Here is a 144,179-nt window from a genome sequence, read left to right on the forward strand (position 1 = left end):
GTGTTTATTGTGTTACTTAAAAGAGGCTGCCTTATATTTTGGCTTATTTGACAACTAGGTATTTCTGTTATCATGCACAAGTGCACTGGGTCCTTGAGGGTCTTGTCATTGTGAGAGTAAAAGTCCCATGTCTCTGCAAGTTTCCGAATGCTTCCTGTTTCTAAGCATTAGAGCTGAACCAACTGACTTCTTGTGAAAGAAAACTCTCCAGGAAGACGATGCTCCCTGGTAGCTGTGGCCTCCTTGGAAGGAGTGGGTAGCAGTCTTTACACAGGTGTTCCCTGGAGACGAAGCTACATGCACATGTGCAGGATGTGGGGCTGCTGTAGAACTGAAATTGATTGGACATTTTATAGGAATTAATGCAGATGTTGGTCCTCCAAACTATAAACCAGTGGTCAGCAAAATAAAATATGTTGGAAATCTGTAAGATAAAAAAAAATACAGAGTTCACTTATCCTAACTTATTATTAACACCTTACATTATTATGGTATGTTTGCTGCTATTGAAGAAGGAACATTTTTGTAATTGCATTATTAACTATAGTCCATTAACTAGGGTTCACTGTTTATGTTGTACAATCCTAAGGATTTTTTAAATTGTTGTTCTACTAATACATATAGAAACAAAAATTTCCCCTTTTAACCACATTAAAATATATTTATTATAGTGCTGTTAATTATGTCCACAGTGTTGGGGTACCATGATCACCATATATTACCAAAACATTTTCATCATTCTCAAATAAAAACTCTACAATTTAAGCATTAACTTCCCATTCCCTACCTCCAGTGTGGCCATGGCAACCTATATTCCAGTTTTTGGCTATGAATTTGCCTATTCTAATTATATCATGCCAGTGACATAATACAATATTTGTCCTTTTCTGTCTGGTATATTTCACTCAATGTGATGTCTTCAAACTTCATCCATGTCGTTGCATGTATAGAACATCATTCCTTTTTGATGGCTGAATAATATCCTATTACATGTATGTACCACATTTGGTTTATCTACTCATCAGTTAATAGATGCTTGATTGCGTCTATCTTCTGTCAATTGTGAATAATGCCACTATGAACAGCAGTGTGAAAATATCCATTCAAGTCCCTGATTTCACTTCTTTTGAGTATATATCTAGAAATCAGGTTGCGGTGTCATATGTATATTATATATTTAACTTTTCAGAGGAACCACCAAACTGTCTCCCAAAGAAGCTGCACTATTTATATTACCACTAATAATGACTGATAGTGCCTATTTCTCCACATCCTTTCCAACACTTGTAAATGTCTGTTTTTTTTTTTTTTTAATAGTACCCATTCTAGTGATGTGAAATGCTATCTCATGTTACTTTTTCTGGGAGTTTCCCTAATGGATCATGATATTGAGCTTTTTTTAATCTTATTCAGAGAAATGTGTTCAAAATTTTTACCTATTTTTTGATTGATTTTTTTTTTCATTTCTGGTGTTGAGTTATAGGATTTCCTTATATATATGGATATTAAATTCTTATTGATATGTGGTTTCCAAATAATTTCTCCCATTGTGTAACATGTCACTTAATTTCATGATAAAATCCTTTCATTCTCAAAAGTTTTAGATTTTGATGTGGCCCCTTCCATTTAACAGTTTTTTTTTCTTATATTTTTCATGTTGTTTGGATAAACTTTAAGAAACCATTACCTAACACAAAGTCCTGAAGATGCTTACCTATGTTTTCTTCTAGTATTTTTATAATTCCAGGTCTTATATTTAGGACTTTGATTCATTTTGAGTTAATTTTGCATATGGTATGAAATAGAGGCTCCCCTTCATTCCTATGCATTTAGACATATAGTTTTTTCAGCAATATTTGTTGAACAGACTATTCTTTTCCAATTGAGTTGACTTGGAAGCCTTGTCAAAAATCTGTTGGCCATAAATGTGATGATTAATTATTTTTTGAAGCGAAAAAAAGAATAATTTGCTTTTTCCACACTGATTACATCACAGTTTTTTATTTTTATTTTAAAATTTTTTTTCTTTCCTGTGAAAAATAACATATGTATATTAAAAAACAATAAATTTTAAAGCACATCACAACAATTAGTTGTAGAACAGATTTAAACATTCGGTATGTGTTACAGTTCCACAATTTTAGGTTTTTACTTCTAGCCGCTGCAAGATACTGGAGACTAAAAGATATATCAATATAATGATTCAGCAATCATACTCATTTATGAAACAGTATTTTCTCTGTAAGACTCCATCATCATCTTTGATCTTTCTCCCACTCTTTAGGGGCATTTGGGCTATGCCAATTCTGGATTTTTCATTTTGGAAGGGGCTGTCAATATAGGGATAGGGGATGAAAATAGCTGATGTTCTGGAGAGGCTGGTCCCTCTGCATTTCAGGACTTCCCTAGTCTAGGAACTCATCTGGAAGTTGTAGGTTTCTGTGAAGTTGCACTAGTGCATGGAACCTTCTTAGAATCTTATATAACACCCAAGGTGTTCTTTAGGATTGGCAGGGATGGTTTTGGTTGGGATTTGGCAAGCTATGATAGGTAGCATGTCTAAGTGAAGCTTGCAAAAGAGAGACTTCCAGAGTAGCCTCTCAACTCTATTTGAACTCTCTCAGCCACTTGATATCTTACGTGTTAAATTTATTTTCCCCTTTTAGATCAGAATGAGTGATCATTAATTTTTGAACTCATGATTTGATTCCATTTCCATATATGTCTGTCCTTATGCTAGTATCATGCTAATTTTATTACTGTGGTTTGGAATACATTTTAAGATTTGGAAGTGTGAATGAGTCCTCCAACTTTGCTTTTCTTGTTCAAGACATTTTTGGCCATTCAGGACCCCTCAGTCTTCCATATAAATTTGCTGATTGACTTTTCCATTAATGCAATGAAGGTTGTTGGAAGTTTGATTGGGATTATTTTGATTGTATAAATGGCCTTGTGTAGAATTGTCATATTACAAGTATTTAATCTTTTTGTCCATGAACACAAACTTTAATTCCATTTAATCAGTTCTTCTTTGATTTTTTCAAACATTTTTATTGTGAAATATAACATATATACAAAAAAGCTATACATTTCCAAGTACATTTTAAAAAATAGTACTAGAACAGATTTGAAGGTTTGGTATGGGTTATAGTTCCATGATTTTTTATTCTAGCTGCTCCAAGACACTGGAGACCAAACGAAGTATCAGTATAATGATTCAGTATTCATACTCATTTGTTAAATCCTATCTTCTCTGTCATACTCTTTCTCTTTTTTTCTTTTTTTTTGGAAGGAATGAATAACGTATATACAAAAAGTAAAAAATTTCAAAGTACATTGCAACAATAAGTTGTAGAACAGATTTCAGAGTTTGGTATGGCTTACAAGTCCACAACTTTAGGTTTTTACTTCTAGCTGCTCTAAGATACTGGAGACTAAAAGAAATATCAATAGAATTATTCAGCAATCATACTCATTTGTTAAACCTTACTTTCTCTGTATAATTCCACTATCAACTCGAATCTTTTTCCCCACTGTTTAGGTGTATTTAGGCTATGCCCATTCTAACTCTTTCATGTTGAAAGGGACTGTTGATAACTCGGGATTGGGGCTGGAACTTGCGGATGTTCTGGAGAGGCTGGACCCTCTGCATTTCAGGACTTATCTAGTCCAGGGAACCACCTGGAGGTTGTAGGTTTCTGGAAAGTGACCCCAGTGCATGGAACCTTTGTAGAATTTTATATAATGCCCAAGGCATTCTTAGGATTGGCAGGAATGGTTTTGGTTGGGGTTTGGCAAGCTTTGATAGGTAGCGATGGCTAACTGAAATTTTCATAAGAGTAACTTCTAGAGTAGTTCTTTGATTCTTTTAGCAAAATTTTGTAGTTTTCTGTGTATAAGTCCTTTACATCTTGGTTAAATTTATTTCTAGTTCTTTGATTTTTTTCACTGTTAGTGTAAATAGATTTTTTTCTTGATTGATTCTTCAGATTGTTCATTGCTAGCGTGTAGAAACACTACTGATTTTTGGGCATTGATTTTGCATTCCAACAATTTTCTGAATTCATTTGATAGGTCTAAAGGCTTTGTTGTGGATTCTTCAGGGTTTTCTGCATATAAGATCATAAAATCTGCAAACCAGGACATTTTAAATTCTTCCTTTCCCATATGGATGCATTTTGTTTCTTTTTCTTTCCCAATTACTCCAGCTAGAACTTCAAGTACAATGTTGTTTAACAGTGAACACTGTCGACATTCTTTTCATCTTGTTCCTAACCTTAGAGGAAAAGCTTTAAGTCTTTCACCATTAAGCATGTTGCAGTTTGTATTTTTTCATATATGCCATTTATCATGTTGGGGAAGTTTTCTTCTATTCCTACTTCTCTAAGTGTTTTTATCAAGAAGTGGTGCTGGGTTGTGTCAAATGTCTTTTATGCATCAATTGAGATTATCATTTTTTGAAGAATATGAGCAGGATTGTTGTTAGTTTTTCTTGGAATGATTGGTAAAAATTTCCCAGTGAAGCTACTGGCTTCTAAGCTTTTCTTTGTTGGGAAGTTTTTGAATCGTGATTCAATCTCCTTACTAGTTATTTCCACATATTTGTAAACTCTCCATTTTTTCTTTGTTATTGATTTCTAGTTTCATTTTAATGTGGTTAGAGAAGATATATTGTGTGGATTACAGTATTTTTTAATTTATTGAGAATTGTTTTGTGACCTAACATGTGGCCTATCCTGGGGAATGATCTATGTGCACTAGAAATATTCTGCTGCTGTTAATGAATTGCTCTCTCTATATCTGTTAGGTCTAGTTGGTTTTGAGTATTGTTCATGTATATTCCCTTATTGATCTTCTGTCTAGATATTCTATTCATTTACTGAAAATAGTATGTTATAATCCCCTACTATTTTTGTAGACCTGAATAGTGCTTCCTTTAAGTTTCTCAATCTTTGTTTCATATATTTTAGGGGCTTCCTGTTAGGCACACACATATTTATAAGTGTTTTATTTTCATATTGAATATGAAAATTCAAAATATGAATTCATATTCATATGAATTTCATATTCAAAAAATATGAATTTCATATATGAAATTCATATATGAATTTCATATTCAAAAAATATGAAAATTCCTTTATCTATATATAATGGGCTTTTTTGTCCCCTGTAACAGTTTTTAACTTAAAGTATATTTTGTCTGACATTGATATAGCTAAATCAGCTCTATTTTGGTTACAACTTGCATGGTATACATTTTTTCTAACCTTTCATTTTCAATCTGTGTATGTCTTTGAATTTAAGGGGATTCTCTTAAAAACAGCATCCATTGGGTCATCTGTTTTTTATCTATTATGCAAATCCCTGCCGTTTTACTGGAGATTTTATTTCAATTATATTTAAATTAACAGGACTTTATCTGTCATTTTTCTGTTCAGTCTTTGCAAGTCTAAAACTTTTTTGTTCCCTCAATTGTTCCATTAGTGCCTCCTTTCACATAGTATTCGATTCTTTGTATCATACCATACTAAATCCCTTCTCATATTTTTCATAATTTTCATATATTTTCTTTGTGATTACCATGGGGATAACATTCAGCATCATAAATATATAACAATCATTTTTATTTGATCTCAACTTAACTCCAATAGCATGCACATGCACTATTCCTATATCCTTCCTCCCCCCCACCTGTTTTAGTAGTTGTTACAAAATGTGTCTTCATACATTTATGTCTAAAACCATAAATAGATCATTAATTTTTCTGAAATTGCATTTTAGCACCTGTTAGAAGTAAGAAATTGAGTTACATAACGAAAAGTACAATATAATATAAATAAAATTTATAATTTGCCAAATAGCTACCTTTACTGGAGATCTTTAGTTCTTTAAATCACTTTAATTCACTGCCTAGTGTCTTTTCTTTTCAGTCTGAATAACTCTAATTAGCATTATTTATAGGACAGCTCTCAACTTTTGTGAATTAGGGAATGCCTTAATCTTTCCCACACTTTTGAAAGAAGGTTTTTCCAGATACAAAATTATTGATAAACAATTGTTTTCTCTTAGGACTGACTTCAGGTATTACAATCCACTGTTTCTTTGTCTCTGTGGTTTCTGATGAGAAATCATCACTTAATCTAAGTGGAACTCCCTTAGATATAACATGACGTTTTTGTACTGTTGCTTTCAGAATTCTTTCCTTGTTCTTTGTTTTTAAAATTTGACTGCCATGTTTCCAGACACATTTCTCTTCAAGTTCATCTTGTTTGGTTTTCTCTGGGCTTCTCTGATGTACATACTCACATCTTTAAGGAAGTTAAGGAACTATTTTGTCATCATTTCTTTGAATATTCCTTCTTTTCCTTTCTCTTCTTCTCCCTCTGGGAATCCAATAACGCGTATATTAGTACACTTGATGGTGTCCCACATGTGTCTTAAGCTATGTTTGATTTTTCTAATTCTTTTTACTTTTTAGTCCTCAGCCTGACTCATTTCAATTGTCAACCTTTGAGTCCACTGATATTCTTTCTTCTGCCAGCTCTAACTCTCATTTGAAATCTTCTGTAAATTGTTTTTTATTTTAGTTACTGAGGTCTTCAAATCAGTAATTATGTTTTATTCTTATATAAAATTTATAACACTTTTATTACAATATATTTTGTTATAAGCAAATTATTCCCGCATTGTTTTCCTGACACCATTTTGTTCTTTTCCTGTATTTTTCTCCATCTCGTTGTGCATATTGAAGATCAGTTTTTTTTTTAAGTCTTTGTTCAGTATGCCCACAGTCTGATCTTATTCATTGATGGGCTATATTCTTTTGCTTATTTTTGTCTTGTAATGTTTTCTTGTACACCATACATGCTGATATTTTAAAGTGCTAACTCTGGGATTTAGTCCCTGAGCTGTCTGTTTCTTGAATTTTTATCCATCTAGTGATATGGGAGAGATTTTGAGTACCACGAACTAAGAAAACTAACCAAACCTATAAAAAAACAACAGCAACAAAAACCTTTCAGAGTCTTTGAAAATTGGTTTTGCATTGACTGGTGTACTGAAGGTTCAGAGCTTCTACCAAGAAGTTAGCCCAATGTGTAAGCAAATGGAAAGATCTTCCTGGTATTTTCTTAGCCTATTTTCTTGGACTTTTGCTTTGTGGTGACTTTCCCTGTAAATATCAAACCAGGGCCCCCTGTACTCCTTGGGAAATATACATTCTCCCTCTCCTGACTGCTTCACTGTAGGACTTAAAAGTAGGTGAGGTTTGGCCACAAGCCCACCAATTCAAATGTTTCTTACATCCCTTTCACTGTCTCAAGCTGTTTGTCCCTGGAGGGTATATTCTAGGAGGCGGGCAAGCTAGAGAGACAATTCCCAGTTCTAGAACAAGGCTAGAGTCCCACAAAAACAGAACAGGCCAGCTCCACACTGCCTTGGGGAGGTGGTGTGGAAGGGGCCAGCAAGGCTTCTAGGAGTCTTTCCTTTGTCTCTTTGAAGATGCATTTTTTTGACTCAGCACTTTCACTGTAAAGGTGACCTTTTAACTTCTTTCAATGAATTTTAAGAACCTTACTGACTTAAAGTCTCCTCTGACATTTTGTCCCAATTTGAGTTGTAATAATGGCTGTCCTCAGAGCAGGACAACCCTGTGATCTGAGGTACTTAAGTACTTAATAAAAAACAATGATCAGATGATGTCATAAACATGGCTATGTAAGGCATTCCTTGGAAAAGTGTCCCGTCAGAATCAGCAAATAAGATAACAGACAAATCCTTCTCGATTAAGACTCTGGAAGAAGATAGAGACTGAAGGTCTCCACAAATGTTGAATCAAAGACAAAGAAAAATAATCTCCAAGATCAGGTCGGACATATGCATCCCAGACTTGTTGGTTCAGACTATTATATCTCACTTGGTTATGGTATAGATTGGAGTCACACAGAGACAGGATGGCTAGGGTCTCCCTTGCTACAGATGCAGTCTGTAAGGTCACTGACAATAGCAAGTTGGAAATCCAGCATATCCAGGCATAGGGACTCAAGACCAGAGAGACCTAGGGCAGAAGCCAAGCTGCTGCTGATTGCCTATTACAAAAAGGCCCCCGAGGTGGGGATAGTGAGATATAAGCAGAACTTAGGGCAAGAAGCTTGCACACTCAATCCAGTCTCTGTTCACTGGACAGCTTAAATGCAAAACAGGACTTTCAGGATTGACCTACCTTACTAGGTGAATGTCATCTGGTTCCTTGGTAGGATACCCTAACTGGGAAGAAATTAGAAACAGAAAAGCTTCACTGAAAAAAAAGAGGGAATGGAGATGCTATAAGGCAAGATGAGTCTAAGAAGAGAAAAGTGTAAGAAAAGGGGGCACAGATTAAGGGAGAGAATGTAAACAAATCATGGGAGTAGGGGAGAAAATTCTGCAAAAAAAACCCCCACAAAAAACCAAAAAACCCAAAGAAAACAGATCAAGATTTCCAGAAAAAGAACAGAAGAAAGGAAGTTTTCTCCTGGAAGTGGAACAATTGTACAAAATATGAAATCTTAAAGATGGTACTACATATCTATGGCAAGAAAGAAATGAAGAGAGTTGAAAAAAATCTGAACAGTTAAACACAAGGCTACTCTAAATATACAGAATAAGTTGAACCAAGCATCAAAGATGAGGCTTAATACAGAGCCAATCAACAATAAAACTCTAGTCAAAAGGGAGAAAATGACTTTCAGACTGAACAAATCAAAATAATCAGATGCCCAGTCAACAAAAAATTCCAAGTCATATGAAGAAAAAGGAAGATATGATTCAGTAAAAGGAACAAATTAAAACTTCAATGGAGACTCAAAAGTTGAAACAGCTAAACAAAGGTGTTAAAAAAATCTCCTAAATCAATTCAAAGAGATGAAGGAAAATAGTGATAAAGAGCTAAAGTATATTAAGAAGACAATATGTGAGCATGAAGAAGAATTTGAAAGTATAAAAAGAAATTGGGGGGGGTGAAAGGCACAATAGTGGAGATTCAGAATACATATACAACAGCAGCTTTGAGAGGCATAAGAAGGAATCATCAGACTAGAGATGGGACAATCAGGACCATACAATAAGAAGAATAGATAGAGAAAAGAATAGAAAATTTGAGCAGTGTCACAGGGATTTGAGTGATAGCATGAAGCATACAAACAAATTAATCATTGATATTCCAGAAGAAGAAAAGGGAAAAGGGACAGGAAGAATATTTGAGGAAATATTCTCCCAAAATTTCCCAACTTTTATGAAAGACATGATTATACATGTCTAAAGAGAGCAACATACTCCAAACAGAATAAATCCTAATAGATGTATTCTGAGACACACAATAATTATTACATCACATGCCAAAGAAAAGAGATTATGCTGAAAGTAGAAATAAAAAAGAGATTTGTCACATACACGTGTTCCTCAATAAGATTAAGAACTATGGTTCTTAATCAGAAACCATGGAGGTGAGAAATCAGTGGTGTGAAATATCTAAAGTAATGAAAGAAAAAAACTGCCAGCCAAGAATTAATTATCCAACAGTTTCGGTTTGCTAAAACTGCAAAAATGCAATAGACTAGAAATGGGTGTGGCTTTTACAGTGAGGATTTATTAGCTTTAAATTTACAGTTCTTAGCCTATAAAAATGTCCAATTCGAGGCATCAACAGGATGGATACCTTCTCTGAAGACAGGCTGCCAGCATCAAGGACACATTTGTCATACTGAAAGCACATGTTGATGTCTTCTGGTCTTCTGGTCATTTTCTCCTGGGTTTTGATACTTCAGCTGCTGGCTTCTCTGTTTGTGGCTTTTCTCTGTTTTCCGTGGGTCCTTTCTCAGCTTCCCCAGGGCTTTTCTCTGTGAGCTTCTCTTAATTTATTTTATTAACTTCTTTGGGGTCTGTCTAAGCTCTCTGGACTTTTTCTGCACGTCCTTTGTCCTCTTATAAAGGACTCAAGTAAGGGGATAATGACCCACCCTGAATGGGATGGGTCACATCTCAATTGAAAATAACCTAATCAAAAGGTCTCATCTATAATATGTCTGCACCCACAATAAATAATTAAAGAATATTGTCTTTTCTGAGGTCCATAACAGCTTCAAACTATCAAACCAGAAAAATAGTCCTTAAAAAATGTGGGATAGTTAGAAATATTTACAGATAAACAGAAACGAAGAGATTTTGCCAACAAGAGACTTGCTTTACAGGAATTGTTAAAGGGACTTCTGCAGGTTGGAAGGAACAGATAGGAAAGAGTGGCTTGGAGTAGTGTGAAGAAATGAAGATTTTTAGTAAAGGTAACTTAAAAAGTAAAAAGAGAGACAAAAATAGTATATGCATGCAGGAGACCCAGACTCAATTTCCAGCCCATGCACTTCCCAACAAACAAACCAACAAAAACAAACAAAAATTCAACCAATGTGAATAACAGGATATTCACACGGAAAAAGAGTGAATGTAAGTCTACCATACAGCATACAAAAAAATTAAAGGAAATAATATTGTATGATACATAAAAACCAAAGGATAAAATGGTTGAAGTAAGCACTGCCTTTATAGAACTAACATTGAATGTTGAGGGATTAAACTTCCCACTCAAAGACACACATTGGATAAAAAGTATGATCCAAATCTATACTATCTACCAGAGATTCACTTTAGATCCAAAGACACAAATAGGTCAAAAGTGAAAGGATGGAAAAAGATGTTCCAGAAATTTGCAATCCAAAAGAGCTAATGTAAAAGGTATAAGAATCCTGGCAACATGGGATATGACTCCCAGGGATAAGCTTGGTCCTGGCACTGTGAGATTGACAATGCCTACCTGACCAAAAGAGGGAAAAGAAATGTAACAAAATAAAGTATCAGTGGCTATGAGTTTTCAAATACAGTCCAGAGGCTATTTTGGGGATTGTTCTTATGCAAACTTCAGCTAGCTATTGCTAATTGCCATGGTATGCCAAGCCCCAACCTACAGTATTCCAGAAAACCCTAAAAAATACCCAGGGCTTTATCGAGACTATAAAAGTTTCACTCACTAACTTTGTTTTTTAGAAACCTAAAACCTCTAGATGGTTCCTAGGCCAGATAAACTTGAAATCCAGAATTCCCAGTTTCTCCAAGAGCATCCACCAGTTGCATTCCCTTACTCTTTAATGTCAACACCTCTTTTCAATATGAAGATGTTAGAATGGTAACTGCCCAAATATCCCTAATGATTGGGGAAGGATTAAAGAAGAAGAAGGAGTTGTAACAGAAGATAGGATTTAACAAATGAGTATGACTACTGAATCATTATATTAATATTTCTTTTTAATCTCTTGTGTCATAGAGAAGCTAGAAGGAATTACCTAAATTTGTGGAACTATTATTCATACCATACTTTGCAATTTGTTCTTTAACTACTTGTCAAAATGTATTTTGGAATTTATTGCTCTGTTGCATATATGTCATATTTCACAATAAAATGTTAATTTTATTTGTTGTTGGATGGGCCATGGTGGCTCAGCAGGCAGAGTACTTGCCTGCCATGCCAGAGACCTGGGTTTGATTCCCAGTGCCTGCCCAAGGAAAAAAAAAAGTTTTTTTAAAAAAGAGCTGGTGTAGTTTTATTAATATCAGATGAAAGAGAGTTTAAATGCAAAGCTGCTATAGGAGAAAAAATAAGGTCACTATATGTGAATAAAAAGAGCAATTCCTCAACAAGAAATAGCAATCATAAATATTTATGCACTTAATCAGGGTACCTGAAAATATATGAGACAAACACTGGCAAAACTGAATGGGAGAAATAAATGTCTGTACAATAGTAGTTGGAGACATCAATACACCACTCTGATCAAAAGATAAATTTCTCAGCAGAAGGTCAATAAAGAAATAGAGTAATTGAATAATATGATAATGAGCTAGCCCTAACATAATGCAGAACAGTTCACAGCAAAAGCACTGGGTTTATTATTCTTCTCAAGTGCCCATGGATCATTCTCCAGGGTAGACCACATGTTGGATCACAAAACGGGTTTCAATAAATTTTAAAAGTTTGAAATTGGGTGGGCCATGGTGGCTCAATGGTACAGTTCTCACCTGCCATGTCGGAGACCTGGGTTTGATTCCTGGTGCTTGCTCATGTAAAAAAAAAAGCTTGAAATTATAAAATGCCCTTTCTCTGACCATAATGGAGTGAAGGTGGAAGTCAGTAACAGATGGAGAACTGGAAAATTCACAAATATACAGAGGTAAAACAATCAGTGGGTCAAAGAAGAAATTCTAAGAGAAATAAGTAAATATGTGTACATGAAGGAGAATGAGAGCACAACATGCCAAACCTTATGGGATGCAGTAAAGGCAATGATGAAAGGGAAATGTATAGCCCTAAATACTGATACTAAAAAAGAAGAAAGGGCTAAAATCAAAGACCCAAGTGCACACCTGGAAGAACTAGAAAAAGAGCGGCAAACTAATCCCAAAGCAAATAGAAGAAAATAAATAGCAAAGATTAGAGCAGAAATAAATGAAATTGAGAAAAAAATAGAATAAGAAAACCAAAAGTTGGTTCTTTTAGAGGACTAATGCAATTGGCAAAATTGTACCTAGGCTGCAAAAACAAAAAGAGAACAGATGCAAATAAACAAAATCAGAAATGAGAGAGGGGACATAACTAAGGACCCTATAGAAATAACAAGGATTATAAAAGCCACTATGACTAATGTATGCCAACAAAGTAGACAACCTATATGAAATGGAAAAATTCCTAGCAACACATAAGGAAAAGAAATAAAAAGTATCCAAATTGGAAAGAAAGAAGTAAAACTTAATTTGCGCAGGACACGCTCCTATATATAGAAAGTCCCCAAAACCTAGAACAAAGCTACTAGAGTAAGTAAACTCATTCACCAAAGTAGTGGGATACAAGAGCAACACACTAAAACAAGTTGTGTTTCTATACACTAGTAATGAGCAAAATGAAGAGGAAATGAAAAAATTCCATTTACTGTAGCAACTAAAATAATCAAATGCCCAGGAATAAATTTATTCAATGATGTAAAGGACTTATACATGAAAATCTACAAAACTTTGCAAAAATAAAACAAAGGTCTAACTAAATTGAAGGACATTCCATGATAATGGATTGGAAGACCAAATATCGTTACGTTGTTCATTCTACCCAAGATGATTTACAGTTTCAACACAACCCCAACCAAAATTCTAACAGCCCACTTTCCAGAATTGGAAAAGCCATTTATCAAATTTGTTTGAAGGGTAAGCAGCCCCAATTAGCAGAAACCATCTTGAAAAAGAAGAATGGCACTGGGGACTCATGCTTAGTGACTTTAAAGCTTATTACGAAGCTTCAATGGTCAAGACGGTAAGCACTGGGCTTAGGATAACCATAAAAATGAATGGAATTGAATTGAGAGTTCTGAAAGAGAATTCACAAGTATGGCCACTTGATATTTGACAAGGCTTCCACATCCTCTCAATTGGGGAAGAATAGCCTCTTCAACAAACGCTGCTGAGAGAAATGGATATTCTTGTGCAAAAGAACAAAGTAGGACCTTATTTTACATCACATACAAAAATATAATGAAAATTCATTTTAAAAAAACCTAAATGTAAGAATCAGGACTATAAAACTCCTAGAAGAAAATGTAGGAAAACATCTTCAGAATCTTGTGTAGGGCAATGTTTTCTTAGACTTTGCACCCAAAGCAAAGCAACAAATGAGAAAATAAATAAACAGTATCTCATCAAAATTAAAAACTTTGAGGCAACAAAGGACTTTATCATCAAAGTGAAAAGACAACCCATTCAGTGGGAAAAATTATTTGAAGTTCTATTTGGGGTGATTGATTGTAACGTTTTGGAAACGGATGGTTATGATGGTAGCACTAAATAGTAAGTGCAATAATAAAAAATGAATTATTCATGAAAATGTGGTTAAAAGGAGAAAGTTTTAGGTAAAATATATTACTAGAATAGAAACTAAAAGGTACACAGGACTGAAAAAAACAATGAACTTTATTGTAAGTGATGGACTACATTTATTAGCAAAATTATAAAAATGTTTTTTTAATTACATTAGTGTTGAAACACGGATTATAACAAGAATTATAACATTAATGTACCACACTGATGTGAGGAGTTAATGTTAAGGCAGTATATTGGAAAAAATGACCCTAATGGAAATTATGGAGTACACTTAATGGTGCAATTATAATATTCTTTCATCAATCATAACAAAGGTACTACGCTAATGCAAAGTGTTAATAATAGGGAGTAGGGTACATGGGAAAGCTGCACTTTTCACAAGTTTTGTATGTAAACATATAACTTCCTTAATTAAAAATGTAACAAAAAGCTACAATCTGTGAATATAAAGACCTCAGCAAACCAGGTCTTTATATTCAAACCTGATCTTTTAGTTTGTTAAATGTGGTCAGAATGCAGTATACCAAAAACAGAATGGCTTTTAAAAAGCAAACTTAGTAAGTTACAATTTTACAGTTTTAAAGCCATAAAAATGTCCATATAAAGGCATCCAGGAAATGATACCTTGACTGAAAAAAGGTCAGTGTTTGACACATGTGAAGGCATGTGGCTGGTACTTGTTCCTGATTCCATTGCTTCCAGTTTCTGATGACAGTGGATTCCTCTCTAAGCATCCATGGGCCTTCCCTTAGCTCATCTGGGACACAACTCTGGGTTCTGGCTTCCTTAGCCTCTCATAGGAAGGCATGTGGTGGATCTGCTGGACTATGTATCTCCAAACATCCATGTCTAGGTGTCGGCACTCTGAACAGCTCCAAATATCAGCAGCTCTGTAGGTTCTGAAACAACTGCTCCCCAAGCATCTAGGCTTCCTGCAAAACATTTCCCTTTTTAAAGGATTCCAGTAGAGTCACATCTTCATTTAATCAAAAGGTAACATCCACTGTTGGGTGTGTCTCATCTCCCTGGAAACAATCCAATCAAGTTTCCACCCTAAATGATAGGCCTCCCCCCACAAGACTGGATTAGGAAAGGAAGCATGGCTTCTTTTGGGTACATAAAAATTTCAGAACAACACATGCTGCACTCTGGACACCCAAAGACATGTTCTTTCTATATGCAAAATACATTCCCTCCATCACAATATCACAAAAACCTTAAACCATTTCAGCAACAAACAAATAAAATACCAAGTTAAAAATAGTACAAAATCTCATCAAAGTCAGTTATAGGCATGATCTGTCTTAACGCAAAATTCTCTTCTGGCTTTGGTCCTGTGCAACTTACAGCAAGTTATCTGTTTCCAAAATACAAAGGAGTAACAGTCATAGGATACATGTTCTCATTGTCATAGGGAGAAATTGAAAGGAAAACAGTTGTTGCCAAACCCAAACAGTTCCAGAAGCTTGCAAGGCAAACTCCATTGGATTTCAAAGTCTAAGAGTCATTACTGTCAGGGCTTTAGGAGGCAGCAGTCCCACTCTGTCTAAGGGCTTATGCAGTGGTCTTGTTCACTCCAAATGTTGGAGTGAGAGTTGTAACACTGGGGAACATTGGAGGGACCAACTTTTTCTCATCTCCATACTCTCTAAGTATCGGGGCAGTACCTAGTCTGGCATCTCTTGGGCAGATACTCAACCCTCTAAAAACAATGGGGCATTTACCAGGCTCCCCCAAGCCCTGGGGAATTTGCTCCACCCTCTCAGAGACCCCAGGTCACAAAACTCTTCCTGGGCAATGAAACAGAAGGCCCATCCTCTGCCTTCCAGGCAAACTCACCTTTTCATGTTTATGAGTGGGTCTGTCTCTGTTCCACTCTCCTGATCCAAGCTTTCTTGGCTTCAAATAGCTTATATGATTCTGTCTTTCAATACATTTTTCCTTCATTCTGTTCCTTTTCTGTCCCTTTAGTTTGGACTGGCAATGGCTTTATTTACACTGATCTCACAAAAAATTGTTGATTTTCCATGTAGCAACAGGGATCAAACCATCAGATAATAGAACTTTCCACAAATCCTTTCTAAATAACTCCATTTGCAATCCTGGCATTTCCTGGAATTGCTGATTGGTTATATGTTTTACTAAATTTTCATGTGGGGCCCTATTCTCTGGGGTCTCACTTTCTGGATGCCTAGACCTTTGCAGACCAACAATTTCTGGTTTCTTTGTACCCAAGAGTTCATTTCTCAACTTACGTTTCTCCTATTGAAATCTACTATAAGCTAGAAGGAGAAGCCAGATTGCATTTTCCACATGTAGTTTGGAAATATCTTCAGCCAAGTATACAAGTTCATCACCTCCACATTCTGCCTTACATGCACTAATATCATCTTTCCTCTAGTTACAATGACACAATCATTATTTCTATTTAAAGCCTCATTGGAGGTATCTTTAGGGTCCACATTCTTCAAAGCATTCTAGGCCTTCTCTATCAAGCTCCTCACAACTCTTCCAGAATCTTTTCCTCATCCTTTTAAAAAGCTGTTTCAACATGTTTGATATTTGCAATCTGCAGCATCCCACTTCTCTGGTACCAAAAATCTGTTTTAGTTTATTAATGTTGCTGGAAATGCAATATGCCAGAAATGGGTCAGCTTTTATAAAGGGAATTTATTAAGTTACAACTTTACAGTTCAAAGGCCATAAAATGTCCAAACTAAGGCATCCCTATAAAGATAACTTTCTTGACCCTCAAGAAATGGCTGATGATGTTTGGCGTTTCTCTGCCAGCTGGGAAGGCACATGGTGGCATCAGCTAACTTTCTCTCCTGGTTTCTTGTGTCTTCTTCCTTTGGGATGTTCTCCTGCATTTCCAAAGGTCTTTTGTCCATGTCAGTTCTGAAAATTTTTCCAAATGGTTCCCTCTTAAAGGACTACAGTAACCAATCTCACCTTGAATGGGTAGAAACACATCCCCATGGAATCCACCAAATCAAAAAAATCCATCCACAAGTGGGTGGGTCACATCTCCAGGGAAAGAACTTAATCAAAAAGATCCCACACAATAATTTTGAAACAGGATTAAAGAACATGGCTTTCTGGGGTCCACAACAGTTTCAAACCAGGACAATATTCCACACAGCATTGCTTTTGATCAAGGAACACACTTGAAGGTGAATGAATTGTGGGAACGGGCACATGCTCATGGAATTCTCTGGTCTTACTATATTCCCCATCATGTGGAGGCAACTGGGCTGACAGAATGGTGGAATGGACTTTTGAAGACCTAATTAAGGTGCCAACAAGGTGGCAATACCTTTCAGGGCCGGGGCAATGTTCTCCAGGTGGCAGTGTACGCTCTGAATCAGCATCCACTCCATAGTGCTGTTTCTCCCTTAGACAGAATTCACAGGTGCAGGAATCAAATGGTGTAAATGGGAGTGGCACCACTCATTATTACTCTTAGTGATCCACTAGAAAAAAAATTGTTTCCTGTCCCTTAAGCTCAGCTGGTATACACCTCTTAGTTCCTAAAGGAGGGCTGCTCTCACCAGGAGACACAACAATGATTCCATTAAACTGGAAGCTTATGTACTGTCTTAGGTGATTCGCCCTGACTAGCAAGGGGAAATAGGACTGCAACTACACAATGGAGGTAAAGAAGAGTTTTCCTTGACTACAGAAGATCTTCTGGTGCATCTCTTAGTATTACCTTGCCCTGTGATTGAAGTCAATGGAAAACTCCACAGCCCAATCCATGCAGGATTACCAATGGCCCAGAAACTTCAGGAATGAAGGTTTGGCTGACCCCACCAGGCAAAGAACCACGGCTAGTTGAAGTGCTTGCTGAGGGTGAAGGGATCATGGAATAGGAAGTGAAGAAGGTAGTGATAAATATGAACTAAGACCACATGACCAGTTAAGAAATGAGAATCGATGGCATGAATATTTACTCCTTGCTTTGTTATGAGTATGATTATCTTTGTGCATAAACAAATATCTTATTTTCTTTTTATCATATGACAAATAGTATTTAAGCTATAAGATATCAAGTTTAAGAGTGAAAGTTACCTAAGGACTTGCACCCTATTGTGTAGACATTTAGTGTGTTTCTGGTTGTATGCATGACATTTGAATATTGTTGAGTAAAACATGTGTTATTGTGTTCTATTTAGTGAATAAGTATGGTTTAAGGTGATATGTATATCTGCCAAGTTGACAAGGGGTGGACTGTGATGGTTAGGTTCAAGTGTCAACTTGGCCAGGTGGAAGTGTCCAGATATCTGGTCCGGGAAGCACTAGCCTAACCATTCTGCAAAGATATTTTCTGCTGATTGACAAACAAGAAGGCTGGTTTATTAAAGCAACTGTCAGTTGATTTCACCTGTAGTTGATTACATCTACGATCAACTAAAGGTGTGTCTTCTGCAAATGAGAAAATCCAATCAGTTGTATTTGATGTGATCAGTTGAAGAATTTGAAGGGAGGAGAGAGAATTTTCACTTCTTTAGGCAGTGAGCTTCTCCTGTGGCGTTCATCTTCTGAGTTGCCAGATTCGAGGCCTGCTGTAAGGATTTTGGACTCCTGCATCCCCATGTTTGCATGAGACACTTTTACAAATCTCATATTTACAGATATCTTTTGTTGGTTCTGTTTCTCTAGAGAATCCTCACTAATAATCACATTTTAAGGGTAATTGCTTAAATTTGTCTTTCTTGTTTAACAAGTCATCTCTATTGAATGGCATCCCAATGTGATGTTCCCCAAATCTCCACCCTTGCATAATTTGAATATCACCTGATCTAAGAACTCAGATAAAGGAAATCAATACTGAGTTGTTATGTGATATCACTTAGCTAAGATTATTTTCAGTGTACTTAAAGGGAAGAAAGTGGAGCAGGCCACTGTGGCTCAGCAGGCAGAGTTCTCGCCTGCCATCCTGGAGACCCAGGTTCATTTCCTGGTGTCTTCCCAAGCGAAAAAAAAAAAATGGAAGAACGTGATCTTGTCACAACTCATGTCTTATTTATAGAGTCTGGAGGAAACTGTGGGATAAGCAGTTATTGCACCTATAATGAAAGTGTTCAAGAGAACCTCAGTAGTTTTAATACATTATCACTGAAGCTCTTTGTAAAAGATTTAGCCAGCTAAAAACCAAATATTTATCCTTTGAACACATTTATTTAAATATCAGCAAAAAAATTTAAGAAAATAAAACAAATGATCATTTATCTCCACTAATAGTTGAAATCACACCATTTTATTTTCAATGTAAGATTTGCATGATCTTTTAGTGGTGTGACCTATGAAAATCTGGAATAGCTTACTACATTTTTTTCTTCCTCCTAAGTGATTTACCTCCATTCTTCTGTTGATCCATTTATGTTAAGTAGTATGTTTCAATTTGTTAAAATAAGTATACTGTGGAAATATTTGTGAATAATATATGCAAAGATCAGAATTACATATCTATGGAAGGAGTATGAGGTACCATGGGAAAGAACTACCTGTGATCCGTTTGTTAGGATCTTGTTTATAGTACCATCAAAATGGTTTTTCACTTCTTAGTAAGAATTTAACCTTCAGTATTTTCAGTCTATAAAAAATCTTTTTAAGGGAGGATCTGAGCTGGTAAAGTAAGCCTGTATACTTAACATAAACTTGTGAGGTGCATTTATACATTATCTCACCAGCAAGTAGCAATGGATATAATAAAATTAAAACTTCAGATTAAACAAATCTTTATTATGGTTGATGATACACTAAGACACACCACTAATTCCACTAATTAATTTACTCCTAGTTTAATGGCTTTTCACTGCGCATATATCAGTTCACACTTAGGACAAACTACTGCCTCATTTGGAATAACAATTTTCTGAAAGTCTCAGAGCATTTTCTTGCTCAGAGCCACCCATATGTGAGAAGGAATGATAACAGTAATGCAAAGAGTAAGTAAATATTGCATTCTAATATCAGACAATAAAACCTTGTTTCCTAAAGTAAACACTTCTGAACTTCTTTTCATTTTTTTTGATCTGTCAGATGCTAATATTTCTTAACTTTAAATTATTGCCATGAGGCAAAACCAAAACCTTGATTTTAATTCCATGTCTACTTATAACTCTATTTGACATCTGACCCTACAGCTCATTGAATATTATTTCTAGTCAGAGCTTTGCTTTGCCCACATACATACAAGTGTCTAAAGTACAGAGTCAGGTGGATTGTGTCCCTTCATGTGTGTGTAATAATGTGTATACAAATTTTGTAGGGTAACTCATAGACTCATTGTAAAAAAAAAACAAAAATGGGTCTTTAGACCTTGTACCACCTCTCCATACCAATAATATAACTCTACTTTCCTGGTGGTGATACTGATTTTATGTGTCCATATGCTGTCATTTCTAAAGCAAAGTCAATATTAACTCTTTTCAAATATTTTTAAAGAAGTATTAATATATTTTCATATTGCTTTAAGATAGTTAAAAAATATTTATAAAAATGGTTAATTGCATGCTCACAAAGCCTAACTGAGAATTGCTTATTCTTGCTCCTGGACAGGAATGCAGTATACTTTGTCTTGTTTTTTAAATACCTATTGCACCAGAAAGTGCTAGGAGAACAAGGAGAACAGCGAGAACAGTAAAAAAACTTTCTTAAGAAACCTTGCTGAGATGGGGAGTTCTGTCACTGTATCTCTATCATCATTTTTATTGAGTTTTAGCTAAATAAGGATAGGATGGTTCACTAATTTCCAATATCAGGACATATCAGTTTTACCTAAAACTTTACAAGAGGTTAAACTAAATAAGACAAAGTGTTCTTTAAAACAACAATAAATTGCAGGGGCAAGGAAAATAATTTACGCCACATTAAAAAGCTGTATTGCATTTTTTTTTCTTCCAGAGTTTGAGGTACAGGTAACAATTTATAATGTTTGCTTGCCATCATAGTAGTGCTTAAAAAATCTGAGAAAAGACGCTACATTTGAATCCAAGGGAAACAAGAGTTCTTCAAAAAATTGGCCTTCATTTAACTGAATGCAGTATATTTTTATTGAAAAGCAATTATTAGAATTTAATTTTTTCAGCAACAAGGATTAAGCACCTAGTTATAAATGGAGGTGCTAAGAAAAACTCCATTTCTTGATTTTATTATTATTTTAGTCAGCAGTCATTGTTCTAACTTTCCTAGGATTATTAATCTTATTCATAACTTCAATGTTGTCATTATTATTTTTTATGCCTACTGAGAGAATGCCCAGCTCTAGAAACCCTGAGGTCCAAATTCATATAATTTATGTACCATTTTATCCCATTTAATCCAATTTAAATAAGTAATGTAAAATGAACTCAAGTGAAGTCATTCTTTTAAACCTAAGTAAATTCAAAGTACATCTTTCATCATTGAAAGTAAATTTACCACTGAAAATACATGTTTCACTTTTTTGAGGTTAATTCAATCTGTCTATAACACTTCTATTTGTGACCAATTAAAATATGAAAGAGCCTTTTACCATAAATTCTTATTGGGGTTAAGAAAATGAAATTGAATAAGAACACCCACAATTTGTAACATCTTATTTTTATTACGTCAATTTTTGTAGAAAAACATATTTAATAACTGGATTGCTAAGTCATAATATAATCTTATTTTATAATCGAACTTAAGTTGATAAATGAAAAGCCTGTTTCATGAAGAGGCATGTTGTAATATTGTCAAATAAAATAAAAATTATAGCAGTTTATTTTTATTCAGTACATGCATATTTCTGTGCTTGTTAGATGATGATTCATTACTTCTTTGCATTTTGGTAATGCTCTTTAAAATCATCTTGCTAACTGATTTAATAGAAAGATGAAACTGCTTTTCAAGGAAAGAATTTGTTAGGTTTAAGAGAAAGACATATTTCAATGATCATGGTGGGATAAGGTTAATATATAAACTTAGCAATAAGTTTGCGTGAGGAACAGTATCTCATGACTACCAAAAAGGTATTATTCTTAGTAATTATGCTTTAGTATGTTTATGAAGATTGCTAGAAATGCAAAAACTACAAGATTTCTAAGTACTTAAAATAAAAATCACACACTTTGTGGATTTAAAACTGCATGACACACTTATTTGTGATCTAAATATTTGTGGTATATTGTAAAAACAGAGGTAGTAGATTGATTTTTAACGGATAAGAGCATCTCTACTATATTATCGTCTAGCACCGAAGGAATTACAACATTATCAAAATGCATTTTCTGAGTGTAAGAAGAATTTTGAGGAGTTTATTAGAAAACAAATTTCTCTCATTTTTGGTAGGAGAAGATAAAGACGAATTAAAGACTGTGAAAATTTGAAGTAAAAAGTGTTTGAAAGTAATCATTAAATCTGAGAGGAATGCTATTATTTAACATGCATCCTCTTACTCATTCTGTATGCATGTATTGAGCTTTTGCTAAGTGTCAGATAGTCTCTGCTTCTTGCTTTCCAGAGATTCATGATCTCTCAAAGGATTCCCACCTGTAGTCTCAAAAGATGCCCATTGTGGCTTCATACATGCTGTAATAGAAGTAATGTACAAGTGTGGTGGTGGCAGAAAGCATAGAATAATCACCTCTCATTGAGAGGTGTGGTATGCTGGTTTGAAAAGATGTATGTCCCCTAGAAAAGCTATGTTTTAATCAAAATCTCATTTTGTAAAAGCAGAATAATCCCTATTCAATACTGTATGTTTGAAACTGTAATCAGATCATCTCCTAGGAGGTGTGATTTAGCCAAGAGTGGTTGTTAAACTAGATTAGGTGACAACATGTCTCCACCCATTTGGGTGGGTCTTGATAAGTTTCTGGAGTCCTATAAAAGAGGAAACATTTTGGAGAATGAAAGAGATTCAGAGAGAGCCAGAGAAGAACGACATAGCCACGAGAAGTAGAGAGCCCACTAGCCAGCAACCTTTGGAGATGAAGAAGGAAAACGCCTCCTGGGGAGCTTCATGAAACAGGAAGCCAGGAACGAAAGCTAGCAGATGATGCCATGTTCACCATGTACCCTTCCAGCTGAGAGAGAAGCCCTGACTGTGTTCATCATGTGCCTTCTCAGATCAGAGAGAAACCCTGAACTTCATCAGCCTTCCTGAACCAAGGTATCTTTCCCTGGATGCCTTAGATTGGAAATTTCTATGGAAATGTAACAAGTCTATAGACTTGTTTTAATCGGGACATTTTCTCGGTCCTGGAACTTGAAACTACCAACTTATTAAATTCCACTTTTTAAAAGCCATTCCATTTCTGCTATATTGCATTCTGGCAGCTAGCAAACTAGAACATGTAGTGAGAAAAATTGAGGTTTACAGGATCCGGGAGATTAAAGAAAATTTTTATGATGAGAAACTATTGAGATTGTTCTTGAAGAATGAATAAAGATGTCTCAGACAATAGAGGGAGAGCATTCTAGGACTAAGGAAAAAATTACAAAAGGCACAGAAATGAGACAAAAACGAAACAAAAACAAAAAGCCTGTGGCATTCAAGTAAGTCTGTAAAGAGCAAAGAACTGAGAGAGATGGGAAAGGGAATGTTTATGGGGATGCATACTGTGGTGGACATTGTGCCATGCAAATGAACCTAATACTCTAGAAATAGAGTGCCAGAAAGGGCTAATATAGCTTCCAGCCAAATGCCCCCCATGCTAAAATTCTTAATTGACAAATATTGTGTGTATAAACTTCAGAAATTTTTAAAATTTAACATTTTTTTCAAGGATCTGTTTTTTTTTAAAGAGTAACATTTTTATCTCCTTGGTTGGCACGGAACGTTACCTCAGATCTCACATTCCTAGGGAGTTAAGGTTCTCTAAATCTAAAACATAAGCAATGCTATCTAACTTCCCTATAGCTAAGATGGATAATTAATTCTTTTTTATAAGCATTTTTGTTGAGAAATCGTCACAGACATACAGTCCATCCATAGTATACAATGGTTCACAATATCATCACATAGTTGTGTATTCAGCACCATGGTTATTTTTAGAAAATTTGCAACACTCCAGAAAAAGAAATCAAAAGAAAACAGAAAAAAATTTACATATCCCATACCCTTTACCCCTACATCTCATTGACCAATAGTATTTCAATCTACCCAATTTTTCCCCCTTATCCTCCCCCATTATTTATTTCTTTTTTATCCTTATTTTTCTTACTCATCTGTCCATGCCCTGGATAAAAGGAGTATCAGACATAAGGTTTTTACAATTACACGGTCACATTGTAAAAGCTGTATCATTACATAATCATCTTCAAGAATCAAGGCTACTGGAACACGGTTCAACAGTTTCAGGTACTTTCCTCTAGGCACTCCAATATACCATAAACTAAAAAGCGATATCTATATACTGCATAAGAATAACTTCTAGGATAATCTTTTGACTCTGTTTGAAATCCCTCAGCTGCTGAAACTTTATTTTGTCTTATTTCTCTCTTCCCCCTTTTGGACAAGAAGGTTTTCTCAAACCCATGATGCTGGGTTTGGCTCATCCTGAGGGTACTGTCCCACATTTCCAGGGAGGCCCTTCACAGTCATGTCCTATGTATGGGGGACGTCAGGGAGTTCTTAGAGAAAGAAGCTGCATCTGAGCAACAAAAGAGGTTCTCTGAGGGTGACTCAGGCATGATTAAAAGTAGGCTTAGCTTCTCTTTTGCAGGAATAAATTTAATATTGCCAACTCCCAAATTCGAGGGCTCAGCCTATTGAATTGGTTGTAGCCACTGTTTGAGAAAATATCAGGAATTTCCCAGATAGGGAAGTTTAATATTTCCCCTTTTCTCCCCAGACCCTCAAGTGGACTTTGTGAATACATTTTTATTCTTTGCCCAAAATGCTCTGGGATGTCTCAGGGCATTACACTAACATGTAAACCAACAAGATCTCAGTCCTTATTCAAGATTGCGTGTAATTATGGTTTTCAAATAAACTGAGCATACAAGTTAAATTAGATAGTGTTAAAATATAAATTTTACACCAAATAAACATCTTTCCTTTTAGTTTCACGCGCAACAATGTGTGTTGCCCCAGAAGTTGTTCCATGCAGTTCCTCGTTTTTGACAAGCTGTTCTGGAGAATGAATTAAATTCCACTCCTCACAATACTGCCCTCTTCTGGGTAGTTAATTCTAACTTGCAATTCTCAGTGAGATTTTCCATGCTTTGTGATTATTGTGAAATATACTCATCACATCCACTACATGCACAGTGAGTTAAATATTGAAAGGAAAGCAGTATTGAAATATTCTCTTAACTGCAAAAGCTTGAGTCTGAATTGGAAATTGAAAACAAAGTAAGAGAATTTAAAATACATGATGTCTTTCTTTCATACTCTTAAAAAATTCTTATAATTCTTACAGGATTCAAGCCTAGAGTATTGTCAAACTATATTCCAACAGTCTATGTTACTGTGACATTCTTCATGTGCTCTTTTAAAGTCATTCCCTGATTAATAACCTACATATTGAAACACTGTTATACATTACAGGATTTTAGAAAGGGATATTTATTTCAAGAGTATCTTTTTGTTTGTGAGAAAATAAAGGGTGATTTGTGGCAATGAATTTCTGGGACTGCCCATCCTACAGTCATTTAAAAGATAGAATATAGACATTTTTCCCAAATAAACATTCATCTGTAGACATTTATTATTTTTCATATGCTCAACTCTATATACTAGACTAAGAGCTCAAAGCAAGGGAAAAACACAGCATGTGTCTTCATAACTGGAGGAACTTAAGAAGTAATTGAGAAGACAATATATATATTCATGAAACAGCCAGAGAAAAGCACAAGATATGCATATGAGATGATGCAGTAAAGGTGGTCCTATGCAAATTTGCATAGCTTAATTATTTCATATATGAACCATTGCTTTTCTTTCATCGCTCATCTTTTAATGGAGAGAGTGTACTTAACTACTCCCTCCTTTAAAGGGACATTATAACGATAAATGAACTAAATTTTACAAAAGGTTTTGAACTCATGAGGAAGAAAGCATCAGAAAAGTATAATGCAAAGGGACAGACAAATAAGGTGGGTTTGGTTATGATGGAAAGACTCATTATTCATTCCTCTGTTAACTTTCATTTTCTTTCCTATTTTAAAGGCTTTTTGAAATTAAGCCTTTAAAAATATCTGGTGTTTAAGCTGAAAAAAATATTAGCAAATTGCATTTTACTATTCTAAAACACCCTAAAGCACAGGCTTTTTAAACACACACAATGCCTATTTTTAGCCATGTCTTTATTTATAAGTGTCCTTTAAAAAACAGCTTTAACATTGATCCATAATAATAGAGGAAAGTACTAAATGTATCTGTCCATAATCGCAAGGCATTATTTTGTAGGAGGAGGAGAGGAAGAAAATGGTTTGATTTTAATATTTTTTGCAAGCTCTAAAACAATTTTTCTGTTCAGGATCCTGTATAAAAGTGTTTATCCCTTCCTCTTTTGAATTAATTGTATGCTGATTTTTTTCGTGGCTTCCTTTTTCCTTTATTTTTATTTTCCTTTTGTAACTCAGTTGAAGAATATTAGATTAATCATATTCTTCAGTTCATGGCACATAATAAATGACTGGCCTGTGTAAGGCCCTTCTCTTTTATGTGCTTACACTCATTCATGCCTTTTTATCATCATTTTATATTTCCATTTCTCCTCATTTATAGGCAACCATTATAATTTGTTTAATGTGTATTTACTTATGTGAAGGGATGCTTTGAAAATCCACTTTGTAGCTCTGTGGGCACATATTTTTAATTTATGTAAATTACATTATTTATAAATAATAGTTGTTAACACTAACATAACACTTTCCAACAGTTTTAGGCATTGTTATGAGCATCTTTATGCATACTAACTCATTTAATCCTCACAACAACCTTATGACATAGGTACTATTATTAAATCCATAAGCAGATGAGAAAACAAAGGCACATAGAGTTTAAGTAACTTGACCAAAGCCACACAAGTAGAAATTAGTAGGGCCAGGACAAAAGCCCATACGTCTGGTTTTGGAATCCATGCTCTTAACCACGGAATCAAACTGTTTCTAGTTTTTACTTTTTCACTAAAAGCTGTTTTATTTTAGGATCGATGTATGTTGCTATGGGAACATCTAGTCAATTGTGCCTAGTTGCCAGGAGGCCACTTCATAGGTTTAGGCAACTTTTCTCTTTATCTCTCAATAGTGACCCAAGTGGCTCTTGAGTACCCTAGTATGCACAAGGACAGGACAAATGGAAAGCCAGGATCGGTGTAACAAAAGAGGGTCTGAGAAATATCATGTGGGGATGTGTCAGTTCTTGGTACTGTCATATTTCTTGATTTTGCTCAAATATGTTTCTGCCTAATAAGGAAGTCATTTTGAAACAATTCTAATATAGAGAAGCCTTGGTAAGTTGAACACAATTGCAAATCATCTAAGGGATATAGTTAGACCATGGATTGAACATGTGTTAAGTTAAAGTTGCTCTTAAGAAAATATGATAAAATTCTTTCAACAACTATACACTGGACAGCTGTCTTTTTTCTGAGAATTAGGGTAAGAAACCATATAGTGAATGTTTGGTGAGAAAGTAATTTTCACATGGTAAGGGTGTTAAATAGTGCCATGGTTCCCCAGAAAGATTTTTGAATCACATTGGAGAGCATTTTAAAAGCAAAATACATTTTAATTTGCCTGAACAGGCTTATTATAGACATGCTAGAAGGCAGGTAGTCTTTTCTTTATGATGCTATATTTCTTTGAAATCTTGGATTCTCTCTCCCTCTGGATCTTTTTAAAAAATTAAATTTCATCGTAGTCTGTTCTCCCCAATAATCCTGATCCCCATTGATATGTCAGCCTATTTACTATTCCATTCTTCTTTTACCAGTTACCCTGGTTGTGGTTGAATAATTGATATTCACCCAGATTATATGTAAGCTAGGTACTAAAAAAAGGATTCTGTGTCTAGACTCTCTAAGGTAAAGCTGCAAGCATACACATAAAATTATAAAGAGCAAAGAGTGAGAGTAAAAGCTTTAATTTGGTTAATATTCTAAGACAATTAATTCTCACAGAATTTAAGTTCTTTTTCATGGTTTAGTATTTCTGAGGTTAACAAGAGCGTTAAGAAGGGTTTTGTGAGCTGGAATGATGATTTAGAAATAAAGTGATCAAAACAAAGTACATTATAATTTTATATCTCATGTAATACAGGAAATCTGTTATTGGCTTACCTTGTCAGATGTATGATAAGGTATGTTCCAAAGGTAGCACCACTAAATGCCTGGGTTTAGGGAAAAATTCCTGCATTTCCCACAGAATGGAGTCTCCATATATTTTACCAGACACAAAGAGAATGTTTGTTGAAATATCCATGGAATTCTGGTTTATAAGTTAAATAAAATATATGCACATACATAACAATATCAATGTCAAATTAAATCCTTAGGATTAAATTTATAAGATAGGTTATTTTCAGCAGAGCAGAGTATTATCTTTTGGCTTTTAAATTTCCCGCCAAAATATAAAGAATCCATTGTGAATATCCTGCTGCTAACCTCCCTCAGAGAGAAATCCTTTTGCTGACACTTAATGTAACTAGGTTTCACTTAAAGAAAAAATGGTGGGAATAAATGTTTTCCAGATAAACAGTATTTATAATGGCATGTGATTTCAATGCAAGCAGCACATTATCTGTTTTATAAAACAAAAACTCTCAGAATTGGCTTGTTTTTAAACCCAATGATTAGCATACTGCCTTCCATTCCAAACACACACACACACACAAACACACTCACAAACCCACACTGGTTCTATAATAGATATTATTTTTAACCATTCAGTTCAAAGAAATGTATAGATTAATAATATTTGAGGTTATATGGAGGAGATATTCTCAAACTGTAATAAAAATTATATCAGTACTGAGCAGGGGTATGTGGTGACTGAAAGAACATTTCAATCAATATTAATTTCTTACTTAGTCTTATTGTGCTTTTAAAGTTATAATCCTTATCAGAAATACTTTATAGGTATGCTATAAGATACTAATGATTTAGAGTACGGATATGAAGCACATTATTGAAAATTATTTAAAATGTAAAGTCAGTAAAATTCAGAAAAAAATAATCTGCATGAAAACTATTCTAATAAGCAAGTTGTTTGCAAACATTATCTTTCTAGCCTTTAGTGGTTATTTTAATATCTAGCACACACTCCCTATCTAGAGTTGATAATGCCCACTGGAATGAATTAATTATGATTGATAATGATTATGACTATTTAAATTGATTTTGCTGTTTATCAGCTCTTAGTCAACAAATTGGTGAGTTTGCTGACACAGTTTTACCATGGATGTTTCAAAATGACGAACTTAGTGCATGTACTATAAAATTTATGTCATTTCAAATGACATTAGGGACTTTAGCTGTTTGGGGGACATTAAGGGAAACAACCAGACAAAAATAAAATGCAAATTACATCACTTAACAGTCTTTGAAAACATTTTTACATGACTTTTACGCATGTACAAGATAATGTATTAGGTTTGGGAACACTAAGCATACTTACATAGCTTTAATCCCACTGAAGAGCTTTTCACAAAAGCTGCCTTCTGAATATGATTTGTTATTCTAAGTTTCTTATCTCAAAACTATTAATTCCCTGTCACCTCTTTTAAAAGATGACTTTGATTTATCAAGGTTAAGCTTTCTTTTCTACCTTATGGATTTTCTTCACCACTCTTTCACATGACCAACTTGTCCGCCTTCAGTTTGACCATGTAAAACTCAGACTTTTTGCTTATATTCAAATTTGGCTCCTCCTTACTTCTGTCCTCTGTGCATTATAATATGTAATCCTATGATAGGATATATTGTGTAACAAATTTTTCAAATATCTTCAATTCCATTGAGAGTGAGAGGTGGTGCTGTTTCTTAAGTAAACTGTTTGCAATATCTTCTTTTCTGACTCTCCCAAGTCTACTCCAGCACCTTTACTGATTTGTTGTCCCCTTATTTGATATTTCTTCCCCTCCACTAATTATCTTTATTTTGCGTATTATACAAAGGATTCTCATCCATTAAAAAAAATACCATTGCTCAAGTAATCAATTCTTTCAAGCTAGCAATTCGCTCAGGCTATTGCCTTATTTTACTCTTTTCTCTCATTACCAAACTTAAGAATAACATTCAATTCTGGCTGACTCCCTTGTTCTTTTCATTCCTAGCTCAATGTAGTAGAGTTTTTGTTCTACTTTACTAAAATTGTTAGCTATTGGTGATCTCCTTTTGGTTTTAAATCAGTGACCTCTCAAGTGCTAAATATAGAGAAACCCCTTAAGCAGCAACCCTGTTCAATCTATCTTCAGTCAGTACAAACACCCTTTCATCTAGGCTGTTAAATATTAATATTTCCCCAAAATTTTGTCTCCGGTTATCTCTTCTTGTTCTGTACGCTTTTCCAAATAAATTTAGCCACCCATATGACATTAAATACAATTTCTCAGAGATAATTTCAAAATCAGAATTTCCAAACGACCAGTATTTTAGACATACACTTACATGAACTTACTACAAGTACCCAACAGGCATCTAAAACACAGTATATTCCAAATCAAACTGATTATAGTTACCGCAAAGCTCACTTTTATTCCTGTATTCCACACATTTAATGTTACTAACTCTACTTCTTTTTTAATGCAATTTCATTGAGAAATTTTCACATATAATTTGATCATCTGAAGTGTACAATCAGTGGTTACAGTATCATCATATAGTTGTGCATTCATCACCACAATCAATTTTTGAACATTTTCATTGCTTCAAAAAACATTTTTAAAAGAATAAAACTAAAACTAAAAAAGAACACCCAAAACATCCCATACCCCTTATTCCCCTTTTTATTTATTTAATTTTTGTCTTTATTTCTTACTCATCTGTCCAGATACTGGATAAAGGGAGGTCAGTCAAAAAGTTTTCACAATCACATGGTCACACTATAAAAGGTATATAGTTATACAATCATCTTCAAGAATCAAAGCTACTGGATTACAGTTCAACAGTTTCAGATATTTCCTTCTAGTTATTCTAATACACTAAAAATTAAAAAGGGATATCTATATAATGTATAAGAACAGCCTCCAGAATGACCTCTTTACACTAGTTGAAATCTCTTAGCCATTGAACCTTTATTTTGTTTCACTTATCTTCCCCCTTTTGGTCAAGAAGTCTTTCTCAATTTCATGGTGCCAGTTCCAGGCTTATCCCCAGGAATCATGCCCCGTGTTGTAAAATTGATACCCTTGGGAGTGATGTACCATATAGTGGGGAGGGCAGTGAGTTTAGCTGCAGAGTTGGCTCAGAAAGAGAGGCTATAAGCTACTAAAGAGGTCCTCTGGGGGTGATTCTTAGGCATGATTGTGGCAGTTAGATTCAGTTGTCAACTTGGCCAGCTGAAGGCACCTACTTCTGTTGCTGTGGACATGAGCCAATGGTACGTGAACCTCATCTGTTGTTGATTACATCTGCAGTTGGCTAGGAGGCATGCCTGATGTAATGAATGATGTTTGACTTAAATGACTGGTGCTTAAATGAGAGAGCACAATGTAGCACAACCCAAGCAGCTCAGCATACCTCATCTCAGGACTTGCAGCTCAGCCCAGGCCTTTGGAGATGCAGAAAGAAATCACCCCGGGGAAAGTTGCTGGAACCCAGAGGCCTGGAGAGAAGGCCAGCAGAGATCACCCTGTGCCTTCCCACGTAAGAAAGTTGAAAGTTAGCTGCCTTTCCTCTGAAGAACTATATTTAACTAAATAAATGATTATAAGTAGTCTCAGCTTCTCCTTTGCGGGAATAAGTTCCATACGGACAAGCTTCAAGATCAAGGGCTTGGTCTATTAAATTAGTAGTCCCTAATGTTTGCAAGAATATCTGGAATTCCTTGGATAGGGGAGAGTAATTGTTCCACATTTTCCTCCAGGCCCCCAAGGGGACGTTGCAAATAAGTTTTCATTTTATGCCTAGATTACTCTGGGATGTATTGAAGTATCACACTAATTTGTGCAAATCAACAAGACCTCACTCCCTGTTCAAGGTTTCATGTAATTATAGTGTTCGAATAAATTGACCATACAAGTTAAATTAGATAGTGTGCTGCAGGAAATAAATGTTTTGCACCACATAAGCATCTCTTCATTTAGACTCACACAGAAGTTGAAGTTTAAATACAGTCAATATATTTTATGTTTTTGTCTGAATTACCTCAATCCTAGCCAGATCAGCTTCATTCATATCTCTAATTGAAATTTGACCTCTTTTTCAGGTTTTACACAGAGTTCAGCATTTCAGAATTTAGAAATAGCCATTCCAACTCCAGAAGAGATTTGACCGCCATAAGGACATGCAATAAGGTTTTCCCTCATAACCTATGCTCTTAAATAAATTCTCAGAAAACTCAGAAATTATTCACATTTATATTTTATAGTGCACATTTATAATTTATGCACATTATAGTTAGTTGATGATAGTGTGGCATTATAATATTTGTCTTTTTGTTTCTGGCCTATTACACTCAACATACTGTCCTCCAGGTTCATTTACCTAGGGTAGTTGCATGTCTCACAAATTGATTCTTTCTTACAGTCACTCAACATTCCATTTCATGTATACAGCACAGTTTGCCCATCCATTCATCTGTTGATATATGCTTAGGTCAATTCCAACCATTGCAAATCCTGAATACTACCACATAAACACCAGTGTGCAAATGTCCACTTGTGTCAATACTTTCAGTTCTTATAAGTATATACATAATAATGGGATTGCCATATATGATGCAACCCTATATTCCACCTCTGCTGGAACCACCACACTGCCATCCAGATGGGCTGCACCATTCTAATTTCCTACCAACAGCAAATAGCACATCTTTGTTTCCAGTTTTTCTCCAACACTTATACCTTTCTGTTTATTTTTCAAACAGTTTTGTTCATGCAGCATGCAATCCATCATAAGTAAAGAATCAATGATTCCTTGTTTAATGACATAATTATGCATTCACCACTATAATCTATATCAGGTTATTTCCATTTCTTCTGCAAAGAAAAAAGAAGAGAAAAAAGAATAAAAATTAATAAAGTAAAATAAAATAAAGAAGAGAAACAACACCACCAGAAACAAGAATCCCGTACCTTTCCTTATATATCCCCAATTTATTGACAATAGGCTTTGGCGCCTTGAATTTGTTACATTTAATGGAGGTATATTACAATGTTACTGTTAACTCTAAACCATAGTTTGCTTTGATTATATTTTTTCATATACCATTTGTGCTGGCTTGTAATTATTATGTACCCCAGGAAAACCAACTTGGGAACTGGGAGTATTGTTTAGGGTGGGAAACTTTGATTGGATTGTTTCCATGGAGATGTTACACACCCAATTGTGAGTGTGACCTTTTGATTAGATGGGGATGTGCTTCCACCCACTCAAGGTATGATTTGATTAGTTTACTAGAGTTCTTTAAAAGGGGAAACATTTTGAAGAAATCTCAGATGCAGACACTTGGAGAAAAGTTGCTTCAGAGCTGTCAGGAACATGGATGTTTGGAGATACTTGGAGTGCCGACAGAAACAGCAGATGCTTAAACATGGGCAGAGACCAGCAGGCAGTGCCATGTGCCTCCCCATGAGATGCTAAGCAAGCCAGAACCCAGAGTTGTGTACCGGAGGAGCCAAGTGAAGTCTCACAGAGGCTTAGAGAAGAAACCACTGGAATCAGAATCTGGAAGCAATGGAACCAAGAACAAGGACCAACAGACATCAGCCATTTGCCTACCCATGTGACAAACTTTCTTGAGTCAAGGTATCTTTTTCTGGATGCCTTAGTTTGGACATTTTTCTGGCCTTAAAACTGTAAAGTTGTAATAAATTCCCTGTATAAAAGCCATTCTATTTCTGGGATATTGCATTATGGTAGGTTTAGCAAATAGATACACCATCCCATTTTCAAGACCTTACAATGTTGACCTTCATTTGTTTTCCCTCATGTAAATATTTTATTATATTTATATATTTATTTACCATCATTGGTCACTCTAGGTTTTGCTAAGTTATAAACACCCAACCTTTATCTTCTTTCTTTCTTTCTGGTGTCTTACAAACCCCTAGCCTTCCTCTTTTAACTATACTCACACTTAGGTTTGTTCAGTGTATGTAAAATATTGCACTACAATCAGACAGTTTTGTGTTAACCATTGCTGGATCTTTACCATCAATCCTGCTGAACATTCTGTACTCTTTCAACATCAAATGTCCAATCTCTGTCCACTTTCTATCTCCTGATAACCTATGTTCTAAACTTTAATGCTCAAATTTCACACATTAATGTTAGTTCAAATTAGTGAGACCATGCAGCATTTGTCTTTTCCTTTTGCTTCTGGATTGTTTTGCTCAATATAATGTCCTTGAGTTTCATCCAAATTGTTGCATGCTTCATGACAATTGTATCTTACAGCTGTGTATATTCCATCATGTGTATTTACCACTGTTTGGTTGTCCACTCATCCACTGATGGGCATTTGGGCTGTTTCCATTACTTGGCAATCATGAATAATACCCTTTGGAAGAAGCCAGGAGAGAATGATAGTAGACATCCTGTTATGCTTTTCCAGCTGAAAGAGAAACCCCAAACATCATAAAACCTTTCTTGAGTGAAGGTATCTTTCCTTGGATGCCTTAGTTTTGGACTTTTTCATAGCCTTAGAAGTGTAAACTTGCAACTTAATACATTCCTTTTTTAAAAGCCATTCCATTTCCGGCATATTGCATTCTGGCATCTTTAGCAAACCAAAACAGATTTTGGTACCAGAGAAGTGGGATGCTGCAGTTTTAGAATTTTTTTTGTGCCCAGTAACCCTTATGTTCCTTGTAATTTCTCTCTACAGGAATGGGAACTCTTATCCTAAGATGGTCCCTTCTTTGCATGCTGGCAGTAGATAACTTGTTCTGAGTTTTACATCTCTAGAGCCAGAGGAGAATTTTGCCTTAGAACAGACCATGCCTGTAACTGACTTTGATGAGATTTTGTACTGGTTTTGAGTTTGTATTGTATTTGCATTGTTACTGAAATGGTTTGAGGATTTGTTATATTGTAATTAATTGCTGTATTTTGTATATAGAAAGAACATGTCTTTAGGAGTTCAAAGGGTGAAATGTGCAGGTTTGAAGCTGTTGTGTATGCTAGAAAAGTCAATTTTCATTAATCCAGATTCAATATTGTTGAGTGGGACCTTTTAATTAGGTTATTTCCATGGAGATGTTTGTCCACCCATTCAAGGTACTAGAGTCCTTTAAGAGGGAACCATTTTGGAAAAAGCTTCAGAGCTGACAGAGCCGACAAAGCCAACATGAGACCCAGACATTTGGAGATGTAGAAAGAAAACAACCCCAAGGAAGCCATTTGAAATGAGAAGCCAAAGGACCAAAAGATGCCAGCCATGTGTCTTCCCAGCTGAAAAAGATGTTCCAGACCAATACACCTTTCTTGAGTCAGGGTATCTTTCCATCGATGCCTTAGCTTAGATATTTTAATAGCCTTAGAACTAAAAACTTGAACTTAATAAATTCCCTTTTTCAAAGCTGTTCTACTTCTGGTATATTGTATTCTGGCAGCTTTAGCAAATCAAAGCAGATTATGGCACTGAGTGTGGGTTGTTGCAGTTTAAATACCAAACATGCTGGAATGGCTTTTTAAATGCTAAGAGGAATATTCTGGAAGAGTTTTGAGAATCTTGCTAGAGAAGACTTATAATGCTTTGAAGAGACTGTTGGTAGAAATGTGGACTCTAAAAATACCTCTGATGAAGCTTTAGATAAAAATAAGGATTGCATAATTGCGAACTGGAGAGAATGTGACCCTTGTTTTAAATTACAGATAGTTTGGTCAGATTGAGTACTGATGTTGGATGGAATTTAGAATTTAGAAGTAGCAAGCTGGGGGTATTTAGCTGAAGATATTTCCAAATTAAATGTGGTAAATGCAGACTGTTTGCTCCTTGAAGCTTATAGCAAAATGAGACAGGAAAGATATAAATTGAGAGCTGGACTCTTGGGCACAAAGGAAAAAGAAATTGATGATCTGGAAAATTCTGTGCTTCCAGAATGTGAGACCCCAGTGAATAGGGCCCGATGTGAGGATGCAATCAAACATGGAACCAGTCAGGCATTTCAAGAAAATCCAGGAACCAAAATGGAGTTATCTAGAAAAGATTGTGATAAGGCTATTGTCTGATTGTTATGATCCCTGTATATTGGAGATAAAGCTGAAAAGCATATTATAGCATCTGTATAAATGGAACCACTGCCAGTCTGGACAAATTGGGACAAAAAAGGGGCAAATGAAAGGAAAGATGACTTCAGATGCAGAACTGTGGAAGCTAATGTCTGGGACCAGGAAAATTCTGGCCAGGAGATTAGACCCACCCATACACATGGAGAGGGTGAGTTTGACCCGAACTCAGAGGGTGGGCCTTCCACTTTGTTTCTGAGGAAGGGTTGTGGTGCCAGGGCCTTGGAGAGGGGGCGCACATAAACCAGGGATTGGAAGGAGCCTGGTGATTACCCCATTGTTCTGAGGAATTGATCGTGTCTGCTGGAGAAGGCAGAGAACATGGTGCTGCCTCAATGTTTGGAGAGGGAGTAACCAAGTAAAAGATGGTCTCCCCAAAGAGCCCCAGTCTTGCTACCCTCACCCCAGCATTTGGACATAGCAAAGCCACGGTGTAGGCCCTCAGAAAGGGTGGGACTGCTGCTTTCTAAGGTCCTGAGGGTAAATGACTCTCAGACTTTGAAACCTAATGGAGTTTGTCCTGCATATTTTTGGAATGGTTTGGGGGACCATCACTCCCGTTTTCCTTCCAATATCACCCTGTGGAAATGTGAACATGCATCCTATGACAGTGCATTCTTTGTATATTGGTAGTAGATAACTTCTTCTGAGTTTCACAGGTCAACACTCAGAGAAGAATGTTTGTCTTAGGACAAGCCATGCCTGCACTGACCTAGATGACATATTGTACTGATTTTGACTTTGTATTGCATTTTGATATTTTTACTGAAATTATTGAAGGCTTTGTGGTAGTGTAATAGAGAGAATGCATTTTGTATATGGAAAGACCATGTCTTTTGGGGGTTCAGAAGGTGGTATGTGCCCATTGAAAGCTGTTGTGTACTTCATAAAAGCCACGTTCGTTTTCATTCAATATTTTTGGGTGGGATATTTTTGCTTTAGTTATTTACATAGAGATATAACCCATCCAGTTGTGAGTGGGACCTATTCATTAGGTGGTTTCCATGGAGAAGTTTTCCCACTCATTCAAGGTGGGTCACTTACTGAAGTCCTTTAAGAGGGAATGATTTTGGAAAAAGCTTGAGAAAGCTCTTACTCAGACTTGGAGATGTAGAAAGAAAGTGCACCCAGGGAAGCTGTTTGAAGAAGCCAGGAGGGAAAACTAGCAAATGTTGCTTTGTGCCTTTCCAGCTGAGTAAAAAATCTCAAACATCATGGGCTCTTTCTTGAGCCAAAGTATCTTTTCCTGGGTACCTTAGTTTGACATTTTAATAGCTTTGGAACTATAAAATTGCAACTTAATTAATTCCCTTTTAAGAAGCCATTTCTGGTATATTGCATTCCAGAAGCTTTAACAAACTAAAATGCATTCCTATTGTTATCACCTTGCATAGGTGTGGAGCATTTGCTACAATTGATAAAAGCACACTTTTTATAATTGTACTATTGACTGTGGTCTGTGGTTTACATTAAAGTTCACTGTGTAATGCAGTTCCATGGATGTTTTTAAAGTTTGTATTCTATTACCATATATTTAACCTAACATTCTTACCTTTAAGTGCATTCAGATATATATTTTGGTGTTATTAATTGCCTTCACAATGTTCTGCTATCATCAAGACATGCTCCAAAGGTTTGCCTATATTTCAACTAACTAAGAACTATCTTGCTGCTCAGACAGCTAACTTTGGACCATTTGTCAAAAACATTTATCAACAAATGTACTAGCTGTTATTACATGTACAATGGGTAGCAATTTGGGCAAATAATTGACTAATAACAAAGCTTCTGAGAAAAGGCTTGAGAATGAGTTGTTTTGGGGAATAAAGGCTTTGATAAATGACAGCATATTCCTTTGAATTGAAAAGAACACAGACCCTTATGTGCAGAGCTGTGTACATTCATGGAAAAGACATGAGAAGAACCCAAGCTTTCCACCTCTGGCTCTGCACAAGCAAGAAGTAAAGGCTAAGGCATAGTTGCAAGCAGCCTAGCTTAACTTGAAGGCATTCCTCACACACACCAGAGCCAATTTAAAAATATTGGGAGCTATTTTTAGTTCCCAATGTTTAATGATATATTTGTTCAACCACTAGCTGAACACTGAACTAATGACATAGAGATTTAGTGGCCACACACAACAAAGACAACAGACTTCACTAAAATTACTTCCGAAAAATCAGTAAACAAACAAAACCAAATACAAAGTACAGCAACAAAAATTCCTGAGGAATAGAGAGAATCTGATTTGAGTTCCACATCAAATTATTCAAAATTCTAAGTATTTAATAAAAAAATATGAAGCATGAAAAGAAATAAGAAAGTATGATCTATGCATGAAATAAAAAAATCAATCTGTCCCTGAAGAATCCCAGACATTGGACTTGATACACAAAGCCTTTTAAATCAGCTGTTTTAAATGTGTACAAAGAGTTCAAGGAAATGATGTTCAAAGAACTATAGTAAACCATGAGGATGATGTCTCACCGTATAGAGAATATCAATAAAGAGATAGAAATTGTAGAAAGGAATTGCAGTCTGTGACATCATCAACATGGCAATGTAAATAGGTACCAAAAACGTTTCACCAGAGGTTCAACAAAAAAAGGACAATTTTCACTTGTTTAGAACTCTGGAGGAAGGTATAGGTTGGAGAAGTCTCCCATAAATGCTAAATTGAAGCAAGAATAAAATATGTAGGAAACTTCTGTCCTGGACCAGCCAGTCCTCTCTCCTCCCCCTCATTTGTCCTATGCACCTTGGTAAGTGCAGAGGCGCAGCAGCTAGGATCCTTCCCACCTCCCACCAGGCGCAAAGACCACAATCTCTCTCAGCAATGATGCAGATCCTTACCTATATCCAGACACAGTGACTGAAGACCACAGAATCCCATGACAGGAATTAAACAGTGGAGGAGGGTAGAATACAGAAGGGTTGCAAGGAGGATTTTCCAAAGCAGAGGAATAGTGGGAGCCACAAGACTACATTGAGCCAGATTCTGGCTGCCAAAATGAAGGCCCAGGAACCCCGCAGCTTCAGCCCTGCCTGGTCACTAGCAGCCTGGGCTCAAGAAGGTCAACTGCTTCAAAGGAATATTAAGTCGCCAAACAGTGCCATCTGCTGGGCCAGCTGGAAAGTGCAGGGAAAAAACAGATTTTCAGAACCTCTCCAGACTTTCTCAGGCCCATTGAAGTCAGGCTTCACCCCCTGCACAATGACCTGGCCCTATTTTGACTGAGAAATATGGATGACCTAACTGTCAAAACAGTGCTCCAAAACAAGCTTAGGTCTTTCTGGTCAGTGAAAAACAGAGCATTCCTGGGCTGTCTATTTGCTGAGAAAGTTGAGGTTCTCAGTCCGGCAGCCCAAGGCCTTTTCATGTGAGAGCCTAGGAACAACCAGACACATTGTACCCATAGACTGGGTCTCCGCCAAGGTGCACAGTGCCACCCCCACCCTTGGGTGGGCGTATGGAGAACTGTGGCCTTGATTGGAATGTTGTCTTGTTGGGTCCAGGCCCAGCAGGCTGCCAGAGAAAAGGTGAGACTACGTTGTGGGGAAGAGGTGGGTCAAGAGTACCATCTCTTGGAAAGACAGGGAAAGTGTAGTTTGATTAACTGCTTTTCGGCCCAGTCTGTAAAGGACTTCTGAAAAAAGATTTCATCTCTTGTGTGAGGCCTGGCCTTGGTTCAGCTGGGAATTACTGACCAACTACGTGCCAAAGGAGACCTTCAACACAAACCCAAGCAATTATGAATGAAGGAAATCAACTTTCCAAATACATTATCAAGATAGTGAAATGCCAAAAAAAAAAAAAAAATCACAAAGCACATGAAGGTGCAAGACGATATGGCCAAGCTACATGACTAAATTTGAAAGGTAGACGAGACAGAATTTGGAAAAATTAATCAACGATGTTTTAAAAAAGCTCAAATAAATTCAATGGGTTGTCTAAAGACATAAATGATATCAAGAAAATACTAGAAGAGCATAAAGAAGAGTTTGAAAGGATAAATAGAAAAACGGAAGATCTTGTGGAAATGAAAGAAACTAGATGAAATTAAAAATGTACTAGAGACACACAACAGCAAATTTGAAGAGGCAAATGAAATAATAAGCAAACTAGAGGACAGAGCAATGAAATTCAAATGAACAAAAGAACAAATGGCGAGAAAGATGGAAAAGTTTGAATTGGATCACAGGGAAATGATTGACAACATAAAGCACACAAATAAAAGAATGGTTGTTGTCCCCAAAGGAGAAGAGAAGAGTAAAAGTCCAGGAAGATTATTAGAGGAAGTAATTGGGGAAAAATTCCCAACCCTTGTAAAAGACAAATTTGCAAATCAAAGAGGCCTAGTAAATTCCAAAAAGAATAAATCAAAAGAGACCCACTCCAAGGCACATACTAATCAGACTGACAAATGCTGAAGAGAAGGAGAAAGTCCTGAAAACAGCAAAAGAAAACTGAACCACACATACAAGCATAACCCACTGACTACTTATTGGGCACCTCAGAAGAAAGAGGGCGGTGGTATTATATATTTAAGATTCTGAAAAATAAAAAAAATGCCAGTCAAGGATTCTTTATCTAACAAAACTGTCCTTCAAAAGGAAGGGAGAGTTTAAAATTTTCACAGATAAACAAATGCTGAAGGAAATTATTAACAAGAGAACTGTCCTACTAGAAACACTAAAGGGAATTTTGTCAGCTAAAAAAAAAAAAAGACAAGCGAGAGAGGTCTTCAGCACGGCGCAGAATTTAGGCATATTAGTAAGTGCATCTTAAAGTATAAAAAGAGAAAGAAAAACTAGATCTGACAAATAAAAACCAGATAATGTAATAGTTAAATCAAGAACTGCCTTTACAGTAGTGACTTTGAATGTTAATGGATTAAATTCCCCAATTAAAAGACAAGTTTGACAGAATGGATTAAAACTAGGATCCATCTATATACTGTTTACAAGAAACTCATCTTAGATCCAAAGATAAAAGTGGTTAAAGTTAAAGGATGAAAAACTTATTCTACACAGAGTAACCAAAAGAAAGCGGATACAGCTATACTAATATCAGACAAAATGGACTTTCAAAGAAAAGATGTCATAAGAGATAAAGAAGGTCATTATATATTAATACAAGGAAGAATTCACCAAGAATAACATCACAACTGTTTATGCACCCAGTCAAAGAGTTCCAAAGTACATGAGACAAGCACTGGGGAAACTGAAGAGAGCAATAAGGAATATTTGGTAACAATGTATGTGTTAAAGGATTTGGCTTCCAGTTTATTTATTTATTTATATAAATAAATTTTACAAAATAAATTTTACTATTCAACAATAGGACAAACAAACCAATTATAAAATGAGCAAAAGTTATGAATAGATATTTCTTTTCCAAAGAGGAAATACTAATAGCTAAAAAGCACATGAAAAGATGTTCATCTTCCTTAACTATTATGGAAATGAAAATCAAAACTACAATAAGATATAATCTCACATCTGTAAGTATGGCTGCTATTAAACTAAAAGGAAAGTACAAATGTTGGAGAGGATGTGGAGAAATAGGAACACTTATCCACTGCTGGTGGGAATGTAAAATGGTATAGCTACTGTGGAGGAGAGTTTGGCAGTTATTTGAAAATGAAATATTAAGTTGCCCTATGACCAAGAAATTCTGCTAATCATTATATAGCCAGGTGAAAGGAAAGCAGGGACAGTAAGGGACATTTGTACACTGACATTCATGGAAGCGTTATTCAAAATTGCCAAAAGATGGAAGCAATCCAAGAGTTCATCAACAGATGAGTGGATAAACAAAATATAGTATATACATACAATGGAATCTTATGAAGCAGCAAGGGGGATTGCCAATGGCCCAGAAACTTCAGGAATGAATGTTTGGGTCACCCCACCTGGCAAAGAACCACAACCAGCTGAAGGGCTTTCCAAGGGAATATGGAATGAGTAGTAGAAAGAGACACTGATACATATGAACTACAACTATGTGACCAGTTACGGCAATGAGGACTGTGATTGTATAAATAGTACTTCCCTGTTTTGTTATGAGTATGTTTGCATTTGTACATAAGTAAATATCTTGTTTTCCTCTTATCATATGATATACATTGTATTGTCCATGTTATAATATTTAAATAATAGAATATGAAATTTAACGTGAATGTCAACTTCTGTCTGTTATCATGTTGTATTTGGGAATCAAGCACGTTTCTAGATGATGAGTATAGATGCCAATTTGATAAGAGGTGGACTGTGATGATTAGATTCTGGTGTTAACATGGCCAAGTAATGAGGTCTAGTTGTCTGGACAGGCAAGCATTGGCCTGATCATTGCTGCAAGGATATTTTGTGGTGGGTTAATAAATTGAAAGGCTTGTGTATTAAAGCATCAGTCAGTTGATTCATCTGTGGCTGATAACATATGTGATCAACTAAGACATACGTATTAGTTGGCTAGCTGCTGGGATGTGATATACCGGAAATATAATGACTTTTGAAAGGAGGAATTTATTAACTTGCAAGTTTACAGTTCTAAGGCCATGAAAATGTCCCAATTAAAGAAAGTCTATAAAAATGTCCAAATTAAGGCACCAACAAGAGGTTACCTTCACTCAAGAAAGGCTGATGAAGTTCAGCATTTCTCTTTTAATTGGAAAGGCACATGGTGAACATGGAAACATCTGCTAGCTTTTTCTCCCAGCTTCTTATTTCATGAAACTCCTCAAGGGATGTTTTCCTTTTTTCGTGTCCCAAGGTCTCTGGTGGTGTGAGTCTTGGCCTCATGGCTCTCTTGACTCTGAGGCTCTCTCCAAATGCTTCCTCTTTTAAAGGATTCCAGTAAAGTTAATCAAGATGCACCTTTAATGGGTGGAGTTACACCTCCCTCCAATCAAAGGTTAATACACACAATTGGGTGTGTCATATCGCTGTGGAGATAATCTATCCAAGTTTCCAAACTACAGCACTGAATAGGGTTTAAACTAAGTGGCTGCCTCCATGAGATGGATCAGGATTAAAACATGGATTTTCTAGGGCACGTAACCTTTTCAAAGCAGCACAACAGATTCTCCACAAACAAAATAATCTAATCAGATGAAGACTTTTAAGGAAGAAGAGAGATTTTTTTCACTGTTTCTTCAGCCAGTGAGCCTTATCTTTGGAGTCCATCCAGACCCATCATCGGAGCTCCCAGCATCACAGTCTGCCATATGGATTTTGGGCTCTTCCATTCCCATGTTTGGGTAAGAAACCTTTATAAATCTCGTATTTACAAATATCTCCTATTAGTTCTGTTGTTCTAGTGAACCATGACTAATACAAAAGACTATTGAATATTAATTCAACTTTTTATTGTTACTGGTCTTTTGAGATCTATTTCTTCTGTAATCACTAAAGGTAGTCTGTGCGTTTCTAGGAATTTGTCCATTTCAACCAAGTTATTTAATTGGTTGTAGCTCGCGTTTTCACCATATGCAATTATTATCTTTTTCATTTGTTTGAGGTCAGCAGTGATAGCTCCATTTTAATTTTTGAGTTTTGTTATTTGCATCCTCTCTTTTTTCACTGTCAGTCTAGCTAAAAGTTTGTCAATTTAGTTGATATTTCCAAAGAACTAACTATTGGTTTTAATTGCTTCTTTTATATTTCCTTTATCTCTACTCTATTTTTTGTTATTTCCTTCCTTCTATTTATTGTGTGCCTATTTTCCTTTTCTTTCTGTATATCCTACAGTTGTGATGTTATGACTTCAATTTCAGGTCCTTCTTTTATAATGTCAGCTTTTTTTGCAGTAAGCTACTATTTTGGTATATTGTATTTTTGTTTTAATTTACCTAAGGTTGTTTCCTAGTGATTTATTTTTGACCAAAAAGTTTGTAACCATGTTTTTTTGGGTGTGCACAGCTTCAAACCACTACAGTGTGTATGTGTGTGTGTATACATGCATACATACATAAATATATATATGTATCATTGTTTTATCTTCTTGTTAACTTGACCCCTTTATAAGAATTTAGTGACCTTCTTTGTCCCTCATAACCATTTTGATTTAAAATCTAATTTATCTGACATTAGTTCAGCTATCCCAGCTTTCTTTTGATTATTTCTATGGCATATATTTTTTCCATCCTTTCACTTCCAACCTACTAATAAAATGACAGAGGTTTCCTTGAGTGCTAGGAGCTAACAGAACAAAATAAAAACAAAGGCAAAAATCACCCTTCGCAGTCTTTGCAAATTGTCTCTGCTTGTCTGGCATTCTCCTTCAGAATTTAGCCCTCCTATAAAGAAGATCAATTGGAGGCAACAACTAAGTGCAGCATCCTCTTTGCATTTTCTGAGTCTTTATCTTGGTTTTGCTTGTGCTTTCCTGTGGCTTTAGAAATTTACCCAATTTCAGAAATCACAGTGCCCCTTTTACGCTCTACGAAATAGACTTTCCACCTCTCCAGGGTGCTCTATTGTATTTCTTAAAGCAGGCAATCCTTTGGCCCAAGTAGCTTGAACTTAATTGTTTGCTCCACTGTTTGAGCTCCTTGCAAGCTGATTCTGCCTACAGGACAAGTTCTCGGAGGTAAGCTGGAAACATTTTCTAGTTCAGTCTTTCATATTGCTATCTGCTAGATTTGCTGAAACTGAAGGCACTGCAGTAAATTCCTGGAGGTTACATGCTTTCTCTGGAACAGGGCCAGGGTCCCATGATTGGACTCCTGTCTGGCTCCATACTTCTCTGGGAAAAGGATGTGCAGGGGGCAAGAGCTTCTCTTACCATTTTTAAACCTGTTTTCTTGAGTCAAAATTCGCATAATTACTGCAGTCATTTAATTGTTTTCAGAAGTTTTGAGGAAGATAGCTCAGCTGGTTTTTCCTAGTTGTTTAAATATTCTGTGAGGCAATGACACCCTGAGCATCTCATGCCATATTTGTGGTTACCTAGAGCACTGTAATATTTTTATTTTTGACTCAAGTTTATTTATTTGCATCAAAAGCCTGAAATCATGAGTAGTTTATTTTTCTTAATCTTTTAAAGTAAAAAGTGATTCTCAAAAGGTCATTTGAAAAGAGTAAGAGCTACTTCAGACTTAAGTAAACTCTTCCAGCTTTGGTGCATTTATCTCTTAGGCGGTGTTCTAGTTTGCTAACTGCAAGGGTGCAATATACCTGAAACATAATGGCTTTTAAAAAGGAGGATTTAATAAATTGTTAGTTTACAGTTCTAAGGCTGGGAAAACGTCCCAATTAAAACAAGTCTATAGAAATGTCCAATCAAAAGCACCCAGGGAAAGATACCTTGGTTCAAGAAGGCTGATGAAGTTCAGTCTCTCTCTCAAGTGAGAAGGCACATGACGAACACAGTCAGTGTTTCTCTCTCATCTGGAAGGGCACATGGTGAACACAGTGTCATCTGCTAGCTTCTTCTGGCTTCCTGTTTCATGAAGCTCCCCGGGAGGCATTTTCCTTCTTCATCTCAAAAGGTCGCTGGCTGGTGGATTCTGCTTCTCGTGGCTATGTCATTCTGCTCTGCTCTCTCTGAATTGTTCTCATTCTCCAAAATGTTTCCTCCTTTATAGGACTTCAGAAACTAATCAAGACCCACGCAAATGAGTGGAGACATGCCTCCAGCTAATCCAGTTTAACAACCACTCTTGATTAAATCACATCTCCAGGGAGATGATCTGAATACAGTTTCAAACATTCAGTACTGAATAGGATTAGAAGAAATGGCTGCCTTTACAAAATGGGATTAGGAGTAAAACATGGCTTTTCTAGGGGACATACATCCTTTCAAACCAGCACAGGTGGGAAGTAAAGAAAATATGTCATTTTGGAAAGGGAGTTAAAGTTCCTGTGATATCTCTGGAATATCTTGATTATGTCATCAGTGAATTGGCATAGGACAGTGTTATTCTCAAAGAAAAATGTTTTCCCTACACCACTTATAGGCATAGGAGAATATTATTCTCAAAGAACAATGTTTTCCTTACATTTATAATGCAGGCATAATGCAACCATTTTATTTCAAATTATATTCCTTTTAAAAAATTTAGGTATTTGAATGTATATTTCTTGGATTTATTAACAGTTTGTGGAATAATTGTTTTTGTAAGTGGCCTTGCACAGCTAGAGGAGATCATTCATCACTCATTCCACACAAAGGGATGGGAACAGGATTCTTCTTTGACACTGTTAATCACAGTTCTTTAAACTTCCTTCATGGAGAAGTTTAAAATGTTACAATTCTGTTTTTGAAAATATATCATATGTTCTCGAGTGATAAAAATGATTCTTTGAATTGCAAGTAAATGGTAGTTAATAATATATCACGCAATATTATCAAATTATTTTCATTGTCACATTGCCCATATTCTTTCATTCAAGTCATAAAAGGCTAGGTTCCCTTTTTTATGGAATGAAGGTATGTGGAGGGCATTATTTAAAACTAAAAACTCAATGAATTTTCTTTAAGTTACAACTCTCAAATATATTGGTACTCTTCTGCATGAACAGAGACAAGCCCACTCATTTTGAAATAACCATTGCGGATATTGAAGTAGGGAAAAACTTTGAACACCTCACAAGAAAGGACCAAAGCCTCTGAGAAGTGGACAAGTTTTTTATTGCCAATACAGACTCAGAGGACTTCTGTCCAAAGTCTGAGCCCTGAATATCTTTTGTCTCCAGAATATATAGGCTAGCGAGCAGGGCAGGACTTACCATGAGAACAGACAGGGACAGCGCTAAGCAGAACTTGCAGGGCAGGAATTACCATGGGAATAGACAGGGGTGGTGCTAAGTAGAACTTGCTGGGTGAGAGTTAACATGGGAATAGACAGGGGCAGTGCTAAGTAGAACTTGCAGGGCAGGAGGTACCACGGGAATGGACAGGGTTGGTGCTATAAAGTTCTGGCTCTTAGTTGATTTCTCTTATCTGGAAAGTAGACATTTCATCTTGGTACATTTATAACAACTGATACATCAATATTAATACATTATTGCTTACAAAACTCCATAAAATTCACTGTTTGTGGTGTATACCTTTATGGGTTTTGACGAATGTATTAAGTTATGTATACATCATTACAGTATCTTACATAGCAGTTTCACTTACTAAAAATGCCCTGGGCTCCATCTTTCATTTCTGTCCCCCTCACTCTGGACACCAGGCAACAACTGATCATTTTATTGTCTTTAGCCTTTTCCAGAATGCTGTATATTTGAAACTATAATGTATGGAGATTTTTCTCATTGGGATTTCTTCAGTTAGCAATATGCGTTTACGTTTTCTCCATGATTTTTCATAGCTTGAAAGGTAATTTCTTTTCATTTTGAATTATACTACATTATATGTATGTTCCATAGTTTGGTTAGCCATCGATCTATGAAAGGAATCTTGTATGCTTCCATTTTGGGGCACTTATGAATAAAGTTACTGGAAATATTCATGTGCAGGCTTTTTTGTGAGTGTGAACATAAATTTTCAACTCATTTGGGCAAATACCTAGGAGCCTAATTGCTGGAGCATGTAGTAACTTTATGTTTAGCTTTGTAAAAAAATGTCAGATTGTCTTCCATAGTGGTTGTACTATTTTACATTCTAACCAACAATATATGAGAGTTCCTGATGCCCCATAACTTCACCAGCAATTGGTGCACTCTGTGTTTTGAATTTTAACCATTTGAATAATTGTATAGTGGTATCTTATTGCTGATTTAATTTTGAATTCACTAAAGATATGTGGTAATGAGCATCATTTCGATATGCTTAATTGCTCTCTGTCTGTCTTCATTGGTGAGGTGTTAACTTTTGCCCATTTTTAAATTGGTTTATTTTTCTTAATGGTGAGTTTTAAGAGTTCTTTGTATATTTTAGAGACAAGTGCTTTATTAGATGAATATTTTGCAAATGTTTTCCCCAAGTGTGTGACATTTCTTTTCATGCTTTTAAAGTGTATTTTTCTGAGCATAATTTTTTAATTTTAATGAAGTCCAACTTAATTTTTCTTTCACAAATGGTGCTTTTTTGGTTTACTAAGCCAAAGCCACAAAAATGTCACCTACATTTTTTCCTATGTTACCTTCTAGAAGTTGTATAGTTTTGAATTTTACATTTAAGTCTATGATCCCTTTTTATTTATTTGTGAAACATGTAAGGGCGGTGCCTAGACTCTTTCGTTTTTTTGCAGCTGGATGCTCACTTGTCTCAGCACCGTTTATTGAGTAAACTATCCTTTCTCCACTGAATTGCCTTTGCTTCTTTGTCAAAGATCAGTTGACAATATTTGTATGGGTTCTTTATTTCATTTTACTGATCAATTTGTCTATTCTTTCACCAATACTACACTTTGTTGATCACTGTGACTTTATAGTAAATCTTGAAGTTGGAATGTCAGTCCTCCAACTTTGTTCTTCTTCAGTATTGTGTTGGTTATTTCTGGGTTTTTGCCTTTCTGTTTAAACTTTATAAGCAATTTTTTGATATCCACCGAATTCCTAGCGGGGGTTTTGTTTGAGATTGTTTTGTATTTCTAGACCAAATTCGGAAGAATTGGCATCTTAATTATATTAAACCTTTCTGTTCATGAACACGGAACATCTCTCCATATATTTACATATTACTTGATTTATTTCCTTAGGGTTTTGCAGTTTTCCTTATATAGATCTTTTGCATATTTTGTTAGATTTATATCTTAGTATTTCATTTTCTGGGTACTAATGTAAATGGCATCATGTTTTTAATTTTAAAATGCAATTGTTTACTTCTTCAATATGATAAAGGGCATATATGAAAAAAAAACATAGCCAACATCACTCGATGGTGAGAGACTGAAAACTTTTGCCATAAGATGGCGAATGAGACAAGGATGCCCTCTGTCACCACTATTATCAACATTATACTAGAAATTCTAGCTAGAGCAAGTAGACATGAAAAAGAAATAAAAGACATGCAAACTAGAAAGGAAGAAGTAAAACTGTCATTATTTGCAGATGACGTGATATTCTACTTGGAAAATTCAGAGAAATCTATAGCAAAGCTAATTTAGCTAATAAAGAATTTCAGTAAAGTGATGGTATATAAGATTAAACTATAAAAATCAGTAACATTTCTACACACAAATCAATGACCTAACTGAGGAGCCAACTAAGGAAAAAATTACATTCAAAACAGCTACTAAAATAATCAAGCATCTAAGAATAAACTTAACCAGGGATGTAAAGGACCTATACACAGAAAACTATATAACAAACAAAAAAAAAATCAAAGAGGATCTAAACAAGTGGAAAGACATTCCCTGCTCATGGATAGGAAGGTTAAATGTAGATAAGATGTCAATTCTACCCAAATCGATCTATAGATTCAATGCAATAACAATTAAAATTTCAATAACCTTCTTTGGAGATTTGGAAAAGCTAGTTATCAAATTTACTTGGAAGGGAAAGAGACCTCAAATAGCTAAAAATATCCTAAAAAAAGGAAAATGAAGTGGGAAGATTAACACTTCCTGATTTCAAAGCTTATTATAAAGCCGCAGTGATCAAAACAACGTGGTACTGGCAACAAGATAGAAGTATTGACCAATAAATTGAATAGAGAGCATAGAAATAGACCAAACTCCTGGTCAGCTGATCTTCAACAAGGCCCCCAAATCCACTGAATTGGGAAAAAATAGTCATTTTCAATAAGTGGGCATGGAAGAACTAGATATCAATTGCCAAAGAATGAAAGAGGACCCTTACCTCACATCCTATACAGAATTAACTCAGCTGGATCAAAGACTGAAGTAGAAGAGTCAGTACCATAAAATGCCTGGAAGATAACATAGGGAAACATTTTCAAGACATGGTGATAGGAGGTAATTTCTTAAACTTTATATTCAAACCACAAGTAATGAAAGAAAAAAATAAATAAATAGGAACTCCTCAAAAGCAAATGCTTCTGTGCCTTGAAAGACTTTCTTAAAAATTTATGAGGCAGCCAACTCAGTGGGAGAAAATATTTGGAAACCACATATTAGATCAAGGTTTCATATCTTGTATACATAAAGAAATTATACAACTCAACAACAAAAGAACTAACAGCTCAACTATAAAATAGGCTAAAGATATGAATAGACATTTTGCCAAAGAGCAAATACAGATGGTTAAAAAGCACACGAAGAGATGCTTATTTTCATTAGCTGTAAGGTAAATGCAGCTCAAGGCTACAATGAGATATCACATCACACCTAAAGAATGGCTGCTATTAAATACACAGGAAACTATAAATGGAGAGGATGTGGAGAATTTGCAACACTTACGCACTGTTTGTGGAAATGTATAGTTGTATAGCTGCTAAGGAAGACAGTTTACCAATTCCTTAGTAAACTGTCAAGTTGTCCTATGACTCGGCAATACTACTACTCAGTATATACCCAGAAGAGCTGAAAGCAGTGACACAGAAGGCCACTTGCACAACAGTGTTCATAGCAGCATTATTCAGAATTTCAAAAGAATAACAGCAGTCCAAGTGTCCATCAACAGATGAGTGAATAAATAAAATACGGTACTACATATGATGGAATATTATGCAGCAGTAAGAGGAGATGATGTCCTGAAGCATGTGACAACATGGAAGAACGTTAAGGACATAATACTGAGTGAAATAAGCCAGATGCAAAAGGATAGATACAGCATGATTTTACTTTTATGACCTTGTTAAAATTAAACTTAGTGGCTTATAGTGTAGAATATAGGGGGCATAGAGATACATGGAAGCTAGAAATGGGTGAACAGTTAGCTAATAACGCTGAACTTAAATGTAAGGGGATAGATAGAATTCAAGGCAATTCATTGTGGGTCTATAATATTGCCATAATGAAGGTAATGGTGATTTAAAGGGATTGTATAGAGCCATGTATCCCTCTGATTAACACTACAAATATAAATAAGTTTTTGCATGAACTACTTCAAAGGTATGAATCTTTTAGAAAGAATAAATAATAGATAGGGAGAAAACTACTACTGCATACTATGATCTGTTTATTAAGAAGACATCAACAACACCACAGCAATAACAGGGATTAATACTTGGGGGGGGGCAAGAGTTAGGGGGAGGTTTGGGTTTTCCTTTTGGTGAGGGTGGGTTTATTGGTTATTTTTCTCTTGGGAGCAATGAAAATTGTCTAAAATTAAGAGGGTTGCTGATTATATAACTGAGTGAGAATAATAAGAGACATGGTGTTGACTTTGGACCTAATCCAGTATGCCCAATGGATTGAAGTGGCTGAAGGATACATTGACTGAGAAAAAGAATGATGAACTGTGGTGTAAATAAATGATGGAATATTCTATGGCTACAGAAAGTAAGGAAGTCTTGATGCATGCGACTAGGTGAATGAAACTTGGGAACCGAATGTGGTACAAAATAAACTGGAAACAAAAGAGCCAATATTGTATGGTCTCTTTTAGAAAATAATTATAAGAAAATTGGGAGCTAGATTGTAAGCTCTTATAGCAGTCACATTTGGCCTGGAGCTTTGTTATTTCTAAGTTTTGAGAAACTGTACTATATATGTATAACCAGGTAATTCCTTGGAATTTTGGGCAACTGTGTGACACCTAAGACTGGGAGTAGGAGTGCTGCCAGTCTGAAAGTCTGCATTGCCATGTGCAACAACTGTTAAAGAAACTGAAAAGAAGATCAGACTTGAATTAGAGATAAGAATGAAGCCAATTAGGTCAGGACTAATGTAAATCAGAACACAGGGGTAAGGAGGACATTGTTTGTATTTTAGAACTTCATCTACCCAATGAGACCTAAGGAAGAGAGGTTTAGCTTGTCCAAAACTTTCTGTTGCACATAATCTAACTCAACTTCTCTGGATTGATCATTTAAACAACCCAAACACATGGAGCCCTGAATGAGAATGAGGGCTTGTAATTCTTTACAGCTTAATTTAATGACTAGATACATCCCAGAGTATGTTGAGGGGGTCATTTAAAAGTATTGGCAAAGTCCCTTGAGGGATGGGGGAAAAATATGGAACTATTAAGTTTTACCACCAGATAAACCTCTGATATTGTCTCAAACAATAGCGACTCCCAAGTGGTTTGGTCAAGCCCTTGATCTTGAGGTTTGCTCTTCTGAAACTTATTTATATAGCAGAGAAGCTAATTCTACCTATAGTTATGCCTAAGAGTTACTTCTAGAGGACCTCTTTTCCTGCTCAAATGTAGCCTCTCTCTTTCGAAGCTTAACTCTACAAGTAAAATCACTATCCTCCCCCCTATGCAGAATGTGACATTCTTGGGTGAAGGTCTCACTAGCAATGAGGGCTATGAATCCCAGGGATAAGCCTGGCCCTGGCACATGGGGTTGATAATGCCTTCCAGAACAAAGGGGGGGGGGGGGAGAAATGTAACAAAATAAGGTATCAGTGGCTGAAAGAGTCCAAATGGATTCATGAGTCTATTCTGGAGGCCATTGTCATATAAGCTTCAGCTTGATATTGCTATTTACCATGGTTTGACAAACCCCAACCAAAACCATTTCTTCCAACCCTAAAGAACATCTAGGGTTCTATCTGAGATTCTACAAATGTTTCATGCCCTGTGATTACTTTCCATAAATCTGCAACCTCCAGATGAGTTCATAGGCCAGATAAGTCCTGAAACCCAAAGAAGCCAGCCTTTCCAAACCAACCAGCTCTATTTCCCTATCCCATTTTATTGATAGCCCTTTCCAACATGAAAAATTTAGAATAGGCATAGTACAAATACCCCTAAATATTGGTAGAAAGACCAAAGGAGGAGGAGGAAGTATCGCAGAGAAGATAGGATTTAATCAATGAGTGTGATTGCTGAATCATTTTATTGATATTCTTTTACTCTCCAGTGTCTTGAAGCAGCTAGAAGGGAAAATCTAAATTTTGGAACTGTAACCCATACCAAACTCTGAAATCTGCTCTATAACTCCTTGTTACAATGTACTTAAAATTTACTGCTTTATTTATATATGTTATACTTCACAATAAAAAAATATTAAAAGATGGAATTATTAATTCCTGGTGTATGAGAAAAAATTAACTTTTGTATATTAATCATGTGTCCTGAAACATTGCTAAAAATCATTCATTTATGTAGCTTTTCTCATCAATTTGGGGGAGTAATTTATACAGAAATCATCATAACATCTGTGAACAAAGATGGTTTTATTTCATCCTTTCCAATTTGCATACCTTTTATTTCATTTTATTATCTTATTGCCTAAGCCAGGACTTTCAGTATGATGTTAAATAGGAGAGGTGAGAGGAGGCATCCTTGCCTTGTTCCACATTTTGGTGTGAATATATTTAGTTTCTCATCATGAAGTATAACATGATGGTAGTGGTAGTTTTTTGGTAGATATTCTTTATAAAGTTATGGAGGTTCCCTTATATTTTTAGATTGCTGTGAGCTTTTATCATGAGCAAGTGTTGGATTTTATCAAATGATTTTTGCATGTATTGATATGATCAGGTGATTTTTATTCTTTGGCCTATTGTTGTGAATAATTACAGTAATTGATTTTCAAATGCTGAGCCAGCCTTACATACTTGGAATAAATCCTGATTGTTGCAGTGTTTAACTTTTAAAATATATTGTTGGAGTTGACGTGTTACTATTATGTTGAGGATTTCGCATTTAGGTTCATGACATATATTTGCAATTTTCCTTCCGTGAAATGTTTTTTTCTTGTTTTGATATTATAGTAATGCTGACCAGATATGATAAGCTAAGAAGTATTCCCTCTCCTTCTATTTTCTACAGGAGTTTACAGAAGACTGGTATAATTTATTCCTTCAAATATTTGGAAGAATTTATAAGTGAAAGCTCTAAACTATTATATTTTAGGTATAGCAAAAATTTTTAAACACTAATTTTGATTATAGTCCTTATTCCATTGAGTCAGCAGGCCAATATAAAATTAATTCCTGAAAAGGAAAGCCTTAAATATGTCCCTTTCTACTCTTTCAGTTGTTGAGTCCTCAATCAATTGCAACTAAAAACATTAACTCATTCATGTCACATTAAGTTAGAAGACTTTTTTAGTTTCCTTGTCTGATCAGGTGAATATGATGAAACGGGTTGACTTTAACAATGGGAATTTATTAGCCAATGTTTTTGAGACTAAAAGAAAGTCCAAATAAAGGTATTATCAAGAAATGCTTTCTCCCTGAAAACTTTGGCAATCTGGAGCTGGCTGTCAGTAATCCTGGAGTTGTTAGCTGGTCACATGGAAAGGCACATGGTAGTGCCTCTTAATCTCTCCCTTCTCTTCAGGGTTCTGGTTTTTGCTTCCTGTGGTGTTCTCTCTGTCTGTCCAAATTTCATTCTGCTTATAAAGGACATCAGTAATAGTATTTAGACCCATCCTGATTGAAGTGGGACACACCTTAACTGAAGTAACCTCATCAGAAGATCCTAATTGTAATGGATTTATACCCACAGGAAAGGATTAAATTTAAGAACACGTTTTTCTTGGGTAAATACAGTTTCAAACCACTACTTTATGTTCTCTGGCTCCCAAAAAGACATGTTGTTTCTCTATGCAAAATACATTTATTCCATCACAATGTCCAAAAGCTTTAAGCCATTTCTGAAATGTGTTAAGAACAAAGTCTCATCAAAATCTTTTGTAGCTGTGATCTTTCCTGGGGCACAACTCCCCTCCTTCTGTCGATCTGTGAAACCTAGAGAACAAGTTATCTTCTTCCAGTATACAATAAAGGGATGAGCACCAGATGAACATTTCCATTCCCATAGGGAGTAATTGGAAGGAAATGTGGGTCATGGGTGCCAGAGAAGTCTGAAACCTTGCAGGCATAGTCCATTATATTTCAAGATTTGAGAGTCATTTATGGAATGATGTGTTTTCCTTTGAGCTTGAGCAGACAGTAGCCCCACCCCTTCCAAATTCTTGTCCTGTGACCATGCTCTCTTCAATAATTGGGGTGAAGGCTCTACCCTCTCAGAGCACTGGGGTGGTGGCCAAATTCTCTACAACCTCCAGGGCACAACCTGTATCCTCTCTGAGCATTAAGGAGCTGGCCAGATTCTTCACAGTTCCCAGGACATAGTCTCCTGCCCTTTCTGCACACTGGGGTGGCAGCAATCTTCCTGAACAATGGAGTAGAAGACCTGCCTCTCCAGGCACTGTGGGCAAACTCACCATTTCCACATAAGATTAAGACCCATTCTGAGTGAAGTAGGACACATCTTAACTGCTCTTTTGGCCTAAGAAAATGCCTTTAGTATAGACATCAGCTTCTATGGTTTGCCCTCGAAGTGAGTTTTCCCACAATTTTTTCCTTCTGTATCCCTTTTATTCCAGGCCAGCAGCGGTTCCATTCATACAAATTACATAAGGTACTTGTTGGCTTTGTATTTCATACACAGGGGTCCAAACCATCAGAGAGAAAAACTTCCCACACATTCTTCTTGGATAACTGCACCTCCAATCCTGACTTGCACTGAAATGGCTAACTGCATTCATGTTCATTTAAACCCTCACATGCAGGAGTATTATCTGGAAACTCCCCTTCCAGAAGCTCAGAATATTCCAAACCATCAATGTCTGGTATCTTTGTGTACAGGAGTTCAGTTTTCAGCTTATCCCTTTCCTGTTGTATTTTACTATAAGGTACAAGGAGAAACTAGTCTATACTTTCCACGTTTAGATTGGAAATCTCCTCAGCTTAATATCCAAGCTCATCAACTAGTTTTCTAGCTGCCAGAATGCAATATACCAGAAATCGGAATGGCTTTTAAAAGGGGGAATTTAATAAGTTGTTAGTTTTCAGTTCTAAGGCTGAGAAAATGTCCCAATTAAAACAAGTCCATAGAAATGTCAATCAAAGGCATCCAGGAAAAGATAACATTGGTTCAAAAAGACAAAGTTCAGGGTTTCTCTCTCAGCTGGAAGGGAACATGGCAAACATGACATCATCTGCTAGGTTTCTCTCCTGTCTTCCAGTTTCATGAAGCTCCCCGAGAGGCATTTTCCTTCATCTCCAAATGTCACTGGCTGGTGGATTCTCTGCTGCATAGTGCTGCAACATTCTCTGCTCTCTCTGAATCTCTTGATTTTCTCTCTTGTCCATTCTCTTTTATAAGATTCCAGTAAACTAATCAGGACCCATCCAAATGGTTGGAGACACATCTTCACCTAATCCAGTTTAACAAGCACTTTTGATTGAGTCACATCTCCAGGGAGATGATCTAATTACAGATTAAAACATACAGTACTGAATATGGATTAGAATAAATGACTGCCTTTACAAAATGTGATTAGGATTAAAACATGGATTTTCTAGGGTACATACATCCTTTCAAACTGGCACAATCACTCTCAAATTCTGCCTTCTATCTGTCATCAGAACTCATTTTCATCAAGTTTGCTGTCACTTTAAGAACTGACTTTCATCCAGTTTCTAACGACACACATTATTTCCATCTAGGGCCTCATCAGAAGTAAGTACCTTTAGCATTCATATTTTGAACAACAGTCTCTTCAAAGGAATCTAGGACTTTTTCTATCAAGCATCTCACAATTCTTCCACCTTCTAACCATTACACAATTTGAAAGCCATTTCCGTTCCCACATTTTTGGTATTTGCAACAACAGCACCCCACTGTCCCGGTACCAAAATCTGTTTTAGTTTCTAAAATATTCAAGCAAATACCATGAAATGGGTTCACTCCAAAAATAGGAACTTATTAACCAATGGTTTTGAGGTCAGAAGAAAGTGCAAATCAAGGTGTCCTCAAGGTAATGCTTTTTCCTTGAAGACTTGTTCTGGGGCTGGCTGTAGCCAATCATAGGGTCCTTAATTCATCACATGCCAAAGCATATGGTGGTCTCTCCCTATCTTTCTCCTTTCTTCTGGGTTCAGCTTTTTGCCTCCTGTGACTTTCTTTCTGTCTGTCAAAACTTCACTTTGTTTATAAATAACTCCAGTAATAGGGTTAAGTCCCATCCGGATTGAGGTGGGATGCAACTTAACTAAAGCTATCTCATCATAAGGTCTTAAATACAATTGATTTATGCCAACAGGAGTGCATTAAAATTAAGAACACATTTTTTCTGAGGTACAAACAGCTTCAAACCATCACGAGACTGAGACTCTAGTTTATAATGAACTGATCATACATATTACCTTTATATAGTCACTTTCCTTGTGAATATTTCCATTTTTACATTTTTGAAATTGTCATTTTGCTGATTTGTTAAAAAAAAATTGTAAGTAAGGTCAGTGTAGAAATGTAGACTGTTCAGTATTCCTTACCATTAGGAAATCCTTATGTAAAATATCAATTTTAGGAAACAGAAAGCCTCACTTATGAGCACTTATTCAGTTATCTTTTAAAATGGAAATATACTTCTATACATACTTTATTACATGATGAATTTAGAGCATATCAACTAAGGAATATAGATTCTTTGCTAAAATAGTAGGGTCAACTAAAAATCAGAAATTAAATCATCTTTAAAATTAGTGTCAATAGAAGAATTTTATTAAGTTTATCTAAAAGTTGATTCACAGTTTTTTTTAAGTTTATATATCACAGTTATTGTTTGTTTCAATATAAGTGCTTAGAACTATCATTTCATCTTTCATTCCAAGATCCATCTAAATGAAAAGGGAAACCATTCTCAATCATAAATTTACTAAATCATATTCTTTGGTTTTGTACATTTCAACTGATAAAACTATATTTGTTTGCAATAAAGTACATATCAGTGAAGTATTATCCTATTTGCTTGCACAGTAATTTTTGAAATTTATTTTATGACAAATAGCAATTACACAGAGAGAACACATTTTGTGTTGGAAATATTTTAGCTTATTGTCTCTATAAAATGCCAAGAATATTGCTAATCAGTGCCTAAAATTATTTTATTACAAAAATAGCCAAAAAAAAATTGTGTGCATGAAAAGTGTGCACTCTAAAAACCTCAGAAAATAACTGGTGACCATTTTAACATATTGAATAGCTTCTGATATGATTAAGTTTATCCTCAAAGACAGACCCTAGCTTTTGGAAATATCAATTATGTTTCAAAGCCAAAGTGAGTTTTTATAATAACAGATTGGAGCATGGTGAACTTTAATGGTTTGTTTTATTTTTTAGTTTCATTGGGTTGTAGACTATCCAGATAGGACAGATACTTGGGAAGACTCAAAATGAAATTGTTAACAAAATTAACAATTAAAAATATTTTATTTTTACTCATCCGATTTTATTATTTGATTTTAGTTGGGCATTTGCTATGTTGTTAATTATAGGGATATTGAGTATGTTGAAGAATATATTAATATCAAGGTAAATACTTTTAAATAATAGTATCTATTATAGGCTGATAGGAAGATTGGACTCCACATATAACTCCATACACCTGAAGAGATAGGAATGTTGAATTTATAGGTACATTTAAATTCTCTCCTTATAAATATAAGTAATAGCTTATTGTTATTAAATAGTTCACATACTTTGATATTTCTAGAAATTTCAGTCAGAAATTCCACGTAAAATTTAATAATGTGCATCAAACAATCAAAATAATTCCAATCCAAGTAACTTTTTACATTGAATAAAGCTTTTCCAGGGATGGATTTGGGAAGATAATGATAGAAAGATAACTAGTCATGATAGATTAGACTTATAAAATTCAATTGATGCCTGCCATGCCAGAGACCCGAGTTCAATTCTGGTGCTTGCCCATGTGGAGCAGGGGGTAAAGGGTGATTCAATTGAAAGCACTCCGTTCAGCTTGGAAATTTGAGCAGAGGCATTTAAATCCCTCCAAATTTCCATTCAAATTACTAAACTAATACAGAAGTTATGAAAAGAACCTCTATCAGAACTGGAAATCTGGGACCAAGGACATTCATGTACCAGAAATGTCTGGGTCAAGAGAAGTTGAATTGATGCAAAGGCCCGCCAAAGTGTGGCTCACTAATTGTAAAAGAAAAGACACTCACTTTACACCACATCTCCTCACCTGGAGAGTAATTGGAAGCAAATACCTAAGTAATAATGAATGGAATCAGAAGCAATTATGGGTTGGCAGCCAATCTTCATCATGCGGTATTTCTGGGAAACATCCTAGATGTAAAATATGCTACAAAGAAATAATCATTCAGCAGTATATCCATGGTACAGACTGTGCACTAAGTAAAAGCAGAGACACTGTAGATGAGTAAGATGTCACTAGTCTGGCTAAAGTTTTGTTGTCCTAAGACATAAAATACATACATAAATATACTACCTAAAATTGTATAAACTCATTTTATCTCCAGTTGAGTTTATTCCTTAATCTCCATAGGCTTCTGACCTCCAATCCTCTAATGAAACAAAGTCAACCATAGTGTATATGTCTGTATCTGGAAAGATTAACCCTAAATTGTGTAAATGGTAGAGGAGAAAAGAGTATGTGGGAGTGGTGACAGTTGGTGGGATATTAATTCATTTTTTACATTTCCCTCTTATCTTTCTGCATTATACCAATTTTTAAAATTGTCCATTGACAAGAAGATAAATGGGGAATAAAATCTAGAGCAATGCTTATATAAATTTGGAATAAGAAAAGCATATCTAGGCATAACATCAAAGTAAATGATAGCATTGAGGTCTACTATATGACTACATTGACATTAAAAGCTTCTGAATAATAAAAAATAAACTAAAGTAAAATAAATGGTGAAAGAAGAGAAAACAAAAATATTGAAATATTGAAAAGACGCTATAAAATTGGAAAAAATATTTCCATGATATGACAAAGTGAGACTTTCCTTAATACATGCAGTATTCTTACATACCAACTAAACAAGACATATTTCAAACTAGATTTTCATCCTTGAGGTCTGTGTCTTAGTCTTATTCCCTGCTTTATCTCTAGTTCTGAACATAGTATGTACTTAAAAAATACTTTATATGAATGAATGTGGTGATTTGCATTTTGTTTATACCCCAAATAAATATGTACTTAAACTTATCCATTCCTGTGGGCATGATCCCATTGTAAGTAGGAACTTTTGATGAGGTTTTTTCAGTTAAGGTGTGTCCCACCTAAATCAAGATGTGTCTTAATCCTATTACCAGCATCCTTTATGAGCATAATGAAATTTATCAGACAGAGAGAAAGCTATGGGAAGCAAGAAGTTGAAATTCACTGGAACCCAGAAGCTAATGGGGAACTCAGAAGAGGCTTCTATATGCACTGCCCTGTGACAGAAGAGCAAAGGACCAAGGATCACTGGCAACGAGCCCCAGAATAGCAGTCTTCAGGAAGAAAACATCCCCCTGACTTGGACTTTTTTCCAGCCTCAAAACCATGAGCTAACAAATTCTTATTGCTTAAGCCATCCTATTGTATGGTAGCTTGAGCAGCCAAAGTAAAACAATGAATTTTTCAAACTGACAAAGAAAATGATCTCATAAACATATAGAAATATAAAATATAAGTAATAGTCAATTAAATAAAATTTCAGAGTGATCCTTATTCCTTAACTATTCATCTTCTGGTCTACCAAGAAAACTCAATCTTCAGGATGTTGACTAAGTGTCATGTCATCTTTGAAATTTTTCCTATTTTCCCCACCAATACCATCTTCAGTGCTATCAGGCCACCTTATATATTATCCTGCCATTGAACTTATTTTGCTGTATTATAATTTAAGGCATATTTGTCTTCTCAATTATATTTAATTCTTAAGGACAAGAAAATTATTCCTATTCATAGAAGTATTCCAAATACTCTAGCTTCTGATAAGTATTCAATATTTATTGTACTGAAATAAAATTTTGTTATACAAAAATGAAATAGAAAATTAAACATTCACTTACATAAAAAGTAGAGCCTTGTACATTGTGAATTCATTTTTATTTATTATAATATGGTAATTATCTTTAAAATGTGTATTTTCTTTTACCTTGACATAATTGGCTTTATTCTAAGTTATTGTTTCTAAATTTATTTTTATATTTAGTACTGAATCTTAAAAATCAGATTCAGTAGTATGTTAGACAAAATGGCACTGGATCCTCTATTCCCACTTTAATCAAGACAGATTGTTCCTAATTTAGGAAATGCTCTCTGGTTTCACTAGGGAGTAAGAGTGGCAATGGAAATGGTATTGATAATTTTTAACTTTGCATTGATTTTCCATGTATGTATGGGGTTATTTTACAAATTAGCAAGAGGCAGGTCCCAATAAAACCTTTTAAACTCTTGAGAAGGAATGGCAATATGGTTTCCTCATTAATGATCCACAAAGCCATGGAAGGGGGCGCCTTTCAGACACTTGTATAAATGCCAAGATCCTAGGTAATGGTCCCTTCACTATAACAGTTAACTTCTTTTGCCACAGTATCACTGCTCTATACCCCTAACCCCAGTCTTTTAATGTCTATGATTTTATCAGTAAAATGTGAAGAGAACAGTCTGCATTCTAATTTGAAGCTAAAAGAACAATAGAAAGTAAATACAGTCTGAAGGAAGATTAGTTTTCTTTCCATAAAGAATAGTGCATATTTACCTTGAAATCTGTTTCAAGATTTTAGATAATTTAGAATATATAACAACAGTAAACTAGGCTATAGACAGTGAAGGAGAAATTTTATTCTGGTTATCCATGAGCCTCTGGTTTCTTGAATGATTTTGTTGTGTCTGTTCTTTCACATTTCAGATTAAAATAGATTTTATATTGCTGTAACTTGTGTATTTTCAAGATATCTGTTTACCCTGCTACTTTTGAATTGTTCACATCTTTTAAAAATGGAACTTGGCTTTCAGCTGGTGCATTAAAAGACTTATTTAAACATCATTAAGTCATTAATATGAATGGTAAATTTTAGCCTCTCCTGATGAGAAATTATCTGCTTACTGTCCATTTTGGTGAATTAATGTATGACCTTATATGAAACTTAACAATGAAGTATGGAAATCACATTTCCCTGTAATCATTTGGTTTGGTTTTAACTCAATTTTTAAGCCTTAGAAATGTAAATCAAGGATATTGATTAAGTACTTAAATCAATATACCAAGATGATGGGGAAAGTGCATAATTGTGTTAGAATGCAGCTTTCAGCTAATGTTTGATGAATTCATGGAAACGGACTCAACCCTAGATGTCAGATATTCATTTAAATAAACAGAAATTTAATATTATAGGGAAATTGTGCCTTGGTGAAAAATATGGATTGAATTTTGCTTTTGTTTGTTGAATTTCATTCTGAAAATTCCTGATTACTACACCGAGTCCTTTGTTGATGGCTAACATCCCGCATCAAAGAAGAAAATTCAATCAACAATGTCATGGGTTTATTTGTCTTTTTTCCCTTTTCACAGTAAAGTAAAATTAGAATGATTTTCCTGGGAAATGATTTATTCTCTAAGATGAAACTAATGATTACTCCTGCCTGTATCACCTTACAGAAGTGTTATGAAGCAAAAATGACAACAGTTAGAAAGCACCTTCAGCAATGCTACATCTTAAAAAGTATTATTAAACATAAAATATGCATGAATAAAATTGTCTTGAGATGGAAATAGTTTACTTTTTACAAAAGTAATATATACTTTTTAAATGAGTTTTAATAAAGAAGAAAGGTAAGAAATGCAGAAAACACCACAGAGAGAAACATAGTTAATGCAATTTATATTCCTTTCTTTCATTCTATATGTATGTATATATACACAAATGCACAAATATGAATATGTATACATATTTATATATCTTATAGATATATTTCCATATAAAAATGGTGAAGTAAGCAATCATTTTGCATATCTGAATTTTTTCATTTCGATGACATAGCATAATTTATAAATGCATCCCCATAGAAACTTTTAAATTTTCAATATTTTTATTATACACAGTAATGCAATAAGTGCTCTAGTGTGAGAACATGTACAATTATTGCCTTAGGATAATATTATAAATGTAAAAGTTTTAGGTTAAAGATACATGCAATGAAATAGTCCTCTCTAAAATTTCTACAAATTTGCTCTTACTGACAATGTTTGGCTATTTCCTGGCTGTGCTGGTTTGAAAGGAAGTATGCCCCCTAAGAAAAGCCATGTTTTGATATAAATCCCATTTCTAAAAGGTAGAATAATCCTTATTCAATACTGTATATTTGAAACTGTAATGAGATCATCTCCCTGGTTGATGTGATTTAGTTAAGAATGGTTGTTAAAGTGGATTAGGGGATGACATGTCTCCACCCATTTGAGTGGGTCTTGATTAGTTTCTGAAGTCCTATAAAAGGAGAATGAGAGATTCAGAGAGAGTGACACTACAAAGCAGAGAGTCCTTCAACCAGCGATCTTTGGAGATGAAGAAGGAAGATGCCTCCCGGGGAGCTTCATGAAACAGGAAGCCAGGAGAGAAATCTAGCAGATGACGCCGTGTTCGCCATGTGCCCTTCCAGCTGAGAGAGAAGCCCTGACTGTGTTCGCCATGTGCCTTCTCACTTGAGAGAGAAACCCTGAACTTCATCGGCCTTCTTGAACCAAGGTATCTTTCCCTAGATGCCTTTGATTGGACATTTCTTTAGACTTGTTTTAATCGGGACATTTTCTAGGCCTTAGAACTGTAAACTTGCAACTTATTAAATTCCCCTTGTTAAAAGCCATTCCGTTTCTGGTATATTGCATTCCAGCAGCTAGCAAACTAGAACACTGGCCTCCTTGTGAAAATGTTAATCACTTCTTAAACTATTTGCACTGCAATGGTGTTTTAGTTCACAAAAGCTGCTGAAATGCAATATACGAGAAGTGGAGTGGCTTTTACCAATAGGGATTTATTAGTTTACAAGCTTACAGTTCTGAGGCTGTGAAAATTTCCAAATCAAAGCAATATCAGATGATACCTGTACTCTTCTGTTAAATGGCAGGGGATATGGCATCTGCTGGTCTCTCTCTTCTCTTCTGGGTTTGGTTGTTTCCAGCTTCTGGCCTAAGTGGCTTCCTCTCTGTTGCTGTGGCTTCCTCTCTCAGCTTCTGTGAGTGTCCTTCTCTCCCAAATTCTGTGATTTCTCTCTACTTCATCCTCTTAAAAAGGACTCCAGTAAGATGATTAAGACCCAACTGGGGCATACCTCAGGGGAAATAACCTAATCAAAAGATCCCACCCACAATAGGTATACACTGAAAATAGTATATTAGCTTTAAGAAAATGATCTTTTCTGGAATCCATAAAAACTCTAAACCATTGGAAATAGATTTCTAAAAAAAATATCTGTGATAGATAGAGTTGTGTACCCTAGTTTAAACATTTTCTTTATCTTAATCCACATATCTTGAAGATATTTAGTTAAGGTGTGGCCCAACTGAATCATGTTGGATCTTAATCTGCTTTACTAAAGGCCTTGTACAAAGAAAGTAACAAGAGGCCACAGTGAGAGAAAACTACAAATCTGGTAGCCAATGGAAGAGAAAGGAGAAAATACTGCCCCATGAAACAGGGCAAGGATAAAAACCAAGGATCACTGGAAGCAAGTGCCAGAATGTTACAGACTTTGGGGAGAAAACATTGCCTTGCTGGTGGTTTGATTTTGGACTTCTAACCTCAAAAGAATGAACCAATAAATTTCCAGTTTTGTAAGTCAACCCATTTGGTATTTGTCATTGTGACCTGGCAAACTAAGACAATATCTTATTGTTTTAATTTATATTTCTTTAAATTGTAATGAAGTCAAACTTTTCCATGTGTTGGTTGGTTATTTGAATTTTTATTTGAAATATTTATTTTTCTTGCCCATTTTTATACATTGATTTTTAGGCTTTCCTCATGTGTTACAAATTATTTACTCTTTGCCTGCTGAATGTTCTATGCATTTTTCTAGTTGTTGCTTTAAAAAAAAAAAAGCTTTGTTCTTAATTGGTTTTAGTCATATGAATATTTTTTAAACTTTGCTACATGTTCACTTCTATTAATCATTTCCTTTATCATTTATATTTTTTAAGTTCAGGATTAGGAACACCTCCCTCTTTCTAATATTATGAAACACTTACATGCAATATACTTCTGTGTTTTATATATCAGGAATTTATTGTTGCGTGAAGAGGGATATATGTTCACTTTTGAACAAATCATTAGGTAACTGTCCCAACATCATTTATTTAGTAATCCTTCTTATCTCCTTAATTTGAAATGGTAGTAAAATTAATTGTTAAATACACCTGAGTCTGTTTCTAGATTTTCTATTTCATTCTATGAGGATCTCTCTTCTGGCAGCAATATCAGGCTGTTGTAATTACAGTAGATTTACAAAAACCTCCCCCTCATTACTTTCCTTTGTGCAGAATTTTTTGTTAATCTAAAGAGTTTCATATGTTTAATTTTTTGTATTCACTTTTAAATGACATTATCATATTCTATATTTTTACATTTATGCTAATTTCTCCTTTCCTAAAAAACTGTCATACAAGTTTTAAAATTTATTTGCATAATTACATTTTTAATTTTTAATTTACTCTATGCTAGTCACAACTTCCATTTATCAGGCTCTTGAATACTGATCTTATAAACTCATGTTGTGGGTATGATGAGCTCATAGGAAGGATTTTGTGATATGGGCAGTTCCAATTATGGACCGTTTTATCTTTTCTTGCTCTATTCTTCCCTTCTTTCCCCCACTCTTTCTCTTTCATAGGTGCTGCATGTGAGCCATATTTCATTACCTGATGATCTCTCTGACCTAGTCTGCATTCCAGGTATAGACAATGGCCCTGCTTGGTCTTTTTCTTTAACTTTTCACCTTTTGAGTTGTGAAAGTGCCCTTTTGTCTCATTTCCTGTCTCATTGTGGAGGGTATCCCTACGGGTATAGACCACATCCTCAGTTTCTGATGACCAACCAATGTTGATAAAAACAAATATACAGAAAACGAAAGAGATTCACAGTCTTTTCTATTTCTTGATGAAATTTATCACCCCTACTCCCCAATACTACCAACATTTTTTCATATAAATTTTAATTTTGGTCAGTTCCTGAAGGTAGGTGAAAGTCAGTTCTTCATCTTTCTAATAAGTCTCAATTGTTTTATTTTGGAAATTTTATAGTTAACACAATGACATTTCCTAATGTTTCAGTTTGTGTGATATTAATTTCTGGTATCATTTCTTACCATTTCTTTTCTTCCTTTTTTCAACCCCATCTTTAATTTTAAAAACACACACATACACACACACACACACACACGTGCACACACAGACATCCCCTTTTATGCAGATTTACTTTGACTAACCAGTCAATCAAAATGCAAACTGTCTACTTCAATATCCCTGTTGTTTTGTAATTGTTTTCACACTGATCACTTGGTCTGGGTCTAGAATGCTCACTCTCCCTTTCCCCTTCATTCTCTGTCGAAATCCTGTATATCATTCAGGACCCAGCTCAAATATTGCTGAAATAATGAAAGATGAAGAATGGGACAGATAGTCCACGTATCAATTTGTTAAGCTGCTAGAATGCAATATACCAGAAATAGAACAGCTTTTACACTTGATCTTAGCCAAAAGGCGAAGAAATGATGGAACAACTTTTGAAAAGGGAATTTTTAGTAAGTTAAGAGTTTACAGTTTTGGCTGGGCCATGGTGGCTCACCAGGCAGAGTTCTTGCCTGCCATGCCGGAGACCAGGGTTCGATTCCCGTTGCCTTTCCAAGCAGAAAAGAAAAAAAAAAAGTTTACCATTCTAAGGAAATGAAAGTGTCCAAATTACGGCATTAACAAGAGGCTACCTTCATTCAAGAAAGGCTGATGGATTTTCTGAACATCTCTGTCAACTGGAAAGGCATGTGGCTGGCATCTGTTGGTCCCTTGCTCTTGGGCTCCACTGCTTCAGCCTCTCTTCCTGTGGGGGTTCCTCACTTTGCTTCTCTGGGGCTGGCTTTCAGCTCCTGGCTTCTCTTGGCTCTCTCCAGATTCTGGCTATTTCTGTGAGTCCTTGCTTAGTACTCAGGCTATTTCTGTCTTGGTCTCCAAACATCTATAGCAGCTCTTTTCTCTGTTAGCTCTGAACTTTCTCCAAAATATTTCCTCTGTTAAAGGATTCCATTAAACTAGTGAAGGCCCATCTGGAATGGACAGCATCATATCTCTATCCAATCAGAGGTCACACTTATAATTGGTTGTATCACATCTCTGTGAAGATAACCCAATAAAAACTTCTGCCTTACAGTGTTGAATTAGGATTAAAAGAAATGGCTGCCCCCATAAGATTGAATCAAGATTAAAACATGGCTTTTCTGGGGTACATAACAGACTCAAACCTGCACCGTCCGGATACCTGAAATATTTCAGATTAAAATATTGCACCTACTGTTTACAGTTTAAGTTTGGTGGAATTTCAAAATACTGGGAAGTTGTAAATATTATAATGCATATTAGAACTATGTATTTTAACATGCAGTGTACATCTAGACTAACATATCTACTTACTCTTCTGCAAATAGATGCAAACAGGTTAAAAATAACTAAGTGACTTTAAAATTACAGCATTTATTTTACCTGAAAATTTCATCTTATGTATCCATCATTGTTTATAGAATAAGCAGCTATTGCACCACCAAGTAATGTTTGATGGAAACACGACTAAGTAGTTCTTCTTCTAAAAAATTCAGCCTCAATTTCCTTTCCAGAATCTACAATGTGACCACGCTTATTTTAAAGACACACATGGAGTTCAGTTGTAAACATTGTTTTCATAATTATGGTGAAGTGCTACTCAAAGATTTTATAAGACTAGCCTTATAAAAATTCAAATTTAAGATGCTCTTTCAATAATTAAGTAATCCTGTGATTATTTAGAATTTATAAAAAAGAATGGAGTGACATCACTTCACACCTCTAAGAATGGCTGCTATTAAACAAACAGAAAGCTACAAATGTTGGAGAGGATGCAGAGAAATAAACAGTTACTGTTGGTAGGAATGTATAATGGCACAGCTGCTATGGAAGATAGTTGGCAATTCTTTCAGAAAATTATATATTGAATTGTCGTATGACTCAGCAATACCAATACTCAGTATATACACAAAAAAGCTGAGACCCGCGACATGAACAGACATTTGCACATCGATGTTTATAGTCGCACTATTCATGATCACCGAGAGATGGAAATAGTCCAAGTACTCATCAGCAGAAAAGTGGATTAGCAAAATGTGGTATATACATATGATGGAATATTATGCAGCAGTAAGATGAAATGAGGTCTCGAAGCATATGACACTGTGGGTGAACCTTCAGGACATAATGCTGAGTGATATAAGTAAGGCAGAAAAAGACAGCTATTATATGATTTTGCTATTATTACTCTGGTAAAGGTGATCTCAGAGCTTACACTGTAAAATATAGCAGGCCTAGAGGTACACAAAAGTTAGAGATGGAGGAAAGGCTACCCAAGGAGGTTGAATCTAAACGCAAGGTGATAGATAGAAGTGATGACAACTAATTGGTGGGTTTATAAGTAACATTGCCATATTAAAGATGAATATGATTGAAAGGGATGTATAGTGCCATGTATCCCAGAGATTAAATCTACAATTATGAATAAATTCTCACAAGAACTACTTCAGTGGTTCAATAATGTACAAAGAGTTAATAGTAGAGAGATATAAGGAGAAAATGAAAAATGCATACAAGGGGCAATAGTTAACAGGAAGACATCAACAGTACCACAGCACTACCAGGGACAACTAATTGGGGGAGAAGAACAAGTGATAGGGATAGTTTTTGTATGATAGTTTCTGATGTGTTGGTTCTTTGTCATTATGGACCAATGACAGTTGTCTAACATTGAGAGTGCTGCTGATTGTACAACGAGGTGAGCATACTGTAAGACATGGCTTATTTATTTTGGACATTATCCATGATGACCAATACATGGAGGGAGCTGAAGGATACAATGACAGAAACACATGGCAAATGGTGATACATTCATATGATGCAATATGGTACAATTACAAAAAGGAAGGACTTTAAGAGGCACACAACAAACTGAGTAAGCTTTGGGGACAATGTGGTATGCAAAATAAGCCAGAAGCAAAAGAACAAATATACTAAAGTCTCTCTCAGAAAATACTCATAAGAAAATGGGAGCCAAGATTGAAGCCTTTACAACAACCACATTTGGTCTGAAGTTGTAAATATATTTCTAGATTCTAAGACACTGAGCTATATGTGTATCAGCTGGTATTTCCCTGGAACTTTGAGTAACTGTGTGACTCTGGGTCCTACAAATGGAATGCTGCAAACCTGAGAGCTAGCATAGTTATATATAGTACCAGTTAAAGTAACTGAAAAAGAGATCAGGCTTCAATTAGAGTTTAAAATGAAGGCCATCTGGTTGGGTCTAAGGCAAATTATGATACAGGGTAAAAGATGATAGTGCATATACGCTAGGTATGAGACCAAGAGCAGAGAGGTTTATTATGTCCAGAATCTAAATTTTCTGTAACACACAATCTAAATCATCCTGTCTGGATAGCTCATTAAAACAATCCAAACTGCTGGAGTTCAGAACAGGAATAAGGTCTTATAATTCTGAATAGCTTAATGTAATACTTGGATACAGCCCAGACTATGGTGGGCTGATAACTAACAAGTATTAGCAGAGTCCCTTGGAGAGCCAAAGGGGAATACATATATACATTTTTAATAGTTTAACTATTAAACTTTCTCATTTAGGAAACCTCAGATACCTTCCCAAGCATTGAGGATTCCCAAGAAAATAGGCCAAATCCTTGAATTGGAGGCTTGCCCTTATGAAAGTTATTTTTGTAGTGCAGAAGTTAAGGCTACTTACAATGAGGCCTAAGAGTTGCTTCTAGGAAACCTCTTTTGTGGTTCAGGTATGGTCTCCCCCTTTCTAACTCTGCAAAGAAAATCATTGCCTTCCCCGCTACGTGGGACATGACATCCAGAGGTAAAAATCTCCCGGACAACATGGGGCATGACTCCCCAGGATGAATCTGGCCCTGGCACCATGGGATCAACAATGCCTTCTGAACCAAAAGGGGGAAAAGATGTGTAATAAAATAAGGTATCAGTGGCTAAGAGAGATCAAATAGAGTCAAGAAGCTATTGTGAGGTGTACTCGTGTACAAACTTCAGATAGAAATTGCTAATAGCCTTGATTTACTAAACCGCCACCAACATCACTCCTGTTGACTTTTTTTTTTTTTTTTACATGGGCAGGCACCAGGAATAGAACTTGGGTCCTCTGGCATGGCAAGCAAGCATTCTTGCCTGCTGAGCCACCGTGGCCCACCCCTGTTGACTCTTAAGAACACCTAGAGCTTGAACTGAGACTCTATAAAAGTTTCAGGCACTAGGATTGGCTTCCTGGAACATATAATTCCCAGAAATTTTCTAGGTCAGATAAATCCTGAAACTCAGAAGAACCAACCTCTCCAAGGTTATCAATCAATTTCATCCCTCTATCCTTCAGTGAGTGCACCCTTTCTCAACCTGAGAAAGTCAGAATGGGCATTGCCTAGATTGGGAGAAGGAGTGGAGGAGAAGGAGGCGGTATGACAGAGAAAATGGGATTTAACATATGAGCATGGTTGCTGAATCACTGTATTAATATTCTTCATATAGCCTTCAGTGTTTTGGAGCAGCTAGAAGGCAAAATCTGAGATAGTGGAATGGTAGCACATGACAAACCCTGGGATTTGTTCTGTAACTACTTGTTGAAGTATGTTTTTGAAAATTACTGCCTTTTCCTTCTTTTCTTTGTGCATATGTTATATTTTACATTAAAAACATAAAAAAGGACTGGGCATGAATAAAGTAGACTCTATTTGCTATTCCGCCACTGGCATTTGGGTGGACTATTTTCATGTGTTGTTATGTAATTCATATTAACTTAATTCCATGTGGTCAGCTAAAAGTGAATATAGGGAAAGTAAATTGTTCTGTGTTAATAAAATTATTTTTTATCTCATGCATTTTCCTAATCAATAACATTTCTGTTTAGATGTCAATTGAACATAGTTTCAGACTCATTAATTATGAGCTAGGAATAAACTGTGCTACAAAAAGAAATTCATCTACTTTCAAGAGTATGGGTGCTAACTGATATGATTTGAAGATTATTGTGGTCTAAAAATTGAAAATCGAAAAGCTAGCATTTAAAAATTAATCAGTTATACACCACAAATAACATAGATTTGTTTTGTAATTTCCTTCCATGCTGATATTGTGTTCCTAGAATACAAATGAGTTTTTCTGTATCAGTATTGCTTTTTTGTTGGTTAACTACTAGCAATTACTATTTAGATGAATGTTATTTCCTGATCTATTTTTTCCTTGAAAACATTGCTTATTTAATGTTCTGCTTGGAATTCAACATTATTTGAGCATCAATGATAATGTCAGGATAAATATGACGATTCTGTACATTATTTAAATTATGTTGTATAGCTATTTTTAATGTTTATAAGTATTGTCGAATTGCTTTCTAGAAAAATACCAATATATGCTCCATTACTCCTCACTCTTGCTAACATTGAATATTATATATTAAAAAATCTCTGTGATACAGAGAAGAAAAATTGAATTTTCATACCTTTGCTCATTTTTGTCCTGTATGGAAGTATTTATTTTTTCTTTTTATTCAGTATAAGTGATGAATTTACATTAAGCATATTAACTTGTCATAATAATTATTGTAAGTTGTTTTCTTTAGTTCTTTGACTGTAGTTTTGTTTATGGTAAGATTTTTTTAAATGCACATTGTTCTAACTTATATACAGTCAAATATATCAAATTTTTCCATGTTCATACCTTTTTTATACCATCTTATTTTAATTATTATAGCTGGATTTTATTAAGTAATGATAAAAGTCTGATCATTGATCTTAACTCTGCTTTCTTAATAAATTTACCCATGCTTCCTTGCTTATTAATTCCTCCACTTAAGTGGTGGCATGACTTTGTCATTTATTTTAAAAGAGGAAAGAAAGGGGATTTTCAAAGGAATTTCATTGAATATGTAATTTCGAGGAAATCTGTATATCTAGTACATCCATTCTTTTAAATCTTCCCTCCATATATTTTTAGTTTTTCTCTGTTCCATAGGAAAGCTCTTTTTTTTAGATTCTGCATGCATTTTCAGTTAAAATAATTCCTAAGTATTTTATATTTATTTTGTTGTGGTATAATTATATACTATAATTATATTATGTGTATTATAGTATAGAGTTGTACATTGCTGTCCAAATTCCTTCTGTTTATAAGAACTCCAGTCATATTGGAGTAAGTTTCTCCTTGATTGAGTTTGGCCTCACAGTAATGAATTGCATCTTCATAAATCATATTTGCCCATTGGCCCATATCCATATGACTGAACATTAAGACTTGAACATGTCCTTATGGGGGAAATGATTCAGTGAATAACACTATCAAAAACAAAATGTGGTATATCTACACAATGGAATACTATTCAGTATTAAAAAGGAATGAAGTTATGACACAAGGATCTGGGGGTAGGAATAGGGAGTGACTGAAAATAGGCATGAGATCTTTCTGAGGTGGTGGAAAAATTCTAAAATGGTATTGTAGCTGCAGTTGCAAAACTGCAAATTTACTAAATATCATTGAATTGTATACTCAAAACAAGTAGATTTTATAGTGTGTAACTTACACCTTAATACAACAGTTTAAAGAAAAGCAAAATATTGTATAATGCGTAACAATTAAATGGTGGAAACATTTCCATTAGAATCAAGAACAGGAGAAGGATGGCAGCTATCATCAACTCTCTTTTGCATAATACCATATAGCTAGCTGCTCAAGAATAAAAGAAAAAAATATATGCTATTATTTTTATTTAAATATTTCATTTCTTGCAAGAATAATTAAATTGAGCATAAGATGATAGAAAATCTTTGAAACATATTATTTGGTTCCATCCAATATCTTATTTGGGTTCTTAAAGGATTAAATACATTTCTAGATCAAATTAAGCATATTGTACATGTTTAAAATACCAGGTATTTCTCTTCAAAACAAAATATGTCCCTACATAGAAGTCTGCCATACATTTTATATAGAAAATGAGCTTATTGGTAGTAGGACATATCCTGTTTATTAGTGTATCCCAAGCACTTAGAGTAGTGCCTAACACATAGTAGGATGTCAATAAATATTTGTCATTGAATGGATGAATGCATTTTTGATTGAATATTGATTTTTTCATTTCTTGTTATGTTTATTCATATGCATTTTATGAATTTTTTGATATTGTAGTTTACCCCTACATTAGTTTCGTTAACTGTTTATTATTCATATATAGGAGAGCTTTGAATGAGGATATCTAGCCACCTTACTAAATTTATGACACTATTTCCATTAGTTTTTCAGTTGTCTGTATTGTTCTATTTTTCTAGGTATATTATTACATTGACTGCAATTATTATTCCAGCTTACTTTGAATATTTATGCAACTTATTTTATTGTCTTATTTAATAACTTACTACTGTAAGTTGATAATCTCTTATTTGTTTTGTGAACATATCTCTTTCCACATGGCTAATAATGTGATGTTTTCCTTTAGCCTCAGTGTTGCCCCTTTGGGTATTTTTATCAGTCCATATTTTTTTATGTCTTTTAATATACTCATTTATGTTTTAATTAAGCCATTTTTTCTGCATTCTTTGACTTTATCCTATTATTTTTCTAACATTTCAATTAAATAGTCCATTTATTTTCATGATTTCTTGGTTTCTTTTTAAGTAATTTAATCTCTGATTAATTTTAAACTTAATATATGTTACAAAACGTATGGAATCTCACTCCTATCCAGGCCAAGTGGGCTACCAGTCTTTTAGGCTCCTATTACACCCTGTATATTCTAACCTTCTACCCAGTTGAGAATCAATGTTGTTTATATAAAAAAAATTATAATGAATTTTTTAAACTTTTTTTTTACTGTATAGTATAACATATATACAAAGCAAAGAAATAGAAAAGCAATAGTTTTCAAAGCACTCTTCATAAAGTAGTTACAGGATAGATCCCAGAGTTTGTCATGGGCTACCATATGATCCTCTCTTATTTTTCTTTCTAGCTGCTCCAGAATATAGAAGGTTAGAGGGCTTAAATACCTTTTTATCATCACAATCAACTTTTTTTCCTTCTTTTTTGGGAACAATAACATATATACAAAGAAAATTGCAAATTTCAAAGCACAGCACCACAAATAGTTGCAGAACATACTTCAGAATTTGACATGGGTTACAATTTCACAATTTTAGGTTTTTACTTCTAGCTGCTCTAGTGGAGACTAAAAAATATATCAATTTAATGATTCAGCATTCATATTCATTTGTTAAGTCCTATCTTCTATATATAATTCCACCATCACCTTTTGATCTTTCCATATCTCTCTTTGAGCTTGTTTGAGCTATGGCAATTCTAAATTATTGATATTGGAAGGGTCTGTCATTAATATGGATTAGGGAGATGATACTACCTGATGTTCTAGAGAGGCTAGGCTAGGTTTCAGGACTTATCTAGACCAGGGACCCATATGGAAGTTGTAGATTTCTGGAAAATTACTTTAGTGCCTGGAACCCTCATGGAATCTTTATATATTGCCCTAGGAATCTTACATATTGCCCTAGGCTGGAATGATCTTGGTTGGGGGTTGACAGATTATGATAGGTAGTAAGGTCTACCTGAAGCTTGTGTATGAGCAACTTCCAGAGTAGCTTCTCAACTATATTTGAAATCTCTCTGCCATTGACACTTTATTAATTACACATTTCCCCGCTTTTCATCAGGATGTAATTGTTGATCCCATGGTGCCAGGTCTGGATTCATCCCTGGGAATCCTCTCCTACATCACCAGGGAGATTTTCACCCTTGGATATCATGTCCCATGTAGTGGGGAGGGCAATGATTTCACTTGCAGAGTTGGGCTTATAGAGACTGAGGCTACATCTAAGCAACAGCAGAGGTCCTTCAAAAGTAACTCTTAGGGGCGGGCCACAGTGGCTCAGCAGGCAAGAATGCTTGCCTGCCATGCCAGAGGACCCAGGTTTGATTCCTGGTGCCTGCCCATGTTAAAAAAAAAAAAGTAACTCTTAGGCATGCCTATAGCTAGTCTAACCATTTCTACTACCTACATAAACTGTAGGTAGCTATACAAGAGTAAGCTTCATGATTGAAGGCATGGCCTATTGATTTGGGTATCCCTAAAGTTTGACACAGTATCAGGGGATGCCCTGATGGTAAGGTTTAATAGTTCCATAGTCTTTCTTCCCTCCCTCAGGGGACTTTATCAATACTTTTTGATTATCTGCTTATTATGCTTTAGGATGTTTCCAGGAATTATTAATGTTTTTTTATCAAGAGGGTGACATGTTTTGATGTGTACTTTATATTAGTCTCACTTTGATATGGAGCATGTACTGACTGGAGCGATAATGAAATCAGGGTGATATGCCAGATATCCATCTGTATAGATTAGAGAAAGAATGGATTCAAAAAAGCCTATAAGGGAACTCAATACCATCTAGAAACTGATAGGTGTTGCCAATGAGAAAGTAGGATGTACAAGAGAAGCAAGTTGTAGGTAAAAAAAAAAAAACGAATTTGAGGATCCTGTATAATGTCTGTATGGATATTAAGCCATTAGAACAATGGATCTTTAATTTGTATAGAAGATTAAGGTTAAATTTGTATAAGAAGGTTATATAGACTTAGAAAGAAAATCATCAGCTTTAAGGCTCAATTAAATGACCCAGAAAATTATGGAGAAAAGCAGACAGACACCATTGGAATTCTAGGGAACATTTGTTTTAACACAAAAGATAGAGGAATAGCAATCCTTAGAGGAGGAGATTGAGTAGGGAGGAAAAATCAAATAAAAGTTCAGTAGAATCTGAAGGTGGAGAGCCTTTCAAGAACAATCACCATTTCTTTAGCTTTGCATGTCTTATGAGTTGCAGCTTGATGGAGAGTGAGAAGGAAACAATTTATGAATGTCTTTATTGGTAGTATTAGTTATTAAATATCATTTCCATAAGACCTGATTCACCTAAAATCGGTATATGTTATGAACTTTGTGCTCCATTATTCTTTATCTGCCTTGCTTCTCTCATGCATAGAAATTGGTTACATTGGGAAATAATGTGTGGAGGAAAAATGTTTAGCAATGAACTTAATAATAGAGTCTGTCCTAGTCATAAAATTTTTTACAGTTTCTCTTGGGAAAGTTAATAGTACAATAGGACAATGCATCTGGAATAGTTTTATTCCACTGCTGAATGAGTTGTGCTGCATTTATTTTGTTATACCATACAATTCATCAATTATAGAGTTCTGTTTTCTATGACCTATGACCTACCCTTAATAATATTTCATATTTTAAATGATTTGGTCATTGAAAGTGTACATGAAGAAAAAAATATTGATTTTGAGAATGTTAGTATTTTGATCTTGACTCTAATGCCAGTGAAATTGGTGTGAAATCTGTAGATCTAACAGATAAAATATTATCAATATAATTGCTCTCTTCTCATTAGTTTACTGATCATTTTCATGTTAATTGTCTTTGCACCTCACTTACATACTGTGATGTTCATAGAGGAAATAAAAGAAATACATATTTCCATCAGGCTTTAATTTGAGGGTATTTGCACACAAATTACTTGTTGACAGGGGATCTAGAAAACAGTTGAATACTGAACTGATCCAGTTAGCTATCTTTCTTTTAAAATCTAATTATAAATGCCAAATTTCAAAAGATTAAATGACTCTATATTGTTTACAGTTTTGGGTATCTCCATCAAAGTAGAGAAGTTGGGTGGCATGGGAGAATTTTATCTCAAAAAAACTTCTTTCTGATGAAGATTTTTTTTCACAACTAGATTTAACTCTGCCCTTTGTCATACATGATGCAGTAAGATGGACATGGGATAAAACTTATTGGCTTTCTGAAGAAGGATGTGACTCTAGATTGATATTAAGACATAACTTTAAGCAATAAAACTGAATATATGATCATTGTACAGGTTAGAGAAGAAGCAAGTTTGTGTGGAGAAGTGGTTTGGATTCACACAAAATTCACATTTTGAAGACACAGTTTTGGGAAGAATTAGCTTATAGGTAATAAAAATGTGGAAATAAATGAGATTTTCCAGTGAGACATTATAGAAAAATAACCCAAGGTGGTACATGAAATTTCACATTGGTTTATTAATTCAATAAAAATAGTAAATATTTCTTGAGTGCTTATTATGTCCCTATATTGAAGCTAAGTATTTAACATGTATAACCTCATTTTAATCCTCAGAATCAATGATGCAATGAGACTGATACCATTATTATCATTCTCCATTTTATGATAAAGATGCAGAATATCAGAGAAATTAAATAATTTCACCAAGCCACACATATCCAATAAGCGGTAGAACCAGGAATTTTACTAATCCCTTGCTTTTGATCACTACCTTGTGCTTTCCAAACATCCTTTGAACAATCAGGCACTCTGAAGCACTTAGAGTACAACTACGAAAAGGTGGGAAGATCCTCAACTCATCGTGCTTATATCACAGTGGTAAGACAAGCCTTAAACACTCAAACCCATAAATAAAAAATAAGCTAAATTGTGATAAGTTCTACGATGCCTAATTAGGATAATATGAGAGTGGATGTGGGAAAGTGGGAATTAAATTAGTTAAGTTAGTTCAGAAAGACAATTCCGATGAAATAGCATTTAGTCTGAGACCTGAAGAATGAGAAGGAACTAAGGAAAGACCGTTATAACAATACGGACCAGCAAGTGAGAAGACCATGAGATGGACAAGATGAACGAAGGGTGGAGTGGAATGAGATGAAAATGTAGAAGTAAGAAAGAATAAAACAACCTAAAGCTTCATAGGCTGCAAAAAATAGTTTGGATTTTATTTTCTAAGAATTACAGGAAAGCATTAAAGGATTTTAGGCAGAAACATTATGATTTATCATATATGCATCTCATTTTGTTTGCTCTCTGGAGAAGAGATTGAAAGGAGATAAGAGTGGGAGAAGCAGGCAAACCAAGAGAAAGCTGTTACAATAGCCTACGCAAGAGATGCTTCATTTAAAGCAGTGTCAGCAGAGATGAAATATAGACAGGTTTGGAATATAGTCTGGATATAGAAACTATAAAAGTTGATTGATTGGATATGAAAGATGAGGAAAATGGAAGAATCAAAATGATTTTAAAATTTTTGGTCTGAGCAACTGGGAGGATGTTGGTTACATTTATTAAGATGTGGAACGTTGGGCATGGAACAGGTTGGGGAGTGGCAAATCAATAATTTTGTTTACACAGTGTTTGAGATTGAATTGTCCATTAGTCACCCGAGTGGAGAAAACAAGTAGAGTGCTGTATATGTGCGTGAAGCTCAGGGCGTGAGAGTTCTAGATTATAGTTTTGAATTTAGACATCATCAATGGATAAATGGCACTAAATCCATGGATGAGCAAGATCACTTAAAAATGAAACAAGAGAAGAGTTAGCAAAAGAGAATGGAAAGGAATAATCAGTGCAATAAAAATACTTGACAATTTAGGGTGCATGGGTGGTTCAGTGGTAGAATGCACACCTTACAGGCGGAAGACCCGGGTTTGATTCCCAGACCATGCACTCTCCCAAAAATTTTGACAATTTTCTAGAAGAATTCCTCATGGGATCAGGCTTCTCAAACACTCCTGACTTTGTCTCTTCCTCATCAAGTGTCAAAGAGTATTTAGTTCCACCTGGTTGCATGAAACAACACTTTGAAAAATGGCCTTTATAGCCACACTTCTTGCAGGTAGTGTTCAGGACAGCCTCAAGGGAAATCTCCTGCCCAGTGTAATACTAGAAAGCCTGTCTCTCCAACTCTTCTTGCTCAATAATAATATTGTTGGGATCAAGGTCTTTCCCAGTGCCTCTTTTGACATCTTTCATGGAGAAGGATACATTCATCCTGCCATTTTTCATCTCTTGTCCAATAAGCTTCACCCACACGTTGTCTCCACCATCTACTGTCTCGGAGGACTCATCTACTCGACAGGATGACATGTGAGTCTGATGGATGAGACCATGCTTATGACAGCCTGAGATTTTGATAAACACTCCATAGTCTGTCATCACAGCAACCTCCTTCTGAAAATAGCGTAGAGAACAGGCAAGCTTTCCATGGTCTCAGATCTTCCTGAATTCATCCTTACTGTTCTAGGGTTCCTCCATTTTTCTTCTGCTAAAGCTAATTCCAGTGTCTCAGTGTCAGATTGGGATCTGCCAGCCATGGCATTGTGCAAAATACCGAACCTGGGAAGATTGAATTTTAAAGCATTTTATTATTAAAATAAGAAATGCTTGAGCATGTGAGTTCTCTGTCTCTCTCTTAGGATAATCTCCTTGTCAGCCTTGTCAGGTGTGAAAAGTAGCTCAGTGCACCTTTTATCAGTTAGGTCATTCCAATGATATTAATTGTGATATAGGCCCTTGCCTTGTACATCGACATGGGTAAGATGGATGGTGCCTTTCCAGGCCATGAATTGTTTCCAGATGTCCCCTCCCCAAACTGGGGAACCTTTGATTCTCTAACTATGCTTCCTCCATGAAACTGACCAGACTGCTATGCCACTGGCAAAAAGCCATGAGTTGGTCAACAGGTACATGGGAGTGCTTGGGCCTAAATGTTACTGGGCTAAGTAAGCCACTCATGCTTCTGCCCATTGAGCATTTTTTCCAGTACTAGAAGTGGCACATAGTCTGCCTGAGGCAAGAGAAATAGCAGCTGCTGCCCAATTGATGCCAGATAGATTTAACCTGGCTGATTTGTCACTGGATCAGCACTGAGCATCTCCTGGGGCATCCTTGAGTTCAGGTTCCTAGGATGACAATTCAGGGAGGGAAGGACCATTATCTGGTGTTGCAACAGGATCATTGTTGAGGGAGGCTACCTCCACTGCCTGCTCATGGAAGCACAACACTCCCTGGGGGCCTGGGTGAGTATGATCTTAAGTAAACCTCTCCCATTTGATGATACTCTATTGCTTGGCACTCCCAGGACCTAGGATATTATGGAGATTTCCTGGGAGCTCTCAGTAATCCTTTCTGTCTCCACTGAGACCCAATAGCATGCCAGAAGTTGCCTCTTGCAGGCAAAATATCACTGGGCTGTGTCTGGAAACTTCTTTGTCCAAAATCCCAGGGGCTTGCAAAGAGAATACCAAATGAGAAGTGGAAATTATGAGAAGGAGAAAGAGTAGATGATCACAGTAACAGAAATTAAAAATTCCCTAGTGTAGTTCAACATCAGATTGGAGCTGACAGAAGAAAGAATTAGAGAACTTATATATAAGATGACTGAAATCATTCAGTCCAGGGAGCAGAAAAAAGTAAGAATGATGAAAAATTAACTGTGCCTGAGCAAACTGTGGAACAATATAAAGCATACTGATATGAGCATTGTCGGCTTCTGAGAAGTAAGAAAAAGAAAGAAGTAGAAAGTATTCAAAGAAATATTGGCTAAACAATACCTAAATTTAATGAAAGTCATGAATATATATATATATATATATATCCATGACACTCAATGAACTGCATACAGTATATATACAAGAAGACCCATAACGTACCATGTTATAATCAAACTGTCAAATGCCAAAGATAAAGTAAGAACTCTAAAATCCACAAGAGAGTCATGTCAAGACATGTCAAGTCCAAGGGAGTCTCAATAAAATTAACTTTTGATTTCTTATCAGAAGCTTTGGATTCATGAAGGGAGTGGGATAACATACCTAATTTTTTGTTGACCAAGAATTATATAGCCAGAAAGATTGACTTTCAAAAATTAAGAAAGAATTAAGATGTTTTCAGATAAACAAAAGCTAAGTAGAGTTTTGCAGGTTGAAAGGAAAGGACAATAGAGAATAAATCCAAACTACAAAGAAATAAAATTCTCTGGTAAGGGTAATGACAGGGAAGTTCAATTCTGTTTGTGTTTTGGGATTGTAACTTTACTTTTTATTTCCTATAGGATCTAACAAGCAAATGCATAAAATGAAATCATTAATCAGTGGTTTCAGACTCATAATGAATAAACTTGTATTTTGTGAGAGAACTACATCGAGTTGGGGGGCAGAGAGATGTACGGATATGATTGTTTATACTATTGATTTTAAGTAGCTATTAAACCAAGTGAGTTTGCTATACATTTAGACTGCTAAATTTAAGACCCAAGGTAACTACAAAGAAAATGTTAGAGCATATGCAAGCTCATGGAAACAGAAATTAGAGTACAGGTTGCCAGGCAGGGAGCCATGGAGAATGGGAAGTTAATGCATAATGGGTGTATGCTTTCTGTTTGGGGAGAAGGAAAGTTTGGGTAATGGAAGTTGGTGAGGGTACTGAAATATTGTGAATGTGATTAATCTCATTGAATACTAGCCTCAGGAATGGTTGAGGTAGGAAAGTTTATTATATATATATATATAATATATATATATATATATTATATATATATATTCCACTATTTAAATAAAGATTGAGCAATAAAAGGGGCAATGACATGTAAATGCAATATATGATCTGGGATGTAATCTACCAAGGGAGGAGAAAATCCTCAGTGGCACTTTATTGGGACTTATGAATAAAATGGAATACAGACTGTAAATTTATATCAATGTTAAATTTCTTTAACTTGATAACTGTACTTAGGGTGATTACACAGGTGAATATTCTTGTTGTTAAGAAATATACATGGCTATATTAAGTATTCAAGGATCATGGTGTATACAATCTATTCTCAAGTGTTCAGAAATGGATTGATAAATAAATAGACCAACAGGCAGACAGACAGCTAACTAACTAGTTATGGTTATATAGAATGAGTATCTGGGCATAGGGAGGGATATGTTGGAGCTCTCTGTATAGGATTCATATTATTTTGTACTCTCATGTAAATTTCAAAGTACTTCAAAATTAAAAGCCAAAAGTAAACTTCTCCCATCCCTCAAAAACTGATGTTTATGTATCATATGTGTAACTACTGGTGATTATCGACACAATTTTTGTTTTTTAGGATTTATATAAGGGCCTCCTGAAGCATCAGGCAATTAAATACATTTTCTCTTACAGTGACTTCCTAAATCCTCAGTATAAATCACGAGCATGAGGCAAATTTCAGGATATTCATAAGCTTAGAATAATTAAAAGCAAATTTTCAGAACTTCTAATATAAGTTTACACTATATGGTAAAATTTTGACTGAGGTATATAAAGACAAAGTTATACAAATAAGGCTCCTGTTGGATCCAAATTTGACATTATGTTTCGGTGGACTTCAAATAAAGATGCATAGAATTGCCTTTTGCCTGGCATTCTGGAGGATTTTTAAAATATCCTACACAGCTTCCCATATCCTAATAAACACTACATGCTCAGGTTTTCAGACTGTAGATAATCCAGTTCTATCAAGGTTAATAAAAGTGTTAGAGTTGTCTTATTAGAAATACTCTACTTTAAGGAAATTTAGAATACACAAATACAGCTTTAAAAAAGGTAAGTTAGGTGGTTGCTTATTTTTAAAAGAGATATGCCTTTTTACAAAAATATTCATAATAGCTTTAAATTAATCCCATTTTCCCACTTATTGCATTTGAATTCTTTGAATTAGACAAAATTCACTTGCATATCATATTTAAAGAAGACATTTATGGGATAAAGCAAGTTAGTTACACATGCATTCACTTGGACTCTAACGCTATGAAGGACAATCACATATGGATACCTCATGTCCTTCTTCAAAGGCACTGCAATTTATTTTCAAAATGTGTAAATCAGTTGCACTTAATTTAAATGATGTTGTGCTAGTAGATGACTACTGAAATACCATAGCAGTCTCAGATGAAACATTAAGAGTCTCCTCATTGGGGGCCCTGGCAATGTTCTGTTTCTTGACCTAAGTGGTGATGGGCATTCACCTGTGTGATAATTCATTGACATACATAGTCATGATTTTGTGTACTTTTCCATAAGTGTGTTATACTTACAAAATACATCAACCTACTTAGACTGTAGTTATTTAAGTATGAATGCAAAATTATGAGACTCTTTCAGGGCCTGCTGCTCAATTTTTATATGCAGAAATTAGTCCTCAAAAATATAAGTAAAACAGTGTTCTATTTTATAGACTAGGTCAGGAATATTCATTTGGCTATATGATTTTCTGTATAAACAAAAACTGTAGTTTTCTGCCAAGAAGTGTACTTTAAAAGTTGGGAAACAAACTTAAGGATTCTTATATTTCCCTGTGGGCTGAATTTAGGCCTGTAAAAGAAGGGGAAGGCAGGAATGGAAAAGGCTGGAAAGGAGGAGAGGGAGAGGAGTAGGCTGAGAAGTAAACAGTTTCAAGGGTAGAGAAACATCATTGTAGTTTTTGCCCAATCTGTGACCTTAGGTGAACACAGAAATATACTTGGTGAGGTTACTAAATAAGATACTCAGAACATAGTAGTGTCTTATTATTGAAATGTGCTGGAATTGATGATGTTTACCTAGATATTGAAAATTGTTCTTGCTTCTCATGTACGATTCATAAAACCAACATTTCCACTGACTTGCTAAACTATAAAAAAACTGTGAATTTTATCTGTTTTATTTTGCTGATAAGTATGTGGTGTGCTTTTTCCCCTCCACATGCAAATAGTACAGTTATCTGAGGTAAGAAGCCTGGTGTTCAGTTCATTGTTACATTGCTGACATCAGTGAGATTCTGTTCAAGATCTTAAAGTCTCTGAGTCTGGCAAATTGGGATGATAGCAACGACGTTACATACAAAAGTATGTTAGACATTAGATTTTGTACAAATATCAGCTGCTAACTTCTATTTTTAGAGTGTGAGAAGATTTCAGTTGCTGGCTGAGGTATAAGTAAGCCTGCTACAGCCTCTTATATGTAAAAACGATGAAAAAAATATTGAAACAATTAGGACTTTGAAAGTAAGCAAATAGCATACAGAGTAACGAGGAGGGCAAAACCTGAATGAAGATCAGTGATGATGTTACCTATTTTGCCTTTTCTCCTTTAACACCTGGCTTTGACCCATGTCAAAGCCATGTTGGATAACTGTGCAGCAGGCATGGCAGCCAAAATTTCAACAGGATTTTTTTCTTTTGTCAGAATAACAGGAAAAGGGAACCTTCAAGCTTCAGTGTGGGAAAAATTCTATTTTATTTTCTCTTCCACCCTCTCCTGAGGCTAGCACCAGCAGAGGCAGCAGCAGTGGCAGCCTCAAGATAAAGTCCATATCTCTGCATAAATGAACTGAGAAAGAAAGCCCTGTTCTGCAGAGTGAAATGGAAAATGCTGTGATCTTTTTCTCTCTCTTTTCTCTTTCTGTCTCTCCTTGAAGGCAGGCCCAGGCACACTGAGGTGTGAACCTGTGAGGGAAGCTAAAACTCTGAGATATACTATTTCTCTGGCAGTAAACATAGAGTAAAGAAGCCCTTAGGTGCTGGAGACTAGGAAACCTCAAAAGTTAGAGAAGAGGATCCCTTAATTCTGTATATGAACTAATACAGCTTCAGAGTTCACTACTGAGATATATATGTGTAGAACACATCCAAAGAAGCATAGCAAAGATTTTGACATTAGATATAATATAAACCATTGCTCAACCCATACTAACCTACAAGTGTCTCATGTGAAGGGTAGACATAGAGTACAGGAAAAGTCTGAAAACTGAGCTGACATTGGTACCACTACATGCAGAGAGAAAGGCAAAACTTGTGATATAAACCTGAGTCAATTGCTTGCTGAGGCAGTTCAGGCCCAGGCCCCTTCCTAAATGGAAATGTAGGCCCCAAGCACACAATAATCTGAATGACCAAGCAAAGGTCAAGAAAAAAAATAATAACCTCCCCAGAGGAAAAAGAATGTAATCACAGATGTAAAGGGATGGGAGCAGACAGTACTGATTGTATCTTAGTCTTAAATATTAATCTTAGCAAAACACCAGGTCTTAGGACACTTTAATGATTATACTTGAGGCCCTGTGTCCTCATACATACAATATGGAATGTCTTTGCTCTATAATCATATACAAATTGTTCCTTGTACTCCGGCCCCTTTGTGAAGTGCTACCCTCTGGACAGCCACAACTGGAGACTCGCTTATTTTTAAGTCCTAATAAATCTGTCTATTTCAGTGCCTGGCATGTTTTTCAGTTTCAAAGCAGCTATGGTTTGTGCTTTTTACAAACTCCATCTGGGACAAACACCTGCTAAAGTTAAAACAAACAAGCAATCAGAGACATTCTACAGAAAAGATCTCCAGAGAATTTTAACAAGACCCAGAGTCTCACAACACAAAATTTACAATGCTCAAGATAAAGTTAGAAAATGCATGATATGCAAAACAATATCAATAAAAACAAACAAATGTGAAAATCTGACCAATTCTCAGGGAAAAAAAAACAAGGAAAAAATGCTAATACCAAGATGACACCAATGTTGCAATTATTACAGAAGACCTTTAAAACATCTAATATAACCATTCTCTATGAGGTAAAGGTAAAGACTCTTGAAATTCATGTTGATAAAAGTTGGTATAGAGAAACAGAAACTATAAAAATAACTAATTAGAAATTTTAGAACTTTTGTATTTTTTTATACAACTGAAAAAATATTAACTGTATGGGCTCATTATCTGAATGAATATGATAGAGGAAAGATCCAGTAAATTGAAGATTGCTCAATAGAAAGCATGCAATCTGAAGAAAAGAGAGAAAGATTGTGAAAAGAATGAACAGATCCTTAGGGACCTGTGAAGCTATTCCAAATGCTCTAAATCATTGAAATTCCTTAAAGGAGAGGAGAAAGGCATTGGTACAAAAAACATTTGAAAAAATGATATCTTAAAACTTCCCACATTTAACAAAGGACATACATTTACAGGTTTTGGAAACTCAGTGAACCACAAAATGATAAACTTAAAAAAGAAAGCTAGGACACCACAGTCAAATGACTAAGAACAATAACAGAACGGCTGGGAGGAGAGAAATAGAAGTATACTATTATACTATACATGAAATGATATAAAAGTAAGTATCCATTTCTCATAACTGTGATGTTGCCTTTATTTACAAGTTATGCATATATAAAGATACATCCTAGCTTGTGTCTATGTGGGATTCAGAATTATCTGGTGAAAATGTAAAGCAGACTTGACATAACTTCATGGATGACAACTGAGAAGTATTCTGGCAAAGAATTCACTGTAAGTCAAAAAAGATCCCAGTATGACATTGACATTGTAATGAAGCTATGATTATTGAAGAGAAGAGCAATTCCAAGTGTAGTGTAGCATTGTTTTCATTGATTTGTCTCGTGTTCTAGCTCTCATATATAATTTAATCAAATAATGAATATTCTAATGATTGAAACAGATATAGTTACTTCCCTCATGATATTTTCACTCTACTTTGTATTGCATTTGAGTCCTATGAAAGGACTGTGATTAAAACCTGAAATTAATAACTGCTAAAATCTCTGTTAAAAGAGATATAGTTCCTACCTTCATAGATTTTACAGTCTACCCCTCTGAAAAAAGATGATATTTGGGGACGGGGAGGCTTTTCCTCATATTTCACAAAACAGTAGGAAAATCTGACACACTGAGGCTGCCAGTGAATTGGTGATTTCTCTTAGCCAGGGACTGATTTCCTGACAGTGCAATGTCAGGGCTAGCAAGATGCTGAAACAGAAATCAGAACTAAAAGGAGGCTGCTTTTCCCAATAAGAAATAGTGAAACTGTTGAGACTTTGAGAGTCCAACTGGGCTCAACAGGCTCAGAATCTTTTCCGTAACTACATGTGAGACATTTCCCAGGGATCACTAGAAATACTTAAGGGATTTTCTACAGAATCCTGTATGCAGGTAGGGACAAAAGCTTGTGGAATTTTAATGTTTACTGAAAATGTGATCTCACCTATTCTTAGAAACTGGTGAGGCCTCTGAAAATGCAAAGTAATATGAATATATATGGGTGTATCTGATTTTTGCATTTCTGAGATCTTAGAGAAAGCACCCAGACACAATCAATTAAAAATGCAAGCAAAATTCCATTTATAAGTTAAAAATGATTACCTTTCATGATAAAACTATAAACATATTACTGGATGTTCTGCTATTTCCCTTTTCAAGCAATAATCTAATTTGTCTATATTCATTTTATAGAAACATATGCATAGTCAGAAGCCCTTATTTATTTCCATATCTTTCTGATCCTTCTTGATGTTTCTTCTTTGGGTATCTAAACAATTTTGGATAAGAGATTACAAAAGAATGTTTCTCAAACAGAATATATCTCTATGGCTTCACTAAATACATGAGAACTTAGCTGAAATAAGGAAGCCATAGTTTGGTATGAGAGCTCCAAGATAGCTCTCAGTTCTATTTGTCAAAGCCAGGCTCCAAATACCTTCTCCAGTTGTTCCTTAAAACTGCAGTCCTCAAATTTGTTGTTTCCTTTTTTTTCCCCTGTTCTCACAGGGTGAATAAAGATTGCATATTCAACAAGTTCCCATATTCTTATTTTCACTGCGGGCTGTGGAATAAACAAACTAATCAGGGGCTCATGTGCTATTCCTTCTGAGTTCTATGTCTTTCTCTTCTACTTAAGAAAGAATAAGAGATTACACGCTAAAGAGGAAAACATAAATATAAAATTGAATGTGCTATATATGGTAAATTATTAATAGTTCTTTTATTTAAACTTTGCTCAGTAACAAATTACTTGCAACAAATGACAATATCATGATATAAAAGTTAAGAACTGGATTAGTTTGCCAGGCTACTAAGGCAAATACCACACAATGGGTTGGCATAAACAACAGAAATTTATTGGTTCATGGTTTTGAAGCTAGAAGTCTTTTGGGAATTGAATGATGACCCCCATAAAAGGCATGTTCAGGTCCCAACACCTGGTCTTGTGGGCATGAACCCATTTGAAAAGAGGACTTTTGGAGCTGTTATTAGTTCAGGTGTGCTCAAACTGAATGAGGGTGGGCCTTAATCCAATATGACTGAAATTCTTATCAGCAATGGAAATTGGGCACAGAAGGAGAATCCAGGAGAGGAGCCAGAAGTTGGAGGTCAATGGAACCCTGAAGAGAAAGGAGAAGTTGCTTCCATTTGTATTGCCATGTGATGGAAAAGCCAAGGAACTCCAAAGTTAATTAGCAAAAGCCAGAAAATACTCATCTCAGGAGGAAGCAAGGTTTCTAGCCTTTGAAACTGATCCTTCTTGTTAAGCCATTCCAATGCATAGTACTTGTTTTAGCATCTGGGGAACTAATACAAAGTCCAAAATCAAGATCTCAGCAATGCTGGTTTTCTCTCTGAAGACTGTATCAATCTACTGCTGGCTATTGGGTCATCCTCGAGATTCCTTGGCTTTCCCTCAAATGATGATATTCTCTCATTTCTTCCTGCTATTTCAATTTCTGCTGACTTCTGATTTCTAGCTTCTCCCCGTGTCTTTTTCTTTATAAGGTCTGTAGTAATCAGGATTAAGTCCCACCCTGCTTCAGTTTTCCACACCTTAACTAAAAATAACATTTTCCAAAGGTCCTTTACGTAAAGGGCTCATATGTCTGAGAATGAGGATTAAGATTAAGAACATGGTTTTTAGGGTACATAATTCAACCTACTACAAGAACTACCAACTTAAATTATGGCTGATGCTCTCTGGATTTATAAAGAATTATAATTGAAAAGCTGACATTTATTAGTACTTTGCCAGAGAAATGGACACGGCTTATAAGACTAAGTTATATAATTTAAATATACCTAGCTAATAAATTGGTATTAACATCAGTCTACCAAGAAAGATATTAATTCACCTTATAATAGCAAAATTTCAATAAAACTAACATCATACATCAGTATGTAGGAAATAAAATTCCCTTTGCATTACCAATTGGCTCTGATTTTAGAAGTTTCCCTTTGGACAATATGTAGGCTGTACTTCCATTGCTATTTCTACATTCAGTTAGCTGTTTATTGGTTTCCTTGACAAATAATACACAATCAGAAAAATGCCTAAATCATACATATAAAGCTCAATTAATTATCAGAAAGTGCAATGACGCATGTAACCACCATTCAGATCAAGAAATAGACTATTATCAGGCTCTCAAAAGCCCCCTCCCCATAGTCCATCCCAAACATACCTTTCTCCAATTAGAATTTAACATTTCACATTTTTGAATAAGAATTGAACTTCATGAAAGAAACATTATTTCTAAAAAGTTTTGGCTTGCACTTTACATCCCACTATGTAAAGTCCAAAAATGATTTCTTTTTGGATTTAGAAAACTTTAAGATACCAATCCTATGATCATTTCTTGGAGAGTGAAGGAAAAATAAGGAATTCTTTTTTATACCAACAAGCTTCACTTCTTCAGGATACCAAGCTTCCAGACTTCTCACCTTCAAATTTTCACTCACCCCTCTTAAGAGTAAAGTGACAACTACTTTAAAGACAGTTATTTTCTAGTTTGGGAGACAAGGATAAAACAAAAATGTATATAATTATTCAAGTCCATCATGATATGCTTTATCTATTGACCTCTCTTGGAGAGGATAAGACAACACTATACTGGTGAGGTAGGGAAATCTTGGAAGAATGATACTAAATCCAAAATTTTAAATATCAAAAGTTGGTAGATCAGCACTACCACAGCAACAGCAGAGGTAAGTAATGGGGGAGGGACAAGAGTCAAAAGGAGGTTTAGATTTCCTATTTGGCAATGGTGTGTTTATTGATTTTCTTTCTCTTGGGAACAATGAAATTATCTAAAATTGAAAATGTTGATGGGCTGTGGACTTTGGCTGTGGACTAGACATTATACCTGATGAATGCAGGTGGCTGAAAGATGCACTGACTGAGAAGTAAACTGGAGGTGTACACTTATGAACGAAGGTTGTGCTGCTACAAAAAGGAACAAAGTCATGAGTCATGCAATGATGTGAATGAACACGTGGGACATTTGGTGCAGCAAATAAGCCAGAAACAAAAGAACAACGATATGGTCTCCTTTAGAAAATGCTTATAAGAAAATAGGGGCCTAGAATGTAAGCTTTTAGAGCAGACCCATTAAGTCCACAGTGGCAATTATTAGTTCTGGATATATATATTTAGAGATAAGGATGAAGCTCATCAGGTTGGGGTTAAAGTAATTCAGAACACAGGGTAAGGAAGACATTGTCTATATTTTAGAACCACACATACTCTTTGAGACAAAGGAAGAAAGGCTTATTCGATCTGGAACTGAAATTTTCTGTAGCACATAATCTAACTCAATCTATCTGAATAGCTCATTTTAACAATTGAAACACAGGGAGCCCAGAATAAGAAAGAGGACATTTAATCCTATATAGACTAATGTAATGCTTGGACACATCGTGGAGTATATTAAGTTAATAATCAAAAAGTGTTGGCAAAGTCCCTTGAGGGATAGGAGAAAGAATACATAACTACTAATCCTTACTATCAGGGAACCCCTGATACTGTGCCAAACTTTAGGGACATCCAAAATCAATAGGCCATGCCCTTGATCCTGAGACTTAATCCTGTGAAGCTTATGTAGGTAGCAGAGAAACTTAGCCTACTCACAGGTATGCCTAAGAGTTACTTCTGGAGGACCTCTTTTGTTACTCAGATGTGGCCTTACTTGCTCTAAGCCCAAGTCTGTAAGTGAAATCATTGCTCTACCCCCGACGTGGGACATGATATCCAGGGATGAAAGTCTCCCTGGAGATGTGGGAGATGACTCCCAGGGTTGAATCCAGCCCTGGCACTGTGGGATCAACAATTGCATCCTGACCAAAAGGGGGAAAAGAAGTGTAACTAATGAAGTATAAGTGGCAGAAAGAGTTCAAATAGAGTCAAGAGGCTACTCTGGAGGTTGCTCCTATGCAACCTTCAGTTAGGCCTTGCTACCTATCATAACTTGAGAAACCCCAACCAGAAGCATTGCAGCCAATCCTAAAGAACATCTGGGGCAATATAGAAGATTCCACAAGGGTTCCATGCACAGAGTAACTTTCCAGAAACCTACAACCTCCAGATGGGTCCCTGGTCCAGATAAGTCCTGAGATCTAGAGGGCTCAGCATCTCCAGAATTTCAATGACAGACCCTTACAATATGAAAAATGAAGACTGTCCATAGCCCAAACATCCCTAAAGAGAAAGATGGAAAGATCAAAGGTGATGGTGGAGTTATACAGTGATGATAGGATTAACAAATGAATATGAATGCTGAATCATTACACTGATATCTCTTTTAGTCTCCAGTATCTTAGAGCAGCTAGAAGTAAAAACCTGAAATTATGGATTTGTAACCCATGTCAAACTCTGAAATACGTTCTACAACTGATCATGGTGCTGTACTTTGAAATTTATTACTTTTTTGTATATGTATCATTTTTCACAAAAAAGGAGGCAAAAAATCGATTGTGATGATAAAAAAAAATAATTAAACCCTCTACCCTTCTATATTCTGGAGCAGCTAGAAGGAAAAACCTGAGAGGATCATATGGTAGCCCATGACAAACTCTGGGATCTGTCCTGTAACTAATTGTTGAAGAGTGCTTTGAAAACTATTGTTTTTTTATTTCTTTGCTTTGTATATATGTTATAATACACAATAAAAAAGTTTTTAAAAAAAGTCGGTATTTTCATTTAACCCATAGAGCTCAATGTCCTCTGCATTCAGGAAAGCACATGGGAAGAAGTGTGACCAAGAGTTGAAGGGTTTAAAAGGAGGTGAATTTAGGTAAATTACTCACAACCTTTAATTAATATTGCAGCTAAACTGACAAATTTGTCAAAAAATTTCTCCATACAGAATGCTGTGCATCTGCATTGCTTTGTTTTTAATGTTTTCATCTTGTACTAAGCTCAGCTCTGATTAGTGGCATTTGAGGAAAATTCTAATCCTTTTTCCTTTCCTCACTCTCTGGCAGGTACACTGGGTACTCTCTAGATGCTCACTGAATTAGGAGACACTTTCAGAAATTTTGAAGCCCCAAGAGTATCATTAACAATAATCTATTGAGGCTTTTATTGGAATTAGACAAAAACTAACATTATACGGGTGTGGCTTTATAACCATCACTTTTACCCATTTGCCTTTTACTCAACTGTCCTCATCCATGGTCCCTGACAATTCAATTACAGTTACTCCATTTTCTATACTATGTATTGTTACGTAGACTAGTAAAGGAGAGAAATGGATTCTATCTTGATTAATTTATGAGAGGTAATGTACATCCTACAAGGTCTTCAGATTTTTTTTTACCACTGTCTTTATGTGGTAATGACCCCTTCCGTACTTCCTTTTTTTCACTTTTACTAAAGTCTATAGGTGGTTGTCTACAAATTATGAGACAAGAAAGATAACTTCTATAATAGTTTGGCTACTTATTAAAAAGTTTCCCACTACAGAGTGTCTGAGAAATTGAAATGACGGCTGTTAATTTTGAGGGCCTACTTTGTGCATGGTGTTTGCTAGGCACTTTATAATTTCATAATCATAATAACAAGGCAAGTTTGGTCTTTTCATGCTTATGTCAAATGAGAATAACCAAGCTTACAGAGATTGAAGAACTCATTCAGGAGTACACAGCTGGTAAACATGTGAATTGGGATTGGAACCTGGTTCACTTTGACTTTCATACCTGTAAGATTTTCCTCCATGATAATACGTAACCAGAATTCAATCTAATTAACAGGGAAGACATCAACATTTATTGAATGCTTACTGTGTGCCAAACAACTCTAAAGTATAGCAGAAAATGTAATTCTTGCAACGAGCTGCATATTGCTATTAACTTAAAAGATAAATGAAGATTCAGGGTAATTCATCAGAATCATCAAATAATTTACCCTAGGCACCTAGTTGTAGAGCTAGGCTTGGCTATGTCTAAGTGCAAAATTCTTTTCATCATATCATCATACTTTGATTTCTTAAAACTAATGTTCTTATAACCAAAGAAGGGTGATTACAGGGTTAATTCAGTCATGTATATACATTTCCAATAATTTCATGAATGTTTACCAACACGAACTCTATATATTAAGCACTGTATTAGGCACTGAATTATTCCTATTGTTGGTTATTTACACTTATATCTTTCTACTCTCTTACTCCTTTCCCTTTTAGTTTCTCTTTCAACAATGCATAAACTAGTATTTCACAGTGAGCAATGTACGAGCCACTTATTCCAAGAGATACTCTGTGAAACGTAGGGTCCTATGGTCAAATAAGTTTGAGAAGTGCTTCATGGTATGCTACATTCTTAAAGATTCACAATGAACATTAGCATACTAAAAGCTTTGAACAGTTTTGCAGGAATAAAATAGGAGATAACCCTGTAGAACTATTTTTTTTCTATGTTAAGCCTATTAGCATACCATGAAATTAGTGATCCAGGCAGCATGCGTCAAGAAATGCTGGCTTAGGTCATTAAATGGTACTGCTTATCACAGCACTAAAGTGTTTGCTGAAACTTCCTTTGCAGTAATGTAACATTATGTAACTATTTAGGTTTCTGTAATGTTATCACTAAACAATGCCAACCAAGTTAATGAAGGAGAAATCAAATTTGGAGTTTAATTCTATGAACCTTTTGCTTTGTGTAGCCATTGTTTTTCTTTAAAGACAAATCAATCATTTTGAAGAGGAAACAATATAATAATTTTCTATATATTTACTGTGCTTTTCCAAGCATCTGTGCTAAGTTTAACATCATTTATTTTATTATTTATATCCAGCTGCTTCCAAAAATTATGTGAAATGGCTATTTAGCACAATTACATTCTTTATCTTTTGCATTCAAAATTGATGTATCAGATACTTAATTTAATTAATGGCTAACACAATGAACTCATATACCAAGCTTGATGAGAAATAATTTGCCAGTTTCCAAGTGAACCACCTTCTTTTACATCATCTCCTTCTACGATGACTAGAATTAGCATAACTAATTAGGTGAAATGAAGAGATTATGCAATACAAACTTATAGATCAAAATACGAAATATTTCTACACAATACAAACATTCAGCTAATTTAATGATCATATTTTGACCATAAAGTGTGGGTGACTGACAAAATGCTTGATATTATGCTGAAATAGACACTTTTCAAATGTCTGTATTGGCTTAATAGCATCACAACATATGCAAAGTTAATGTATACTGGAATATTAGTGAAGAATATAAGAAAATGGAAACACTGGAAATGTATAATATTAGTAATAATATTATACATTAACTGATATGTACCATTCAGACCTAGAGGAAACTTAATGCTATGCCTTGTTCTATACTAGGAAACCAAACTTAAAATATTTTGTAATTCAGGCAACAAAACAAACTTTTGAGTTTTCTTGGTTGTTTTGTTTTGCTTTGTTTTTACACACTTCTAACCTTGCAAGTGTAGACCATCTTAGTATTGAGGAATACTGTTGAAATATGCTCTTCTTTCAGCCTGTACTATATGAATCCAATTTTTAACAGCAGAAGACCAAGAAGTGATCTTTAAATAAAGGCAGTAAAGAGAATGTTTAACTCAGAAAACTATATGTGTGACGTGAGTAAAGCACTTAGTCATTTAAACTTTACAGTAAGCAAGTTTTACAACTAAGATAATAAGTTGTCATTTTAATGCTCTTGAGGAAATGTGTAGAGCATTTCTTTGAAACAAATGTAACAAAGCTATTCATGATCAAGAAAACTTCTAATTTAAAATATTCCTCTCAGTCAAGCATATGATTTGGAGAATCATTTAAGCTAGCTAAGTATTGATAGTTTTGAAAATTCTTACCATTCTCAGGTAAAGCTTTGAAAAGTGCCTTTAAAACACATGGTTACTGAGCAGGCCAAAGCGGCTCAGCCGGTAGAGTTCTCACCTGCCACGCCCGAGACCTGGGTTCAATTTCCTGTGTCTGCCCATGCAAAAAACAAAATAAAAAACACATGGTTACGGTAATATTCAGTGTTTTACATAAATTCAATATGTAGCTCATCCAATGAACTTAAGGAGAGCTTACAACAAACAAAAACTCATTTGCATGGAGTGTACAATGTTTGGTTACCTACAACTAAATTGCACATGATAAAATGCTCTATTTGCTGGATTTTTTCATGAAGTATTATAATGGGGTTGTCAAAGCGAAGGGAACTGATACTTGATTTGTAGTTCAGTCAGGACGTAAGGGAGGAAACACAGTTTAGTATTTATGAATGAGTGGAAATAACTGACCACTTATGAGCCAAGAGGGGAAATATAAGAAATAGAAATTAATAGGTAGAAATGTTGCTTTGAGGAGCTATACAAAAGCACCCAAAGATACCTGAAGGAGTTAGAAATGATGGGCTCCTGGTGGGGGTTGCTTGTTGATGGGTAACTGGATCCCTGTTGTTCTCTTACCTTCCATCTTCACCATCATGCTCCTCACTTGGAGGATGGTGCCTGATACACCACAGAAGGCGACCAGGCCAAGAACTGCAGGGACACTGCAGTGAAGCCTCTGTGGTCAAAAACACAAATAATCACTATGTTAAGCATGTTATATATGATGTTCTATCTCAGTAATTGTTTCTGCAATCGGCCTAGGCAAACATTAGTTTTCCATTCTCTAGACCTGGTAAATATACCTAGAAGAAGTGTTTTAGTTCACTGGCTGATAAAACAAATACTGTACAATGGGTTGACTTAACAACTGGAATTAATTAGCTCAGTGTTTTAAGGCTAGGAGAAGGCCAAAATCAAGGCATTAGAAAGGTGATACGTTCTGGAGCTGGCTGCCAGTGATTGTCTTCTCCTTTCTCTTCCAGGTCCCATGACTCCCATCTTCTGGTTGCTCCCCAAGGTTTCTCTTTCTGTGCCCTTCTCTATAAGGCCTCTAGTAATGGGATTGAGATTCATCTTGATTCAGTCAGACCACATCTTATCTGAAGTAACCTCATCAAAGTGTCCTATTTAAATGGGTTCACACACACAGGACTGTTTTAAGATTAGAAACATATTTTTCTTTGGTACGTAATCCCAAGCTACTATGTAGTATGTTTTGGGGTTCCACATGCCTGGATTTTAGGCCCTTTTCTGCCACTTTCTGTGGTCATGAGCCTTTTTAAAAAAATTTTTCTGAAATTCAATTTCTTCATTGGCAAAATAGAGATAGGCAGTAAAGCCTACAACAGAGTGCTATCAGGAGTAAAGGAGATGATGCATGTAACACACTTAATGTAGAATTGTGTTCATGGTAAGTGCACAGCACATTAGACTATGTCCTAAAAAATAATAAATTTTATGTGTTTACCAAAACTTTTATGTACTGTATAAGCTTACAATTAAGCTTGCAATTTATGTTAGCTTCCACAAAATATGCATAACCTTCTATAATAGATCTTTAAGTATGTATGTGGGTAATTGAAGATTACAATATTCAATTAATGACTGTTTATAATTTTAGCGTTACTTCATTATGCTTTCCTCTAGCGTTACTTCATTATGCTTTCCTCATATAATTCCCTTAGTCTTGTTGAGAAGCAAAGTAGTTAAGAAGATGGCCCACAGTCAGACAGTCCATAAGCACAATCCAGGATCTACCAAAAACTAGCTGGAAGAGCCTCAATAATTATTTAAACTTCATGTGCTTTGATGTCTTCATCTACAAGAATGAGGATGGTATTATATCTATAAAATGAGATGATACATGTAAAGTGTCCAGCTCATCCTAAGTGCTCAATAATTAGGATGTATTATTCTTCCCTCAGCATGGGCAAACTATGTTAGTTGCCACAAATTTATCAATTTAAAAATACTGAAGTTCATTATCTTACAGTTCTGTAGGTCAGATGTGTTTCAGTGGTCTCACTGGGCTAAAATCAAGGTGTTTGTAGGGCTGAATTCTTTCTGGAGACTGTTGGGGAAGCCACAAATACATGCTCAGGGGCCATCTCCAGCCCTTGCCTCTATCTCCCATCAATATTTCTACTGTGACATGTTTCAGTCTCTTTCCATTCCACAACCTGCAAAGATGTTAAACCTAATGAAAATACCTGCCCATACCTTAAACCTGGGAAACAGAAACAAACATCTCTGGATCCTTACCAGGGCAGGAATCTCTCAGGAGCAGGGCCCTTTCCCCCTGGGTTAGGACTTGCCTCCTCAGCAGCACAAATGCGTTCTTTTCTCCAATGAGAACTGAGGCATGTGGAGCTGCCATTTACTGACAATATTCTTAGAAATTTGGCCTTCCTGGGAGACCAGCCATGATGAGATCTCTTGCCCGGCTCTTTTGTATCTTTTGTGCTGTTTAAGTAATAAAGCAGTCATTTGTTGAAATTTTCTGTTGTGCCTGGGTCTATGTTCCCATGACTCATCATGTGGCAACTTGCACCACAGAGGCCATAGGTGATAATTTGCTTCCAAACTCACATAAGTTGTTGAAAAAATGCAGTTCCTTGTGGTTGTAAGATTGAAGTCATCATTTCCTTGCAGGCTACCAGATCATAGTCATTCCTAGCTTCCAGAGGCCACAAATATTCTTTGGCTTGTGACATCCTTCTTCCATTTTCAAAGCCACCAACAGTGGGTTGAGTCCTTATGTTTTCAATCACTCATGTCCCTTCTTCTGTCACAACTCTCTGATCATCTGATCGACTCTTCCACCCCCTTCTTATACTTTTTTTTTTGCATGGGCAAGCACTGGGAATTGAAACTGCGTCTCTGGCAGAGCAGGCGAAAACTCTACCATTGAGCCACGGTGGCCCGTCCCCCCTTTCTTATACTTTTAAGGAGCTTGTGTCTTGTGATTATACTGGGTTCATCTAGATAATCCAGGATAATCCCCTACCTTTAAGGTCTTAGCCTATATTCCATCTTCAAAATTCCATTTGCCTTGAACATAGATTTACAGACCTGGACATTAGGAAGTGAGCGTATTTGGTCGCAGAGTCACTATTCCGTCTACCACGCCATCAGGCTACATGTTTCAGATCTGTCTGAAATATTTACTTGCACAAATAATTTAGAATTGTATGCACATGCAGTTAGTACTTTAAAAAAGTAAAGCTTTATAATTACAAGAAGTATAGGTATGCCTTAGTTATTTAAGACAATGTTAAAAGGGTTGATTCTTTACTTGGAAAGAGTTAGATAGTTAACTTGTATATAAATAGAGCCATTGACACATTGAGAGGATTTGATTTCTTAAATTTACATTTATACCTCTGTCAAAAACTGGTCATATAATAAATGAATACCTACAATCTACTATTAATCACAGAGATAAGTACAGTTTAACTGAAGTGGAAGTAATAAATTTCCTAACACTGTAGCCCAATAATTTTCTAAGTTTGTAATTGTAACACACAGCTTATTTCATCCCTTTCTTAGTGAATTTTCTACCTAGAACTCCAAATCAAGCATTGATTTCGTAGTGTAGACTTAATTCATACAAATGTGTATAAGACGTACTTAAAATAAATGTATAAGTTTGCGCAAATGAATAAATAATTTAATGATGAATTCCATTTAAACATTCAGAGATTAGCTACCATTTGTAAGGCATTTCTCCAGGTCCTTGGAATTTAACAACATACCAGATAAGGAGGCATATTCTTTTCTCTCTGGGAGTTTCCCCAGGATAGAAAACAGATGAATAAATAAATCTTTTGGGTTCAACTCCTTATAGATGCTGATAGAGGAATGCACTAGGAGTATAGGAACACAGAGACCAATCCAATTGTTGGGTTATTAATCAGGAAATACTAAATGACAGAGTATAGTTTAATATGAATTATAAGTAGTAGTTAGATTGTTAGGTTGACTTTTCATAGCTCAAGTACAATAATACTAGCATTATTTCAGTCATGGTTAACTATATTTGATTTAAAAATTGGATAGTATTTATATGATGCATTTATTAGAGATGGAAAAATCAGTGGTCAGATATATAATTTCCCATTATTTAAACAAAAGAGGATGAGTAAACACAGACAAGTACAAGATTACTCTTTTACATATTTAGTAATAAAATTGTTCAATTACTGCAGTTAGAGAAGAAATTAAACTCATGTTTTTCAGGGATTCAGCGTTAAAAGGCATGCATTTATTTCTATGGAGTACATTATGGAAAACCACAAAAATTGGTAAAATTGAACCATCATTTTCAAAATATAATGTTAATTGCCTGAACCTGAGTTAACACAAGAGATTAAAACGTAATACTTTTTCAGTAAGTTTTGATTTATGGACAGATCTTGTTAAATTTTATTGGCACAGTCACCCATTATGCTTTCTGCAGCAGCACCTTTAATTTTGAACCCCTCTTTTATGATAACCCAATAGAGTAGCTTTTTGAAAGCATTTTAGTTGTTTTCATTGTTTTTCAGAAGATTAAATTTTTTACTGTTAATATCTCAATTAGTTTAAATAAACAGACGTTCATGAGGACGAGAGGTAAAAAGCACTTTTTAATGGAGCATAACTTCTTAGGAAATGGCTGTATCAAATCATAACCTCAAGGGTGCATTCATTGGCTGAATGTAGTCATTTTTTGGCCAGGTTAATGTCTTGAAAGTATTCCTATGAAAGTGACTGCATAATTTTTCCATTTCATTTCAATACTTTACATGAACGTGAAAGCATAATGCAAAGCCTAACTGCTAAAAAAAGAAAACCATCACACTCTGCATATTATAGGGATAAATAAAATTGGCTAATGCTTTTCAAGCATTGATTTTAATATTTTTTTGAATGTTAACTGTAAAAGTATGCTTTCCAAATCCAAATTTTCAGTGAATTGTTTAAAATTTTTGTTGTACTCCTTTCAGATCATCTAAGTGGTCACCCTGTATTTCTTAGCCTGAACCACTGAGCCAATAAACATTTTAATTGTTTTAACTATCCTTGACACGTTCAGAGTCAGACTTTCACAGTGGCTCAGTAAAGCCTTCAGTCATATGTGATGACCAAAACTGTGGTAATTAATGAAAAATGAGACAGAATTAGCTAGTAGTGGAACTAATTATCAACACTAGTAAGGACAGATACTCAGAAATTTTATTTAATTTCATGCTCTCGTATATTTTCATAAATACATGGTTTATAATTGTCACTACTATGCTATTTGTTGTTAGAGAAATGTTATTTCAACAAGATTAAAGCCAAACACAGCACAATCTTTCATGCATGCATGCATCCATCCAATACTTTTTGAGCACTTACTGTGTGCCAGTCAGTTTATTAAGTGTGGATGGATAAAAAAATATAAAAAATTAGTCATGATTCAGTATACCAGTATTATAATGGAGGGTAATCCATGTTCTATGAAAATAAAGGGGAGAAGATAAAATTATATTGTGTGAAGGGCCAGGAGGAGGCAGATACAAGTATTTGGATAGATAAATTGGGCCATATTTAGAAGGTACTTATTAATTTTACTGAGTAGTTTGAAATTTATTCTGCTGGAAATAAATAGCTGTACAGAAGATGTCAGACAGGGTTCCACTGCTAAAGAATTCTAATGGGATATGAAGTGGCAAAACTTACAAATGTATGGTTTATTGTGAAATTATCATGCAATATAGCAACTGCATTAACATTAATAAATGAATTAGAAACAAAGGCTATCTTGCAGCATTAGGTATAGAAAGGCTGTTCCTAAGCCCCAATTGTCCTCCCACTTTAAATATATTCTTGAAATGCAATCAGCCTTGATGGAAGATTACACTGAGACCTCATCAAGACCAGGTGCAAGTCATCAATTTCATTGTTAACAATAAATAATGTTTAAAAGCAGAGACAAACCTCCCTGAAACTACTTATGCCCATGGTAACAAAAAAAAAAACACATGTCTCAACCAGGGGTAGTGCCAGGTATGTACATTTCTTATTTCTATTATACAGCTTAGGCCAATACTACTGGAATTAAGCTTCACACTACAGTAGTCAATAGAAATCTTTGGAAATGGGATGAAAAATAGCCACAATAGATATTCTCTGATTATGCATCATTGCATTTTCAATTTAAATTAAAATGGAGGAGATGAGACTTCCCAATGAACATTTCCCTTCATGGTGGAAGTGTTTCTAGGAGTAACAAAAACAGAAAACTATTTGGAAAGTGCTTTATTTGAACAAAATTCAAACCTATATGATGATGGACACAATCAGAAATGTCGATTTAATATTGAAATTATATCAACATTTTAAAATTTAAACGTTGTTTTAGTTTGCTAGCTGTTGGAATGCAATATACCAGAAATGGAATGGCTTTTAAAAGGGAGAATTTAATGAGTTGCAAGTTTACAGTTCTAAAGCCGAGAAAATGTCCCAATTAAAACAAGTCTATAGAACTGTCCAATCAAAGGTATCCAGGGAAAGATACCTTGGTTCAAGAAGTTCAGGGTCTCTCTCTCAAGTGAGACGGCACATGGTGAACACAGTCAGGGCTTCTCTCTCGGCTGGAAGGGCACATGGCAAATACGGCACCATTTGCTAGCTTTGTCTCCTGGCTTCCTGTTTCATGAAGCTCCCTGGGAGGCGTTTTCCTTCTTCATCTCCAAAGGTCGCTGGCTGGTGGATTCTCTGCTTCGTGGTGCTGCAGCATTCTCTGCTCTCTCTGAATCTCTCTCTCCAAAGTGTTTCCTCTTTTATAGGACTTCAGAAACTAATCAAGACCCACTCAAATGGGTGGAGACATGTCATCCCCTAACCCAGTTTAACAACCATTCTTGACTAAATCACATCAACCAGGGAGATGAGCTCTTTACAGTTTCAAACATACAGTATTGAATAGAGATTATTCTACCTTTATGAAATGGGATTTATATTAAAACATGGCTTTTCTTAGGGGGCATGCTTCCTTTCAAACCAGCACAAACGTCATCAACTGACATTAAAATAAAGACATTTATGAGTAGTAAGGACAGAAAGAATGTCTTCTCCATCTGATTTCAGTACTTTCTTTGGTCCTCTCATTACTATCAAACCCAAATTTTCTTTATATTACTTTCAAAATCCAGCTTGGTCTGACTTTGACTTACCAAAACCCACAGCCAATATTACACTTAACTGTAAGAGACTAAATTACGTGGGGGTATTTGTAGATGGTCCTCATCAGATTGAGGAACTTTCCTTCTATTTATAACTAGAGTGTTTTATCAGGTAAGGATGTTGATTGTGTAAAGTGCTCTTTATATGTCGATTTAGATGACCATGTTGTTTATGACATATATTTTATTGATATGGTGTTTATTATTTCTTTTTAATTTTTTTTATATATATATATTTTTTATTAACGGAAAGGAAAAAAAAAAGAAATTAACACAACATTTAGAAATCATACCGTTCTACATATGCACTCAGTAATTCTTAACATCATCACATAGATGCATGATCATCGTTTCTTAGTACATTTGCATCGGTTTAGAAGAACTAGCAACACAACGGAAAAGGATATAGAATGTTAATATAAAGAAAAGAAATAAAAGTAGTAATAATAGTAAACAACAACAACAACAAACAAACAAACAAACAAACAAACAAGCAAACAAAAACAAAAAAATCCCTATAGCTCAGATGCAGCTTCATTCAGTGTTTTAACATGATTACTTTACAATTAGGTATTATTGTGCTGTCCATTTTTGAGTTTTTGTATCTAGTCCTGTTGCACAGTCTGTATCCCTTCAGCTTCAATTACCCATTGTCTTACCCTGTTTCTAACTCCTGCTGAACTCTTTTACCAATGACATATTTCAAGTTTATTCTCGAATGTCCGTTCACATCAGTGGGACCATACAGTATTTGTCCTTTAGTTTTTGGCTGGATTCACTCAGCATAATATTCTCTAGGTCCATCCATGTTATTACATGGTTCATAAGTTTATCTTGTCTTAAAGCTGCATAATATTCCATTGTATGTATATACCACAGTTTGTTTAGCCATTCTTCTGTTGATGGACATTTTGGCTGTTTCCATCTCTTTGCAATTGTAAATAACGCTGCTATAAACATTGGTGTGCAAATGTCCATTTGTGTCTTTGCCCTTAAGTCCTTTGAGTAGATACCTAGCAATGGTATTGCTGGGTCGTATGGCAATTCTATATTCAGCTTTTTGAGGAACCGCCAAACTGCCTTCCACAGTGGTTGCACCCTTTGACATTCCCACCAACAGTGGATAAGTGTGCCTCTTTCTCCGCATCCTCTCCAGCACTTGTCATTTTCTGTTTTGTTGATAATGGCCATTCTGGTGGGTGTGAGATGATATCTCATTGTGGTTTTGATTTGCATTTCTCTAATGGCCAGGGACATTGAGCATCTCTTCATGTGCCTCTTGGCCATCCGTATTTCTTCTTCTGGTAGGTGTCTGTTCAAGTCTTTTTCCCATTTTGTAATTGGGTTGGCTGTCTTTTTGTTGTTGAGTTGAACAATCTCATTATAAATTCTGGATACTAGACCTTTATCTGATATGTCGTTTCCAAATATTGTCTACCATTGTGTAGGCTGTCTTTCTACTTTCTTGATGAAGTTCTTTGATGCACAAAAGTGTTTAATTTTGAGGCGCTCCTATTTATTTATTTCCTTCTTCAGTGCTCTTGCTTTAGGTTTAAGGTCCATAAAACCGCCTCCAGTTGTAAGATTCGTAAGATATCTCCCTACATTTTCCTCTAACTGTTTTATGGTCTTAGACCTAATGTTTAGATCTTTGATCCATTTTGAGTTAATTTTTGTATAAGGTGTGAGATACGGGTCTTCTTTCATTCTTTTACTTATGGATATCCAGTTCTCTAGGCACCATTTATTGAAGAGACTGTTCTGTCCCAGGTGAGTTGGCTTGACTGCCTTATCAAAGATCAAATGTCCATAGATGAGAGGGTCTATATCTGAGCACTCTATTCGATTCCATTGGTCGATATATCTATCTTTATGCCAATACCATGCTGTTTTGACCACTGTGGCTTCATAATATGCCTTAAAGTCCGGCATCGCTAGACCTCCAGCTTCGTTTTTTTTCCTCAAGATGTTTTTAGCAATTCAGGGCAACCTGCCCTTCCAGATAAATTTGCTTATTGGTTTTTCTAATTCTGAAAAATAAGTTGTTGGGATTTTGATTGGTATTGCATTGAATCTGCAGATGAGTTTAGGTAGGATTGACATCTTAATTATATTTAGTCTTCCAATCCATGAACACGGTATGCCCTTCCATCTATTTAGGTCTTCTGTGATTTCTTTTAGCAGTTTTTTGTAGTTTTCTTTATATAGGTTTTTTGTCTCTTTGGTTAAATTTATTCCTAGGTATTTTATTCTTTTAGTTCCGATTGTAAATGGGATTCGTTTCTTGATTTCCGCCTCAGCTTGTTCATTACTAGTGTATAGAAAAGCTACAGATTTTTGAATGTTGATCTTGTAGCCTGCTACTTTGCTGTACTCATTTATTAGCTCTAGTAATTTTGTTGTGGGTTTTTCTGGGTTTTCTACGTATAGTATCATATCATCTGCAAACAGTGATAGTTTTACTTCTTCCTTTCCAATTTTGATGCCTTGTATTTCTTTTTCTTGCCTAATTGCTCTGGCTAGAACTTCCAACACAATGTTGAATAATAGTGGTGATAGTGGACATCCTTGTCTTGTTCCTGATCTTAGGGGGAAAGTTTTCAATTTTTCCCCATTGAGGATGATATTAGCTGTGGGTTTTTCATATATGCCCTCTATCATTTTAAGGAAGTTCCCTTGTATTCCTATCTTTTGAAGTGTTTTCAACAGGAAAGGATGTTGAATCTTGTCGAATGCCTTCTCTGCATCAATTGAGATGATCATGTGATTTTTCTGCTTTGATTTGTTGATATGGTGTATTACATTAATTGATTTTCTTATGTTGAACCATCCTTGCATACCTGGGATGAATCCTACTTGGTCATGATGTATAATTCTTTTAATGTGTTGTTGGATACAATTTGCTAGAATTTTATTGAGGATTTTTGCATCTGTATTCATTAGAGAGATTGGTCTGTAGTTTTCTTTTTTTGTAATATCTTTGCCTGGTTTTGGTATGAGGGTGATGTTGGCTTCATAGAATGAATTAGGTAGTTTTCCCTCCACTTCAATGATGTTGAAGAGTTTGAGGAGAGTAGGTACCAATTCTTTCTGGAATGTTTGATAGAATTCACATGTGAAGCCGTCTGGTCCTGGACTTTTCTTTTTAGGGAGCTTTTGAATAACTAATTCAATCTCTATACTTGTGATTGGTTTGTTGAGGTCGTCTATTTCTTCTTGAGTCAAAGTTGGTTGTTCATGTCTTTCCAGGAACCTGTCCATTTCATCTAAATTGTTGTATTTATTAGCGTAAAGTTGTTCATAGTATCCTGTTATTACCTCCTTTATTTCTGTGAGGTCAGTAGTTATGTCTCCTCTTCCATTTCTAATCTTATTTATTTGCATCCTCTCTCTTCTTCTTTTTGTCAATCTTGATAAGGGCCCATTAATTTTGTTGATTTTCTCATAGAACCAACTTCTGGTCTTATTGATTTTCTCTATTTTCATGTTTTCAATTTCATTTATTTCTGCTCTAATCTTTGTTATTTCTTTCCTTTTGCTTGCTTTGGGATTAGTTTGCTGTTCTTTCTCCAGTTCTTCCAAGTGGACAGTTAATTCCTGCATTTTTGCCTTTTCTTCTTTTCTGATAAAGGCATTTAGGGCAATAAATTTCCCTCTTAGCACTGCCTTTGCTGCGTCCCATAAGTTTTGATATGTTGTGTCTTCATTTTCATTTGCCTCGAGGTATTTACTAATTTCTCTTGCAATTTCTTCTTTAACCCACTTGTTGTTTAAGAGTGTGTTGTTGAGCCTCCATGTATTTATGAATTTTCTGGCACTCCGCCTATTATTGACTTCCAACTTCATTCCTTTATGATCCGAGAAAGTGTTGTGTATGATTTCAATCTTTTTAAATTTGTTAAGACTTGCTTTGTGACCCAGCATAAGGTCTATCTTTGAGAATGATCCATGAGCACTTGAAAAAAAGGTGTATCCTGCTGTTGTGGGATGTAATTTCCTATAAATGTCTGTTAAGTCAAGCTCATTTATAGTAATATTCAGATTCTCTATTTCTTTATTGATCCTCTGTCTAGATGTTCTGTCCATTGATGAGAGTGGTGAATTGAAGTCTCCAACTATTATGATATATGTGTCTATTTCCCTTTTCAGTGTTTGCAGTATATTCCTCACGCATTTTGGGGCATTCTGGTTCGGTGCGTAAATATTTATGATTGTTATGTCTTCTTGCTTGATTGTTCCTTTTAATAGTATATAGTGTCCTTCTTTGTCTCTTTTAACTGTTTTACATTTGAAGTCTAATTTGTTGGATATTAGTATAGCCACTCCTGCTCTTTTCTGGTTGTTATTTGCATGAAATATCTTTTCCCAACCTTTCTCTTTCAACCTATATTTATCTTTGGGTCTAAGATGTGTTTCCTGTAGACAGCATATAGAAGGATCCTGTTTTTTAATCCATTCTGCCAGTCTATGTCTTTTGATTGGGGAATTCAGTCCATTAACATTTAGAGTTATTACTGTTTGGATAATATTTTCCTCTACCATTTTGCCTTTTGTATTATATATATCATATCTGACTTTCCTTCTTTCTACACTTTTCTCCATGCCTCTCTCTTCTGTCTTTTTGTATCTGACTCTAGTGCTTCCTTTAGTATTTCTTGCAGAACTGGTCTCTTGGTCACAAATTCTCTCAGTGACTTTTTGTCTGAGAATGTTTTAATTTCTCCCTCATTTTTGAAGGACAATTTTGCTGGATATAGGAGTCTTGGCTGGCAGTTTTTCTCTTTTAGTATTTTAAATATATCATCCCACTGTCTTCTAGCTTCCATGGTTTCTGCTGAGAAATCTACACATAGTCTTATTGGGTTTCCCTTGTATGTGATGGATTGCTTCTCTCTCACTGCTTTCAAGATCCTCTCTTTCTCTTTGACCTCTGACATTCTAACTAGTAAGTGTCTTGGGGAACGCCTATTTGTGTCTAATCTCTTTGGGGTGTGCTGCACTTCTTGGATCTGTAATTTTAGGTCTTTCATAAGAGTTGGGAAATTTTCAGTGATAATTTCTTCCATTAGATTTTCTCCTCCTTTTCCCTTCTCTTCTCCTTCTGGGACACCCACTACACGTATATTTGTACGGTTCACATTGTCTTTGAGTTCCCTGATACCTTGTTCAAATTTTTCCATTCTTTTCCGGATAGTTTCTGTTTCTTTTTGGAATTCAGATGTTTCATCCTCCAAATCACTAATTCTATCTTCTGTCTCTTTAAATCTGTCATTGTAGGTATCCATTGTTTTTTCCATCTTTTCTACTTTATCTTTCACTTCCATAAGTTCTGTGATTTGTTTTTTCAGTTTTTATATTTCTTCTTTATGTTCAGCCCATGTCTTCTTCATGTCCTCCCTCAATTTATCGATTTCGGTTTTCCATTTCTGTTCGTATATTCAGCATTAGTTGTTTCAGCTCCTGTATCTCATTTGAACTATTGGTTTGTTCGTTTGACTGGGCCATATGTTCAATTTTCTGAGCGTGATCCGTTATCTTCTGCTGGCGTCTGGGCATTTAGTCAGATTTCCCTGGGTGTTCGACCCCACAGGTTGAAAGATTTTTCTGTGCAATCTCTGGGTTCTGTTTTTCTTATCCTGCCCAGTAGGTGGCGCTCGTGGCACACGTTTGTCTACGGGTTCCACCAGTGAAAGTTGCTGTGGGTCCTTTAACTCTGGAAAATTCTTGCCGTAGGGGAGGTTCAGCAGCCGAAGCGTCTTGGGAGAGTGCCAGCCGGCCTGGGGTTCCGAATGCGGGGAGGGTCGCCAGCCGCCGCAGCACGGGAGAGCGTCCAGCCGAATTAGCTAGCCGGCCCGGGGCGCCAAGCGTGGCGGGAGGGCGCCAGCTGTCGCAGCCCAGGAGAGTGCACTGTTCCCAGCCGGACGGGAGAGTCACGTGTTTGGAAGGGATCCCCCGGTCACTGTTCTCCGCAGTCTGGGGATTTCCCACCCAACTCTCTCAGTTGGTCTGGGGGGCCTCGCTTGGTGGCGGCACCAGCCGCCGCGGCCTAAGGGGACCGCCTGTCCAATTCTACTAGCTGGCCTGGGAAGGTGGAAGGGAGGGACTCCGGTCGCTTGCCGTCCCACCCAGGAAAGCCCGTGCCCCTTGGTGATCTCACCGGAGCTGGTTCTCCCAGATAGTCAGCCGTTCCAGGATGGGGTACGCCGTCCCTTTGATCTCCCTCGTGGCTCCGGGAGCTGCTCTGTATTATCTCCACTCCCCCAGTAGCTGTTCTGGAGGAGGAAAGGTGAGGGTGGCAAGGCTGTCGAGGCTGGTGGCAGAGGAGCCGGTGAAGGCGGAAGAGGGGAGCGATATGGTGTTTATTTTTGATAATTTTCATATGTTAATTCAACTTTGCATTTTCCTGGAATGAATCCTGCTTGATTATGTGATCAGGGTGTATCTATATGTTGATGTATTCAGTTTGCTAGTATTTTATGGACACTTTTGCATTTATATACATAAAAAATATTGGTCTGCAGCATTTTTTCTTGTGATGTCTTTACCTGGTTTAGGTATGAGGAAAATGCTGTGAAGGATTGGTGTTAATTCTTCTTTAACGGTTTGTGGAATTCTCCAGTGAGCCCATGTGGGCCAGGTTTTTTTCTTTGTTAGAGTTTTAAAATTACTAATTCTACACAGAATTTCTATTTCTTCTTGAGTCTGTTTTGGTAGTTTGTGTCTATCTAGTAACTGCCTGTTTTATATAGGTTATCTAATGGGTTTGCATTGAATTGTTCATAATATTCCCTTATTTTTTTAAATGTGAGATCTGTACTAATATTCCTTCTTTCGGGCCTGATTTTAATAGTTTGACTTTCTCCTCTTTCTTTCTGGTCATTGTAGTTAAAGGTTTGTCAATTTTGTTGATTTCTTCAAACAATGAACTTATGTTTAGTTTTATATTCTCTATTGTTTATCAATTTTCTATTTCATTGTCTCAGATTTTATCCTTATCATTCCCTAGTTTCTGCTTGATTTATTTGAGTTTACTCTTTTGTTCTTATTTTACTAAAATGGATACTTGAGTTATAGTGAAATGTTTTATTTTTCCTAACATTGGAATGTACAGTTATAAATATCCTTGTAACTACTGCTTTTGATGCTAAGCATTAGTTTTGCTCTATTGTGTTTTCATTTTCATTTACATCAAAGTATTTTCCACGTCTCTTGTGATTTCTTCTTTGAGCAACAAGTTGTTTAAGATACTGTTTGTTTTTATTCCCGCACATTTTCAAATTACCAGATTTCCTTCTTTTTTATTTCTGATTTCATTACATTCTGATGAGAGAACATTCTTTGCATAGTCTTCTCATTTTAAATACATCAAGGTTTATTTTATGTCCGAAAAATGATTGGGCCCAGAAAATATTCTATGTGTGCTTGAAAAGAACATGTTTGGTTTTGGTTGTTGGTGGTGGAGTATTCTACAGATCTTTATTAGGCCTAGTTGGTTTTTAATGCTCTACAAGTTTTGAACAGGTCTGTTATGTGTATTAGATACAGTCGGTTGACAATTTTATTGGAAATTCTTTGTACACATAGTACACTGTTCTCCTGCTGCTTTAAAGATTCTTTGCCTTTTCCTTTCAACAGTTTTACTATGATGTCTACAAGTGTGGATCTCTTTCATTTTATTCTACTTGGATTTCTTTGAGCTTCTTGGATATATACATTATTTTCAGTCAAATTTGAGAAAGTTTAAGCCATTGCTTACTTATATCTTTATCGTTCTTCCTTCTCTCTTTCCTCTCCTTATGGGTATCCCACTATACCTTTCTCAGTGTACTTGATGCAGTCCTACAGGACTTTTAGCCTCTGTTATTTTTCTTCATTCTGTTACATTTCTTCTCGAAGACTGGTAAATATCATTTAACCTATCTTAAATTTTCTGATCTTTTTCTCTGCCTATTGAAATCTGCTTTTGAGACTCTCTAATAAATTATTCATTTCGGTTATTATAATATTCAACCACAGACATTTCAATTTATTTATTTTCTATATGTTCTATCTCTTTACTGGCATTCCCTATGTGATGAGGCATTGTTCTTATAATATCCTGTCTTTATTTAGACATTAGTTTTTGAATATAAGAAATGATTTTCAATCTTTGCCTCCTAAGTGCAATGCCTGTGCCTCCCTCAGTTACGGTTTCTAATGACTAATTTGTCCTATTTATAGGTAGTATCTTTATTTTCTTTGTATGGTCTGTATTTTTTTTTTCTTTAAACCTGGATATTTTGAATGCTATAATGTAACAAACCTGGAAATAAGTCTTTACCTTCCCCCTGCCACGCCTTTTGTTCTTGTTGTCTTTTGCTGTTGTTGGTGTTGCTGCTGCTGCTTCTGCGTTTATTTGTTTAGTAACATCCTCAGGTGTATTTCTTGTTGCTTGTGGCTACCAAAGTTACTGCATGGCTAGCTTAGTGATCAGCTAATGACTGAACAAATATTCCCTTAACTGTCTTGAAGCAATAATTCTCCCATCTTTACCAAGGGCCTCTAAATGTGTGTTGGGGCAAGACTTCAATGCGTAAGCAGATATTTTACAGCTTTTAAATTGCCTTCATTTTTGCTTATACAGTGCCTCTAAGACAGACACAAATTAAGGCCTTCTCTGGTCCTTCCCAAGCATGCCAACAGCTCAGCATATTGTGAACCTCTATATTCCCAGGAATATGTCACAGCTTTCCAAAGTCCCCTGTGAACATCCCATTGTCCAGTTTTTCCTTTTAAATATTTTAGTCATTCTTTATTTAAAACCAACTTTTAATGCCACACCACTCAGCTGAAATTTTAAACAGATGATGCTGATTGAGCTCAGTAAACACACTTGCTAGAAATAGGGCTGTTCATTTAGCATGGAACCCTGAGTTAGGCCAAATATAGGAAAGCACTCAGAATGGGGCATTTTAGAGAGGTGCCAAAGAAGTTGAATAGGGGCAATTCTCCATGTGTTGGGATTTTGTGTGGTTCAAACATGTTCTGTTCCCTCTACTGGATTATAAATTGCTGATTTTTGCAGTTACCTTCTTTGTGAGGCTGTTGGTTTTCAAATTTACCCCAGAGCCACAGAGAGGACTGATGACAATAAGGGAAGTTATACATGACAAAACTCACTGCACTTACTGAAATGCACCCATCTCTTTAATAAATGCTCTTTAAATTGTTCCAAGCATTGGTTAATTTATAGAGTTCTGAAAATGCTGATTTTGACAGTTTTGTTATGAAACCTGGATTTTTTTTTTTTAATTTACAAGTCCTTACTGTGTCATTCTGGAAGTGCCTGTTGCATAAAACATAATTTTAATTGGTAGCTATAGGATATTTTAAAATAAAAATTAATAATAAAAACCTATGTTTACCTCTAAAAATGGAGCCCAAAATACATAAAAAATGACAGAAATGAAAGGATAAATAAACAGTTCATAATAATACTTGGATACCTTAATTCTCAAGTCTAATTAATGAATAGAAGAACTAGTCAAAAATCAGCAAAGATACAGAAGGCTTGAAAAACACTATAAACCTCTTTGATCTAATAGGACAATATACTCAACATCAGCAACATTCACATTCTTCTCTTCTCAAGAGAGAACATTATCTATGACAGATCATTTTCTAGCTTATAAATTGAAGTTATGTAAAGAATTTTCTGTGATATAAGAATTTAGTAACAGAAATAAATATGGGAGATCCACAAATATTTGGAAAGTAAACATTTCTAAATAATCAGTGGGTGAAAGAAAAAATCATAAGGGAAATTAAACAATATTTCCCCAAATGAAAAGTAAAGCAATATATCAAAATTGATGAATACAACTAAAGCAGCTATCAGAGGGAAATTTATAGCTATAAAAACCATTGGGAGGAAAGAATAAAATTCTCCATTCAAAAGCCTAAATATCCATTCTAAGACACTAAAACAGAAAGTAAACAATACTCAAAGAAAGCAGAAATAAAGGAGTAATAAAGATTAAAACTTAAATCAATGCAGTAAAAAACAGAAAAATAATAAAGAAAATCAAGGAAATTCAGAATGGTTTCTTTGAAAATCTCAATAATAATGATGAAATTTTAGCTAGACTTAGCAAGGAAAAAGAAAAGAAGACTCAAATCACCAAAATCCGCAATGAAAGAGTGGGCAATACTATCTTCTTTACAGAAATAAAAGGGAGTATAAGAGAATACTAAGAAGAACTGTATGTCAACAAAAAAATGAGTTAACTTACATGATATGTATTATTTCCTAGAAAGAAACAATTTAATAAAACCAACTCAAGAAGAAATAAAGTATCCTAATAAGCCTAGCCCAAGTAAAGGGATTTAATTAACAATTTTCAAATGCCTCACAAATCACAAATAAAAGCCAAGACCTATATGGTTTTACCTGTAAGTCTACAAAACATCTAAAGAAGAAACAGTTATGATCCTTGTCAAAATCTCCTGAAAAATAAGGAGGAGAAAACATTTTCCAAATCATGCTATAGCACCAATATCTCTGTTCTAGTTTGCTAGCTGCCGGAATGCAACACACCAGAGACGGATTGGCTTTTAATAAAAGGGGATTTATTTTGTTGGTTCTTCAGAGGAAAGGCAGCTAACTTTCCACTGAGGTTCTTTCTTACGTGGAAGGCACAGGATGGTCTCTGCTGGTCTTCTCTCCAGGCCCCTGGGTTCCAACAACTTTCCCCGGGGTGATTTCTTTCTCCATCTCCAAGGGCCCGGGCTGAGCTGCAAGTGCTGAGATGAGGAATGCCAAGCTGCTAGGCTGTGCTACGTTGCGATCTCTCATTTAAGCACCAGCCAATTAAGTCAAATGTCGCTCATTGCAGCAGACACGCCTCCTAGCCGACTGCAGATGTAATTGGCAACAGATGAGGTTCACGTTCCGTTGGCTTATGTCCGCACCAACAAGATTAGGTATGCTCACCTGGCCAAGTTGACAACTGAATCTAACTAACACAATCTCCATATTACCATAGACATATGAAGACATCACAAGAAAATAAAACTACAATCCAATGGCACTTGTGAATATAGTCACAACAATCATTAGCAAAACATTCCAAATTAAATTGAGCAATACATAAAAAAGGATTATATATCATGGCCAAGTGGGCTTTATTACAGGAAATCAAAGTTGAGTTAACATCTAAAAATCAATTAATATAATACACTGTAGAAGTAGAAGAGAGGAAAAAAAACATTATCATCTTAACAGAATCACAAAATGTATTTAATTAAATCTGGCATTCGTTCATATTTAAAAAGATAACACTTAAAGTAGACACGCAGAAGTACTTCCTCAACTTGATAAAGAGCTTCTATGAAAACTGTACAGCTAACATCATACTGAATGGAGAAAGGCTGAATGCTTTCCTCCTAAGATCAGGCACCAGGTAAGAATGTCTGCTGTAAACAACTTCTATTCAACATTGTGGTGGAGAATCAGATATAATCAGAAAAATAGAAAAACTATTAAAAAATCAAAATGAACTTTCACATTTCATTGCTTCATTCAGACATTTTTTAAAAATGTTAGTGAACAATCAATAACTTTTCATATATATTTTAATGTCATTCATGAGTGTGGCAATGAATTATTGGAAAACTTCCATGTCAGTGTAAGGGATTTTTTAATTACCATTATAAGAAAGATAAACTTGAAAACACCCATAAATTAATCAGTATAACCATAAAATGAAATGCATGACAGGTGAATCAATTATTCAAGAACATTGTTAGTGTTTATATTCAGATTCAATATAATATTTAATTATTTTATTTCAACAAAAACTAAAACATTCTGTGTGTTAACAAATTTGATTTATTAGTAATGATTTTAATTGACAATGTTAATAATTTAAACTACATATTCAGATGTTCCTAAGCATCCCAATTTTAATTAATAACAGTAATTACCACTTGAGTTCCTACTGTGTGGCAAGCACTATAATGGTACATATTACAGATTATATATATATTCTTTAATGTATATATATACATGTATAAAATATGTACTCTTTACAACAAGCCTGTGAAACAGATATTATTTTTATTTTTCCCATTTTAAATATGACAAAGCTGAGTATCAGAGAAAAGAGAGAGTAAATGATCATACAACTAGAATGCTCAAGTAACTTAACTCCAAAAAGCTGCTTCATATTTGGTTATTCAATATTAAAGAAAAACATTGAATTTCTTCAACTTGAGCATTTAGAGTAATTCTTTGAACTATGATTTCTCTAATGAAACTGGAACTATGCTCTATCTTATAAAGTATGAATACAAATGGAGTATTCTGTTCCATACTGGACTCCTCCTCTTCCACTTTTAGACAGAATAAGACAAATAGAAGTGTGTGTAAAGGAGGGTTACAAGGATGATGAAGATGTGAGAGAATATAGCTATGTAATGTATGAGACAGATAGGAGTTGAGAAAGATTCCACAGAGTGAAGCAGACCTTTTCTAAAAGCAATCTGATATTAAAGCTGACTGAAGGAAACAGACAATATGAATTGCCTGCTAGTTAAGAAATCTAATCTGTGATTACAAAATTTTTCACATAGCATATTTGGTAATGGAACCCACATATATCATATATCTGCTCATACGATGCACTGACAAGAATGTTATTTCTGTGGTGTTCCTGCCAAAAATGTACCACATAAATTTTATCATGAGGAAACATCAGAAAACTTAAATTGACGGGTACTCTTCAAAACATGCGGTCTGTACTCTTCAAATATGTCATAGTCATGAAAAAGACTTAGAAACTCTTTCAGATTAAAGGGGACTAAACATGGCAACTAAATGCAATGTGTGATACTGGATTTGATCAATTTTCACTGAAGAACAATTGTGGGACTAGTGATGAACTTTGAATAAGTTCTGGAGATCTGATAATACATTACTTTAATGTATATCTGTCATGGTTAGGGACAGGTGTCAACTTGGCCAAGTTGTGGTACCTGTTCATCTGATTGGGCAAGTGCTGGCCTGTCTGTTGCAATGAGGACATTTCATAGGATTAGGTCATGATCACGTCAGCTACATCCACAGCTGATTCCATTTGTAATCAGCCAAAGGGAAGTGTCTTCTGCAATTAGTGATGCTAAATCCAATCATGGGAAGCCTTTTAAGGAGGACTCAGAGGAGACAGGTTGCATTCCTGCTTTGGTTGGTGAGCCTCTCCTGTGGAGTTCATCCAGGCCATCCATTGGAGTCATCGGCTTCGCAGCCTGCCCTGCGAATTTTGGACTCTGCATTCCTACGGTCACGTGAGACACTTTCATAAATTTTATATTTGCAAGTGTTCCCTGTTGATTCTGTTTCTCTAGAGAACCCTAACTAATACAATATCCTATTTTGATAACATTACTGTGGTTAAATAAGAGAATATCCTTTTTTAGGGGCAAAGGGGCATCCTGTTGGCAACTTACTTGATCTGTGCAGGAAAATAATATCTTCACATGCACATTGTTTTATATTCTCACAATGAAATGCAATATAACAATGAGAATGGATAATCCACAGTACACGCATTAGCATGGATGAATTTTGTAAAAATAATGCATGTAAAAAGCCAGATACAAAAGCATGTATACTGTATGCTAACAATTCCATTTATATGAAATACAAAAAGAGGGAGAATTTCTCCAGAGTGTTATACATTAGGATAGTGATTGAACCTGGATGTGTAGGAAGTGGAAGGGAATCTGAAATAGGGCTTCTGAGTACAGGGGTATGTTTTTTTTTTATCTGGTTACTAGTTAATAGGTATGTCAGGTTTGTGAAAAGTATTCAATATACATAGGTATGATACGTAAACTTTTCTCTATATATTATACTTCATTTAAAAACTTAATCTGAATTTTATTCTCAGTGATGTTTTCCAGGGACACTTGCAGTGTAGAAAACGAAATTAGATTTTTAATTGTGGAAACTTAAATATCTAGGCAAGAGGGAATTTTGAGTGGCAGGACCCATAATTCTGAAAGCATATATGTGGTTTTCATCATCAAGGTTTAATCATCCATTATCATCTATTAGAATTGTTCTGCTTTTCTACAATTTTTAATATATCCTGTTTCAATCTGGCATGGACTTAGCAAAGTTAAAGAAAATAGTCCCAGGGTTTTACATTCACTGAGAGTTTCCAACTCAAATAGTTTGTGCAAATGCTATTTATATTCAAATAAAAGAGCACAACATATCATCTGTGAAGATCAAGTATGATTTCAGCAAAAAAAATGACAAAACCTCTTGTTACAAACTTGTAGTTGAAAGAACAAAATGTGGACTGGGTGATAAAAGTATAAATAGATAAGCAGTTGAATAACCTAATATAAAATGTGTCAAATAATCAACCAGTATTAACACAGAAAGTATTCTTATGCAAAATAACCTGAGTCTCTTTACTTAACCATGTCTGATACAGCATAGTGATCAAAGTCTTGAATGGAGCTTTAGAAGTCTTCCTCATCATATAAGGAAGATGTCCAAAAGCTGGGAGAGAAATCTAACATACTAGATTCTAGTTAAAATGAAAGCTTCTCTTAACTATCTGGAATTCTAATATAAATTCAGTGATATGAATTTAGATTTAATCAATTACACAAAGGTTTGGATAGATGTGACTTGGTAAAAGTTCATGTGGCAGAGAAAGACCTTCAGTTCCAGTAAAGCCGCTAAAAGCAAAGTAACTTTGGCAAATTATTATACATAAATGTAGTATATATATCAACATTTCCAAAAATGTATTTTGTGGGATGTTAGTAACTAAAAACAGTGGTCATTATTTGAGAAATGATGGGTTAAACAATTTTAATCTGTTTTCATATTTCAGGATTTCTCAGACCTTTACATGCATAGAAAAAAATTGGTTTTGCTGTAGAGCATCTTAAGTAACTCGTATCTCAAAAAGCATTGTTAGTGAAAAATGTACCTAGATTAAGAAATGGACATTTACAGTTTTCCTTTAGAAAACCAAAAGGGATGGATTATTATTATGTCCTATGATTGCCAAATGTAGCCGATAATTATTATCAACAAAGGATCTGAAAAATTAACAAAGTAATACATTCTTGGCCTCAATCCCAGAATAAGACAAAGAAAAATTATTAGGAACAATGGCTCATGGTCTGGGACTGGGACTCTCTCCTATTAGGATAAACCTTTCCAATTTCTACTTCCTTCTGGTTGGCTTCAATTTACAGGAGGTGTTCTCCATATTACAGGGAAGGTAGCCACCCAAAGCCGTATATTCATAGTTCCCTAAATATAGAACCTCAGTTTTCAATAGAGTTTCTTTATTTCAGAGTCATATAATAAATTTCAGGGAAGGACTCAGGGTCATGTGACCAATAATTTGACTCATTGTTATTATCTGTGAAATGGGATATATCGATTAGCAAGGCTTTAGTGAAATGTCTATAATGGAGGCAAGGAGTATTTGGTACTGTAAATGAAAGCTCTATAAGATCCAGATGGAAAGGGGTAGAGGTTATATATATGACAGTAAAACAACATACAACTGTAAGACTCCAATGTAATATATAATATAGTAAAGAAGAGAATTTTTAAAGTAATTTTGTAGGTATGACTATGATTCAGATTTAATAAAGGAAACATGGAAAATAGAAAAAAGTATAAAGGAAATGATAAATAGTTTCAATCTCTTTAAACAATGGAACCCCTATTAACATTTGAATGGGTGCATGATTCTGCATTATGGTATAAAGAAATTTTAGAATCAGATGTCTGTTACTCTATTTTTTAATTAATTAATTTTTTTTTGTATGCTGTATGGTGGGGGTGACATTTCATTCTTTTTTCCATGTGAGTATCCTCTTATTGCAGCACTTATTTATTGAATTTTTGTTTGTTTGGTTGGTTTTACATTTGTTTGTTAGAGCTTGTTTGTTTATTTTTGGGAAGTGGTAATCGAACCTAGTTCTCCTGCATGGCTGGAGGGAATTCTACCACTGAACTACCCGCGCTGCCCCCCACCCCAACTCTCTGTATTTTTAATTTACTGCAGTTTAATACCATGTGCTTAGTTGTAGATTTTTGGGTATTTATTCTGCTTAATGTTGGCTGAGCTTCTCAGATCTGTGGGTTTTTTTTTTTTTTGGTCTCCCAATAATTCTAGAAAACTCTTAGTCATTACTTAAACTATTTTGTCTGTTCCTTTCTCTTTATTTCTGCTTCTGGCATTCATGTCACTCACATAACACAACTGTTATAATTTTTCACAATTCTTGGATGTTCCGTTCCATTTATTTAAGTGTTTTTTATTATTGCTTTTCATTTTGGGAAGTTTCTATTGACATATATTCAAGCTAACTGATTTTTCCTCAGCCATGTCCAGACTACTATTGAGTGTACTGGTGTACTGAAGGCATTCTTAATTTATGTTGCAATATTTTTTAATTCTTGCACACTCTTTTTGATTCATTTTAGAATTTCTATCTCTCTGCTTACACAACCTTTCTGTTATTGCATATTATCCACTTTACCATTAGAACCATTAGTATGTTGATCATAGTTATTTTAAATTTTCAGTCTGTTAATTCTAAAATTTCTGCCATATCTGGATCTGGTTGATACTTGTTTGGTCTCTTATGCCTGTGGGTTTTTTTCCCTTTTAGTGTGTCTTATGACTGTTTATTGAAAGCCAGACCTGATGTACTGGGTGAAAGGAACTGGGGTAAATAAGTCTTTAATGTGAAATTTTAGGTATATCTGTATAGGAATTAGGCTGTGCTTAATGTTTACAGTGGCTATCGGTGTCAGAGGCTAAAATTTCCCATAGTGCTTTTGTGTCAAACCTGCTGTCTTTGGATTTCCTTAAAGAATTTTTCCTACTTAGCATCCGAGGCCTGAACTTTGCAGTTCTCAATTTTAACCCTCTGTTATTATGCAGGAGTTCTACTGATGGGATGATAAGATGTGAGGGTGAGGGTAAGTGTTCTATAAGCCTATGACTGGGTAGGTCTTAGTCTTTTAGTGAGCTTGTGACCCTAGGCTTTACCTTTACAAGTACTTCTCAGCTTTCTTTTTCACCCCTTAAGTAAGGCAGGAAGGCTAGAGCGTGCTGGAGTTGCATATTTCCCCTTCTCCACATCCCTCATTGACTAGGCTCTGGTAAAATAGTTTCCCTTGAGGGCAAGAGTTTGCTAAGGAGAACAGAAAGCTCTGGATGTATTTCAAAATGATTACTTTTCTCCTCCACCTAATGGAAGCACCAGGGGACTTTTCTCAGATCTTCACAGTAGGTACTTGATAGGGCTCAAGAAACAGTATGTGTGTGTGTGGTGGGGGGAACCCTAAAGCTGGGTCTCCAGGAGTGTCTAATCTCTAAATTAGCCCATGTTTAATTTACAGCAATTAGTCAATTACCCTTTAAGTATTTCTACTTGATGCTGGCTCCAGCTGCAGTTTCCTCCACTTTTAGCTATGGTTCTCTGTATATACCTATCTCTCCAGTTCTGGGGATGTCCTTTGACTTGTGACCTCAGTCCTCTGATGGATGTAAGAAGTGTTTGTTGATATTCAGTTTTTCAGCTTTACTCTCCTTGTGAGAATGGGAGTGATGACTTCCAAGTTCTTTAAATGCCAGACTGTGGAAGTCAGCACAGTTGGTTTCAATCTTGGTTTCACCAAGTATTATCTAGCTGTGTTAGTCAGGGTTCTCTAGAGAGATAGAACCAACAGGAGAGATCTGTAAATATAAGATTTATAAAGGTGTCTCTTGCAATTGGGAGAATGGAAGAGTTCAAAATCCACAGCGTGTGCAAAAACACTGGAGGCTCCAATGAAGGGTCTGGATGAATACCACAGGAGAGGCTTGTTGGCTGAAGAAGCAGGGAAAGACTCTTATTCCTTAAAAGACTTTGCCTTATTGAATTATCTCATAGTGGGAGACACACTTTAGTTGATTGCAGATCTAATCAGATGCAGGTGCAATCAACTGACTGATGATTCAGTACACCAGCCTTCCAGTTTATCAACCAGCCATGAAATATCCTTGAAGCAATTGTCAGGCCAGTGCTTGCCTGACCAAACAACTGGGCATAATCACTAAGCAAAGTGGACACCAGAACCTGAGTATCACAGTCCACCACTTGTCAACTTGACAAATATATATATATCACCTTGAAACAGGTTTAATTTCCAAATAGAGCCCAATAGAAGACATATGTTTCACCTAACAATACTCAACAGTTCTGCATACAACCATAAATGCACTACATCTCTCCAGAATAGGTTGCAAGTCCTCAGGTAACAATCACTCTTCAACTTCATATCCTATGAGTTAAATACTATAACATGAACAATACAACTGATGTCATATAATAAGAGGAACACTACATACTTGCTTATGTACAAATGCAAACATTCTCATAACAAAATGGGGGGAATATTCATACAATCGCAGTCCTCATTTCTGTAACTGGTCATGTGGTCATAGTTCATATTTATCACCACCTTCTTCCACTACCCATTCCATGTTCCCTTTACTCTCAGCAAGCACTTCAGCCGGCTGTGTTTTTTTGCCAGGTGGGATGACCCAGACCTTCATTCCTGAAGTTTCTGGGCCATTGGTAGTCTTGCCTGGATTGGTTGTTGCGGTTTTCCATTGATTTTAATCACAGGGCACGGTAGTGCCAAGAGATGCCTTAGGAGATCTCCTGTATTCCAGGAAAACTCTTCTTTATCTCCATTGTGTAGTTGCAGTCCCATTGCCCTTTGATGATAAGGATCAATCACTAGACAGAACAGTAATCCCCTTTAATGCCTGTTGATTCAGTAGCATGAGAAGCCCAAAGTAGCCAGGTAGCAGTTTTAACTTCCAGTTCAATAGAGTCATTGTTCTGTCTCCTGGTAAGAGCACTTTTTTTGAAACTAAGACCTATAGACCAGCAGAGCTTAAGGTTTAGGGACAGTATGCAAAAATTTTCCTAGTGGATCACTAGGGGTGATAGTGAGTGGTGCCACTCCGATTTCCACCCCTTGATTTCTGATCCCATGAATCCTGGCAATAGGAGAAACAGCACCACACAGCGGATGCTTATTCAGTGCATACACACCCTCCTGGAGAACACTGACCCAGCCCTGTAAGGTATTGCCACCTAGTTGACACTGCAATTGTGTTTTCAAAAGGCCATTCTACAGTTCTATCAATTCAGCTGCGTCTGGATGATTGGGAACATGTTAAGACCAGAGAATTCCATGAGTGTGTGCCCATTCCTGCACTTTGTTGTGAAGTGGGTTCTTTTATCAGAAACAATGCTGTGTGTAATACTATGATGGTGGATAAGGATGATAATTTTTTGCAGAAGCATTGCACGCAGGGAATGCAAATCCATATCCAGAGTATGTGTCATCCCTTCTGTGATGGAAGTGGTCCAGTGTAATCAACCTCCCAGGTAGCAGGCTGATCTCCTCAGGGAATGGTGCCATATCGGGATTGAGTATGTTTATCTGCTGCTGGCAGATTGGACACTAGCAGTGGCCCTAGCCAGGTCAGCCTTGATGAGTGAAAATCCATGTTGCTGATCCCATGCATAATCTCCATCCCTACCACCATGCCCACTTTGTCCATGAGCCCACTGGGCAATGGCAGAAGTGGCTGAAGAAAGAGGATGACTTGTATCCACTGAATGGGTCATCTTATCCATTTGATTACTAAAACCTTCCTCTGATGAAGTCACCCTCTTATGAACATTCACATGAGACACAAATACCTTCAAGTTTTCTGCCACTTAGAAAGGTCTACCCACGTACCTCTTCCCCAGACCGCTTTGTCACCAATTTTCCAATTCTTCTCCTTCCAAGACCCTGACCATCAGCCAAACCATTAGCAACAGACCATGAGTAAGTATAGAAATGCACCTCTGGCCGGTTCTCTTTCCAAGCAAAATGGACAACCAGGTGCACTGCTCAAAGTTCCACCCACTGGGGGGATTTCCCCTCACCACTGTCCTTTAAGGATATCCTATAAAGGGATTGTAGTGCTGCAGCTGTCCACTTCCAGGTGATTCCTGCATATCGTGCAGAACTATCTGTAAACCTGACCCAAGTTTTCTCTTCCTCAGTCAACTGACTATAAGGAACTCCCCAAGAGGCCATACCTCTGGTCTGGGAAAGAGAAGATAAGTGGTAGGAGTGGGGGCCATGGCCTTTGGGCCACTTCCTCAATGTAACTTATTTATACCTTCAGAACCTGCCCAATCCCTATTTCTAACATACCATTTCCACTTTATGATGGAATGCTGCTGTGCATGCACAGCTTTATGGCTTGGTAGGTTAGACAACACCCAACTCATGATAAGCAACTCAGGTCTCATGGTAACTTTGTGGCTCACGGTTAAGCATTAAGTCTCTACTAAAGCCCAGTATCAGGCCAAAAGCTGTTTCTCAAAAGGAGAGTAGTTATCTGCAGCAGATGGTAAGGCTTTGCTCCCAAAATTCTAAGGGTCTACATTATGATTCTCCTGTAGGGGCCTGCCAAAGGCTCCAGACAGCATTGCTATTGCCACTGACACTTCTAGCACCATTGGATCGGCTGGGTCATATGGCCCCATTGGCAGAGCAGCTTGCACAGCAGCCTGGATATGTTGCAGAGCTCCCTTTTGTTTCTGTCCCCATTCAAAATTTGTAGGTTTTCTGGTCACTTGGTAAGTGGGCCCAGGTAGTACACCCAAATGAGGAATATGCTGTTTCCAAAATCCAGAGCCAACTAGACATTGTGCCTCTGTTTTGGTCATAGGAGGGGCCATATGCAACAGCTTTTCCCTCACCTTAGAAGGGATATCTTAATATGCCCCACACCACTGGACACCTAGAAATTTCACTGAGGCAGAAGGCCCCTTTATCTTTTTGGATTTATCTCCCAACCCCTGACATACATATGCCTTACCAATAAGTCTAGTGTAGTTGCTACTTCTTGCTCACTAGGTCCAATCAGCATCATATCACTAACATAATGCACCAATGTGATGTCTCTTGGGAGGTATAAATGATCAAGTTCCCTGCAGACAAGATTGTGACATAGGACTGGAGAGTTGGTATACCGCTGAGGCAGGACAGCAAAGATATACTTCTGGCCTTGCGAGCTGAGTGAAAATTGTTTCTGGTAGTATTTACTGACAGCTATTGAGAAAAAGAAATGCCAGATCAATAGGTGCATACCAGGTACCAGGTGATGTACTGTTTTACTTAAGCAGTGATACCACATCTGGACAGCAGCTGCAATTGGAGTCACCACCTGGTTAAGTCTATGATTATCCACTGTCATCCATCAAGTCTCATCTGTCTTCTCCACAGGCCATTTAGGGGAAGTGAATAGAGATGTGGTAGGAATAACCACCCCTGTATCCTTTAAGTCTTTAGGAGTGGCACTAATCTCTGCAATCCATCCAGGAATACAGTATTGTTTCTGATTCACTATTTTGCTAGGTAGGGACAGTTCTAGTGGCTTCCACTTGGCCCTTCCTACCACAATAGCCCTCACTTTATGAGTCAGGGAACCAATGTGGGGCTTCTGCCAGTTTCTGAGTATGTCTGTTCCAATTATGCATTCTGCAACTGGGGAAATGACTATAGAATGGGTCCAGGGACCCAACTGACCCACTGTGAGATGGACCTGATATAAAACTCCACCAATCACCTGACCTCCATCAGCTCCTACTCTGACTGATGGACCAGAGAGATATTTTGGGTCTCCTGGAATACTATAGTGTCACTTCTGAGCTAGTGTTCAATAATCCCTGAAATATCTGATCATTTCCTTTTCCCCAATCCACAGTCACCCTGACAAAAGGCCATAGGTATCCTTGGAAAAGGGTGGGTGGAAGGTTAGTGGTGTAAATTTTGTGCAATTTAAAAGGATCCTTGCCTAAGAGTACCCGGCTCTCCCCTTATTCAAGGGCTCTGGGTCTGTAAACTGTCTCATGTCAGGGAATTGATTAAGAGATCTTAACTCTCTGTTTTTGTAATTCAAGTTAGACTTCTGTTCATTTGACCTGCATACATATACATATATAGCTCAAAAAATAATTTATTAGCTGCCCGTCTATTTTACTTCTAAGTACTCCATGACCTACTAACCAATGCCACAACTCTGCGAGTCAGATTATTTTGATTGATGCTTGAGTTTGTTGTCCATTATGGTGGCCATGCCCACCTTGTCTATGGAGATTAACTATCACCACATGGCTTCTGTCAACTTGGGACCCAATCATCCACATTGTGTTTAAGAATTGTAGCTCAGCGGCAGCAACTCCTACAGTAATTCTGACCTACAGAGAAGGGCAACTGAAAAGCTCTTCAGAGATCATGGAGCTGGTCTCGTGAATTTATTTCTCAAGGTTCTGGTGAAAGATGTGCCCATTGTACATTCCTGGGGTGCATGAGTAGGTCTTCCATGATAAATCCACTCTAACATTCCCATCTCTCTAAGCTTCTGGATCTCCTCATCTACATTATGCCAGGGAAGTTCTGGCATTTTGACCTCAGGTATTGTCGACCACCTTTGATGGTCCATTTTTCAGCCGACCATCCAAACAAACTGGTAATGCCCTTTCTAACTCCTCAAGCTACAACACTGAATGCAGAATTTCTGCTTAGTTGCCCCTTATCAATAAATTCAGCTTGATTCAACTTTATACTCCTTCCATCATTATCCCACACCCTTAATGTCCATTCCCACATATAGTGTCCTGATTTTTGTCCATATCGTTTGTAAAACTCATGCAGTTCCTTTGGAGTATAGTGTACTTCCTCATGGGTCACACTTTGTACCTCTCCTTTTGGAGTGTTTTGGAACTATAGTCTGGTTGTAAGTCTTGAAGAAAAGAGGAGTGTTGGGTGTGGGTTATGCAAAAAAATAGAAATGTCTTTCAAGCCAATTACCTCAGGGCATTTCATTCCAATTTCATCTGGTGAAACAGGATTAATTTCTCCAGACAGAGGAGTGAGGGCTTTTTTCCCCAGAGGAAGTGGTTACAGAGTTAATAGGTGTGAAGGGCTAATCTCATTAACTGGAGTTTGGATGGCAGACTCCTCTGGTGCAACTGGAGGCCAGGTAGCTGTTTCTTCAAGGCAGGCTGGAGTTCAGGAAGCTCTTTCCTCAGGGCAGCCCATTACTGGTTGTTCTAGTTTGCTAGCTGCTGGAATGCAATATACCAGAAACAGAATGGCTTTTAAAAGAGGAATTTAATAAGTTGCTAGTTTATGGTTTTAAGGCTGAGAAAATGTCCCAATTAAAAGAAGTCTATAGAAATGTCCAATCTAAGGCATTCAGGGAAAGATACCTTGGTTTAAGAAGGCCGATAAAGTTCAGGGTTTCTATCTCATCTGGAAAGGCACATGGTGAACACGGTCAGTGTTCCTCTCTCATCTGGAAAGGCACCTGGCAAACATGGCATCATCTGCCAGCTTCTTCTCTTGGTTTCCTATTTCATGACGCTCCCCAGCAGGCATTTTCCTTCTTCATCTCCAAAGGACACTGGCTGGTGAACTCTGCCTCTTGTGGTTATGTCGTTGTGCTCTGCTCTCTCTGAATCTCTCTCCAAAATATTTCCTCTTTTATGGGATTCCAGTAAACTAATCAAGACCAACCCAAATGGGTGGAGACATGCCTCCACCTAATCCAGTTTAACAACCACTCTTGATTAAATCACATCTCCAGGGAGATGATCTATTACAGTTCCAAACCTACAATACAGAATAAGGATTAGAAGAAATGGCTGCCTTTAAAAAATGGGATTAGGATTAAAACATGGCTTTTCTAGGTTATATACATCATTTCAAACCAGCACACTGGTCTATCTAGCAAAGGTGCAGCAGATTCCGGGGATCTTGTCTCCCCATCACCATCATCATCAAGCCACATATTAGGTAACCTTGTTAATCTCTCTGCTTTTCAATTTATCATCTATTCCATGGAGAGAAAAATGCATGTGTCATTTTGATTATTAAATGAAATATTTATTTACTTATTTTTATTACTATTAATATTTGGGAACGTTTCGCATGTTTTTTTTTATACCTTCTCTTGGTGATTGCTCAAAAAAAGACAACTTTGCCTAGGAAATTTAAAATGGAAGATAGTGCCAGACACTAATTTTTCCGTGACAGAATGTGGGTACAGTTCCTGTACAACTCCTGCCATAACTCCTACAGTAAGACTGACCTACAGAGAAGGGCAACTGCAAAGCTCTTCAGTGATTCTGGAGCTAGTCTCATGAATTTATTTCTCAAGGTTCTGGTGAAAGATGTGCCCATTGTACATTCCTGGGGTATGTTAGTAAGTCTTCCATGACAAATCCACTCTAACATTCCCATCTCTCCAAACTTGTGAATCTCCTCATTTACATTATGTTTCTATTAAATAGAAGTGCTAGAGTCTATCAAGATGAATTTGGTGCAAAATGTATCCCCCATAGCTGAACAAGTTGTTTGGAAAATTTTATGAATATTCATTCTAACATTGGATACATTCTGTCACACATCCATAAATAAAAACAACAGCAACAATGATTTAAATTTTGCACATTTGACCATAAGTTTTTCACTCTGACTAAAAGTAACCAATTTGTTGAACAACGTATTTAAACAGATCAGTTACTGTACAAAGGTGATGGAATCTTTTACCTGATGTGCTCAAATGGCCAATTCCTGAGACACTAGGGTTCAAAGAGAAAGTTTATTGCTAGGCATGACGCAAGAGATCAGATGGATGATTGGCCTAAAACTCTGTCTCCTCTAACTGCAGTATTCTGATAGTTTCATAGCATTAAAAGATGGAGAGATTTTAGGATAATGAGTAGAATGTCATCAGATGGCATAATTAGAGATGATTTAATTATTGAGCATGCAAAGATTACATGCTTAATCACAGAGCATATGTAAGAAAATGGCGGTCTTAAGATGATGGGAGTAATTTTTAGTATCATAATGAGGTATAGATGACTTAAACATTTAAGTCTAATTTATAGTGCATGTCAGGCTGGCCTATTTTGGTAAGATTCAGTTCTGGTTTTCAAGATAACTTTGGACTTGGGGTGGGTTATATCTGGATTGACCCAAAAGCCTTTATTAATAAATATTAGAGATTTTCTTTAGTGATCCAATGGCTCTAGAGTAAAAAACTAGATAAATAGGTACAAGTGAAGTTTAGTCACAACCAAAGGCACAAAATAATGGTTATTCAATCATTTTAAGAGATCAAGGAAGCTGGATTTTGTTTAAAAAATTACAGGCATTTCATTCTGTCTACTCTAATATGCCAGAAAGTAAACAGGATTATCTATATAATAATTCAGCAAGCATAATCATCCCTCAAATCCTAACTTCTTGCTTACAGCTCATCCCTCTCATTTGATAATTTTCCTACAATTTTAAGGGATATCTGGACAACAACTCTTCTAACTTCTTCATGGCTGAAAAGGTACTTTGTCATTATGGGGCAGAGTGATGAAACTGATTGTTTTGGAGAGCCTAGTATTTCTGATTTTCAGAGTTTTTCTGGAATTGTAATGATATCAAGGCTTTAAGTCTCTGAAAAAACAACTTATATAAAACTTTTATAGTGCCCAGGATATTTTTAGGGTTTCCAGGAATACTGTTGGTTGGAGCTTACCACACTGTGGCAGTTTGCAATGTTTGGCTGAAACTTCCAGAATGATCTCTTGACTTGATTTGAAATCTCTTAGCCATTGAAACTCCATTTTTTTTTCCTCCTTTTGGTCAACCAATCCCATGATGCTATGGCGAGGTTCATCCTTAGGAGACATGTCCCATGTTGCCAGGGCCAGGATTATCCCTGAGAGTTACATCATATGTTTCCATGGAGACTTATACACTTAGAAGTCCTGTCTTATATAGGGGGCAGGTCAGAATTTGGCTTAGAGGAAAAGACCACATTTGAGTAACAAAAGTGTTTCTCTGGGGATGACACTTAGGCGTTTTAGTTATAACTAGGCTTAGCTTTGCCATTACAGAAATACATTTCATAAGGGCAAATCTCGAGATTGAGGCTTTGACTTATTAAATTAGGAGACCCTATTGTCTAAGAAAATATCAGAAAATCTCCAAAGGGGAAAGTTGAATATTTCCTCCTTTCTCCCCTGTCCCCTAAGTGGAACTTTGCAAATACTTCTTTATTCACTGCTCAGATTACTCTGGGATATATCAGGGCTTCACACTAACCTGGACAAGCCAACAAAATCTCATGCCCTATTCAAGATTCCATGTATTTACAGTCTTCAACTAAACTGAAAAAACAAGTTAAATTAGGTAATGTGCTACCCAAAATATAAATTTTGCATCAAATAAACATTTCTCCCTTTGGTCTTTCACAGAAGTTGAAGTTTTATAATACAGGCGGCATCATCCTTTACCGTGTATTCTGACATACTTTAGTTTTTTCCAGATCAGCTTCCCTCTTATCTCTAAGATCCCCTTTTCAACTTTTTAAACAATTCAGTATTGCTGACCTTCAAAGCTTCACAGCTTTACTTCTGAGCCTCAAGTGTCATATATATATCAGAAGTTTCTGGGAATGACCGGGTTATATACAAAGAGCTCACTATCTCAGAACTTAGACACAGTTAAGCTGTAAGAGCTTACAATCTAGGACCCTTTACAATAGGCCCCAGCCTGATAACCCATGCTCTTGACTTCAGTTCACCGAGTTTTTATATTTCAGTTAGTTCATATAAGTGAGCTATGATAGTATTTGTCTTGTATTATGACATTTCATTCAACATACAGTCCTTAATGTTCATTCACCTAGTTACATGCCTCACAAATCCATTACTTCTTGTGGCCACTCAGTTGTTCCCTGTATGTGTAGACCACAGTCCCCTCTTCCATTCCTCAGTTGTTGTACCCCTAGGCCACTTCCATCAATTGTGAACCGCGAGCACTGATGCCATAAACACCAGTGTACAAATGTCCATTTGTATCCCCACACTCAGTTCCTCCAGGTATATACTGAGAAATGGGGTTGCAGGATCTTATGGCAACCCCATGTGTAGCCTCTGGTGGAACCACCACACTGCCCTTCATGGGACTCTGCTCTGTCAGATTCCATACCAAAAGCAATTATGTACATCTCTTTTTCCATCTCTTCTCTAGCACCTGTTTCTCTCTGAAAGTTTTCTTCACACATCATACAATCCAACCTAGGTATATAGACATACTTCACCACAGTAATCTATATGAGGACATTTCCTTTTCTTACACAAAGAATCCATACCGCTCCCGCATTCCACCCCACCTGTTGGAATTTAGTTTGTCATATGCCTTTGTGACATTCTGTGGAAGCATATTACAAAGTTAATGTTGACTATATACCTTAGCTTGCATTGATTGTACTTTTTTCTATATACAACCCATTCCAACACCTTGCAATGTTAATATTCATTTCTTCTCCCTCGTGCAAAAATTCTATTTAATTTTTACATTTAATCGCCATCATTGTCCACTTTAGGAATTCCTAAGTTATACTGTCCCAGTCTATCCTTCTGGTTTCATATGTGCCCCCAACCCTTCTCCCTCAATCATGCTCACATTCAGTGTATCCACTGTACAGCTTCATTCAGTACGCTTAAATTACAGTATTATAATCAGGTAGCATTGTGCTATCCACTTCTAAATTTTTACCATCAATCCCTTGTACAATGAGTATTCCTTCAGCACCAAATGCTCAAGCTCTACCTTATTTTTATCTCCGGATAACATTTTTTTCTTAACTTTAATTTTCAAAGTTCTCTCATTAATTTTAGTTCATATTAGTGGAGATGATGCAGTATTTATCCTATTGTTTCTGGGTAATTTCACTCAGCATAATGTCCTCAAGGTTCATCCACATTATTACATGCTTCATGACTTTATTCTGTCTTACATATGATATTTACATGCTTCATGACTTTATTCTGTCTTACATATGATATTTCATCATATCTATATACCACAACTCATTTATCCTCTCACCTGTTGATGGGCACTTAGGCCATTTCCATCTCTTAGCAATCATAAATAATGCTGCTATAAACATTGATTTGCAAATGTCCATTTGTGTCCTTGTCTCCAGTTCCTCTGTAATAAACCTAATAATGATATTGCTGGATCATATGGCAATTCTATAGTTAGCTTCCAGAAGAACTGCCAAACAGTCTTCCAGACCAGTTGTACCATTTTACATTCCTTCCAACTGTAGATAAGTGTGCCTCTTTCTCTACATCCTCTCCACCACTTGTCATTTTCTGTGCTTTTTTAAATAATGGCCATTCTAGTGGGTGTCAGGTAAGGACTCATAATTTTGATATGCCTTTCCCAAATATCCAGAAGAGCTGAGCATCTTTTCACATACCTTTTAGTCATTTATATTTCCTCTTCTGAAAAGTGTCTGTTCACGTTTTTGCCCATTTTTAATTGGTTTGTTTGTCTTTTTGTTGTTGCATTGAAGAACCTCTATATATTTGGATACTAAACCCTTATCTGATATGTGATTTCCAAGTATTGTTTCCCATTGTGTAGGCTGCCATTTTACATTCCTGACAAAGTTCTTTGATGCCCAGAAGTATTTAATTTTGAGGAGTCCCATTTATCTATTTTTTCAATTCTCATGATTTTGGTGTAAGGTCTAGGAAACTGTCTCTTATTACAAGAGTTATAAGATATTTCCTTTCATTTTCTTATAAAAGTTTTATGGTATTAGCTCTAACGTTTAGGCATTGATTCATTTTGAGTTAATTTTTGTATAAGGTGTGTCATATGGATCCTTGTTCATTCCTTTCCATATGGATATCCAGTTCTCCAAGCGCCATTTACTGAAGAGGCTGCTCTGTCTGAGGTGGGTTGGCTTGACCACCTTTTCAAAGATTAATTGCCCATATGCGAAAGGGCATATTTCTGAACACTCAATTCTATTCCACTGGACAGTACATCTATCTTTATACCAGTACCATGCTGTTTTTACCACTGTAGCTTCATGGTATGCTTTAAAGTCAGGTAGAGGGAGACCTGCCAAATCATTTTTCTTTCTCAAGATATTTTTAGCTATTCAGGGCACCCTGTTGTGTAAAATAAATTTGGTTGTTAGTTTTTCTATTTCTGTAAAGTATATTTTTGGAATTTTATTGGTATCATATTGAATTTATAAATCTGTCTGTGTACAATTGACATCTTAAGTATATTTAGTCTTCCAATCCATGAATATAGTTTGCCCTTCCATTTATTTAGGTAATCCATGTTTTTTTTTTTAGCAATTTCTTGTACTTTTCTTTGTATAGGTCTTTTGTATCCTTAGTTAAATTTATTCTTAAATATTTTATTCTTTTGGTTTCTATTACAAATGGAATTTTCTTCTTCACTTTCTTCTCAGATTGCTCATCACCAGTGTTTAGAAACACTACTTATTTTTGGGTGTTAATCTTGTAACTTGCCCCTTTGCTGTACTGGTTTATTAGCTAGTAGCTTTGCTGTAGATCTTTCAGGTTTTTGGACATATAATATCATATTATCTCCAAACAGTAAGTGCTTTACTTCTGCCTTTCCAATTTGAATGCCTTGTATTTCTTTTTCTTGTCTAATTCCTCTGACTAGAACTTCCAGTACAATGTTCAATAACAATGGTGACAGTGGGCAGCCTTCTCTTGTTCCTGATATTAGGTGGAAAGCTTTCAGTCTTTCCCCATTGAGGATGATGTTAGCTATGGGTTTTTCATATATTCCCTTTATCATGTTGAGGAAGTTCCCTTTTATTCCTGCATCAAGTGAGATTATTATGTATTTTTTCTCCTTTGACTGATTGATATAGTGTATTACATAAACTGATTCTCTTATGTTGCACCACCTTTGCATACCTGGGATAAGTCTCACTTAGTCATGGTTTATAATTCTTTTACTGTGGTATTAGGTTCAATTTACAAGTATTTTGTTTAGGATTTTTGCATTTATATTCATTAAATAGATTGGTCTGTCATTTTCTTTGCTTGTAACATCTTTGTCTGACTTTATTATTAGGGAGATGTTGGCTTCATAGAATGAGTTAGGTAGCATTCTCTCCTCTTCAATTTTTTTGAAGAGTTTAAGCAGGATTGGTACTAATTCTTTCTTGAATGCTTGGTAGAATTCACATGAGAAGCCATCTGGTCCAGGAATTTACTATTTTGGGCGCTTCTTGATGAATGATTCAATCTCTTTACTGTGATTGATTCATTGATGCCACCTCTTTCTTCTTGAGTCAATGTTGGTTGTCCATGCCTTTTTAGGAAGTTATCCATTTTGTCTACATTGTCCATTTTATTAGCATATAGTTGCTCATAGTATCCTCTTATTACCTCCTTTATTTCTGTGAAGTCAGTGGTTTTGTCTCCTCTTCCATTTATGAGTTTATTTATTCTCACTCGCTCTCTCTTTTGTCAACCTAGCTAAGGACCCTTGAATTTTATTTATTTTCTCAAAGGAGCAACTTCTGCTTTTGTTGATTTTCTTAATCATTTTTCTGTTCTCAATTTCATTTATTTCTGCTCTAATTTCCATTATTTATTTCCTTTTGTTTGCTTTGGGGTTAGTTTGCTGTTATTTCTATAGTTCTTCCAAGTGAACAGATAAGTCCTCGATTTTTGATCTTTCTTCTTTTTAAATACAGGCATTAAAGAAAATAAATTTCCCTCTCAAGACTGCCTTTGCTGCATGCCATACATTTTGATCTTTTGTGTATCATTTTCATTTGCATTGAAATATTTACTGATTTCTCTTTCAATTTCTTCATTGACCCACTGGTTGTTTAAGATTGTCTTGTTTAGCCTCCAAATATTCTGGCTCTCTAACTCTTTTTTATTTTTATTTTTTGTATGCTGTATGGTGGGTTCACATTTTATTATTTTTCCATGAGAGTATCCCATTGTTGCAGCACCATTTTTTGAATTTTTGTTTGTTTGTTTTTGCTTGTTTGTGTTTTGGGAAGTGCATGGACTTGGAATCAAACCTGAGTCTCCCACATAGCTGGTGAGAATTCTACCACTGAACTACCCCCTTCATCACCTCTCTACCCTTTTTGATTTACAACCTCATTCCATTACGATCTGAGAAAGTTTTTTGCATGACTTTATCTTTTTAAATTTATTGAGATTTTTTCTGTGACCCAGCTTATGCTCTATCCTTGAGAATGATCCATGAGCACTTGAGAAAATTTTATCCCTATTGTGTGGTGTGTAGTGTGCTTTAAATGTCTGTTAAATCTAGTTCATTTGTCATATTATTCAAATTCTGTTTCGTTATTGATCTTCTGTCTAGATGTTCTGTCCACTGATGAGAGCAGGGAATTGAAATCTCCATCTGTTTTGGTGAGGTGTCTATTTCTCCCTTCAGTGTTGTCAGTGTTTGCCTCATGTACTTTATTGCACTCAGCTCAGTGCATAAATATTTATGATTTTTAATTCTTCTTCTATTGGTCCTTTTATTAATACATTGTGTCCTTCTTTATCTCTTTTAATTGTTTTACATTTGAAGTCTAATTTATTAGATATTAGTATAGCTAGTTCTGCTGTTTTCTGAATGTAGTTTGCATGAAATATCTTTTCCCAACCTTTCATTTTCAACCTATTTTTGTCTTTGCATCTAAAGTGAGTCTCCTATAAACAGCGTATAGATGGGTCCTATTTTTTAATCGTGCTGACAGTCTATGTCTTTTGATTGGGGGGTTTCATCCATTAACATTTAATGTTATTACAGTAAAGGCAGTACTTTCTTCTACTATTTGTCTTTTGGATTTTATGTTATATCTATTTCTTTTCTCTTTTTACCTTTACTGATAGTCTTCATTTCTACACTCTTCTACTATTTCGTCTTGGATTTTATATGTCATAGCTATTTTTTTTTCTTTTACCTTCACTGATAGATTTCATTTCTACAATCTTCTCCAGACCTCTTCCTTCCTCCTGTCTTTTCCTTTCTGCATGCTGTGCTCCCTTTAGCATGTCTTGCAGAGCCAATCTCTTAATCACAAATTCTCTCAGTGATTGTCTGAAAATATTTTAAACTTTCCCTCATTTTTGAAGGACAAATTTGTTGGGAATAGAATTCTTGGTTGGCAGTTTTTCTCTTTTAAAATTAAATATAACATAGCCCTGACTTCTCACCTCCATGGATTCTGCTGAGAAATCCAAACAGAGTCTTACTAGGTTTCCCTTGTTTTCCATTTTGCAAGCTGCCAGAATATGATATACCAGAAATAGAATAGCTGTTTCTGGTATATGCAAACATGGTGATATCTGCTAGCTTTCTCTCCAAGTTTCTTGTTTCATGAAGTTCCCCCAGGGATGTTTACCTTCTTCATTTCCAAAGTTCTCTGGCTGAATGGGCTCTCGTGACTCTCAATGCTCCAAAGCTTTTTCCAAAATGTTTACTCTTTTAAAGGATTCCTATAAACTAATCAAAACCTACCTGTAATGGGTGGAGTCACATCTCCCTCTAATCAAAGGTTAATACCCACAATTGGGAGTGTCACATCTCTGTGGGGATCATCTAATCATGTTTCCAACCTACAGTACTGAATATGGATTAAAAGAAATAGCTGCCTCCACAAGATGGATCAGGATCAAAACTTGGCTTTCTAGGGAACATATTCCTTTCAAACTATCACACCTTTTTACGTGATGGACTGCTTTTCTCTTGCTACTTTCAAAATTCTCTGTCTGTCTTTGATACTTGATAATATGATTAGTAAGTGTCTTGGAGTATGTCTATTTGGATCTATTCTGTTTGGGGTGCATTGCATTGCTTGGATCTCTAATTTTATGGCTTTCATAAGCAAAGGATAATTTTCAATGATTATTTCCTTCATTAGTCTTTCTCCTCCTTTTCCCTTCTCTTCTCCTTCTGGTTCACCCACAATATGTATATTCATGCAGTTCATGTTACCGTTCAATTTGCTGAGACCCTGCTCATATTTTCCCATTCTTTCCCCTATATTTTCTTTATTGTTTTGGATTGCAGATGTCCAATCCTCTAGCTCACTAATCATGCTTTCTTCCTCTTCAAATATATTGTTGTAGGTTTCCATTTTTTCCATCTCTTCTATTGTGCTTTTCATTCTATAAATTCTGTGATTTATTTTTCATTTTCAAGTTCTTTTTTTCACCCAATATTTTCCCTCAAATCGTTTAACTTTTGATGAGATTTTGCATGTGTGTTTGAACATCCTCCAATATTTCATGTGAAGTGTTGTATTGTTCTTTTGACTAGGCCATATCTTCAATTTTTGTAGTATGACTCATTATCTTTTGCTAGCATCTAGGCATTTGATTTCCTTTATTAGTTTATTCTGGAGGTTGTTTTCACTCTTTTACCTAGGATTTTCATGGTGGATAGCTTTGTTCTTTATCCTTTGCATTCAGTTAAATTTATTCTAGGTGTCTAGCATAAGTTCTGTTTGGCTGATCAGAATTTTCAGTTGTTGTTCTCTTATTTCTTGACCTGCCTATATGCAGCTTTTTTTCTCTTTTGAGGAAGATCAGATATTATGGACCTTTGTCAGGTTTTCCCAGTCCAGACAAGAGCACATCTCAGGAGGATAGAGTAGCCAGATGAGTTTTCCCTGTGGGTGAGACTCAGCACATTGTCAGACTTTCCTATGAAGCCTCTAGAACCTTTGTTTTCCTATGCTGTCCAGCATGTGCTTGTCTGTCTGCTGCTTTTCACCAGCGTAAAGTGATGTGGTACATTTAATTTCAGCAGACTCTCCCTGAAAGTGTCATGGTTGAGACAAAGATGAAGCAATATGATGGATTCCTTGAAGGAGGAATTCCACTTGAGCAGGGCCCTCCCCTTTTTTCTTAGGGAAGATACACCCATTAACATGTTTACCCCTTTCACCTGACTAATTACTTTGTCTCTCAGACAAGTTTAATTCTGCCCTTGCCTGGGTGAATGCTGGAGCTTCACAGTGCTTCCAATTCTATCTAATGAGCTTTTATGAGCTTAATAAAATAACAACAAAACAAGCCTTTTCAGAGGTGAACCCCTACTCCTCAGAGTTTGTCAATGAAGAACTTAAGTTAGTATGTGTCTCTATATATCTCCTGGAAAAAATGTGCCCCCTCTTCTTGGGGTCCTGATTTCAATAATCCGTATTGTTAAATTAATTATGGAATTGGAGTTTGGTTGAGTTAAGTCCTTGCTGCTAATAAATTCTGTTTGCTTTCCCCTTGGGGAACCAGCATGCCATGTCTGTGGGGAAGGAACACTGGTCTCTGTAGTTTGGGGAACTTACAGTTCTGTGTGGGATCTTAGCCATTCCACCTGTTCCAGATTATTGTATACTGTGTGTCTGGTCACTACTTTTCCCCCAGCAGTTGCTCTATGCTGTTCCTGGCTATTTACTAGCTGCTTTGAAGGACAAACTAAATTCCACACCTCACGTGCTGCCATCTTCTCTGCCTATCTTTTAAAATTTCTCCTTGTGGGAGATGCAGTTCTGACCTATAGCTGATCGCATATACTTTTAGAGAAGCATTAGATCAAAATGGTGTTACTGACGTAAATTTGGCAGTTTCCATAATTTGTAGCCTTTTCCTAAGAATAACTAAAACCATGTCTAGCAACATTATACCGTTGTCTAACATCATACAGATTAGTTTCAAGATATAACATGGACAATGAGAATACTGTCAAATCTTTAGGAATTTTATAATGCATATCACATTCTTGCAGCTTACTAACTAAAACACAAGGTAAAATGACACATATTTTTGTAACAGTTTTTCTTTAAAAGTGGGAAGACTTGTCTTCTAAAATAAAGAATAAATAGGCCAGCATAAATATTAACAAGGATGTTATTCTCCTGTTAAATATTTGTTTTCTAAACAGAGTACTTTAATGATTAAGAAAATCTTTTTAAAACTTTACATCAAGAGTAGACTAACAATCCAAATTACCCTAATAGAGAAAAAAGTAAACTTTCATTTCTGTGAGTACCCCATTTGGCAAAAAAAGTTTTCTTTTTCAAAATATGTGATAAACTATGAAAGACAGAGTTAACTTTTGTGAACTTTCTTTACAACCTCCCATAATCATTCAAGACTCATAATAAAAAATGGCTGTAATGGATGCAAGTTATTTCTTAAACTTTTTACCACTTTCTATACTCATTCAGGCTTTGAGGTCAACAATGAGTATAACAAATAAAAGTCACTTCCTCAAACCTTCTGCAACTTTCCATACCCATCCCAAATATTTTCTTATTTATGCAGACTGCACATAATAAGAAATACATTTGAGAACACATTCGTGAAGCTTTTTGAATATACATTCTTCCTTCAAATTTACAGTATTCATGAAGGGGAGAAGGGAAAGAGATAGGGGAAAGAGGAAGAAATTTATGCTTGGGTTCGAACACAGCCAGTGATTTACATATTTTATACTCACAGCAAACAATAATTAATTTACATTATGCCTAAAATATCACAGTCCAATCCAGCATTACCTTTCAATGTCAGAAAGCCCCACGTTTGAAATATAATTCACTTTTCAATATTTAAAGAATTTATATCTAAGAAAAAACTCACAGTTATCTAAACATTATTCCCAAGATGCTAAATGATACCCAGAATATATTAGCTCACAAAATTAAGTTATGGCTTCTACAAAAAAAAAAAAAAAACTCATTCAGATCTCTATTTATTCAAATCGTACTTTCTTGTTTAGAGGTCTTACAAGTGTCATCTCTTTTATAACATTTTCTTAGGTCATTCTTTATCTGCTTTTAAACTTTCTCCTGCATTGTTATCCCTATATTACTACTGTTTTATACTATGCCCTAGTACATTTACATTTTTAACAAGAATATGAACTCTTTGAAGGTAAGAATTAGGTCTTCCTTATTCATGACAGCTTTACTAACAAAAATATACTAATTGGCATTAACAAAGCCACTAAAAATTTAAATTCTTCTGTATACTGATGTAACAAATGGCAAAATAACTGAAAAGCCAGACTCTTTGAAATCCAGATAATCAAGGTTATGACAAATTCTATTTATATTTCTTACTAAACTTAACTTATTTATTCAATAGGATATGTTTGAAGCATCAACATATACTTATTATATTTTATACATCATCATTATCACATACATTGTTCAGTTCTTATAACCTAATATGTTTAATTAAGCTATTTTTAAGAGAAATTTTGAGAATGTACTTATATAACTAGCTTATTTTACAGTAAGCTTGTATAAATTTAGAAAGAACATACCCAAGGAGAATAAAACCACATTTGTTCAATTCAAATATTGATCATACAATTCCTTTTATTGGATGTTAAAAAATCTCTGTTTCCATATTATCCTAAAATTGCAAACAACCTTAGAGATATGTTGACTATCAATTTCTGGAAAATATACTGTAATAGTTTAATTTGTCCTAACCCTAAATCCAGGAGAAATTTTTACATTTACATTTTTACATTTTTCAAAGATCCTTCATTTTACTTAATGAAATTTGGTAAATAGATTTTATTCAGCTACTCTTATCCTAAGGTGATTTATATTTTAACAATAATCTGATTACTATCACTACCATTGCGAAAATATTACTGGGAAAATAATCTTTAAAAAACATGGCCTATTCTGCAGCATTTCTTCTATGCCTACCACTTGTAATTTCTAGACTTCATAAAGATAATTTTAAGTCACAACCTCCTCTATCTTCGTGTACTCAGACATTTCCTCATGGTTGCCTTAGGTACTTAGGCCTTGCAGGCAGAAATAGAATGAAGCCTGGTTTATTGAACTTGGATTTAAAAATTTTAGGTGAGGGCTATGGAATTTCAGAGTTCCTACACCCTTCTTTTAACTATTTCTAATTATTTGATCTCTTTCAATTAAGGCTGTGACTTACACACTTGTAAAATGTTTTTACCTTTTCCAGAGGCAGCCCTCTGGCAGCCTCTCTAGAGGCAGTTTCTTTCTAATGCTCAGGTTTATTTACACTAGTTGCAAAACAAAGGGTTTGTACCTTGCCACCCATAGAGTTTTTTAGTTTTTTCTGGGACTTCAGGCGTACTCATTTATATATTTATGTAAAAGCAATTATTTATTTTTAAGCAATTCCAAAATTAATTTGTTATTACCATCCATACACATTGAACAGACAGACAGAAATAAAAAGTTACACAAGAAACAGAAACACAGAAATACTTTTGAGAAAGACAAATAAAATATTGAATATAAATCATCTCATCCAATTTCTGCTCTCTTTTGCAGAATAACTTTAACTGTAATATCCTCCCATAGAGCCCTTCTCCGTCCATTTCTCTCCTGCTTCTAAATCATATTGATGCCATATTATGTTACATAAATAAAACTTCATCTTATATATTCATATCTTAAAATCTTTCTAATTTTCAATGCAGCCCAAAGCTTCCAGTTTTAAAGAATTTCCATAACCAGTAACCAATTAGAAACACTTGACCAAAATGACTGTTGTAGGACAACTAACAAATTAAAACAGACACTTAACACTTATATTTAAGTAACACTCCAATTAATAACCAGACTGAACATGCCAACAATTAAACAGGCATTAAATGCTTAAAACACCGATTAACAATTAAACAAACCTTAACCACTCACTATATTTAGGTAACACACTGGGTAGCAGTTAAACAGACCAACTTCATTAAACAGCAATGGATTGTTGGATTACTTATTTTCCAAGAGTATACTCAACAAACAAACTCAGGGCCCATTTTAAACCCTGTAAAGAAAAATATAGGTCAGGGTCTCGAACCCTGTACAGAATGGTACCCAGAAAACAGAGGGGTCAAGGTCAGAGCACGGGGAATCATTCTAGATGTGAGACCCAGGCTTTCAGGCTTATAAGTCTAGGGGACTCAAACCTCCAAATTAACTTCAAGATCCACTTTTACAATGATGACCCACTCACCCAGTCAGATATTTGGACATGAAACTGGAAAAATTTTTCTCTTTTAGAACTCTTCAGGCAATAAAAGGTGTGTTTTGCTGGCAGAAAGAGAAAACCAGGTTGCTGAGCCTCTAGACTAAAGAGCATCTAGTGGCTGCCAAAGGCTTGTTTCCATGCTTAAATGTTCAATAGGGTCACAGAACCTCGATCAGATAGCTTCATTTCTTTTTATAATATATTGGTCCTACCAGAGTCACCAAATTGTCATCAGACAAAGAAAGTGCATTATTTTGCCTGATGTGCTCAAGTAATCAATTCCTGAAATACCAGGGTTTCAAAGAGAGAGAAAGTTTATTGCTATGCATGAAGCAAGAGATCAGGTCGCCAATTGGCCGAAAAATAGGTCTCCTAGAACTGCAGCAATTCTATAGTTTTATAGCAGTAAATGATGGGCAGGTTTCAGGATAATGAGTATAATGGCCCCAGATGATATAATTAGAGATGATTTAATTGCTATGCATGCGCAGATTGATTACATGCTTAGTCACAGAACATATGTAAGAAAATAATGGCCCTAATATGATGATGGGCATGCTTTTTGTTATTACAATGAGGTATAGAAGAATTGTAGATTAAAATCTAAGCTACTGCACATGTCAGGCAGGCCATTTTCATAAGATCCAGTTTTGGTTATCAAGATAATGTTGATCTTGGGGTAGGTTACTTCTGGGCTGACCCAAGACCCATTGTTAACAAACTATTGTCTGTCTTCAGTGATCACAAGATTCTAAAGTCAAAAAACAAGTTGTTGTTGTTGTTTTTAATAATCACAAGGGCACAGCATAAAGGCTATACAATCATTATCAGCAATCAAGGCAAGGGATTCAAAGATTTCAGTACTTCCCTCTCTACTCTAATATACCAAAATGGAATATCTATATGATAAATCAGTAAAAATAATCATTTCTTACATCCTAATTTCTTGGTTACATCTCCTAGTTTACATTATAAAAATTATGGCATCACCATAGAAGGTCTTTTAATTATTTTTTATTGTGAAATGCAATCTTTTCACCTCAAATGTAGATTCAGGTAACTCTCCCACTTTCACCTACCTACCAAATCACCCATCCACACACCCACACACACTGTAAAATGGCAAAGGAAAAAATATTTCATGTCAATTAAAATTTGGGTTTGTCTTTAAGAAGAATTATCCTATATACTCTAATTATGGGTTTAATACTTTTAGGAATCATAATATCTGTGTATATCTAGAACAGAACTAATGTCAATGAGAAAAAATTACAAGGATGCATGTTTGATTAAACACAAAAGAAACATGACAATTTCAAACTGGCAAGTTAATAAGCTACTTTATTGTAAGTTTCTTTCACTGGTAGTATCAGGTGGAGAATGGTTTCTTCAGGCTCTTAATGTAACACTATATAAAAGTTTCGCGCCAACACTTCTATAGCTATTGTATGCCATGTTTTTTGCCACAACCTCAGACCCTGACATTCAGTAATATTGTGATCTCAAGATTAACTTTGTGCAAAAATTATGCAAAGTCAGAATATATACATGATGCATTATCCAGTAACATCAATGTTAAACAAAACAATTGTGAAAATCATCATCAATTTTTGGTTAAACAAATGTATACAATGGAATAGAATGCAAAATCCATATGTATTTGTCAGAAATAATCAACGATTTCCAGAAACAAAATGAATTTACTACGAGGTGTTTTGGACTAGGCTCCCCAAGAATTCTGGGAGATCTGGGAATCATTTTCTCTGCTACTAAGGGCATTTGAGGAGAAAAGATTAAAAACAATGTATCTGCCTGGGTTTTAGAGATGATTTGAACCCATAATGAATATAGTACTGAGAAAAATTTTTGAAAGATCTGGTCCTTAGCAAAATGAAAATCAACTTAAAATGTAGGGATAATAATAAATAGCCCATTAACTTTGAACATTACTTTATTTTCCTAACAATAATGATATGTTTGCCTTGTGATTTAAATAACTTAAATAATTTAAATAAAGAACATAAACTATGATACTTTGCTCACGTGAGTTTCTATGTAAAACCACAGTGTTGATGAAGGATTATTCTGACCTCAAAGGCTGTGTTTTATTTTCCTACATGTGGTTTACAAACAATAAATAGACAAGTACACAAAAACAAAAAAGCCATGCATCATAAATAACATAGTCTATACATTCCAGATATACTTAGATTTGAGTAATTAAATCTGAATGTCATTTTCAAAAGATTTCATGATAGCTTGATCATCATGTTTAATGATGGTAGTCTTATTATTTTCCATAAATTCCTTTTCCACTTAAGAAATCTGATGATGGTAATTGCAGTTGTTTTTCAGATAATCAAACTTTATCTATAGGGCAACCTTCATTTTATTTTTGCAGAAACGCTTATTTAATTACACAGAAAGGAATTATGTTATATATACTTTGTCAGTTAATCAACCAATTTTCACCTGGTTTGATGAACTAGTGCTGTGGTGATATGTATTTATATGCCACAAATTTAAATTAAAATGACTAAGATAGCACATTTTCCCTTTTGATGAATCAAAAATATTCTTTAATTCTTCACATGGTGATAATGTGCTCAATTTCCTCAGACACCTGAACTACAAATCACCTATATTTGTGGGAGTTTACTTCCAGATTAGGAAAGGCAAATAGGGATCAGAAGTATTTTTACTGTGCCATTTACCACTGTAAAATAGCCAATTGTAGCAAACACGCATAGGATCAAGCATGGTAAATTTCTCTGTATCTTTTACACTGACACCAACTTCTAAAACTTGTGCACACCCTCAGCCCTTCATCCACTTTTACCTTTATCTGAATTGCAAGGGACTAAATAAGTGCATGTTGCCACTTAAGATGTGTTATTTTTGAATGATCATAATTTTTTCCAATGAAAGATACTACTAGGTAGGTTTGGTGGCTGACATAGTCTCCCAGTACAGTCAGAAAGGAACAAAAACACCAGAATTGCCACACAAAAAAAGACAAAGAGAAATATTGGAGTACTTTTTTACTTGCTGAGTAAAGAAAATTGACTTTTTTTTTTTTTTTTTAACATGGGCAGGCACCGGGAAACGAACCCGAGTCCTCTGGCATGGCAGGCAAGCATTCTTGCCTGCTGAGCCACCGTGGCCTGCCCGAAAATTGACTTGTTTTGATTCACCTGTATGTAACATTTGAAATTGAACAATTGTTCCCCCAAATTGGTTAATGTGAGTATTTATTATGTCTTTGATTTTTTAATCATTCTATTGAAATTTCTTCCATCTTTTTAGGTTTAGAGGTAGATATAAAATTAAGGAAAATAGAAATTAGAAATTGAAAATTGAGAAGGTAATTTTTACATAGCATATATATATTTTCACTGCTAATTTTATTCACTTTATTTATTTTGTATTGATATATATTATATATTTCACATACCATGTAATCATCCAAAGTATACAATACATGGTACACAATATCATCCTATAGTTGTGCATTTAACTTCACAATTGATTTTTTTATTCTTTTTGTTGTGAAAAAAATTTTTAAAGTAAATTTCAACGCGCATCACAACAATTAGTTGTAGAACAGATTTCAGAGGTTGATATGGGTAAAATTCCACAATTTTAGGTTTCTACTTCTAG

At 35.6% G+C, this 144,179-nt stretch overlaps 1 pseudogene; it reads right to left on the minus strand.

The window, feature by feature from the left end:
- Positions 1-78,950: 78,950 nt before the first annotated feature.
- LOC143671783 (zinc finger CCHC domain-containing protein 17 pseudogene) lies at positions 78,951-79,573 on the minus strand (annotated as a pseudogene).
- Between the last annotated feature and the right edge of the window lie 64,606 nt (positions 79,574-144,179).

Source organism: Tamandua tetradactyla, chromosome X, assembly GCF_023851605.1.
Source record: "Tamandua tetradactyla isolate mTamTet1 chromosome X, mTamTet1.pri, whole genome shotgun sequence".
Lineage (NCBI taxonomy): Eukaryota > Metazoa > Chordata > Mammalia > Pilosa > Myrmecophagidae > Tamandua > Tamandua tetradactyla.